This window comes from Metopolophium dirhodum, chromosome 6, assembly GCF_019925205.1.
Source record: "Metopolophium dirhodum isolate CAU chromosome 6, ASM1992520v1, whole genome shotgun sequence".
In the NCBI taxonomy this organism is placed as follows: Eukaryota; Metazoa; Arthropoda; class Insecta; order Hemiptera; family Aphididae; genus Metopolophium; species Metopolophium dirhodum.
The window spans coordinates 29,017,834-29,162,012 of NC_083565.1; the positions used below are offsets into that span (position 1 = coordinate 29,017,834).

General features: G+C 28.5%; 8 protein-coding genes and 1 non-coding gene across 31 annotated transcripts; 3 read left to right on the plus strand and 6 right to left on the minus strand.

Annotated features, from left to right (window-relative positions):
• Positions 1-14,158: 14,158 nt before the first annotated feature.
• On the minus strand, positions 14,159-23,730 carry LOC132946296 (uncharacterized). 2 transcript variants are annotated; one of them, XR_009664693.1, is made up of 10 exons: positions 23,481-23,730; positions 21,808-22,195; positions 21,529-21,749; positions 21,392-21,461; positions 20,731-21,295; positions 20,526-20,669; positions 20,146-20,451; positions 19,080-19,472; positions 16,158-16,255; positions 14,159-15,094 (listed from the first exon to the last, which is right to left on the minus strand). XR_009664693.1 is itself a non-coding variant. In XM_061016211.1 (9 exons), exons 2-8 carry the CDS (start codon positions 22,146-22,148, stop codon positions 19,098-19,100), a joined length of 2,022 nt encoding a protein of 673 aa, XP_060872194.1. In that variant the 5' UTR covers positions 22,149-22,195; positions 23,481-23,730; the 3' UTR covers positions 14,159-16,255; positions 19,080-19,097. The 2 variants fall into 2 exon arrangements, 1 of the variants encoding a protein (XP_060872194.1); XM_061016211.1 differs by having other exon boundaries at positions 14,159-16,255.
• Positions 23,731-24,134: 404 nt separating this feature from the next.
• Positions 24,135-27,094, plus strand: LOC132946299 (pre-mRNA-splicing factor Syf2). 3 transcript variants are annotated; one of them, XM_061016218.1, is made up of 6 exons: positions 24,135-24,242; positions 24,331-24,474; positions 24,552-24,658; positions 25,622-25,762; positions 26,508-26,800; positions 26,878-27,094. In XM_061016218.1, the coding sequence occupies exons 3-6, from the start codon at positions 24,590-24,592 to the stop codon at positions 27,041-27,043; spliced, it is 669 nt and encodes a 222-aa protein (XP_060872201.1). In that variant the 5' UTR covers positions 24,135-24,242; positions 24,331-24,474; positions 24,552-24,589; the 3' UTR covers positions 27,044-27,094. The 3 variants fall into 3 exon arrangements, with proteins under 3 accessions (XP_060872201.1, XP_060872200.1, XP_060872199.1); XM_061016217.1 differs by having other exon boundaries at positions 24,151-24,242; positions 24,328-24,474; XM_061016216.1 differs by having other exon boundaries at positions 24,199-24,474.
• LOC132946297 (uncharacterized) lies at positions 27,083-37,983 on the minus strand. Of its 3 annotated transcripts, none has more exons than XR_009664694.1 (9): positions 37,493-37,969; positions 32,660-32,815; positions 31,902-32,583; positions 31,625-31,764; positions 31,457-31,544; positions 30,359-30,448; positions 30,065-30,274; positions 28,032-28,094; positions 27,083-27,883 (listed from the first exon to the last, which is right to left on the minus strand). XR_009664694.1 is itself a non-coding variant. In XM_061016213.1 (9 exons), exons 2-9 carry the CDS (start codon positions 32,768-32,770, stop codon positions 27,861-27,863), a joined length of 1,299 nt encoding a protein of 432 aa, XP_060872196.1. In that variant the 5' UTR covers positions 32,771-32,812; positions 37,493-37,983; the 3' UTR covers positions 27,083-27,860. The 3 variants fall into 3 exon arrangements, 2 of the variants coding, with proteins under 2 accessions (XP_060872196.1, XP_060872195.1); XM_061016213.1 differs by having other exon boundaries at positions 30,173-30,274; positions 32,660-32,812; positions 37,493-37,983; XM_061016212.1 differs by having other exon boundaries at positions 30,173-30,274; positions 37,493-37,981.
• Positions 37,984-38,104: 121 nt separating this feature from the next.
• Positions 38,105-41,289, plus strand: LOC132946298 (proteasome inhibitor PI31 subunit). 2 transcript variants are annotated; one of them, XM_061016214.1, is made up of 6 exons: positions 38,105-38,267; positions 38,926-39,084; positions 40,336-40,482; positions 40,575-40,774; positions 40,846-41,013; positions 41,079-41,289. In XM_061016214.1, exons 2-6 carry the CDS (start codon positions 38,941-38,943, stop codon positions 41,206-41,208), a joined length of 789 nt encoding a protein of 262 aa, XP_060872197.1. In that variant the 5' UTR covers positions 38,105-38,267; positions 38,926-38,940; the 3' UTR covers positions 41,209-41,289. The 2 variants fall into 2 exon arrangements, with proteins under 2 accessions (XP_060872197.1, XP_060872198.1); XM_061016215.1 differs by lacking the exon at positions 38,105-38,267 and adding an exon at positions 38,318-38,829.
• Positions 41,290-45,308: 4,019 nt separating this feature from the next.
• On the minus strand, positions 45,309-56,297 carry LOC132946252 (ring canal kelch homolog). Of its 3 annotated transcripts, none has more exons than XM_061016138.1 (11): positions 56,048-56,297; positions 49,904-50,058; positions 49,602-49,830; positions 48,464-48,639; positions 48,308-48,404; positions 46,799-46,958; positions 46,619-46,728; positions 46,260-46,553; positions 46,033-46,179; positions 45,714-45,975; positions 45,309-45,634 (listed from the first exon to the last, which is right to left on the minus strand). In XM_061016138.1, exons 2-11 carry the CDS (start codon positions 50,038-50,040, stop codon positions 45,453-45,455), a joined length of 1,794 nt encoding a protein of 597 aa, XP_060872121.1. In that variant the 5' UTR covers positions 50,041-50,058; positions 56,048-56,297; the 3' UTR covers positions 45,309-45,452. The 3 variants fall into 3 exon arrangements, with proteins under 3 accessions (XP_060872121.1, XP_060872119.1, XP_060872120.1); XM_061016136.1 differs by having other exon boundaries at positions 45,309-45,637; positions 56,048-56,295; XM_061016137.1 differs by lacking the exon at positions 56,048-56,297 and adding an exon at positions 54,501-55,094 and having other exon boundaries at positions 45,309-45,637.
• A 6,509-nt stretch (positions 56,298-62,806) lies between these two features.
• On the minus strand, positions 62,807-65,008 carry LOC132946255 (ring canal kelch homolog). The gene is made up of 3 exons (XM_061016154.1): positions 63,378-65,008; positions 63,201-63,307; positions 62,807-63,135 (listed from the first exon to the last, which is right to left on the minus strand). The coding sequence occupies exons 1-3, from the start codon at positions 63,463-63,465 to the stop codon at positions 62,887-62,889; spliced, it is 444 nt and encodes a 147-aa protein (XP_060872137.1). The 5' UTR covers positions 63,466-65,008; the 3' UTR covers positions 62,807-62,886.
• Positions 65,009-68,085: 3,077 nt separating this feature from the next.
• Positions 68,086-114,062, minus strand: LOC132946253 (ring canal kelch homolog). 14 transcript variants are annotated; one of them, XM_061016144.1, is made up of 15 exons: positions 113,755-114,062; positions 99,082-99,228; positions 76,209-76,360; positions 74,632-74,837; positions 74,481-74,557; positions 73,274-73,430; positions 72,974-73,202; positions 71,092-71,267; positions 70,933-71,029; positions 69,729-69,885; positions 69,552-69,658; positions 69,199-69,486; positions 68,983-69,123; positions 68,665-68,926; positions 68,091-68,589 (listed from the first exon to the last, which is right to left on the minus strand). In XM_061016144.1, exons 6-15 carry the CDS (start codon positions 73,423-73,425, stop codon positions 68,405-68,407), a joined length of 1,794 nt encoding a protein of 597 aa, XP_060872127.1. In that variant the 5' UTR covers positions 73,426-73,430; positions 74,481-74,557; positions 74,632-74,837; positions 76,209-76,360; positions 99,082-99,228; positions 113,755-114,062; the 3' UTR covers positions 68,091-68,404. The 14 variants fall into 14 exon arrangements, with proteins under 14 accessions (XP_060872131.1, XP_060872133.1, XP_060872132.1 ...); XM_061016142.1 differs by lacking the exons at positions 99,082-99,228; positions 113,755-114,062 and adding exons at positions 75,162-75,442; positions 83,639-84,148; XM_061016145.1 differs by lacking the exon at positions 99,082-99,228.
• On the plus strand, positions 78,189-78,382 carry LOC132947987 (U2 spliceosomal RNA). Its single transcript, XR_009664983.1, has one exon. It is a non-coding gene; the product is annotated as a U2 spliceosomal RNA (small nuclear RNA).
• A 2,126-nt stretch (positions 114,063-116,188) lies between the features above and the next one.
• Positions 116,189-124,685, minus strand: LOC132946853 (ring canal kelch homolog). Of its 2 annotated transcripts, XM_061016954.1 has the most exons (12): positions 124,428-124,685; positions 123,780-123,866; positions 121,482-121,638; positions 121,182-121,410; positions 120,794-120,969; positions 120,632-120,728; positions 117,667-117,823; positions 117,489-117,595; positions 117,130-117,423; positions 116,906-117,049; positions 116,582-116,843; positions 116,189-116,506 (listed from the first exon to the last, which is right to left on the minus strand). In XM_061016954.1, the coding sequence occupies exons 3-12, from the start codon at positions 121,631-121,633 to the stop codon at positions 116,322-116,324; spliced, it is 1,803 nt and encodes a 600-aa protein (XP_060872937.1). In that variant the 5' UTR covers positions 121,634-121,638; positions 123,780-123,866; positions 124,428-124,685; the 3' UTR covers positions 116,189-116,321. The 2 variants fall into 2 exon arrangements, with proteins under 2 accessions (XP_060872937.1, XP_060872936.1); XM_061016953.1 differs by lacking the exons at positions 123,780-123,866; positions 124,428-124,685 and adding an exon at positions 123,273-123,732.
• Between the last annotated feature and the right edge of the window lie 19,494 nt (positions 124,686-144,179).

Here is a 144,179-nt window from a genome sequence, read left to right on the forward strand (position 1 = left end):
GAAATTATTATAGGTCCACAGGAAAATATCATACGGGAATGTAGGTAATGAAATAACTTATACCTTACATCAGAAAATATAACGCTAGAAAAATACTTCACGGGAATTAAATGCACCAAATTCATAATATACTTGAGAAGATCACTTATTGCCCACCTTATTCAGTCGCTTGACGAGTGTGATACGCTGTTGAAATAATATTATGTACCTACCAACCAGCTACACAGTATTACAGTCAAGGCCGGATTAAGGGGGGTCTAGCCGGGTTGGAAGCCCCGGGGCCCTCTCAAGTACCAAAATGCAAGGGTCCCAAACAGTTTTAACCTGATACACGTTTTTTTGGTAATTTTAAACAAAAGTTTTTCAATATTTTAAAAATCAATTTTTTTTATCGACAAAAACAACTAAATAGTAAATACCTACAAAAGCACTATGGAAGAAAAGAGGAATTTTACTGCCATTTAATGTTTTCATTGATATCAATAATAATATCATCAATCCTTTTTGTTATTTATGTACGCGGAGAGCTTTTTCTAAATTAACTAGGGTAAAAAATAAGTATATAACAATTCTAGCTCAATTTTTCATTCTATATATCAATTTTTTCGATATTTTTTTAAGGTATGTGTAAGTTGAATTGTAAAGTTAAATTGTTTAGGTTTAAAATGCATTAAACAATATTTTTTACTGCATAATATTCACAGACATAATTATATTAAGAGGACGTTATACCGCATGTGTTGTCTCCGTCTTACAAGTGCGTAACATAGCAAATTTTACGCTCAGCAGAACACGTGTAGCTCCGTTAGTATAAAAATTAGAGCGAATTGACCTCTTATAAAATCTATATGTAAGATTATTATCTAGGCAATCGCATGGGCTTTTTATTATACTTTAATTTTAACGCGAGTTATGAGTATTTTAAAATTTTTTATACATCTTAAATTATAGTTGTCTATAACTTGCTTTAAAATTAAAATATACTAAAAATCCCACGAGGTTGCCTAGATAATAATCTTACATTTAGATTTTATAAGAGGTCAACTCACTCTAATTTTTAAACTAATGGAACTACACGTGTTTTGCTGAGCGTAAAATTTGATATGTTACACAATTTTAAGACGCGGACAACACATGTGGGTATAACGTCCTCTTAATTTAAAAATTAAGTTAAGTTTATTTTCATAGTTATGTAATATGTACAGTGAAACATCCATATTACAAAGTCTGATGGACTCATATGAGTAGTCGAAATAATACATTGGTTTTCAACCTTGTCAGTGGTTTTTGATATGAAATTGGGTTTAATTAGTACTATTAAAGGTAAAAAGGTGGATAAGTGGATGTCGCTCTGCTGTACAGTAGGTTACAAGTGGGTCACTGTAATGGATGGTGTTAAATTTGAATTCAATGATATAATATCATTGTATAAGAAAAACGATTCTGAGCGAAAACGGTCAGTCAGCCTATGATATTACCAAGTATAATTGATGATATTATTGTGAAGAAAGTAATTTATATATAACCTATTTACGTGGAACCTTGTTTTAAATTTTCAATCATTAGCTAAAAAAGTTAAATATTCTATAAATAACTACAAAATAGTTATTAAGTTGTCAAAATTTGAATTTAAATGCTTATAAAAAAAAATTGTGCCTATGTATTTTTAATATTTTTCAACTGCTATTAGAACGATATATCAGGAGCCTTATATTAAATATTCACGCTTTTTTACCCAACAAAAAAATTTTTATTAATGTCCCTACGGTCATTTGTTTAAGAGTTACACTAAAAACCAAAATCGATTTTCTCGAAAACAGATTTTGCTTAAAAATTCCCGTTTTTCCTTAATTTTTCTTTTGTTTTTCACGTCGCTTTTGAAAACTACTGTGAAATTTTTACTTTTGACCCCACAGTACCAACTAGTTTCACTTTCCTATCAGAAAAGTTATTGTCGAAGATAAGTAAATACTCTAAATAAGAAAAAATCAATTCACAGAAATGTATGCACAATTAAAATAATTTATAATTTACCTATATTAAGTAGTAAATTTAGCACACATTATCAGAACATACAGCAAAATATTTGTATCACATTAATTAATTTACCCAAGTTAAACATACGTCTCAAGTTGGCCCGTTTGACGGAAGTAAATTTTACACACATCCAAATATTATTTTTTATTATCTATTATTTGTATATTATAAAACATCTCCTTCTATGAGTATTAACTATTAGTGTAAGTTTTCGAACGTTAGCAAAACGATAGATATTAAACGTAAAATTAATTAATATAAATTATTAATTACGCTGAAAATTTAATGCTGCGACACAACCTATAGTAAGTACCTACCAAAGTGATTTTAAATATTGTTAATATAACAACAGGAAATTTGTTTCACATTAATTAATTGACAAGAAACCGTTATGGAGGTAATATTTTTGGTAATGTAATACTGTGTAACTGGTAGGTTGAAATATAATATTATTTTAACCACGTATCATACTCGACAAGTGATTTAACATTAAGTGCCTAAATAAAATATCGTTTATTGGTTTCCCCAAACTATAGTTTATATTAAGAATACATATATTAATGGTATATTTGTACCTATGAATAACTTTATAACCTATGCAGATATACTAGTAACTAGAATGGACGAATGGACACGACGGCCGACAGGGATATAAGGTGTAAACTTCAAGTTGATAATTTGCATAAATTAAATGGAAAACTTTTAAAAATATTACCTCCATAACGGTTTCTTGTCAATTAATTAATGTGAAACAAATTTCCTGTTGTTATATTAACAATATTTAAAATCACTTTGGTAGGTACTTACTATAGGTAGTGTCGCAGCATCAAATTTTAAGCGTAACTAATAATTTATATTAATTAATTTTACGTTTAATATCTATCGTTTTGCTAACGTTCGAAAACTTACACTAATAGTTAATACTCATAGAAGATGTTTTATATACAAATTATAGGTAATAAAAAATAATATTTGGATGTGTGTAAAATTTACTTCCGTCAAACGGGCCAACTTGAGGCGTATGTTTAACTTGGGCAAATTAATTAATGTGATACAAATATTTTGCTGTATGTTCTGATAATGTGTGCTAAATTTACTACTTAATATAGGTAAATTATAAAGGTGTGTAAGTGGATGTTGCTCAGCTGTACAGTAAGTTATACAATAGTGGGTCACTGTAATGGATGGTGTTAAATTTGAATTCAATGATATAATATCATTGTATAAGAAAAACGATTCTGAGCGAAAATGATATTACCAAGTATATTTGATGATATTATTGTGAATAAAGTAATTTATAAAAAGTTGAACATTTTATAAATTTTTAACTTCAAAATAATTATTAATTTTTGTCAAGATTTGAACTTTAAATGCTTATAAATATGTTATAAACTAGCAATTGGATTAATTGCTTAGCTTATAATTTTGCAGGTAGCAAGACCGTTGGTAAAGGATTCCTTAGGTAGGTTGACAAAATAATTAGACTGTTGAAAAGTTAAGTTGTATATTATTGGGTTCATTACAAATAAAAACTGTGACTAAGAATTTTTAATATTTTTCAACTGCTATTAGAACGATATATCAGGAGCCTTATATTAATTTTTCACGCTTTTTTACCCGACAAAAAAATTTTTATTGATGTTTATAGAAAGAAAACTAAAAAAATTGAAAACTGACAATGTTCGTAAACAGCTCAAAAAGAGTCAAATTATTTTCAAAATGTTATCGTGTATAGAAAATGCTAATACAAACATTCATTAAAATTTTCAAGTATCTAGTCATTCGTTTTTTAATTACAATAAAATAAGAAAAACGTTACATGAGAAATCGAGTGAATATCAAATGTTGTAAAAATATGAATTTCAAACGCTCATAAAAATTTAATTTGACTTTCTTGTAGACGTTTTTTTTTTTTTCGATAAAGGTAGACAAACTTATAAATAATCTTGTATTACATTTTCAAATGTTAGATTTAAAAAGCAATATTTTTATGAATAAGTACTCATCAAAATAATTTGCTAAATTTCGTGATTTTTCAGTATTTTGTCAAGATTTTAAATGCTTATAAAGAAAAACTGTGGCCAAGGATTTTTAATATTTTTCAAATATCATAACAATATCTAACAATAAAGTAGGAGCATTGTATTAAATTTTCAAGCTTTATTATCCATCAAATAAAGTTTTATTGACATCCATATAAAAAAATACTAATAAAATTGAAAACTGAAAATGTTCCTAAACAGTTCTAAACAAATCAAAATATTTTTAAAATTTTATCATATATGGAAAATGCAAATATAACCAACCGGTGAAAATGTCATGTAATACGTTCATTTGTTTAAGAGTTACAACGAAAACCAAAATCGATTTTCTCGTATCTTCGATTCTCGTTTTTCCAGTCATAACTAAGAAATGAAATTTTCACCACTTATAAAGAAGAACTTTTTCATTACAATATCGTTTTTATTTTTTTGATGTCATTTATAAGGAAAAAGTTCTTATTGTTTCAAAATCCATTATCATTTGTGTTTTTCAAACTTTAATAACTTTTTCCGTAAACAGCTCAATATAAGTCAAAATATTTGGATACTATGGTGTAGAGAAAATGCTAATATAAACATTCAGTCACAATTTCATGTACCTACAGTCATTTGTTTAATAGTTGCACCAAAAATCAAAATCGATTTTCACGAAAACAGAATTTGCGTAAAAATTCCCGTTTTTCCTTAATTTTTCTTTTGTTTTTCACGTGGCGTTTGAAAACTACTGAGATATTTTTACTTTTGACCCTCCAAACTACCAACTAGATTCACTTTCCCATCAGAAAAGATAATGTTGAAGAAAATCTAAGCATTTTTACTGTCCTAAAAGGTGATAACACATAATAATAATAAAAAAAATATATAAATAAAAAACACACATCATTGTAAAATCAATACATTCATCGTTTCACTCAGAATCTAAAAAAAATATGTCTAGATTAATTAATCCTAAGAGGATGTCGCACACGCATATGTTGTCTCTGTCTTACACACGTAAGGGTACAGTGTAACTGTGCTTTCGTAAATAAGAAACAAAATTTTCACCAATTTTAAAGAAGAATATTTACAATACCGTTTTTATTTTTTTTGTTAATTAATTAATTAAATATTTTGCTCCTTATATATTGTTTCAAAGACAGATGAAATTGTCACAATTTTTTTTTAGAAACATTTAAAGTTCAAATATTGACAAAATACGTAAAAATGACGAACATTTCCAAATTATTTTGAGTTAGAATTTCATAAAAAATTTTCTTTTTAAATCTAACATTTGAAAATGTAATACAAGATTCCTCATAAATTTGTCTACCTTTGTCAAATACATTCACCGCTTCTCTCAGAATCTAAAAGTTATAAAATGTTCAACTCTTATAGCTAAGGATTGAAAACTGACAACAAGGTTCTGTGTAAGTAGGTTTTTCTGTATTTTTGATTACGTTAAAAATCAGTAAAATATTTTGTTTTTCCGATACTTATGAAAAGTTTTAATAATTTTCAATTTTAGATTCTGAGCGAAGCGATGAATGTATTGATTTTACAATGATGTGTGTTTTTTTTTAATTTTTTAATTTTTTTTTTTATTTTTAATTTTCAATTTTTTTATTTTTGTGTCTGTCATCACTCATCGCCTTTTAGGTAAAAGTGCTTGGATTTTCTTCGACAGTAACTTTTCTGATAGGAAAGTGAAACTAGTTGGTACTTTGGGGTCAAAAGTAAAAATTTCGCAGTAGTTTTCAAAAGCGACGTGAAAAACAAAAGAAAAATTAAGGAAAAACGGGAATTTTTAAGCAAAATCTGTTTTCGAGAAAATCGATTTTGGTTTTTGGTGTAACTCTTAAACAAATGACCGTAGGGACATTAATAAAAATTTTTTTGTTGGGTAAAAAAGCGTGAATATTTAATATAAGGCTCCTGATATATCGTTCTATTAGCAGTTGAAAAATATTAAAAATACATAGGCACAATTTTTTTTTATAAACATTTAAATTCAAATTTTGACAACTTAATAACTATTTTGTAGTTATTTATAGAATATTCAACTTTTTTAGCTAATGATTGAAAATTTAAAACAAGGTTCCACGTAAATAGGTTATATATAAATTACTTTCTTCACAATAATATCATCAATTATACTTGGTAATATCATAGGCTGACTGACCGTTTTCGCTCAGAATCGTTTTTCTTATACAATGATATTATATCATTGAATTCAAATTTAACACCATCCATTACAGTGACCCACTTGTAACCTACTGTACAGCAGAGCGACATCCACTTATCCACCTTTTTACCTTTAATAGTACTAATTAAACCCAATTTCATATCAAAAATATATATATTATTTACTTTTCTTTCACTATAATTTTTTTAATTGTTTATTGGGGTGCTTAGATATATTAAAATCAAATTTTGTATGAGTATTTTATGATTTATAATTAGAGTGCATATTTGTATGCACTTGTATATTTATTCTGGTTGATCGTATGTTTCAGTATGCCTAGTGGGCACAGAATTTATTTCATAAAATAAACATTTTTACTATGGAACTTTTATAATGCATATTTTGCAGCTAGTCATGTTCAATTTTTTAACATTTTAATTTTTAAATTTCTGATATTATTTTCAGAAATATCAATCTTTTTAATATGCTATCAAAGTTACACTTCGTTGTGTGGCAACATTGAAACCTATATTTCTTGATGCGATATTAAAGTAACTCCATTTTGTGAATAAAAAATTATAACATCATGGTAGCCTTGTGAATAAAATTAAAAGTGTATCTTCATTGTTGCCCCGAGAAATTAAAGTAACCCAGGTTATGCCCAGGTTATTATATAATTTTCAATTTTTTTTGCTAGTTACTTTTTACTGACATTATAGTAGTTCAAATTAGAACAAAATTTGTGTATATTAAAACCAAGAATAACTATTATACTATTATAGTAAAGTTATTTTGTTTTAATAATATTTATTTAGTAATATTTTTTACTGCATTATATTCACAGACATAATTATACTAATTTAAAAATCGAGTCGTATGAGCAACAAAAAAAGGTGATCAAGTAGGTGTCAATAACAATTTATTTGCACACTTTTAGCTATAAAAGTTGAACATTTTATAACTTTTTAACTACAAAATCATATTTAAATTTGATAAATATTTTAAAAAATTCCAATTTTAAATGTTTATAAAAAAAAACTGTGCCTATGTATTTTTAATATTTTTCAACTGCTATTGCAACAATATATCAGGAGCCTTGCATTAAATTGTCACCAATTTTTACCCAACAAATATATTTTATTAATATTTATAGAAAAAAAACTAAAAAAAATTTAAAACTGACAAATGCACGTAAACAGTTCGAAATTTGACAAAACACGTAAACATCACGAAAATGTGCAAATTATTTTGAGTCAGAAATTCTTAAAAATTTTTCTTTTTAAATTTAAGATTTGAAAATGTAATATAAGACTATCCATAAGTTTTTCTACCTTTATTAAAAAAAAAATGTCTACAAGAAAGTAAAATTAAATTTTTATAAGCGTTTGAAATTCGTATTTTTACAACATTTGATATTCAGTCAATTTTTCATGTAGTGATTTTGTTATTTTGTTGCAATTCAAAAACGAATAACTATAGATACATGAAAATTTAACTCAATGTTTATATTTTCATTTTCTATTCAGCATAACATTTTGAAAATATTTTGACTCGTTTATATCTGTTTACAGAAATTTTCGATTTCTTTTAGTTTTTTTTCTATTATTTTTTCGTCAATAAAGTACAGCAGAGTGACACCCACTTGCATGCTTTTTTTTTATAGGAAAATTAGTTACCGAGAAGCGGCATTAAAATAAAACATGACATTTAGTAATCATTTATTATTAGTTTAAAATATGAGAGCAAACTTTCTTTTTAAATTTTGAATAGATACCACGATTGTAAACGACATAAACAAATTTAAACAATTTAAAAATAAGTTCTTTGCCTTGCTAAGCAAATGTTCCGTAAAATCCAATAATATTAGTTAGCAGAAAAAAATATGTAAATATACATCTATTATTTGTTATTCTATTTGTTTTAGTATAAAAAAATATCCACCTTGTTTTGACGAGGAATGCAATTAAATAAAATTAAACAATTATTATTCACGTCTTATTACATGAATAAAAGTTAATGTTATGTTCTTAATTAACGATATAAGGCGTCTACATTTCTAATTAGGTACTAAGGACAAACGACGTAAGTAAATGTTGAGTGGCAATATATTATTTATAATATTTTATATATTAGATTAAAATGCTGTAAATACATATAGATAATAGGTACCTATATATTAAAGATATGACATAAAAAATAAAATTATTTATTTACTTTTTTTTTTAGTTATGGCACATTTTCTTAGCTGGTCAATCGAAATAGGTACTGAGACAATATCTGTTTATAGTAATAATGAAATGAAAAAAATTAATTAATACATCTTAGAAAACCGCTTTCAAGTAAATCACAACGAATTTAAATATATTTCCAGAAATCGAATATAATAATTAACAGGAAAGTGAATATTGATACTCTGTTAACATATTTTACTAGTTATAGGTACATAATATAGTACCTACTATGAACACATATTTTACACGACATGGATGGCGGATGCACAATTTTTTACTGTATACCAAAAACGAAAATCGATGACCAAAGAGTTAAAACAAATTCATAATGTTTTAGTAAAAAGTTTTTAACAAATATAGTTAAGCAAAAACACAAATGATAATGGATTTTGATACAATAAGAACTGTTTTCTTATAAATGATATCAAAAAAATAAAAACGATATTGTAATGACAAAGTTCTACTTTATAAGTGGTAAAAATTTCGTTTCTTAGTTATGAATGGAAAAGATTGAATTAACTATTGTCACCGACAAAAAGGTCTTTGCCGCCGAAGAGAAATCTAGTTCGGGGAAATATAAAAACGTTTGATAAAACCACCTACCACTCTCTGGTCGGCATATCCGTGTCGTCCCTTAAACCATTTCATGAGCACCAACCTACAGAGTAACAATCTCTCAAGTCTCAAAAAACCGATTTCAACGAGCGACAACTGGACTCCTTATGCGATCAATAATCAGTGCGTTCTTTATTCAATTTTTGTATTTGAAGTATTACTTTGTTTCATCTAAAACCTAAAACTCCTGCAGTATTATCTACAAACAACTGCGGATCAGGTAAGACATATAATATAATATTTTATTTTGATTGCAGTTAATCCATTATATGTGCTTTTTACTTAAAATTACATTGTACGGTATATTTGATCTAATTCTCGAATGCACGATCTCGAGAGCCCTCCGAACACCTGGAGGAAGGTAATAGCTTAATTTTACTATTTTAACATCTGATTTTAATATAACTATCGACAGGCGTCGTATTTTTATTTTATCTTATTTCTAAGTTATTACAAAATCAAAAAAAAAGTTAAGGAAACCAGAAATTTTTTCGCAACATTAAAACAAACATACATGAAATTTATGATCATTCTCTGATTATAAACCTTATAAATGCACGGAACAAAACATAAAAACACATTATGTGGCGTTGTTTGCTGTGTTTTTTATATTAAAATAAATATTTATTTATTAAGCTATTTTATGGATATTTAACGGAATTCACAAATAAATTTTATTTTATCTTTTTAACTTAACTATAGTTACTTTTGGTTTTTCTTTAACTTAACTGTTAATATACTAAATTTATTTTTTAATTAACGTGAAATTAACGAGTTAATTTTTCATTTTAAGAAGTAAGTTAAGTTAATTTATTTTGTTTTTAATTTAATTATATTTAACTATTTCAGTCTATTTTTTAAGTCTTTTTTGACTGTTGGGGAAAGTTGCCCGTAAACAGCTCGAAAAGAGTCAAAATATTTTATTGTGTATATAAAATACTAATATAAACATTCAGTTAAATTTTCAAGTATCTAAAATCATACGTTTTTTAATTACAATAAAATAAGAAAATCGCTAAATGAGAAATCGAGTAAGGATCTAATGTTGTAAAAATTTGAATTTCTTTAATTTGAGTTTCTTACAGATATTTTTTTTGATAAAAGTAGATAATCTTATAAGGAATCTTGTATTACATTTTCAAATCTTAGATTTAAAAAGAAAAAAATTTATAAATTCTCAACTCAAAATATTTTGCTAATTTTCGTGATTTTTCCGTATTTTGTCAAGATTTAAACTTTAAATGCTTATAAATAAAAACTGTGACTAAGAATTTTTAATTTTTTTCATCTGCCTTTGAAATATTAACCTAGGAGCCTTCTATTAAATTTTCAAGCTTTTTTACTCAACAGATAAAATTTTATTGATATTAAAAAAAAAAAATTTTAAAAACTGACAATGTCCGTAAACAGTCAAATTATTTTCAAAATTTTATGGTGTATAGAAAATGCTAATATAAACATTCAGTGAAATTTTCATGTATCAACAGTCATTTGTTTTTATAAAAAAAAACTGTGCCTATGTATTTTTTATATTTTGTACTGCTTTTGTAACAATATATCAGGAGCATTGCATTAAATTGTCACGTTTTTTACCAACAAATAAAATTTTATTCGTATTTAAAGAAAAAAACTAAAAAAAGGTGGATAAGTGGATGTCACTCTGCTGTACAGTAGGTTACAAGTGGGTCACTGTAATGGATGGTGTTAAATTTGAATTCAATGATATAATATCATTGTATAAAAAAAACAATTCTGAGCGAAAACGGTCAGTCAGCCTACGATATTACCAAGTATATTATTTGATGATATTATTGTGAATAAAGTAATTTATATATAACCTATTTACGTGGAGCCTTGTTTTAAATTTTAAATCCTTAGCCATAAAAGTTAAACATTTTATACATTTTGAACTACAAATCAATTAATAAATTATAAATTTGATAAATGTTGTCAAAATTTGACCTTTAAATGCTTATAAAGAAAAACTGTGACTAAGGATTTTTAATTTTTTTCATCTGCCTTTGAAACAATAACCTAGGAGCCTTCTATTAAATTTTCAAGCTTTTTTACTCAACAGATAAAATTTTATTGATATTTATAGAAAAAAAAACTAAAAAAATTGAAAACTGACAATGTCCGTAAACATCTCAAAAAGAGTCAAAATATTTTCAACATTTTATGGTGTATAGAAAATGCTAATATAAACATTCAGTCAAAATTTTTGTCCCTGCGGTCATTTGTTTTAGAGTTACACCAAAAACCAAAATCGATTTACTCAAAAACAGATTTTGCGTAAAAATTCCCGTTTTTCCTTAATTTTTCTTTTGTTTTTCACGTCGCGTTTGAAAACTACTGGGAAACTTATACTGTTGACCCCCCAAAGTACCAACTAGATTCACTTTCCTATCAGAAAAGTTACTATTGAAGAAAATCCAAACACTTTTACTGTCCTAAAAGGTGATGACAGACACAAAAATAAAAAAAAAAATAAAAAAAAAATAAAAAAATAAAAAAAAAAAACACACATCATTGTAGAATCAATACATTCATCGCTTCGCTCAGAATCTAAAACACACCTTTGTAAAATCATACAACCATCGCTTCGCCAGAATCTAAAATCCAAGGCTGGACAAGTTTTTTTTTAATTCAGTTAAGTTAATATGCACTAATAACAAAAAGTTAAAAGTTAAAAGTTAATTTAACTATAGTAAAACTCAGTTAAATTAAAACTTAATAATTTTTTAGGTTTTTTTTTCTATGAATTTCAATAAAACATTATTTGTTTGGTAAAAAAGCTTGAAAATATATAATACAAAGCTTCTATTATGTTGTTAAAATGTCGTTTGAAAAATATTAAAAATCCTTTGTTACAGTTTTTTTTATAAGCAATTAAAATTCAAATATTGACAAAATACGGAAAAAACACGACATTTTGAAAATTATTTTTAGTTAAAAATTCATAAAAATTTTCTTTTTGAATTTAAGATTTGAAAATGTAATACAAGATTTTTCATAAGTTTGTCTACCTTTATCAACAAAAAAATGTCTACCGGAAAGTTGAAATTTTTATGAGCATTTTAAATTCATATTTTTACAAAATTTGTTATTCACTCGATTTCTCATGTAATGATATTCTTATTTTGATATAATTCAAAATAAAATTTTATTTGTTGGGCCAAAACTCATGAAATTTTAATACAAAGCTCCTGATATATTGTTAAAATAGCAATTGAAAAATATTAAAACTGCATAGGCACAAATTTTAGATTCTGAGCGAAGCTGTGTTTTTTATTTTTTTATTTTTGTGTCTGTCATCACCTTTTAGGACAGTAAAAGTGCTTGGATTTTCTTCAACAGTAACTTTTCTGATAGGAAAGTGAATCTAGTTGGTACTTTGGGGGGTCAACAGTATAAGTTTCCCAGTAGTTTTCAAACGCGACGTGAAAAACAAAAGAAAAATTAAGGAAAAACTTATTTATTTACTTTTTTTTTTAGTTATGGCACATTTTCTTAGCTGGTCAATCGAAATAGGTACTGAGACAATATCTGTTTATAGTTATAATGAAATGAAAAAAATTAATTAATACATCTTAGAAAACCGCTTTCAAGTAAATCACAACGAATTTAAATATATTTCCAGAAATCGAATATAATAATTAACAGGAAAGTGAATATTGATACTCTGTTAACATATTTTACTAGTTATAGGTACATAATATAGTACCTACTATGAACACATATTTTACACGACATGGATGGCGGATGCACAATTTTTTACTGTATACCAAAAACGAAAATCGATGACCAAAGAGTTAAAACAAATTCATAATGTTTTAGTAAAAAGTTTTTAACAAATATAGGATTTTTGAAAATATCAAAAAAAAGTAATAAAGAATGATAAGTTGACCAATAAACGCTAAAAAAATACCTACCTAAAATTAAAAAAATTCATAAAATGCAAAAAAGATTCTAAATTGAGTACGTTTGTTAGTATCTATACTAGAGCTCTGCACGGTCCGTATGTCACGGTTCTTATAGACCGGACCGGACTGATCCTTTTTAACAGAGACCAGGACTGGACCGGACCGATAAAATAAAAATTAAGCCAGACCAGACCGGACTGATAAATTTTAACAAAGACAAGACCGGACCGGACCATGCCGATAAAATAAAAATGAAGCCAGACCGAACGATTATTTTATTATAATAATGATTTTTATTTTTAAACGTAATATAAATTATATGTAAAATTATAATATTAAATTAACGTTCAAAATGCAGATCACTATAGACCGGACAATATTGACCTTATATAAATTTGATGGCGGACCGGACTGGACCATTTTTTTTTTTAAACAAAGAGACTGAACCGGACCGAATCACATTAAATTTCAATACACAAAGACCAAAAAAGACCGAACCATGGTCCGGTCCGGTCCAGTTTGGACCAGTCTATACCAGACCGTGCAGAGCTCTAGTACCTACCTAATAATTTTTTTTAAATGTTAATTGGTACATTTGATTAAACCGCTTTAATTTGATTTTTATCTATTATCGTCATTTTTAACAAATCCTTAAAGAACAAAATTTGATGGTGTCATGTCTAGACTACGTGCTGGGCGCTGGCTATTGAATTTTCAAACTTTGTGTACCCGCCCACAAATAAATCCGTAAATAAAGAAATATGACTCAAAAATCAAAATCGACTAAATTTGCAAAAATATGTAACATAAAATTACAGATTTGGATTGGTCGTAACATTAAATAAATTTCAAATTTGTATCTCGTTGACATTTTTTTTCTTTTCAACATACAAAACAATATTATGTTAAATATTGTATGAATATATTTTTATTTATTTTATAATTCTAACATATATATTTTAGATGAGCGGAGTGCAACAGTTTTTATTTTATATCTAAAATAGAAAAAATTTGAGTTACCTAACATAAAAAAAATGTAAGCCACACTATATCTAAAAGTAAAATATTTATACATATCTATTATCGGTCTAATATTTATCATTATTTATTATAAATCAACAATTTTCAGAATTTAAAAAAAAAAAATCATTTGGTTTTGTGAATATTTTATTTTTATGGACGCCATGTATAAGTAATAATATAACAAATGTATGTAAAAATATCATTTAGTAAATAAATTATTAGTACATTGTTTATCCAATAATATAAATCTAAAAAAGTGATTTCCTATAAAGTATAAAATGTATAATAGGTATTACCATACATTTACAGGTATACATTTACATTTAGTGTTTTTTTTTTCTTTTAATGGTGTACATTTTTTTTGTATATACTATTTAATATTTTTGACAAAAAATGTATCAGCTATCAAACTTACAACTTACTAAATACTAATCATAATTATTCTTATTCATATTATTCTATTGGACTTTTGGATTTTGGGTTTAAAATAAAAATAAAAATGTAGGTATGAATTTAAATTATATTTTTTATTTTAAAACGAACTTAAGAAGACGCTGCACCCGTATGTGTTGTCTCCGTCTTACAAATGTAAAACATAGCAAAAATTGTTTTGGCGCGGGAAAAAACCGAGGCTACAGTAATTACTAAGAAACAAAATTTTCACCACATGAAAAGGAGAACTTTAGCTATGAAATATTGGTTTTATTTTTCGATATCGGAACTTCAAAAAAGTTATTTGAAAAACACAGAAAATAATGGATTTTGAAACGATAAGACTTTTTTCGTACAAGTTATATCATATAAATAAAAACGATATATCACAGATAATGTTCGGAATTATATTGTATATCAATTTGGATTCTTAAATATCACTATACAGCCTGAGTGGTTCGATCCCGCTCAAAACAGTTGTTGCAATGTTGTACATTTGTAAGACGGAGACAACACATGCAGGTGTAGCGTCCACTTAAGTCCAATATTTTAATAGTACTTACATGTGCCATAAAACAGTAAAATATAAATGGTTGATGTAAGATGTTCATCAACAAATCACCACATGAACTAAAATTAAATTTTTAATAAGTCATTAATATTTAATTATGATACCCTAATTCTATAAAATAAATAATAAAAATAAGTTGAAAATATGATTAAATGCCTAAGGCCTAACTGAATATTATTTCAGCCCTTAAAAAAATATATAGTTAGAATATTAACATTTTTCTTTAATATTAAAAAAATGCCTTTAAAGGATCATATTGTAATAAGTGATAACTGTAGTCAATCGCAAGATTGCATTGAAAAACTAGTAGATAACTTGCAAAAGCCATTTTTTACAAAAAAACATTTTTCAACACATAATTATTTAAAAAATTATCATTTTGAATACATAGAATATGCAAGGAGTATTTGACTCTACATTTTCGTCCTTTTGGCACTACTACATGGCTTTGTTGAACACTGTATGATAATATAGTGGCGTACACTTAATGTGGGTTTTAGATGGTCACAAACCTTTGAAAACCTAGATTGCCGTTTTTGAGTTACAAAAATTGTATTTATTTTGTATCATACAAACGTAATTGTTACTATTGAATTGGAGGGGAAAAAACTAAAAAAACAAGAACTTTTATTGTGATTTACAAATTACCTACATTAGTATAAAAATTCACTGATTTGAAATGTTTTTTATTTTTAAATCAATTTTATGAAAATCCTGTATACGCCACTGGTATGACAAATCATTTATTACAATAAAAATAATTACAATTTAATTTCTAAACACATTACTAACAAAAACACAACAAAATATAATAATATTGCACATTCATGACGCAGTATAATCTACAATATTGACTTAAAATATATAACACAATATTTAATAAAGTAATGATTCAGTTTTTAATTAGAACTGTTTATGTTAGCATAGGCCAACTGACATTTAAAATTAGAAAACTATAATTAATATATATTCCCAATACTTTGATCAATATTTTTTGTCAAAATTATCACAGAAAACAATAACTTTAAAGTTTAAATATTATAAAAAAAATACTGATGTGAAAATTCTTAAGCCCATTTTTCATTTAGGCTGGTAAATCATAGGTAATAAAAATATATTTACTTTTAGTCTGAATAGTAAAATATGGTTTGATATTTCTTATTTAATATTATATCTAATAAATATTTGTTCTGTATGGACCCTGCATTCGTGACCTTCTCCTTAAAATATAAAAAAAACAATATATTAATTTATAATTATAATAATATAATGAATATATAAAATATGTGTTTTACATGCACATTGCACATGTAAATTAAATATTTATAAGTATATGTAATACGGATGTGGTACGAAACATCGACAGGCTAGAATGTTGACAGTTGAAATATCGAAAAGTACAAAATATCGACAGATTAAGAAGACGTTACATTTGTTGTCTCCGTCTTACAAGCTCATAACATAGCAATCTGTACGCTCAGCAGAACGCGTTTAGCTCCATTAGTTTAAAAATTTGAGTGAATTGACTTATTATAAAATTTAAAGGTAAGGTAATATTATTATCTAGGAAATCTCATCGGCTTTTTATTATACTTTAATTTTAAAGCGAGTTATGAGTATTTTAAGTATTTTAATATACTAAAAAGCTTACAACATTTCCTAGACAATATTAGGTTAATTTTAGATTTAAATTTTACAACTGAATGTTGAAGTTAGCATTTTCTATACACCATGGAATTTTCAAAATATTTTGACTTGTTTTGAGATTTTTATGAACATTATTAGTTTTAAATTTTTTTAGTGTTTTTACTATAAATATCAATAGTATTTTATTCGTTTGGTCAAGTAGCTTGAAAATTTAATACAAGGCTCCTAATATTACAATGACAGTTGAAAAATATTAAAAATACATAGACTCAATTTTTTTTTCTTAGCATTTAAGTTCCCATTTTGACAAAATACGTAAAAATTACGAAAATGTGCAAATAATTTTGAATTAGAAATTCATAAAAATTTCTTTTATTAATATTTGAAAACTGAATGCAAGATTCTTCATAAGTTTGTCTACCTTTATCAAAAAAAAAAAAAAAATGTCTACAAGCAAATCAAATTAAATGTTTATGAGGGTTTGAAGTTCATATTTTTAAAATATTGGATATTCACTCGATTACTTATATGGCAATTTTCTTATTTTGTTGCAATTTAAAAACAAATGACTGTAGATACTTGAAATGTACACATATATTTGTTTTATCAATTCATATACTTGATAATATTTTCAAAATATTTAGATTGGATTTCAGCTGTTTACGGACAATTTTAATTTATAATTTTTTTTTTCATTAAATGTCAATAAAATAGGCGTTTTGTAAACTTGTGTTCCCGTAAATGCACAATATACTATGTGATCACTTTATCATTAATAAAATGTTTTATTTGATTTTTAATAAACTCAATATTTAACTTACAGTGCTCAAATCTAATTTGGCACTGTATACAATGCATGGAAAATGTTAACTTATTCCAACTATGCCCTTAAAAATTGTGTATTGTGCACAGTGCCCTATTTCCTAGTTTGCCCGTAACATGAATACAATATTTAGATTGAAAAAAAATTAAAATATTAGCTACATTTGAACACATACAGATTAGTCAAATGATTTATGTTCAGTAATGGTGTAATAATGTAACTTATTATATTGTGTTTTATCATTTAAATAATATATCATAATTGTTAATTATATAACAGAGGTGGCCAAACCACAGCTCACATCTTAACATTTTTACTAATATAATAATAGGTATTATTTCTTTTCTTGCTCATAATGTTATTTTTCATTATATTATGTGGCTCACAACTCTTATTCCTGGCCACCCTTGTTATATAACATACATTATATAATAAAGGTGAATCAATAATTATAAATAAGTAGTACATGCAGGGTTGGGTAGTATCAAAGGTAGTATCTTGTATCTTGATACATAATTTCAAGTATCATGTATCATGATACATTTTATACTAGCATCATGAATCTTTTTTTGACACGAGATACTACTATATACTACTATAGTAAACATTTGTACTGAATAGTTTTAAGAAATTTGATTTCGATTTGCAGGACATTCAAAACTTAAAATAATTTAACAATGTTATAACTTGTAAGATAATTTGAGAAAAAAAATTCAATTAAGGTACCCATAATACCTATCTTTGCTTACAGTCATAAGGATAAGAACTAAACTAGAATTTTCATTCTTATAAAATATGAATCTTCTACCTAGGTATAAGTGTAACCGTGTAGATTTCTCCACATAAAATAGAAAATAAAATCAAAAAAATTACAGATAAGCTAACTAAACTAACTATAACAAATTTAATTTATATATTCATTTTTACAGTATAACACATTAACACACATGTAAGTATTAATTAAGATGTAATTTTTATGTGATTTATTAATTTTGGTGTAATGTACCTATACGTAAGGTATAACGAGTTGTATTATTTATGACATGATTTTACGATTTGAATTATGTAATTTATAAATAGGGATGTATTTGTTATAAATTTATAATGTGTATTGACTTAATGTATTATTAATATTTATAACTTTTTAAGTATTTATGTATAGACGTTTAATAATTAATAAAATTCAGGCCCCACAATAAAAAAAGCTGTGTAGATATTAATTTGTTGGCCATGTGTAATAAAAATTTTTCCATACACATAGGTAAATATAGTTGGTTAAAAGATTAAAATGGAAAACATTCTAAATAGTAAATTGGTACTATATAATACTAAACGTTTCCAAAACAATATCTTTTGTGATGAATAACTTTCCAAAATAATGTGTATCCGTAAAGTATGTTGTATATAATAAAAAAATATTCAGCCAATTATCTACAATCCAAGTAAAATATTTTGTAGGCATGCATTAGGAAACTAATTTTTAAATGTTCCTCTGACAAAGTAAAATGTAAACTATTAACTATAATTAATGTTATGAAGTGTAAGGTATGTCTTATAAATATTTTTTATATTACCAGTAATTGTAGTAAACTTTATATCAACAAGAAGTCTTTGAATGATTTTAACGACTTAAGCTGTTTGCGTAGTGCTGATATAAGATCAGTTGGTTGCACTAATAATGATATGTCTAATCCGACTGCATTCAGACGGTCTCTAACTTCAGTTTCTTTAAACAACAAGTTTAATGGCCGAGAATTTATCTCTGTTAGTGTCCAAGAAGTAAATGACAATCCATCTAAAGTAGGAGTGCGAGATGATAAGCCATGAGCAGCAGCTAAGCTATTCGGCAGTATATCTTTAATTTCAGCTGTACCCCCTTCTTGAATGATTCCAAGGTCTTGGCCTTGCTCTTGTCGACGTACTACAAATACTCGTCCACAAGGAACACGCCTAATAATTAATTCAACCTGAAATTACATAGTATATAAGTTTATATAATTGTTTATCTATTATCAATCACATTAAATAGTACTCAATGTTAACAAATGTTGAACATACAGTAGAAACTCGATAGTCTGGACTAATTAAGCTATTATTATACAGCAATGCCAATCCGTGGCCTGCCAAAGCCTTAGAAGTGGCCAGAGACAATGATTTAACGAAATATTGCACTGTAAAAGGTTAAAAGTGTAAAATGTGTATAGGTAAAACCCTATAAATAACCCATAGGTATATAGGCACACAACAAGTATGTACAATATACTAATTAAATATTGAATTTATATTAGAGGTCGCCCACACAAAGGCAATATTTTACTTATGTTGCCAGTCGAAGAAAAGTGTTGTACATCACTAATACAGTGAAGAATACATAAGTAATCTGTCAACATTTTTTGAAATAAAAATTGAGAGCACAACTTAAAAAGTTATTTTTTTACAATAAAATCTATTCCTCAAATTTATAATAAATAATGGATTTCTTTTTGTCATTTTTATCAGAACTACTGTGGAACAAAATTTATTTATCATTTGAATTCTCTCAAAAAAACCTCCAATCCAGGAATCCTGACCAAACTTGGTCTGAATTTGTCCTGACTATCGAGATTCTATTGTACTTATATAAAAAACAATGATATTAACATAAAGACTTGGCCATGCTCGTATTAATTTATGAGCATCTGTTGAACATGATACAGGTTTTCCAGCGACACTCAACAATTGATCGCCTAAATGTAAAGCATTATGCAACATTGGATGTTCTTTTTGTTTCCATCCAGCAATCCAAACAGTTTGAAAGACATCAACCAAAGCAATAGTATTAATACAATCTTTACGTCTCAATTGTAATCGTACGCCAGCAAGATGGGACATTTCTTTTCGTAGTTGTAGGACTTGCTTTTCACGAACAGTTAATCGACTAGGACTGAATAAATCTCTGTTTTCTGTCTACATTAATCAGATAAAAAGATTAAATTATCATATAATGATAATGTACATTGTTGGATTCACAAACAGCTTACGGGGGTAAATGGTGTTGGAACTGGCTGTAACATATTGTGTGTGCTACTATTTACTGCTACACGGATTCTATCAGCTCCTAATGCAGGATGTGAACTGTCGCCATTAACTTTTCGACGAGCGCCACGACCTCGACCAATTGGTAGCTAAAAAAAAAAACATTTTTAATACCATTTGTGTAAAATTTTAAAAGTAGTTCAACTTTACTTGAGATCTTGTTGGTAATATCGCAATATCTGCAGGTATTGAATTGGATAAAGCCGGTGGTGGTCTAGACTGCATAGCGGTAGGTAATATTAAATGCTCATAATTACTAGTTACTTCTTGATCAGTTGTCGGAGGTATAACATCTTGTCTCTTTGGCCTTCTTCTATGCCAACCATCTTCTAGTTCAGCAGTTCTGACTTTAATTCGTTGACCTTCATTTGGCACTTCACTGGTAGATCTTTGTGGCATATCATCAACATGTGTTGTTCTATCACTAAATTCTGAATGACTGCTAGACCTAGCACCACTAACAGATTCTTCTAAAATCGCCGCATTCCGAACTTGATGGTGTCTACTAGACTGTCTTGGAGAAGCAGCAACATTTTCAGATGTAGAACTTGATGATCTACTAGGCCTAGGAGAATTTATTAATGGTTCAGATGATGTTTGAGATGGTTGCTCATTTGTTTGGTTTAAAACTTGTTCCATTTGATTAAAATTGAATACTTGATTATGATTTATTACTTCTACAATGGTAACATTATTCACTGGTTCACTAGGACTTCTAAAACAAATAAATGTATGATTTATAAATAAACGAATCGGAAAAAAAAACATATTTAGGTATTATTTTCTGTTACAAAATTGAATATTTACTCACATTGGATTAGGGCTAATAGGTGGAGTTAAAAAAGTTTGTTCAATTTCTGAAGAAAGACCATCCTCTGTACCTGACAACCAAATAATAATATTAATTTAAATAACACTTTTTGTTAAACATTTTAAGGAAAGCCACACCTATTGATTGAACTACTGAGACAACTGGTTCAACGCCGGGTAAAACATTTGTTGACAAATCACGTAATGGTGGAGGAGGCAGTGGAGAGTTAGGATCTCTAGTCGGTAATAGAGGGGGTCTAGACTCTGGTGGTTTGGTATAGACATTTTCTTTTGGTGACAATATATGCATTTCACGCAATTTCATATCCAAACCTTGAACCCAATCCATCATCTGATTCCTGTAAAGGTAAAATGTATTATTATACAAATAGTGAACAACAACCACCACATACTAACCATGAAGGAGCAGCTAAACGTACTACATCTGAAGTGAGGGTTATTACAAATTCATACTGGTACTGTTGTTGATGATCACCCGCCATCACTGGTAATGGACATATAGTAGCAGAAACATGGACGGTATCTGATAGTGGTACGGTATTGTCTGGGCGATGTGCAGCTGCTTTTTTTTGGTCTGCATAAAATTCCAACACTGGTTCTGTGTCATCGTGTATACAAAAAACAGTCCATAGTTTTTGTCCACCAGTGAGTTTCAGAGCAGACTTCTTGTCAATTCCAGCTGGTAGTTTTCTCAACCACGAGTTTTTGTGGATTTCTCTGAACTGCACTCCGCTCATTGTTAATTCAATAACAGTAGTGAATAGGTGGTGATAGCATGAAGAGACTAATATAGAAAACATTGCAAATAAATATTATACGTCGATAAGTGCTCGGGAGAGAGTGAAATGCTATTTGATTAACCATCAACATCAGTGGCGTAACAATAGGGTACCGATGGGCAAATGGCCATGGGCCTACGAGTATACAACAGTCAACAACTTTAAATTATAAAGAAAAAAAATGTCAATAATACTATTGAAAAAAAAAATTACTATTTAATTTTAATGTTAGGTATAATAGGTAATTGTTTTCTTGTTGTGAATTGATGTAACTATAATAATTCAAATTTATGATTTCCACTATTACAATTATAATAGTATGTACCTCTTACCTATGTGCTATGGATAAAATATTGAGATCAACAAGTGTGAGAAACTTAGCATTACTTTAAATTGAACAAGAAACAGCTCAGAAGATAAATTTTGTTGAAGATTGATGTATTTGAATTTGAGGAAACAAAAGCTAGAAAGAAGCAATTTTACGGTATACCAAACTTATGTAGGTATAATAGCCAATAAAATCTCCCAAAAATTAGATTTTTTAATTCTACACATGTTAATATTAAATTTAATACTTTATTATTACTAAAAAAGTCCCATTAGTGTTAGTTGTCTATATTTGATTATTATTAGTATACATTAAATTGTTAAAACATCATTTAAGTTTTGTATTACCTATTATTATATTTATTATTTTTATTTTTTAGTTCTAACACCCAAATGTAAAATATTATTGAAATGATAGGTATGTAATTGTTATTTATATTTGTAGCTCAGCTGTTGTCTCATGTTTTGTTGTATCTACATTTTATAAGGGCTATTAATGGCGTTGATCATACGATAAATAAATAAATAACATCATGTACCTACCTGTTATTTTAGTAACGTGTTTGTATATATAAATTCTATTTTGTAAATAATTTTTTTACTGTTTTTTTTTTAAAAAAATTTAATGACAAATTAATATAATATAACAGTAGAAGTCGCTTATTAGGTACACGGATAATTAGAACCGTATTAGAACATTGAAAATAAATCGGACAATTGAAACATGACAACATCGATTATTTGATCGTATTATTAAAAGGACGTCGTCTGTAAAATTAATAAACAATTAGAGCCTACTAGTTTTGTTTTTTTTTTTTTGCTACGGGCCTTGTAAATCCTAGTTAGGCTTAGGCCACCAACCAACATGGTAGAGCAACTAATTAATAATTAGCTGTCGAGTAATGACGAGCATTGTGTAAAAGTGGAACATATGTTTTCTCAAGTGAACAGGAAGGTACTTACAGTCATAACGTTGACTTCACAAATATATTTGCGATCGGATTTGACGGAATATCATTTTCTAGACGACGACGACGACTACGACGGCGTTCGCCATCGACTTGAAACGTCGCGACGTCCCACGCGCAATACGTTCGAATCCGTGAGAATCATTTGAATTTAAAAGATTATATCGATTTCGCGAACGAGATTTAATGAGAAAAGGAAAACGTCTTAACAGTCTGATTAATTAACTTGTTTTGTTGTTTGCGTTATCGTTTGATTAACAGATTTGTATCCGATACACTTATCAAAATGGCTGCACTGATAATATCTTTTTGATAATAATTTTTACGAAACGTCAAAGAATTGATAGGCCACGAAGAGGGAAGTGAGCCGGAATAGTAAAGAGAGAAAGACTGTACTTTATCACTACCTCTCATTCTGGCAGAGGTCTTATCATAAACTATAACACATACATCGAGATAAAGAATAACATTTCGATGAATACCACAGATATATAAAGTATACTTGATATTTATTCTGTGATGAATACACACAATAATTACCATGGACAATTATAGAAGAATTATAACTAAATAGTTATAATTCTTGATAATTAAATACATATATATATATATATATATATATATATTTGTGTTATATAACCTCAAAATATTTCGTTCCCGTACGATAAGCACAAATGGCCTTTCCATTCGACATGTCACGAAACGAAAAGATAACAGTCCGCTCGACGCTCTCCGCACAAAACAATATTATTATTACGTAAAACAGTTATTATAAACATCAACATAATGATAATATTATGATATCTCTAGCTAATAATTCATTATTTATATATTTTTTTAAGTAGGTTATCCACAGACGTGTTGTGCCTATCGCGGAATAAACAATAAACAACGAGCAATCACTGATCACTCTACGACGCATCGACAACATATTTTATAATATTCACCTTATCGATTCCAAAATACTGTAAACGAGAACGTGCCTTTGAGTAAGCGTAGTAATATTGTCGCACCATAATAGATTCCTATGGTCAATGATATAATATTATTGCTTATTCCGTAACAGACGCTGTACCCCGAGCGTGATATCTTACTCATTCAGCCATGAGCCAAGCTGTCGAAGCCAAACAAGCGGATCGTTTGAAGAAACTCAGAGACCTCCACATCAAAAGAGTAAATATTATTTCTCTTGATTACTTGTATAATTCAATAAGATACGAGTTCCGATCCATATAATATAATATTATATTCGAGTTCCGATGGTCCATACCAGATCTATCGACACATTCTATATTCCCACTATTCGTTCCAATTTTCTTGTGAATAATGAACAATGCATTCTCGCAGTATTACGGTATTTACGATTACCTGGTGCAATTGCACCACATATAATTATGGGGGGGGGGGGGCACTGGGTAGGTATCTGGTGGCCGGTTAAATCAAACGGTTTACTTAATACCTAATGTACCAATTATATTATAATTTACTAATCTCATTCTCTTATGGTCGTTACTAAAATTGGTGTTCCTTGAGTGTTCTGAATTGGTGGGTGGGATCGTTAAGAAATTCTGAGCCACTGCTTTCAATTATAATATTGTTATCAATTTCACTTATTCTATTTGTCTTATAACTATCTTATGAATTATTTAATATTTCATTTATCGTGTAAAAATACAACTGTCGTTTATATCTATTAAATAAAATTGACCATTGCTCCATTAAGAGGATGTCAGCGCACTATTTGTTTTCTCTCTCTGACCTACACGCAATGCTAAAACGCATTTACGCAGAATCATTTTTTCTATGTTTTTAAGTAATCTTAGAGATTAAACTTAAACCCATTACAAAAAAGATAGAGAATAATATTTGACTTTGTATTAGAATTTCTAAATAAACAAAAAAATGTTGTACATTTAATTGACCTTTAAATTGTTTTGAAACAATATTTAGACAAATTTATATGTCTCCCTCAAAAATATTATTTTTGTTGAAATACACAATACGTACAATGTATTTTATTTATTATATTAATTTTACTTGTATAGATTATCCCATGGCTAATATTTTAGCTCATTCATTTAATATTATTAAACAATTAAATTTAGTAGGTATTAATTCTTATTATATCTTACCCAGAATGAAGCCAGAGTGAACAACCATCAAGAAGTTGTTGAAGAAGACAAACAAATGAAGTTGCCGTCAAACTGGGAAGCAAGACAGAGGAAAGCAGAATGGCTTTTAAATGACGATAAACTGAGACAAGAGGCTAAAGAAAAAGTATGAAATTATTTATTGAATAGTTCAATAATTGTATTGTTAAAGGAGTATAAAACAAAAAACAAGTTTTTTTTTAATTTGAAGGAATGTTCAATTCTACAAAAAAAAATGGTATAGGTTTAACATTTCTACTTGCATTATTTAATAAGTTATGACTTAATTAGGAGTTTAAAAAATACGCGTTACGTCATTGGCCCGGATATGCTGTCATTGCCTACTTATACATCTAAAAATTGCTTGCTTCACACAATAATTTACTTTATTATGTATATTCTACTAAGTAATTTTTTTAATTTCTTTTGTACTTAAGTTAGGTTTTATGCATTAAAAACTTTGGTGGGACCAGAATTTGTCTAAAGTATTTAGTTGTTTTTGAAATATATAAAACCTTATATAATAAAAAATTTGTATTATGTACGCCTTGTAACAGGAGCTGCCACTTATCACGGTACATGGCACAACTGGCCCTAATCTCTCTTAGTATTTTTAATATAAAAAAAAAACTAAATGTTATACTGCAATTTTGATAATTCGTCTTTAGCACAAAAGTCCCACATTTATACGTAAATCAAGCATCAAAAATACAATTTTAAGACATGTAAATTATTGTGTAAAGTGAGCAAATTTGACACACTAATGAGGTAGGCAATTATATCTATCTCCTTAAATAATTATTTGAAAAAAAACATTTATTTTTTGTGTTGTGAGCTCTTTTAATATGTTTAATTGTTGTTAATGATTTAAGGGACAAGATTACAACCGTTTAAAACTTTTAAACATGACCGCAATGGAAGCAGATGCCATTGACAGAAAGAAAAAACGTCAAAATCCTGATCCCGGGTTCTCGGATTACGAAGAAGCTACTGCCCGCCAATACAACAGAATGATATCCAACATGAAAGTAGACATGGGCGCCTATCAAAGACAAAGAGATAGACTGGGCAATGCATTCTATGCGGAGGCGAACACTTATTTGCACGATAAAGTCAAAGATTCAAAAGAAGGAATTGACAATATGGTTGATGATTTGGAAAAGCAGTAAGTGTATAACTAATATTGTAAATTAAAAATAATAGTAATAATTTTAAGTGAAAATATTTGTTTTATTTTTTCAGGATTGCAAAACGTAACAAATTCAGTAGGAGGAGAACGCATAATGACGAAGCAGATATTGATTATATTAATGAGAGAAACATGAAATTCAATGCAAAATTGGAACGGTACTATGGAGAGCATACTACACAAATCAAACAAAATTTGGAAAGAGGAACTGCTATTTAAATTTAATACAACAATCATTTAATTATATGAATATATATATATAAAACATAAGTTTTTTTATTATATATATTGATTAATAACTTAGTACAACTTAGTTATATTAAAAACTAATTCAACAATTTATTGCATCAACCCATGTTCCAAGTCTTTTGTGTACAAAAAAAAAAATTATAATAATGCATTGGTCAAAGTTAAACAGTTGTATATAAGTGTCTTCTAAATGCCCATTATCGTATGTGAAAAAAATATAAATGTTTAATTGTTATAGTGTATGACGTATGTATAACAATATTTGTAATGCAATACTTAAACTTATAAGATATTTTAATTAAACAAGTCTTTATATTTAGCATATAAAAAATATTGCTTTTTGATACATTGAACTTTACAATTTTATACAAACAAATAATGTTTATTGATCTAATAAACATGTTTTGGTAAATCTTATACTTATAAAAACTGTGTAACTTTATCACTCGATTACATAACATTATTTAAATTTCAACTCGTATAAAAAGTATTTAATTTGATAGTTAACAAAATTTTTTTTTAACATATTATACAGGGTATATCTAGAGGATTGACAATTTAATTAACAGTATAATAATGAGCAATTATCAAATCATTCATAAATACCCATATACTCCGTACTAGGTACATGTAATGTAAAATATAATGCAAAATAAAAAAAATTAGCTCTATACTTTAACGTATCACATTAAGGCATTTAGGTTAAATTTAATTTCGTCCAAATAATTAACCAAAGACCACCGTTGATTGAGTTGATTGAGTTCAACAACCATCCGAAATCAATACTTCAATACAAACTTGTAGTTTTCCCTGTACATAAACCAAATATTTTTCATATAAGCATTTTAAATTAAAATATTATAACAACTTAAAAGATTTTGTTCAGTGATAGCATCTGAGTGACACAAAATCACTGTAAAATCTAGAATGTTGCTCGATAATGATGTCCGTAACTCACTCTGATGATTTAATCGATGAGTAACTCTTACATGAATATTTCCAGGATATGGCTGTGGTTTTCCTACAAAATAAAATAAACATTTCCTCGAATAAGAAATTGAACCAACATAACAATTTAGTATAAAATATAAAATTATATTTGTAAAAATATGTACACAACTCCACTAAACATAAAAGAATAAACAACATTGTAATACTGTTTTTAAAAATATTTTTAACAGACTGTCACTTCAAATCCATCATCAGTATCGGTACTAGAGTTGCGCTAACATAATAATAATAAACCAACAATGAAATGTTTGATACAATTGAAATTACCTTCAATATGCAAAGTTTGTCTACTCATTAAAGCCTATAGCTGTGGTCTGTGTTGTGAGGCAGAACTTAAAATAAACTAAAAATAATTATACCTAAATTAACAATATTTTTCAATTAATTTATACATCACATTATTATCTATGAAATTTAAGCTTTGAAAATTCAATGTAAGATTCCGCTTATGTTTTCTTACATTCAACAAAAATAAAAGTTTACGGAGTCGAATTAATTTTTTTACAAGCTTTTGAAGCTAGACATTTGATATTCTCTCATAAATTAACAAATTCTCATACAACAATTTTCATATTTTGTCATTGTTCAAAAACTAATAACCATAGGTACTAAACATTTCCATCGAATGTTTATTTTATAATTTTATAAACATGGTAAAATTTTGACTTATTTTGAGTTATGTATAGACATTTTAAATTTTTAAATTTTTTTATTATATAAATGTCAATAAAATTGTATTTGTTGGGTCAAAAAACTTTAAAATGTAATACAAGGTTCCTTATAAGTTGTTATAATGGCTGTTGATAAATATTAAAGATCCATAGGCACAACTTTTTTTTATAAGAATTTAATGTCAAATTTTGACAAAATATTAAAATATTTTGTATTTATTGTAGTTTAGTCATAAAATTATAAAATGTTAAATTTATATAACTAAGGATTAAAAATCTAAAACGATGATTTTCATAAATAGTTTATACTGTAACCAAAAAATCTAAAAAATATATAAACAGTTAATTTTTACAGTAAAAACTTAATTATTTTACGTTTAAATTCGGTCGAAATTACATATTAAAACAAAGAATTACGATTTTAGTTACTCTGTTGTAATTTAAAAGTATTATTCGTGGATATATTAAACTTTTAGAGTAAAATTATTAATATATTTTGTACACACAATGACATTTTCAATTGTTAAGTTTTAGGCAAAAATGAAGTTAACCTACTGTTGCACTAACAGTAAGAAATGCATAATAATAAAATTAATTACTTTTATCACAATAATATCATCAAATACACTTAGTAATATTATAGGATAACAGAAAGTCTTCGACACAGAATCGTTATTAGTCTACAATGAATTTATATCATTTAATTCAAATGTAACACTATCCGTTACAGTGACTCTTTAGACATCTGATGTACAGCTGAACGTTTCCCCTTTCCCCGCTTTTAATAATATATATTTATTTTTTTTTTTGTAAAAATTATTTGTTTTTATTTTTTGTACAGTAATTTTAATGGCAATTTTGAAGGATACAACTAGTTAAACATTTTTATCTTTTTTCACTATTTTAAGTTCATTAAGTAATTCACAGGACCAAAATAGTGATAATGTTAGCGTAACGCTAACACGACATCATTCATGATACCAAACATGGCGATACCGATGACGGATTGACAATCAAACTTTATAAGCTTCTATAAGAAAATATGTTGAAAAAGTACATCTCAAATAACTAATTTCAACGTAAGTAAAAAAAAAACGAAAATTCATATGAATTGTTAAAAAATAAAATGTTGTTCACAAGGTATTAAATTTCTTATGGAAAAATTAAACAAATTGTTTTAGTGTTGCAATATTTAAAATTCTTAAAACAGTTATAACTTATATTTTATAAGACTTCTTATCCACTTTTGTATTCCACATAATATATGTTCAACTACAATTAAAACAGTTAGTAATGTTAAATTTCTCACCATCACACACTGCAAAAAGTTTCACTCATGTTAAGCATTGTCTTGTTAAATTGGCGGTTAATTTGGTGCACATGGGAATATTGTTGTTCACAACTGATGATGTAGTACCTAGATCGAAACGAGCCATATCACACTGTTCACATCTTGGCAATATTGGATGATTTTGGAATGTGCACATAGGACAAACCCAGTTTTGGGTTTCTGAATGTTCTACAAAATATACATTTTAGCAATTAATTTCATAATTCAAATTCATAAGTAATTCATTAAATGATTGTAGTTAATTTTTCTAACCTTGATATTCTTTGCGCATTTTCCCAAAAGACACCTTTTGTCCAGTATAAATTTTATTATAAAATTGTTTATTTGTTTCTTCCGATGGAACTATAATAATAAAATAAACATTAATTGTATTTTCAAGACAGTTCAAGTACATATTTTTAGATAATAAGACAATAGTATCTTCTTTAACCAACTTTTCTTAATTTTTAAATATAAATTTATTTTAAATAAATTACATCATAAAATAATAATAAAGTATGACAAAAATTATAATACTGTGCATAATATTCAGTTTCCTAATTAATGAAAACTTTGGTCGTTGGATGTTGTAAATATTAGTTTTTATATTGGTCCAATATTAGCTAGATCTGCTATAAATTTGTTTCATTTAAATAACATTTTTGCTTTTAAATTGAATTTTTAGAGTTTCTTTTTTTTAATAATAATGGTGTTTTTTTAACTAATATATTACCTAAGTTCTACGCATTTAGAATATTTGATAGGTTGATATTTCTTTTTATACTGTATCATAATATCAACTTGGATGGATCAAATCTTGTAATGACTAATTGGCAATATAATATGGATAAGGAATTTCATGCCATCGACTTGACCTAACTAAAAGTGTTCAGTCTTTTGTGGCAACCTCTTTTTTAAAAATTTTTAGTGCATTTTTGCTTTGTTACAAGTGATCTATTTAATTTTTAAAAGAGCACAACATTGGAAGGGGTCAGTGCAAAAAACAAGTTTAATTTTTTGAGCTATCTTGCTTATATTCTTAACTTACAGAACTTAGTATTTCATCAATTTTATTCATTATAATATTCTCTTGAAACTATCTGGTTTTTGGCCAGAAAATAAGAAACCAGACAGCTCCAACTTCAATTGCGTTATATTATACTTAGATTTCCTACATGGATTATCCAATTTTTGGATTAATCTTGTTGTTGCAAAGATACAGTCATGTTTTTTCTTTACCTAATATTATTTTAACGAGATTTTTGATGAACATAAAATTGAACCTTCATTTGAACTTCTTTGATAACTCACTGACGTCACTGACTACTAAGTTATCAATCAAAAAATCAATAATTACATAATTCAACCTACCTCGATTCTCTGTAACTGTATCTACTTGAACAGTTAATTTGTTGCATTCTAATCGTAATAATTCAACATCATTTCTTAAACGTTCAATCTACATACACATAATACATATATATTAAAAAAAAAACAAAAATAATAATAATAACATAAAATCAAGTTTACTCTACATACCTTTCTGGAATACGAACGCCTTTTAGAAATATCTTCTTCCATCAATGCCACATTTTTTTTCATAATTTCTAGTCTTTGTTTTTCTGCTGATAATTCTAAAGCCAACTTCTGCTTTCGTTCTAATTGAGCATTAATTACCACTAAAATAAAGTTCACAAATTTATAACTTTATGCACACATCCTTTTAAAAATTATTAATTTAATAAACATGCAGACAATTTTAAATCAAGTAAAAATTACAATATAATATATAGGTATAATATTATTAAATACTAACTTTTAGTTTTCGGTAAAATATTATCAATTTGAACTGATCCAGGAATTTGAATATCAGTCATCCGATTAATAGATTTAATATTTGTAGGGGATACCATAACACGAGAAGTAGTTACAGTTGTTTCACCTTCAGGGTCAATACTTATATGAAGTCTTGATTGATAACAGTTTTTAGGATCAGTAGTTGGATCAAATGAACAAGCTGTATAAGTGAGTTCAGAACCTCCACCAGCTGATAAATCTAACGGAGGTAGAGGATCTTTAGTAGGTGTTCTCAAGGTGAGACTTACAGAAGTGAATGGTCGACACTGTGTATCAACAAAAGGCACAGAATCTAATGAAAGACAAGATTTGTGTCTATGCTCTCCTTGATGTTGCTGTGAAGGAGTTGATGGTGCAGAAATTGATGAACATTGACATCTATTTATATTAAAATCTATGTCTAAAATGTGTGTGTCATCTATATCACTTCTATTTGTATTTATTAAATCCTTTGAGTCATCAAACTGTTGTGGTCTATTTGAAAATTGTAATTTAGGCAAGGAAAGATTGTTTGGTGACATTTCAAGAGTTTTGGGTCTGTTCGCCATTTTATCTACAATATCAGATGGATAAGTTTGTTGAACGTAATTTTTCTGAACACTTTTTAGATTTGATACACAAGCTTCTCGATTAGTCGAATGCTGGAATAAAGAAAAATAATAACTGTTAATTTTAAGTAAATATAATAATGTGATTACTATTGATCAGTTTTCTCACCTTGAGTATACAATCAGAAACTACTTGATCTGGAACTGTAGGAAATTGCTGTTTGAGCTCATGAAACATTTGCATCACCGAGATCCTAGAATGTTTCCTATGTTCAGACATTATAGATAACTATTCAACAGCATTTCGATTATTTTTTTTTGTCTGCTGAAAATAATAAAATGGTATTAATTTAGTTTAAAAATGACACTATTAGTTGAATAAAGTAATAACAAATATGTTATCTTCAAATATTTTTTATATAAAAATCAATTATCATGGTGTAGTTGTTTTATCTCCTCAACAGTACTGGCCGTGACCATTTCAATCATACTAATTCATAAAATTAAACATATTTTGTATAAGTATATGAATATATAAATGATTATAGAAAATAATGTAAAATAATAATTTTAATTACTTCTTTATATGTATACAATATTTATATTTTTATTGTATGATGAAACAAAAATGGAAAAAAATACTAATGATAAGTGCCAAAAATTAAAAAAACACCTTACGGCAAACAAATCAACAGGTGGTTTTATAAAAATAGTATTTTTAATTTGTGATAAATGATAAAATTAGTTTTTAGTTGTCATAGAGTTCATAAGTAGGAACTGTTATATTTTTGACCTGCCATTTACAGATTTACACCTAAAAATAACTCTGTTCATGAATAGTTTATTTTAAATGGTGACGTTCGTCTTTTTGGACAATAATCTTCATAACATTAACACCTACAAGTATTTTTTATTACTCGTGATGATGTAATTTAAATTCAAACAAATAATTTGTACTAATAAGAATGGTTTTAAAAATGGTAATATATGTTATAGTTAAATATTAAAATTACTTAATATTTGTTTATTTTGTGACTGTATACCGTATAAGACTAGAAAATTATTTTTTAAATTATTTTTCTACCATCCTCCTTGAACTAAGACATAATTATTTAAGTCTAAATACAACAATTATTATATGGGTAACAACTACACACAATTTAACTTTAATACATCGGGTATATACTACCTAATATTTTTAATATAAATTAAATACCTATAAGGCACATTTAATAATAATATGTAATACAAATGTTCATTTTATTAAAATAATTATAATTATTATTTGTTTACATTATATTATCTTCTATAATAATAATAAATATGTACCTAATACAGCAATAAAATATATTTATTCAAATTAAAAATAATATATTTTAATATTTTGGCAGAAAATACACATAGAGCTTATTCCAAGAATTAGATTAAAACTGAATGAAGGTCGTTATGGAAAATAGCTGACATTGTATAATGTATTACCAACACTCAACAGCACACTCTAAAATAACACTTTTATAAATAAAAACTTGTTTCTATTCTACAAGAGAAAAGTTAGCTATTAATCTTGGAATATTGTTTAACAATAATTGTTAATTAGTTATAAATAGTAAAAGTTCTATAATATATAAATAGAATAAGTATAAATCATACCAAAATATGGTAAAATAACATTTACAATTATTTGTGTAACCCAATTAAGTTATTATAATAATATCACTTAATGGCACACTTGCACTAAATGACCATCCAAACAAAACAACTGACACACTAGCACAGTCACAATGACACAAAATTAAGTTTAAACAGAATAGCAATCTAAACAATTGGAATGGTATGTATGTTTGGTATAGGGCAGTAGTCAAGATAACAGAAAAGTAATATATAAAGTAATATGCATACTATAATATATTATTGTATGCAAGTAACTTTTAATGTTATTGATAATTTTCTAATATAAATAAATTTGTATTGTTTCAATATAGGTAATATAGGTATATGGTGTAAGAGAAAGACTTTCTGACAAATGAAAAATAAAAATTGATACTAGAGTTCAAAGCATGACTAAAATTATGAAAATTAAATAAATAATAAATAATTTTAGATTACTTGTCTGAAAATTCACAAAAGGAATATTTAAAAAAGTTATTATGTTTTGAATTAATATATTCTAAAAAAATTATGATATTTTAAAAAATAAACTACTTCACTTAAACAAATGTCCTTACCATCAACATTTTTCTAAATAAATGTAATTAAATACATTTTTATTTTCAGTAGGCACCTATTAAAAAATAAAAATATACAAATTTATATTGTACTTGTAACAAATACATCAATAAATTGTGTATAAAAAAATTTTAAATATTTATAAGAACAAAAATTATTTAATTTGTCATGACATTCTGTTACACTTTGTATAGACCCAAACTCAGAAGCACCAAAGTTATTTGAAACACGTATAACAAAGATCAACTTCTAACTGTCCAGACGCCTACATAACACTCTTTACACTACAATGTACCAAATAATAATATTTAACTATCATACCATTTCATTTTTTATTAGCATTATTTATTAGTTTACATTTATAGGTAAATAATTATAATCTTTATGATCCATTAGATTAAGAGGATTTAGTACGCAATTCAAAAGTAACTTCTAATCAGTAAAATATCAGCTTATACGAGTTATACATCTTAATATATATATAGGATCATTCACCAAACGTAGAACAACGTTCCCCGTGTATATTTTCAGTGGCACAGATATGTAATCCAGGTAGTGTATTTGAACTACCAAAAATCTTGGGATTTATGTAAATATATTTAGCCAGGGTAATTAATACTATATTACTAAAATAGGATGGTATTAACACTAGGCTTTGTGTCTTTCCCCCAGTTTTTGAATGATGTGGCTAGGCGGATGGGCCTTGTTTGAAATTGAACCACCATTTTTTTTTATGCTACCGTATATTTTACATAAGGTTGTAAGTGTAGGTACTATATAAATTCAGCAATTGATTATTGACAATCTTAACCCATTTACACTGATAATACAACCATGATCTTTCCAAATAATACATATATTATAATAAATGCTTAATAAGTAATACCACTGATAAAAAAATATGTCATGTTTGTAATAATTATCAATGATAATAGTGTAATTTCAATAGGTACTACAACTTATAGTAATAAACAGTAGTCAGATAATACTATAATAGTATCTATTCAGTGGCGGCATGAAAAGCTATTTTATTAAATGACTGCTTAATGTAAAAGTGGGAGTTGGTATCAGAAATGATAGACTCGTTGATAATTTAAGAACAAATGTATCTACTTCTATGAATTGGATTTGGTGGTGTAATGGTTGGCCATCCACATTAACATGAGAACAATTGGTGGGTGGGTACTTTATTTAAATAGTCGCTTGGTAGTAAAAAAAGTTCATGCTGCCCCACTACACTTTTTGTCTATAAGTAACATTTTACACAGAGACAAGTAAGTTACTAATGAGTGAATGTGTGTAAAGACGACCACATCACATACACCCGAGATATACCTGTATAATTAGTTATTTCTTGTAACAGGTGGTAGGTATCTACACTATTATTAAGTTTTAATCGAGGATTTAATTTATTATGGATAAAATTGAGGATAAAATAAAAATATATCAATATAACAGTATATCACATATTGTGAAACAATATGTGTTGAGAAATATTTAATTATTTAAATTAATTTTTCTCAAGACAAAAAATAATTAAATGGTCTGAGGTAAAGGTTTATATTACAATCTTCATTTAAAAGAAATTAATTTACCTATGATATTTGCCAGGCAGAACTAACCTTTCAGTGCCTCTGGTAGGTAGGTCTACCCAATAAAGTAATAACTGTACATCATTTTTTTTATACTATTACAGTTATATATTATTAGGTCCTATTTTAATTATTATGTACACGAAAATGTTCAAAACTCAAGTAGATAATGATCATGATCTGTGGAGGAAATGTCCCCAAAACTCGAAGATAAAAATATATCCTTGATTAATTCACCGAGAATGCTCTTATCTATTCATTGATATTAATTTATTCAAATTTTTATCCATCTAAATCTAAATTTGGACAAGTAGTTTCTTAGTTGTTGAACTGTGTGAACTAAGAATAATATCTAATTACATATCTAAGTATTTAAAAATATGGCCTATGTGTATACTTCAATTGGAAGTAGAAAATATTTACACTGTAATACCTATATTATTTATCCAATGAACGAATAATGTTGAAACAGAAATACTACAAGACCTGGTCGCTTGAATGAAGGAAGCATCCAGTAAAATTTCTTCAGAAAGTATACTTTTAATTTCCAAAAACTGAAATTAAAATGTATTTGCGAGTAAGCATACATGGTTAATTGCCCTGTCTAGTCTATATTAAATTAGAGGTAAAAGCAAAATATGTAGGTACAAGCCAAAACTAAATAATTTGATTTAAATACCTAATAAATTGTTTAGTATATTTTATAAAATTATTGATAATAAGTAGGTACCTACAAATAAAAATTTAATAACAAATAGGTACTTATTAGGTACACTTTTTTCTCTCTATAATTTACCTAACTATGAAAAAATAGATATGGGTACCTAATAGGTAGGTAATCAATAAAAACTCATATAATAATAAATAATATCCATTGCCGCCTAGGTAGGCACTTGGTCATAAAATAAATGTATGAAAACAAAGCAAAATTGTTAATTAGGTATTTATAAATTACATAATATTATTAAATTTATTGAAGAAAATTGATAAAAACAATGTATTAGGTAATATCGATTAATTAACTACAAATTATAGAAATAGTTTGAAATTTGCATAATCAATCAACTATAAATTGAACTATTCATTGAATAAATTTATTATTTATTTAATAAAATACTAATTCTAAGAGTTGGCTTGATACACAAAATCATTTTTTTTTTTAAATTTTAGATAAAATTTCTTACCTGGTTGGATATTATTGCTTGTTGTTTATTATCTGAAGTAACAGACGTACATTGTATTACATAAAATATCGTACGAATTATATGAACACGTACTATCGGTAAGCGGTAACGTGTAAAACGGGAAATAAAATTTTAATTACACCAAAAATATGTGTTTGTTAATTTAAAAGTAAGTCCGAAAATTGTGAAATTCTTAAAAGTTAAAACTACCATTCACCAACAAGTTCTTTTCGTCGGATTGTTTTCAATGTTTTCATTTTCTCAGCGGCCTTGAACTAAACAGATCAGATGGAAATCAGTGTGGGTATTCACATACAATACTTATACTTTATGGAATGCAAATCCTTCACCGATAAGACCGACAGACATGAGTACATGACGTGTGTGTGTGTGTGTGCGTGTGTGAGGAAGGGACACTGCTAAAAATAATCCATAATATTATAGCCGTGTCCCGTCGGTAGGGATTAGGATATTATTACTTAATAATATTATTGCGGTAATATCATATTGTAAAAATTATTATCGAAATGAAATAAAAAAAAACAAATCATCAAGCAGAGAGCACGGTGGATTGATAACGATAAGCGATAAGTGATAAGAGTGACAAGACGTATTTCTGATTGTTTCCGTCTCCACTCGACCATTTTATTTACACTCTCAATGTGCGCATTTTTTTTGTGATGTGCGTGACAAATGACGATAAATTGTGATTAGTGAAGTAATTGCCAATTATTACGATTTACAGTTGTAGTCGCTGGACGATTGGAAAACAAATGTTTGTGTTGAGTTTTTGATACATAGTAAAGATCGTTTTTATTCTGTACTTCTGTTGTCCCTGCTCAGTGCTCACCTTAAGTACTAAAATTATCACTATAAATTAAAATATGTTATAGGGCATGTCGTAACGAGACCCACAGTTCGCTATTGTATCTGAAGCACAGAATACACGAAATGAGAGTTCTCGTTAAATGAGTGCATGCCATTCAATTATAGTTAACAACTCGTAAAAAGTTTTTGGTGAAGTGAATAATAATTGTAGACGTGACGTCTTGACTACGTGAGAAATTATAATAACTGATACTTAGATCATAAACTAGTATATACAAGTATATGATCTAAGAACTGATACATATTGTCCATCGGCGTCCGTCATAAGTCTTATCTATTGTTACCATGACAAATTAATTTGTGTCCATTGCTGATAAACAATACTGTGTTGTTTGTGTCAATTTTTCGTAGATAATAAAGGTTCTTCATTCCTGGTATTCCTGTACAGTATTTCAATTTGTGACCACGTTTCAGTCTACAGGGCACAGAATTACAGAATAATATTAATTGTAATTCGTGTATTACTATTATAAACGTCATAACTCATAAGTGATCGTTATGTACAACTCGTTGGATTAATATTTTGTCAAATTTTTTCGATACAGAATTCCTTGAACACCATGGCTGAAAACAGTTCTAAGTTTTGGTTCCTTACATATGAGTATTTTAAAAAAGACATTATAAAACCAGAGGACAATTTGGTAATATTAGTGCATTGGTTGTTGTTGAGAAACAATTTCCAAGTACTTGGACTTGATAATGAGGTAACTATTTAGTTAACTATAAACAATAATATTCTTGTAAATTTTATTACCTAGGTAGGTAGTTATCGGTGTTGGGTAGCAACTTATGCAAATTACAAATTACAAATTTGAAATTACTGTAAGAAAATTATTTTTGCAGTAACGCTGCAGTAATAGCATTATATTTTATTTGAATTAATGAAAGTATTTTCTATGCACTAACATGTTATTAAATAAGTTATGAATGTAAAATGTGTGACAAAACCTAGAGGCTATGCTATTCAAGAAAAATGAAAAATGAAATCAATTTATTTACATTTGAATGTGAATGAAAAAATAACGTTATGTTGTATTTAATTTAAGTAAAAATATTTATAATGTAGCAAGCACCGTAGTATTATTGCTTATCAAAAGTAATTTACCCAACACTGGTAGTTTTAGATTTAATTTATTGTGATGTTATAAATCTTGACCAGCATTAGACATTTTATAATAGAGGAGTTTTTGTGTTCAACGAGGAGAACTTTTTTCTAAGATCTGTACGATTTAGACTCTTTTAATCGGTTTCAAATAAACTACACTTAATAGGTACTAACTATTAAATGACATGGGCCGCGTGCTGGTGCGTGGCATAGCCCCTCAGCTATTTTAGTTAATATTAATTGTTGTATCACTTGTAATAAAAACAAAAAAAAAAATAGTAGGTATGTGCTGTGTTATCAGAGATTTTTGACTTTGTCCCCCCTACTGGTTTATATTTTTGCAGACGCTCTTGCTAATTGAATTCATCTAGAGGTACCAAATTGTGACTAGATTAGCCTGGCCAGTACTTATGCAATTAAATAAATTTGTATAGCAGCTAAGAGGGTAAAAAGTAATGTGTGTTTGTGTCTGTGAATAAAATCAAATTGGTCTGGCATATTAAGCGCAACATGTTCTAACATTGTATACCATACTTGTTATTGAATTGGGAGCTTAACATTATATTTTAACCTTGTTCATTACCTAGAGAACTTGATCACAATGCATAATAAATTATAATTTACCCAGCTATTTTTAATGCACTAATTAAATGTTGGCTCTATCTATTCTAATTAATTTTGAATTTATCATCCTCAAAATGTTTACACCTGTTATGTAAACTAGTTATGAATATTTTTATGATTAATATATAATATAATATATCCTACTGTATATAAGTAAACCGAGAAGCAAACCTATTTATAAACATTTTTTTTTCCTGTTACGTTTTAATATTATTTATATTTTCAGGACAAAGCTAACATAGAGCAACCGACTGATATTTTACCTACAAATTGGACTGAAAAGGAAATGTACAAGTTGCATTACAAGCGTGGCGAGGAATTGTTTGTGTTGAGTGGTGTCAAAGCTTGTGATAGTTTTATTTTCAATCTGTATGTAAGTACAAGTTTAAATATCTTTATATAATTATTAATTAATAAGAAATGTTAAAACATTATTTATGACTATCATGATTCTACTTTACTTAGAATGTATTAACAAAACATGTGGCAAGCGCTGCGATTGGAAATGTTAATTCTACAGTGAAATGGATCAGTGACTCGGTAAATAATAAAGATAAGTTCTATGAAACGATTCATTTGTTAGAAACTGACCTAATTAAACCCATGCAAAAAGAAAATGAGGATAAGACAAATGTTGGCACTCAGACCAAAAAAGCGGATGACGTGTATGTGTTCTTTTTATTTAATATTTTCAATTTTGTATACTCTAGTAATGACTTACATTTATTTTATTCAGGTCAATAGGACAATTCTCTAGTCATCCGCCTGGTTATCAGCCTGAACCGTCGTTCAGCCCAATAAGTCAGTATCCATCATACGGCATGCCAGATTTGAATCCTTTAGGAGGTGGTGGTATGCTCTTTGATCCACTTATGCAGAGAAGACGGCCAAATAATGGACCAGGGTATGGTTTCCTAATATTTTATATTTAATGTTAATCCATTTCCTAATAATGTTAACAATATTTAGGATTCCTCCTTTGGCACGTTTTGATCCAACCCGCCCGATCAATCCAGATCCAATGATGCCTGGCAGCTTTAGTAGACCCCGTCCAGATCATATGAGACCACCAGATTTTGATGATAGTTTGTATATGTAAAATAATCGTGTAAAAATCATTCAATTTCTCTATAAATATTATTTTAATTTCATCAAAATAAAGTTTTAATTATTTACTAAATTGCCTTGAGTATTACTTATATCATTGATTTTAGAATATACACATCCTATTGTACTCAAAAATTAAAAAATATGCACATTTATGTACTCAAAATTTAAAAAATATGCAAAAAAATATCCTGTTGTGTTAAAAAAAAAACTACATCTTAAAAAAATTACAAAATATAGTATGTGAAAGAAAAATACAATTTAAATATCAGTATACTTCTACTTTAAATTTATATTGCATACCTATACTTACCTATAATAATTATAATATTACCTTCTCGTTACCCATTTTATGGTCAAATTGTACAGGAAGTTTTAAATTCTGAGTGGAACGATAAATGTATTTGATTTTACAATAATAATGTGTGTTTTATTATTTATTTTTTTATTTTTGTGTCTGTCATCACCTTTTAGTACAGTAAAAATAGTTAGTAATTTTCAAAAGCGCCGTAAAAAACAAAAGAAAAATTAAGGAAAAACTGGATTTTTTACGCAAAATCTGTTTTTGATAAAATCGATTTTGGTTTTGGTGTAACTCTAAAACGAACGTATATACATGAAATTTTCACTGGTTGTTTATATTTGCATTTTCTATACACGATAACATTTTCAAAATATTTTGATTTGTTTTGAACTGTTTAGGAATATTTTCAGTTTCCAATTTTTTTATTTTTTTCTATGAATGTCAATAAAATTTTATTTGTTCGGTAAAAAAGCGTGAAAATTTAATATAAGGCTCCTAATATATTGTTTCAAAGACATGAAAAATATTAAAAATCCATTGTCACAATTTTTTTTTGACTGACCATTTTCGCTCAGAATCGTTTTTCTTATACAATGATATTATATCAGAATTACATGCACGATGGAATAATAAAAGAAAACATAATCTGGACACGGACTATCTTTGAACTTTGAATTCTACTAAAAATAATGGTGAAGTTTGTATTCGTATACTTTGTTCTAGCCCATATGATGTAGTTATCGTTAAAATTATTATACTGATTTGATATTATTCAAAGCAACAAAGTTAATACTACCTACTTATTATCGACGCCAAATATAATGTGGGCAATTGCTTAAAACGAATTCATATCAGCTGTTTTTAGAAAGCTCATATTATTATCTCATCATTAGGTCCATCGGTAGAATATTGACATAAAGTAAAATATGTAATTTATGTAAGCATAAAATATTATTGTTTACTGTTCACGCGAAGATGGTGAGTGGGAACATGATGACGTGCTCCTGAGGAACCCATCGCCTAACTGCCGTAAATACACAACTGTAGATTTGTATTATAAAAGACATAATATCTTTAATCCTATATCATGTTCTTTCAAATGCAATTTAAAAGAATGACCATAATCAAGCCCGGATTAAGGACCAATTGGGCCACGGGACACCATACACTTAGTGGGCCCCCTTTCAACTTTAACTTCAAAATAATTGTATCATTACATATTAACGACTTCATATTATTATTTATTGTATAATTTTTTACTACACAAAAAATATACAGAGTGGCTCTTATGTCGTACGCGGTTTTTTTAAACAATTAATATGGATCGATGATATGGAATTTTGTTTAAACAAAAAAATACGTGTTTCTTTATTTTTAACAGACAATTTTTTATAACATTTTCAAAATTTTTAAACACGAAACTGTACCAATAATAAAATCGACTTTATTTTTTCAAATGAGAGCCGCTTTATTTTTTAATGGATTCTGGTAAAGCTTTTTTCTGAACATTTTGATAGTCAAATTATCAATTTTGGCTCGCTAGGTTATTAAGTATGGTCCTCTAAAGTTTAGTAGAATATGCATTAATACCTACGTTTAACTGAAATACGAGCTGAAATACCTAATTTACAAGAGCTAAATAATTTTTTCGTATAACTACCTTTTTGTATAAGTATACTTAAATAGTTAAATCGGTAATCTAAAATGCTCAAAAAAAAAACAAACAAACAAAATTGTTACCAAAAATAGTTTATTATTTATAGTAATATTTCGTGATGTAAAATTAAGAACGATTTTATTTTATAATTTTTAATAATACGAGTAATTTACCTACTTACTATACCGAGAACCTACCTACTAAATAATTTTTTTTAAGCTGCATTGGACGCGTTAAAGAAATATATTTTGTGGATAAAAATGGGCCCCCAAAATCAATGGGCCCCGGGATCATGCCCCCTTTGCCCTCCCCCCTTAATCCGGGCTTGGCCAATATAAAAATGTAACGTAATTTTAATACATCTGAGAAAATATAAACTTAAAGTTAACACGATACATAATAATACATAAGATTCAACTAAAAGTTAGTACCCAAAAAAGTCTTCAAAATAAAATTATAACCGAAAATCGTAGTACGTAATCAACAGATATTTTTTCTTAGGACTTTAGATTCTGATTCTCTTCATTCTGAACTCACACATTGCAGTAGATACCTATACTCTGTGATGTCACTAATGGTTTACATGAAAACTGGTTGGATATGCAATAATATATACAATATCATATTGTGCTTATGAGACAAGTATTACGCAGATACTAACCATAGTATTTGATTATTTGAATATTTCATTCAAAAATAATATTGACTTTCTATTATATGGGACCGACGCCCACCGATATAATATTAAATATTATGTCAAACTCAAATCGGTAATGATATAAACTTTACTATTTTGGAAATTCTCTGTATGTCTGTATAATTATTATATCCAGCAGTACTACGAAAAATAAAATCAAAAATAAATCTCAAACTGCAATTTAATAGAATGGGTAACGTAAAAATAAAGCTTAATTTTAATACATCCGAATAAAATGTTAGCTTGAAGTTAACACGATACTTGTGTTACAAGAGTAACCTATGGTTAAACTAAAAGTTAGTACCAAAAAAAAAGTAACGAGTTGCTTAACTTATAATATTGTCGTAAATTGTAGACAGTATTCAATATAATAATAATTATTATAACAGAATTTTTTTCGTAAAAAATCTGGACGGCGCACGGGATAGGCAATTTAAGGGCATCTATGTGTAGATTATGCATATCGCATGCAAGTTACACCTAGAATAACTCGATATTTTTCCTATAATATTACAATGAAATAATCTATGAATCATAAATGTATTATTGTTAATAAGTAACCACGACAACCCATAAACGTTGTATTATTTTAATGTTAACCCTTTTTTATGTTAAAAAATACGTAATTATAAAGTCATCTATTTGCGAATCACCAATAACTGATGTATGTTATTTTATGTTGTATACTGCTATGAAGTATAGTTATTACTAATTATTAGTATTGTATTAAGATATTAAAGGTATAAAAAAAATAAGATATTAAATATTAATTAGAACTTAAGTTATTCCATTTGTCAGGTCTTCCTGTATACGATACGTAATTTTACATACAATACACAATACATTTTACTAATATGAACGAATTACCATTACATAGGAAGAAATGGATAATCATTAGGTAATAATCAATAAGTAATCATGAAGAAATTTTTGAAAAATAATATTTTTTACCATAATATTATAATACAATACTAATTACTATTACGTATAAGTTTATATAAAATAACATATAATAATAACATGATACAAATTAACACAATTTGGGGCTTGTGAATATATGGCTCGATAATAACGTATGCAGACAACATTTGCTTATTATTCTCCGATAAATTATGGTAATTTGTATAAACTTAAGCATCTACTGGGCTAAGCCAAATTATTTCAAATTCATACATTTTTTTGTACTACTTAAGAAGTGTCTTTTGTCGATACAGATATCTGTTTTTCAACTGAGAACTTTCCCTTTTTTACTGTAAATTATTTTAGGTGAAGGGCAAAAATAATATATTATACTGCTATCAACAGTATAGTAATTACATTATTACCTACCTAATCTGCAAATAAATTAACCTTATTTTAACTAGAATATTTAAAGAAAATATGTGGATGATTTATTCAGAAGTTTACTGAGGGATAATATAATAGAAAATTAAAATTATTTAAAACTATTTTATTCAAACATTCAAAAAATCAAAAATGTATAAAATACTTAACATGTGTTCTTGTGTTCATGCATTATAAACTAATAGGAATATAATATACAACAACCGACAGTGAGCTTAGCATATTATGTATAAGTTAATCATTTCTCAAATGTGATGGCAAATTAATGACTACTGCACCATAAATTCCATTTACACTTGTTGGAAATGGTTCCATAGTCCACGTGTTGTTTTTTGTGTCGTATATTTCTACAGAATCCAAATTAGTAGATCCATCAAATCCACCAATGACATACAACAATCCATTAAATGTGATAACTACTATATTTAAAATGCAATTTAAATTCAAAAAGTTCATTAGAAAGATTCTTAAAAAAAAAATTATTTTTATACTTACTTGGAGCGACTCGGCAAAAGTGCATATCAGGTATAAATGACCAAACTTTATCAATTGGGGTATATGCCTCAACACTTTTAAGAGCCACTGAACTACCATCGTCCTGACAGTCACCACCAATAGCATACATTTTACCATCTAAGACTCCTATACCCGGGGCTCTACGACTTGTAGACATTTGTGTGACTGGTGTCCACGTGTTAAGGCTGGGATCATAACATTCAACAGATTTCAAAGAAAATGGGTATTTATAACCACCTACCTACAAAATTAATTCAGTGAAATGTAAGTATTAAAAACTAATAATTAAAAATTGTACCGCGTATAAAAGATTATCGAGTACTCCAACACCGGGGTTAATTCTCCCAGTAGACATACGACTAGATATCAATCGCCATTCTTGAACACTCACGTCAAAAACCTCTGCACTATTTAACTGAGAATCGCCAATAATGTCTCCGCCCACCTAGCATTGAATATCAATATATATTTAAATAACACAAAATTAGTAATGAGTTAGGAAACATAACCTATTGGTATACTTACAGCATATATACGATCATCCAAGACACCAACTCCAAAACGATTTCGATCGACCAACATGTCAACTGTTGGTTTCCAATGAGGTGATTGCGAAGATAAGTCAAGCATTTCAATTGATCTTGAGTGAAAATAATTATAACCCAAGGCAAAAACTAAATGATCTTTTATTAAGGCTAGACCGCATAATTCACACTCCATATTCATTTTTTTTGTTTTATGCAATAGTTTGGTTACTGGATCATACCAGCTTGTATAACACTTCCCTATTCCTGATGGATCACACATGGCAAGAAGAAACTGCAAAAAAATAAGTAAATAGAATGATATTGAAAAGATAATTTAAAATATGAATTCAATAATACTTTAAGTCCAGTCTGTCTAGGTGAATTACGAATTGTTTGTGGCATGGTAATGTGCGGAAATTTCTTTACGATAAAATGAAAATTTAAAGCTTCGATGACAAAATCTTCACCTTTAAATATTATAGTTATTTTATAAGATTGTAAATCTACAGTAAAAACATAATGATGAAAAAAACATACATTTAGGATTATTTTTAATAAGAGGTTCATCCGCTATATTTTTTGATATTATACACTCTTCGGGTGCTAATGATAAACGAACATGTTCCATTAATTTAGACAAACTGTCATATCTACAATCTAATTCATGTTTTACCCAATTGATAACACATTCAAATATCTACAACAAACAAATATGAGTAAATTAAAATATAACCAAAACTAAATACATTGGCAAACTCTTTGTTTTGCCTTGACATATTATATATTACTTATTTGATAAGCTACAAACAATAAAATATTTCAAATATTGGTCGAAATGTGAAGTACCTAATATGGTTTGATGTACCTAAATGTATTTAACAATGAGTCATGACATTGATTATAACAATGTATAGTTTTATTTTAGCTTGTTAGTTCAATTTTAATATTTGCAATTATACGTAGTAATGTTCAAAGAGAAGGGGGAGGGGGGTAAATATTAATATTAAAATACAAATACCAATCATCCAATACTATAATAATACAAAAATGTCTGTTATTTTTCTTGATGAAATAATTTTATATTTAGATATTTTTAATCGTTTAGATGAGCTTATTATAATATTATATTCGACCTTAATTTGCTATTTGATATAAAAAAATTAATATTTGTTAAATTAATAATTGAGTCATTAATGTGTCATGTGTATAGTTTAAATATTTAATAAACAGTAAGTAAAATAGTCTGTACATAGCGATAAAAGTTCAATAAAAACTGTTTAATATAATTAAGGAAATTAGATAGAAAGCAATCACTTTTTACTTGATCCACATACTAGTTTAAAAAATTAGGTTGATAATTTTAAAACTGTGTTAAGTTAATATTGTTTTCAGTAATAACTTATTGAGTCCAATTTATTATTTTTTAACTTATCATTCCTATATTCTTTTAAGGTAATAGGACGCTGCACAGACATTGGTTGTCTCTGTCTTACAAGTGCGTAACATAACAAATTTTAGTCAGTTTAAAAATCAAAATCACCTCTTATACAATTTAAAGGTACATATAATTATCATCTAGGGTACATGGTATGATTTTTATTATATTTTAATTTTAATTCAAATTATAAGTATTTTAAAATTGTAAGTTATTTGTATAACTTAAAATGCTAATAACTTGCTTTAAAATAAAAATGCCTATGAGATGCCCTAGATAATAATCTTATCTTTAAATTTTAAAAGAGATTAGTTCACTCAAATTGTATAGCTAAATGTGGTCTTTACTGGACTGAGCGATTTTGCTATGTTACGCACTTGTGAGACGAAATGTATACCATTATGGCATTATCGTTTAGGTAAGGTTATTTTTTTAGATTGGTATAAGTACAACCACCAATTATACCAAACTGTAGCAGTATAGCCCAGTAATCAGCAATATTCAGCTGTAGAATTAAACAATTAAGTAAATTAACAACACTAAACTTTTAAATAGTTCAAACATTTACATAATTATTTATGTATAGCACTTTTTAATTATAGTTTGCATACTTTTTCTTCAAATGGAACGTTAATGTCATCACGGGAGATTAGATTAATCACTTCTTCAGTAGACAGAGATAGAAATTCGTCAACTTCAACAACTTTTCTGAAAATCATGACCATAATATTTATAAAATTCACTGACAATTATTTAATAAAGCTTACAAAAAATGTGTTTTTATGTATTCTTCAGAGCTGGACAACAAGTCCGAACAGTTGTAAAATTCAGCAAATTCTTTGATACCAAGACAATTTGAAGTGTTCAATTGTTTTTGTAAAAACTCAACACATACGCCTTTTACATAATCCAACTGTAAGAGTTTAGCAGCTGGTAACAAACCCTTAACAAATAAACAATAACAATTTAAATAATTTCGATTATAATCTAAAATAACTAGGGTCATCAAGTTTCATCAAAATTTCCGAAAATTTAAAATTTTTTTGTTTAGAAATTAATAACGATTTTTTTTCAAATTGTAAGTCAATGATTTATCATCTCACAATTTTCTTATCGTGTTGTATTTAAAAAAGATAGACCGTACCTAGATACTTGTAATTTTCATGGAATGTTTAAATTAACATTGTCAAAACACGGTATAATTTTCTGTCAATTAATGACAGTTTTTTTATCTGTATAAGACATTTTCAATTTTAGTTATTTTTCTATAAATATCAATAAAAAAACATAAACATGACTTTGTTTCATAAGCATTAAAACTCATAGTTTATGGATTGAAAATTTAAAACAAGATTTGTTATAAGAACCCATTTAATAGTGTAACCAACAATTAAAAAAATTATAAAAACACAATCTTCTTAATAGATATTATAAGCTCAAATTTAAACAAAATTAGATATATTTTAAACAGGGAGTAACGATTTTAGTTCTGTCTTCACTCTGAATCGTTTTTCTTATACAATGATTATATAATATTATATATTTATTTATTTTCGAATAAACGACAATCTGAAATTACTATTTGGGTAAATATTATAAAATAAATTAAAAATAGTATAACAATAAATTATCTACAAAATAATATCATTGAATTCAAATTTCACACATCCATTATAACGATTCATACTCATGAATACTACATACTACATACTACATACTACATGAATCCTCATGCCTACAGAAGACCAATACCCACTTGCCCATTTTTTTTTGTACTACCTATGGTAGGTATGCCGAAAACACCACATAAAAATCCATATTGTGTAGAAGTTTCACCACCAAATCCATTTACATGACTCATAGCCTATGGCTATTAAAAATTAAATAATTATATTATATACCTACCATTACGTTTTGTTCGGTCACCATTATTTTGCCAGTATAAATAAAATCAATCAACAGTTGTAAAATGTTAGAATCAATATCTCTTATGTTTACAACATATTTATCCCCTTCGGCAAAACTGGTGATCATTGTACGGAAATATGGACAAACTGAAACTAATACAACTTTATGTGCACACACAATTACACCGTCATCTGTTTCTAACTTTATATCACATAACTTTTCTTCACTAAAAAAATAAAACACGTTATTATTATTTATTTTGATAGCAGCTAATATATGGCATACTCAAGATGTCATACTTTCGTAAACATTGTAGGAATTCAAAGAAACTGTGAGTATCACAGCTGTTTGTATATATTGTAGATTTACATCCATTGGATTTCAGAACTTTCTTTAGTCTACTTGTCCATGGTATAACATGTTTTACGGATTCCATTTATCTTTTGGATATACACTTTAAAAATATAACAAAAATTAAAGATTATTTATATTATTTATGTGAATAGCTAGGTACTAAAATTTAAGGAGTTTAAGGACCATTGGAATTTTTGCAGTCGATAGTTGTCGTCTCTTCCACTATTCGTCTAAGGTAAGTAATAATATCGTATTCAGTTGGTACAGCGTGTTATGTAGGTACATAGACATGATCTATTTTCTATAATTTTGATGTAATATTATAAACACATGTGTTTTTGCATATTATACAAAACAAATTTGCATATTTATTCAGTTTTAATAATCATGAATATTGACATTAAAAATAAAAAATATTCCGGCAAACCAAAACGGATTAAATTAGAGTGGTACCTAAACAAAACTAAAATTATTATTCTTCGGTTTAATATCTAATTTCGTTCAAATTTGAACATAAAAAAACCTGATTTTTTAGATTTTTTGGTTACAGAATAACCTACATTTCAGTCCTTAGCTATACCAACTGAACATCTTCTACATTTTTAAATTTTAAATTTGACATATTTTGTCAAAATTCAAACTTTACTTTAAATGTTTATAAAAAATTATTTGGGATATGTACTCGTATTTTTCAACTGCTGGTGTAACAATATACCAAGAGCATAGTATTTTCACGCCTATTGACCAAACAAAACAATAACATTTTATTGACATTAATAGAAAAAAAACTAAATGAATTGGAAACTGAAAACCCGTAAACAGCACAATACAAGTCGAAATATTTTGAAAATTGTTTGATGTAAAGAAATATTCAGTAAGAATTGCATGTATCTACGGTAATTTGTTTTAGGGTTACACTAAAAACCAAAATCGATTTTGTCAAAAACCGATTTTGTGTAAGCATTCCCATTTTTCCATTATTTATTTTTGTTTTTCCCTAATTTCTTATACCCTAACAGAACGATGAATGTATTGATTTTAAAATGATGTGTGTTTTAATTTTTAATTTTTTTGTCTGTCATCACGGTTTGGGCATTAAAACTGCTTCGATTTTCTTCAACAGTATCTTGTTCGATCGGAAAGTGAATCTAGTTAGTGCATTCGGGAGCATTCAAATTTTAAAATTCCCAATAGTTTACAAAAGCACCGGGAAAAACAACATAAAAATTAAGGAAAAACGGAAATTTTTACGCAAAATAGGTTTTCTACAAAATTGATTTTGGTTTTTGGTGTAACTCTTAAACAAAGGAACGTATATACATGACATTTTTACTGGTTGTTCATATTTGCATTTTCTATACACGATAACATTTTCAAATTATTTATACACGATAACATTTTCAAATTATTTTGATTTGTTTTGGACTAGTTAGGAACATTTTCGGTTTCCAATTTTATTAGTCTTTTTTTCTATGAATGTCAATAAAACTTTATTTGTTGAGTAAAAATACTTGAAAATTTAATACTTGGCTTCTACTACATTGTTACAATGACATTTGAAAAATATTAAAAATCCTTGGTCACAGTTTTTTTTATAAGCATTTAAAGTTCAATAATTGATAAAATATGAAAAAATCACAAAAATTAGCAAATTATTTTTAGTTAGAAATTCATAAAAATTTTTCTTTTTGTTGGATAAAAAGCGTGAAAATTTAATGCAAGGCTGATATGTTGTTGCAATAGCAGTTGATAAATATTAAAAATACATAGACACAATTTTTTTTTATAAGCATTTAAACTTCAAATGTTGGCAAAATTTATCAAATTAAAAATTAAAAAATTATTTCGTAGTTAAAAATTTATAAAATGTTCAATTTTTATAGCTAAGGATTGAAAATTTAAAACAAGGATCCATGTAAACACTTAAAAAATTTTGACTTATTGTAAGCTGTTTACAGACATTTTTAGCTTCCAATATTTTAGATTCTGAGTGAAACGATGAATGTATTGATTTTACAATGATGTGTGTTTTTTTTTTTATTTTTTTTTTTATTTTTTTTTATTTTTTTTTTATTTTTTTTTTTATTTTTTTATTTTTGTGTCTGTGTACACGATAAGTAGTCGAAATAATGCTTCGATTTTCGACTTCAGTATCTTGTTCGATGGGAAAGTGAATATCGTTGGTGCATTGGGGAGGTCAAAATTTTAATTTCCCAGTAGTTTTCAAAAGCGATGTGAAAAACAAAAGAAAAATTAAGGAAAAACGGGAATTTTTACGCAAAATCGATTTTGGTTATTGGTATAACTCTAAAACAAATGACCGTAGATGCATGAAATTTTCACTGGTTGTTTATATTTGCATTTTCTATACACAATACAATTTTGAAAATAATTTGACTTTTTTTGAACTGTTTACGGACATTGTCAGTTTTCAGTTTTTTTAAATTTTTTTTCTATAAATATCAATAAAATTTTATTTGTTGGGTAAAAAAGCTTGAAAATTTAATAGAAGGCTCCTAGGTTATTGTTTCAAAGGCAGATGAAAAAAATTAAAAATCCTTAGTCACAGTTTTTTTTTATACACGTTTAAAGTTCAAATCTTGAAAAAATACGGAAAAATCACGAAAATTTGCAAATTATTTTGAGTTAGAAATTCATAAAAAATTTTCTTTTTAAATCTAAGATTTTAAAATCTAATACAAGATTCCTCATAAGTTTGTCTAACTTTATCAAAAAAAAAATTTCTACAAGAAAGTCAAATTAAATTTTTATGAGCGTTTTAAATTCATATTTTTACAACATTAGATATTCACTCGATTTCTCATGTACCGATTTCCTTATTTTCTTGTAATTCAAAAACGAATAACTGTAGATACATGAAAATTTCACTGAATGTTTATATTAGCATTTCCTATACACCATACAATTTTGAAAATATTTTGACACTTTTTGAGCTGTTTACGGGCATTTTCAGTTTTCAATTTTTTTAGTTTTTTTTTCTATAAATATCAATAAAGTTTTATCTGTTGGGCCAAAAAGTGTAAAAATTTAATACAAGACTCCTGATATATTTTTACAATAGCAGTTGAAAAATATTGAAAATACATAGGCACAGTTTTTTTTTATAAGCATTTAAAGATCAAATTTGGACAGAATTTATCAAAATCTCGAAAATTATCAACCATTGTAATTAATAAATTATAAAATGTTCAGTTTTTATAGCTAAGGATTGAAAATTTAAAACAAGATTCCATGTAAATAGATAATTCGGTTACCAAAAAATCTAAAAAATACACAAGCACAGTTTATTTGTATAGTCATTTTAAGTTCAAATTTGGACGAAATTACATAAAAACCTAGAATAACTATTTTAGTTATTTTGTTGTGATTGTATAATATTATTCGTGGGCACTTGAAACTTCTAATTTGTAATATTTTCATCGATATATTATGATGATAGTATCACGGTTTGTTGTTGATGTATAACGCGTTATATGTACCTAATGGATATTGTGATATGATTAATTTGGAATTTATTATAGGTCAATTTTTTTTTTAATACCATAGATAAGTGTATAATATGTCTTATACCTAGACTGACATATCGTCTCCACTCAGAATCGTTTTTCTTATACAATGATATATCATTGAATTCAAATTTAATACCATCCATTATACAGTGACCCACTTGTAGCCTACAGTACAGCAGAGCGACATCCACTTGCCCACCTTTTTAGTTTATTATTCTATAAATATCAACACAATTTTATTTGCTAAGTAAAATAGCTTGAAAATTGAATACAAGGCTCTTAATATACTGTTTCAGAGACAGATGAATAACATTAAAAATCTATAGTCACAATTTTTTTATAAGGGTTTAAAGTTCGAATTTTGATAAAATGCGTAAAATTGACTAAAATGTGCCGATTATTTTGAGTCATAATTCATAAAAATTTTTCTTTTTAAATCTATGATTTTAAAAAGTAATACAAGATTTCTCCTATGTTTGCCTACCTTTATCAAAGAAAAAATTTCAATTTTTATAGTTAAGGATTGAATATTTAATACAAGGTTCGACGTAAATAGGTTTTATATAAATTATTTTATTCACAATAACATCATCAATTATACATAGTAATTTCAATATATCATAGGCTGACTGACTGTCTTCGCTGAGAATCGTTTTTCTTATACAATGATATTACATCTGTACACGCCCTACAATAGGGGCTACCCGTAGGACCTCTCCTATTTTGCTTATACGACCAACTGTGCGCCTTATAATTTAACGATAGGCAATTATACGCGCACGACGACGATTATAGGACGGGAAAGACGTATCACGAGAATTAGTATTGTGCAATTTAGTTGTGGAGAGGGGGCCTCTGTGGTCGATCCGGTCTGGTGCAATGACCGCAGAGCTCACAAAACAGGGACAAGACTTAAATCTATCTTAAACTACTGAGTCACGTGATGATGATGGGCTGTGGATACGTGGATATCAAATTGGACGATCGGAGTTTACGTTGCTGGCGGACTTACACTGTAGACTCGACCAGACCCAACGTTGACCATAAACGACAGTGTTGATTTCGATGAACCTGGAAGAGGTGGGCGTCCTCTCACACAACGTATGTTGCTGGCTGGTTTACGCGGAAGAATCGCTTGACACCGATGATGGTAATATTCAGCCGCAAGTTCGACGGCGATAATAATAATAATAATAATAAAGACTTACGATTTCAGCTTTGGAGATCGTATTTTTATTGAGGTACCTCAGGTTTAATACCAACACACAATATAATAATAAGAATAGTAATAATAGTAGGCAACCGTGTGCACCATAAAATAATAATATAAATAATTCGAATAACTTAAATTATAATGATAATAATTGTTGTGCTCGCTTTATTAGCCGATCACACATAAAATTAGTACAGATCGCTATATTGGCGGATCACAAAATACAAAATTATAATCGCTTGAATAGCGGACCAAAAAACGCAACATTATAATAGTAATAAGAACAAAAAAGGCGTTGGCCGAATAATAGCGATTATAGAGAAAAAACAATACACCGATAGCAATAATAATAGTAGTCGATAAATCGTGTCCAAAGACAGAGAATATGAAAAAATCGTCGAACAAAGAACAATGATAATTGTAATAATTACAATGATAATAATAATAATTCACATTACAATTAATGAGAGGTGACTGAAGAGAAGGGAGATGATAAGGAAACAGTCATCGTCGCCGCCGCACAGAGTTGTATAACGCGCTACGCTATTAGTTTGGCGTGAAAATTATCATTAAATTCAAATTTAACACCATTCATTACAGTGTTCCACTTGTAACTTCTGTACAGCAGAGCTACACCCACTTGCCCACCTTTTTTTGTTTTGACCTTCCAAACTACCACACGATTAACTTTTCTATCATAAAAGATGCTTTTGCAGAAAATCTAAGCATTATTTGTATCTCAAATGGTGATAAGTGATAACAGACACAAAAAAATAAATAATAATAAAAAAACACACACCGTTGTAAAATCAATGAATCGCTTCGCTCAGAATCTAAAATAAAATTGTTTTTTTTTCTTTTATTGTTCTTAAGCCCTAAACTATCGGCAACTGTTACCATTAGCATTTCTGGGGGGGGGGGGGGGGAATTACTATTAGTTGGTTGAGGAACGCGTCAACACGATTGTATGTGTGGCGAGGATTCGTCGCCAGAAACCCGGGTGGTCACCCATCCTGGTGCTACTGACGCCCGACGATGCTTGGACCGCAGTATCACTGCGAGTCACTGCGGCCAACCACTAGGCCCCTAAATGAAGCTATATATTATAATATAATATAGACGTAAAATACTAATATAGATTTTGATGTAATAAATAGAAAAAAATATGTTTGATTTAGCAAAGTGTTTTTTCGGAACGGCTCTTGCTAGAATAAGCGTACACCGTTTTTGGTAGATAAATACATATTGTGTAAAGTTTTATGAAAGGTAGGGTACACAAGTACCAATATGATGAAAAATTTGATTCAATATCATATTATACACTTCAATGTTATCCATGTACTCACCTATTTTGTTTTGTAGTTATAACTTCAGTTTCGACAGCGATGGTTTTCGAAATGGAACTGACGAGTACTAAGTACTAAGACATCAACCGATCAGTGATTATAATATGATGCCGATAATTTGAATAAGTATACCTACTACTGTACATTATTATGTCTATCGACTATGATACACGACCTATAAATATAAAATATATTATACGCACTGTTTAAGATATACCTACAGGTTGCGTATCGAACTCCCATGATTTGACCGGTGAACTAATTATCTGAAACAGCTGTTCCCAGTACTACTAGCGCACCCTGAGGACAAATTTAAAGATTCAATAATATTATATACCTATACTATAGGTATTATTGGTATCAAAAGCAGATAACCGTTGTAAGACGTGGCTTATGTCGTTATGATATTATATATATATATATTTAACATATTTAAAGCACAACGAGCACTGGTGATTCTGGGCCCTCAGCTGTTTCAGATAGTTGGCTCACCAGTCACCATAAAGCACTATTCGTTATAGGCCGATGTTTAACCTGTATAATATCTTAAATCGTGATTATACGTATTAGCGACTGGGTCAAGGTGGACCATGGCACCTATTGGACCGACCAAAAGTTTCAGGGTTATCGATTATTTATCTTCACAATTATCATATTATATCACGAACTTATGCAAAATACCATGAATACTATTAAAGTTATCGGTTTGAAAACATTGGGTTTTATTTCATTTAATTATGATTGGTTAGTGTTATCAACATTCGGGTTTTTTTTTATGTGAAAAAATTTTAAACGGCGTTCAGATGTTTCCGCTTGGGCAGTGAAAATTGTCGAGCGTTATCGTTTTTGCGTAACGCTCTATACCTATATATTATTAAAAGGAGAGGCGATTTGTATACATAAAGTTCTACTGGTTTTTCAAATTTTTCGAACAACACCGAAAATTCTTTTGCCACTAACAGTCTAAACCGGAAGATAGACTGGGCGTCAACCTTGAGGGTAGGTCGAGATCGGAATTCGTGACCAGCGACTTTCCTATGTAGGTATTCTATTTTTTTTTAGTTCAATTCGTATGTTCGTCACTTTTATATATATGCGTGTACGTAGCTTACCTACCTATTATATGCAAATATTTTATTCTATTAAAAGTTATCTCTTTGTGTTCTGAAAAATAGTAGAATTCTTCAAAATGTTCAATCCTCTCCTACAATTAATATGAGAGCACGTGTTTTAAATTAAGAATATTTACTTTAAATTCAACATAATAAATCTATATTTCTAAGCTCATATATATATATTTTTACATCTTCCAAGGGTCACCTAGCTGTGACACTTTCTGTTTTTTTATTTATTTAATTATTAAAAAAGATTGATTAGTAATATGATCAAAAAAAATTAAATCGCTAAGTCACACTGTCACAGATAAAGTTTTTCGGAGTTATATTTTATTATTTTAAGATTTGAATATTTAATTTAATATTGACTTTCTATTTTGGGCCCGGCGCCCACTGATATATTTATGTTAAACTCAATCGACAATGATATACATAATACATTTTACTATTTTAGAAATGTCCTCTATAGTTTTGTACATTTCTATAATTATTATATCCAGCAGTAGGTACTACGATCAAAAATTAAATTAAAATAAATCTCAAACTACAATTTAAAAGAATGGTTTATACATAAATGTAACTTAATTTTTATTTATTAAATTAATAGTTAGTACCAAAAAAAGTAACCAATTGCTTAACTCAGTTAATATTATACTTAAGGTTCTGATTTAATTTCAATTCTTAACACATTATTACCCAGCATTGCTCTAATAGAAATATAGAATCTACAGCACTAACAGCTGCAGAAGTTAGATAATTGGTATTTTTGAAATAATAATTAATTTAATTTAAAAAAAAAAATTTTGTTATTTTTTTGATCTAATGATTTTTTGAAAAATATATGTACCTCATATCTTACATAATATACTTGTAAGATTTTAGTGGATATAAAATGTAATATAATACGCTTAATCAGTTTTTATTAAGGCGCGGATTTATATGTAAACTAGCTCTCCAAGCGTCGCTGGGGGAGACCCCCAAACCCCCGGAGTTGGCGAAGAGTTTTAACCGATGTCGGAAGCTGCAGTGGTCTTTTGGTCTGGTCGTCGGTCTTGAGCCGGTTGGTGTGTGATAAGGAACTGTGATACGGTTAGGAGCACCGTGGTTCGACGTGGTAGCCCGGGATATGCCGGCGGAAATTCGAAATTCCGTAAAAAAATCATATAGCCGCCACGATTTTTTTGGTGTCTAGCAGGTGGTCAGTCACCTTAGTTATCCGGGTAGGCAATCCGACTTCGTCGGATAGCGGACAATGTGGGACGGCCGGGTCACGGTGTCCGGTATGCAATCCAACTGCGTCGGATCACGGACAACGTTCATTAGTTCATTACTGTCACCAAAAAAGCAAAAATAAGTAATAAATTACGTGAAAAAAATTTTTAAAAATTTCTGACGTCCGTGCAAATCATATAGCCGACGAATTTTTTTGGGTGTCTAGCAGGTCAGTCATATCGAATGACGTTCGCCGTAGTATATAACTACACACAATGCAAACTATATACTACACAACCCTAAAAAACATTTTGTATATACCCACCTATGATATATGAACTAATAAATACATGCATATCAATATAATATCACAGTTGTCAGGTGAGTTAACTGGTTGAGGTAATCAAATAGCCACTTTCTTATTTTGGTAATTAATAATTTAATGTAGCATACAAATACTGCTACAGTTACTATATAATATATATAAATAAATAAATAGATCCTCATTAAGTCATATAGTATACATGTAGGTTAGTTATCAATTTGATTTTATGCTCATGATTAGACGTACCTATATGGCTATATAGTATAGTCGACTCGACTCGAGCTTTGATATTTTATTATATAATTAATATTTATACGTTTATTTATTATAATATATATCTACTTACCTACAGACCGATACAATGGCTATAGCGTGTATTTATTCCAAATCAAATATTATATAAACACCAATATACGGAAGCCACGGCGTGACCGAGTAGGCAAAAGGACAAAAGGCAGTCAAATATAATATAATAAGAACGTAGTTTATTAAATCGAAAAAAAACATGTAAATATGTCAATAAAATAATCGAACTTTTCGACGCATGTATTTATGCATGTATATAGTAATACCTACGCGACGTAAAGTGGTAAAACTCGATAAAAAATTATCGATAAACACGCGCGACGGCGGCATTCGGTTTGCACGTTATCTCCGCCGCGCGCGGCCTGTAAATTTAGCGGAGAACGCGAATAACGTCCAAGCGAGGACGCAGGCAGTCCTCAAAGGGGGTAAATCTGAAAAATCTGAAGAAATTAATATCTTCATACATAAACTAAATTATTTATATTAATAGATAAAAAAATTATTAGTTTTTTTCTTTAACCTTTAACCTTTTTTTTTCTGATAATATATTTTCTATACATCTTCAAACTTAGAATCTCTAAGTTCTTCGTGAAAATACCTTTTTTTTCTGATGTATAATATTAAAAAGCAGAGACCTGGGGGACCGCCTATCGAATTTTTTCATTGGCCTATTAAGTTTTTGTATATACAACTCCGGAAAAGGTGTTTGAAAAACTTGCGTTTTATTTTGTTATTATGAATAACTGACTCGGTGAGGGCCATTGGCTACAAGAATCTTGGTTTGATTACAATCGAGGAATTATTTTACAACATTATAACTTAAAAAACACAAAGTAAGAAGAAAAAAACAAAAACATTAAACACATTGATATGTGTTTATTTTAATATACTTGTTTAATATACATTAATAGGTACATACACTTTATAGTTTATACGTGATTGTTGTATTATATTATAAAGTATCGAATTCGAATTGATTATTATTATTGGGTAAAATTATTTCCAACACAATGAAATCTATATTTACCTATTCATTATTATTTGTTTGTAGTATAACTATTACTGTAAAATAAAATATAATATGCTTATTATTAGGGCTCGGGATAGGCTACTAATATCTATTTGAATTGACCTATTATAAAACTTGAAGGTAAGAGAATTATCTGTGTTGAGTTAGATAATCGGTATTTTTAACATAATATATTAATTTAATAAAAAGAAGATTTTTGTTATTTTTTTGATCTGTTGATTTTTGAAAAAATCATGTAACTCATGTCTGACATAATCTACTTGTAAAATTTTAGTGAGTATAAAATATAGTATAATATTATGATTAATCAGTTATTATTAGGGCTCGGATTTGCATATAAATATATATTTTCAGTATATGACATGATAAACCAATTTCGGCAAGGAATAAATTTGTTTCACAAGATTTTTGATAAAACGAACTATATATTTTGATTTTACACATTTTTAAATATTTTGTCATAAATGCAATTTTTTTTACGTATAACACAATTATTCAATTTTTTCTTACATATTTAGACAATTTTAATGTTCAAATTTGTTTTCTTCAGAGTTCAGAGCGATTTAAAGACTAAAAGTATGCCAATATTATTATATAAGTAGGCCAATATTTAATAGTTTACGACTTGTGTAGTATAATATCGACAATTTTTTTACGCAGCTACACGGGTTCATGTGGGGTTCTTAATAAAAATATCAATAGAAGCCTCCTAGATTAGATGCCTTAAATAATAATCTTACCTTTAAATTTTATAACAGGTCAATTCACTCTAATTTTAAAATTTGCCGAGTAAAATGCGTATTATAGTGGACGAAAAATTTGCCATGTTGTACGCGTTTGTAAGACGGAGACAGCTCATGCTGGTATAGTGTTCTCATATCAACGATTGTTGACCTTTGGTCGTGAATCAATTAAAAACGAAACCTAGCTACTGATTCTACGTATTTGTGCACACAGTACGCCTTTACTTGGCGCCTACAATGATAACACAAATTTAATAAACGCATTTGATGTTTCCATTGGACATTATAAACTAAAACAAATTGCAAAAACAATATAATATTTTGATAATTTATCAATTTAACTTGTCTGCAATAAATCATTTTTTATAAAATCAGAAGTTTTATTCAGCTCTTGAGTGCGCCTCTGTGACAATAATTATAACTTAAATTGGAGGCATGATGTAATTCGACAATTTTTCATGATGGTGCATTTAATATGCAATGATTTGTAAAAGGATAACGCTGATTAATACAAAATGAAAACAAAAGTGCATTACATAAATGGTGTTGCGCACATTATTTTGATTTAGCAGTTACGATTGCTGTGAAGCAACTGAATGTGCACACGACTTTTTTGGTAAAATTACTATGCAGTAATGTGATTTTGAGTACTACCTATGCGATTGCATTTTAGTAATCTCCAGTGTGATATCACAATAATACTTCTATAATATGTTTAAGAGACTATAGGTGTATACGAATAACAATTTGACTGTCTAAACTTAGTGATGTCACAATTAGAATTCTATGCGACTGTAATTTGTAATATCAAATATGACATAAAAATTGTAATCATAAAATTACTAGGATAGTTGTACAATGCGATTACTTATTTACGTAACCATATTATAATTTAAAATTGTTACAATGCGAAGTCTCTGACATATCGTAGGTATGTATGAATATATTATTTAATAGTAGGTAAGTATCTATAAATAGAAATTATAAAAAATATAATATAAATCTGTTGAAATCGCATCAGTTTTCAAATCTTAAATATAAAAACAAAATATTTTATGAATTTTTATTTGCTAGTTCAAAATAGTTTTCATAATAATATGTTCCTAATTTTCAGCAATATTAAAAATAGAAATAATAGGTACATTTTAAAATAAATAAATATGTTATTATTGATAAATATATATTATGTAATATTGGTAGACAATGTGAGAACCGTATTCTTATTAAAATTAATGAACTTTCTGAATAGCTAGCTTATGGTTAAGATTTATTTTACGTTGTTATGGTTAAACTTACAGTGTATAAAGGTAGCTTGCTCTAAAGCTGTTTATTATTACAGTTTATTAAATGTATTACCCACATTTATTTTTATTAACTTTATATCTTACTATCTATCCATAATGATGATATTTTTGAAAAATGTGATTAGTAAGATTAAAAATAAAAATGAATGTTTGATATCTCATTCAACGCTGTTATTATTATTAATTTATTGTAGATAAATACCTACAGACATGGCCAAAAATATATTTTATAAGTTAGCTATATGTGTTTTGTTCAATTTAATTAGTTGTATAAATTATGTATGAGAGTATATTAATTGTATTACATATAATACATCATAGATTAATAGGGAGCGGTTGTTTATACGTTTATCATATTTTTTTAAAAAAAAATTCTAAATTAAGGAGGAGTAAAATAAAAATATCAAATTAATACTGCAAATGTGTTCGATATATTTTCTTTGTTTCATACAACAAACCAACTTTTAAAAATGTTCACTTGGAATTTGACGACTATAAACTTTTAGATATAGGTACCTAATAAACATTTTATTTTTATTTTTCATGGAAATGAAATATTTCAAGAAAATAAATCTTATGAAATTTTAAAACCCTAGTTATTTATAATTGGATACTTAATACATCATAGTATTACAATTATTATTAAGCAAGTTTTAGAATAAATAATAATTGTAAAAAAACTTATAAAAATTAGTTAAGTTTTTGCAGGGCTTGAAACCGATATTTCATACCGATTTTGAATACCGGTTAAAACCGTTAAAAACCGAAATCAATACCGAAACCGAAAAAAACCAATACCGGTAATCAAAACCGGAAAAATTCAAAACCAAAAACGAAATCAGAAAAAAATAAATACTGAATAAAAATCATTTTAGTTGATATTAAATTAGGTTCATTGCAATTCAAGGCAAAAATTAAATGATCCTTTATTAAGGCAAGAGCACATAAATTAAATCCTATTTTCATTTTTTTTGTTCTATGCAATAGTTTGGTTGCTGGATTATACCAGCCTGTATCACACTTCCCAAACCTAGATGACACGGCAAGAAGAAACTGCAAACAAATAAGTAAATAGAATGATATTGAAAAGATAATTCGAAATAAGAATTCAATAATACTTTAAGTCCAGTCTGTCTAGGTGAATTACGAATTGTGTGTGGTATAGTAATGCGCCGATGTTTCTTTATGATATGGAAATTTAAAGCCTCAATGACAAAATCTTTACCTAAAAATATTATAATTATTGTATGAAATTATAAATTTTCAGTAACAGCGTAATAATGAAAAAAATATACATTTAAGATTATTTTTAATAAGAGGTTCATCAACTACATTTTTTGATATATACTCTTCGGGTGCTAATGACAAACGAACATGTTCCATTAATTTAGGCAAACTGTCATTTCTACTATCTAATTCATGTTTTACCCAATTAATAACACATTCAAATATCTACAACAAATAAATATGATTAAATTAAAATATGACTAAAACTAATTATATTTGCAAACCTTTTTTTTTTGTCTCGGCATATACCTAAAGCTACTTATTTGATAAGTTACAAAACAAAAAAATAGATAACTAGGTATGTAATTAAAAAAAAAAATGGTGATTTTTGTTTTTATTGTTTATACTTAAATATTAATATTAAAATTTAAGAAATAAGATAGAAAGCAGTCACTTTTTACGTGATCCACATACTGATTGAAAAAAAGTAGATTGAATTATTTTAAACTGAGTTAAGCTAATATTGTTTCCCCTTAAAACTTTTAATTTATTGAATACAATTTATTATTTTTTAACCTATAATTTTTGTATTATTTCAGGATTAATGGACGATACACAGACATTGGTTGTCACCGTCTGACAAGTTCGAACATAACAAATTTTAGTAGATTTAAAAATCAGAGTGAATTAACCTCTTATAAGTGTCAAAGGTATTATTATTATCTAGGGCGTATCGTAGGCAATTTTATTTTAATTTTTTAATCGAGTTATGAGTACCTATTTTAAAATTGTTAATTGTTTCTACACCTTAAAATCAGAAAAAAATAAATACTGATATCAGAAACTGAAATCAAAATCGGAAAAATAAATACCGATAACCGAAACCGAAATCGAAATAGGAAAAAATATTTACGGTTTCAAGCTCTGATAATGTACCTACACTTCAAAAAGACATTGCTTACCCAGCGAGTGTTACACCCAAAAGGATTTGTACAATCAGAATTTTTTCGGGCAACGCCGGGTAATTCAACTATAGACTATAGTAGGTATATATATTTAAAGATATTATAAGTGAATTCCGATGACTTACCGTAGTCTCGTGTCAATTAGTTCATCGTTAATTCATTCGTGGTATAAATAGCTTAAAATTAGACTAAACATTTTGAACATTTTATTGAGTAGGTATAGAAAAAGAATAAATAAGTAACAGAAGAATATTGAAATGTTTCAAGTACTTATACTTACTTATTTTTTGAAGTAAGGAAAAATTAGGATATTGATCATGTTAGCGTTCCTCATTCCGATTTATTCTGTATAAGCCTACATATTATAGGCAACTCAATGCAGTAATGTTCGAATACGGCCGCTGAACAGTGAACAAGTGTCAGCCGCGGTGATTGTACGTCGTCAGTCCGTCGTATAATACCGTTGTAGCTTTGGTTCGTCTTAGTTACCGTCTTTTGCCACCATTCTAGTCACTAACCTGGGCACCAATTTTGACACCACTTTTATTATTTATTATCAGAAAGCAGTGCCTAGACGTGGTTTAAATTACGGGAGGGGAAAGTCACCCAATGGTGACAACCCGTAGAAAATTAAATAACTTACAAATTTAAAACCGATATTCAAATTTCAAAATCAAAAACAAAAAAAAACAAAAATAGGTTTTAAAAATTGAAACCAAAATCGAAAAAATTGAAAACCGTTAATCAATATTGAAATCAAAACCGAAAAAATTTAAAACTGGTATTCAAAATTGAAATTAAAGTGGAAAACAATTTAAACTGGTTATTAATATCGAAATCAAAATCAAAAAAATAAAAATAAAAAACTGGTAACCAATATCAAAATCGAAATCAAAATTTATTTTTTCGGTTACAAGCCCTGAGTTTTTGTACCTAATATGACTTTTTGGTAGGTGGGTAGGTGGTATTAACTTTTCTTGAACCATCATCTGAAAAATGACAAGCCGCCTCTGAGTAGGTACGGTAATTAATCATTATTAACAAATATTTTATATTGCATATTTGCATACCTATATGTTACTTACCTACAATAGTAATTACCAAGATTGTGCGATATTGTTATCCATTTTATAACGATTAATGTCACGAATCTTAGAAAAATAAAAATAAAGCGTGGTAACACGGCCCGCAGTGGGATATTTTCATAAAAAACTGGCCAAAGTATAATAAAACTAACCGAAAATTGAATTTTTTTTTCTCTGAAATGATTGCCATTTAGATTTAAACTCAGTACTCACTAATAAAGAATGACAATAGTTTATTTAATAAAAGTTCCGGGCGTTCCGTTAATGTAACTAAATACGTTTATTATACTTTGGCCAGTTTTTTATGTCGAATCGTACAGACAATTGTTTAACATTGACTTCTCTGCATTATATTGAATACGATTTTGTAGTAGAGTAAAAATGTAGAGAGGATGGAAAGGTGCCGGCTATAAAATATCAGCTAATAGCAATGGATGAAAGCGAGTATGATGTAATGGTTTATCGCTAGCTGTTTTTACGTGAATTTTATTCTACTACTGAATATATATGTTAAATAACGAATTGAGAATTCGTCTTAGAGTGTAAAAAATATATATGTCCACTTACCTTGTGTAAGTAGTGAGTAAAAAACGTAGACCCTCGTTGGAACGTGAGCGTCTATTTGATAGGACGTAGGGTCGATGCACGTTATTAAGTAAACATTTCTATATTACACACTGTTGGCCATTGAATGGAGTTTGTAAGTGTGTTTTGCGAGGAGAGACGGGAATTGATAGGAGTTGCTTTGATTTATGATGTTGATTTGTGTGTATTTCATGTGTATTTTATTGCAAGTATATTTATGTGCAAATTTGTCTGGTCCTCTGTTCGAGAATTTAAACAGCAAATATATTGAAGAAAGATTAATTTCAGATTAACAATAACTGGCCGGTGATGTGTAGACTCGCTGTGAGCGCCGTCGACGATGTGTGTTGATTGTCGTGCTGCACATTGTCGGTCTGTTGTCTGTTCGTTTCGCTCATATAGGGAAGCGATTGTTTTATCCCCACTCTATTGTTGTTGCGTAACACCAGAATTGATTGTTCGCGTTTGTTACGTGAATCGCGCATGCGCGTGCATTTATGTTGTGTTTTTGCGCCCATTGTCGTTGGTTTTTGGCAATATTGGTATGAGAGGGGTGTTTTGCATGTCAGGTGTTCTTATAATTTTCCCTTTGCGCATAGTTTTAGCACTAATGTCTGGTTGTTTGAGCGAATGTCGTATAGTGCGCACATGCGTGCATTTTGTATTATAATTTGCACGTTGTCATTGGTTTTTAGCACAACTTGCGCGAAAGCAATGTTTTGTTATGTTCTATGTTCATGGGTCTTATTTTTACTATCCCTTTGTACAATATTTTGGCACTGATATTTTGTTGTTTAAGTGGATGTGGCGCGGAGGATGTGGTTCTGTCGTGTAAGTTATACTTGATTAGTATATGTCCATGGGCATATTTTAGTGTGCGTACGTCTTGTAAAGATTATGATGCAATCGTTAAGGATTGTTGGTTGCCTAATATTATTTTGTACTCTCTAATATGGTTTAATTGCGTTTGAGTTTTAACACCCAAGTATGAGCTTACCTGGTGTATTCATTGTACAAGTTTATTCATATATATAATTATAATGTATTATTCATATATTATTCAATCATATATAACTACCTACAGGTAACGAGTCTATTGTTTTGAACGTAAAAACGACTATAGAAAACAAAACATTAGCTAAGTACAATAATGAAGTAGGTAATAGTAGGTATAGTAATTAATAATTATTAACAAATGTTTTATATTCCAAACCTATACTTACTTATAATAATTATAATTAACTTCTCATTGCCCATTGTATAGTCCAATCGTAAGGAAAATTGTTTGGCATTGAATTCTTGAATTATATTGAATACAATTTCAATGCGTACAGTCAAAGTTATGCAAAATAAAAGTAAATTGCACGAAAAGGCGCAAATAATGGGTAATATAAAAAGAAACCTTAATTTTAATACATCTGAATAAAATAGTTCTGAAATTATTTCTGAAAAAACAAAACTTGTGGTACAAGAGTAACGTATTAAACTAAAATTTTGTACTGAAAAAAAGTAAAGAGTTACTTAACTTATAATCAATATTCTCATATATTGTAGACAGTCTTCAATGTAATAATATTATAACCGATTTTTTTCGTAAAAACTCTGGGCGGCGCACGGGATAGGCAATTATGGGGCATTTGTGTGTAGAATGCATATTATCATGTGCAAGTTACATCTAGAATAAGTCGATATTTTTCATATTTAATGAAATAATCTATGCATCATAAAATGTTTTATTGTTAATAAGTAACCATGACAACGAAAATTTTGCTCAAAATTGGTCAGAAAAACGAAAAACATGACGTATCCAGACCAAAAACATTGTATCATTTTAATGTTTACCTACACTTTATTTATGAAAAAAATATAAAAACGTGTAGGCATACATAATTATAGTGCCATATATTTGCAAATCGCAAAAATTTGTTGATGTATGTTATTTTATGTTATATACTATGAAAGATAGTAATTACTAATTAGTATTGTATAATGATATTAAAGATATAATAAAAAAATAATTATTAAATATTGATTAGAACAAAAGTTATTGCATTTGTTATGTCTTCCTGTATACAATACGTCATTTTACATACAATACACAATACATTTTACTAATAAAAACGAATTATCATAACGTAGGAAAAAATGTAAAATTATGAAAATATGTTTAAAAAATAAAATTTTGTCATACTGCTGTCAACTGTATAGTATTACACTATTACCTACTCTGCAAATAAATTAACCTTATTTTAAGTAGAATATTTAAAAAAAATATGTGGATGATATATTCAGAAGTTTACTGAGAGATAATAATATAATAGTCAACTAAATTTATTAAAAACAATTTTATTTAAACAATAACAAATTCAAAATGTATAAAATACTTAACATATTATATTCATGTATTATAAATTAATATGAATATAATGTACAACAACCAACAATGGGAACATGTAGAAGCTAATAAGTTCTCAAATGTGATGGCATATCAATGACTACTGCACCTTTAATTACCTCTACACATTTTGGAAATAGTTCCATAGTCCACGTGTTGTTATTGGGGTCGTATATTTCGACAGAGTTCAAACGAGTGGATCCATCGAATCCGCCCATAACATACAACAAACCATTAAATGTGACAACTCCTAAATTGAAAATTCAATTTAATTTCAATAAGTTCATTAGAAAGATTTATTTAAAAAATTATTTTTTATATTTACTTGGATCGGAACGGCATAGGTGCATATCGGCAATTGAAGACCATACTTTAGTAATTGGTTTATAGGCCTCAACACTTTTAAGATATACCCTTTTATCATTTTCCTGATCACTACCACCAATAGCATACATTACACCGTCTAAGATTCCTATACCATGTTTTCGACGACTTGTAGACATTTGTGTGACTGGTGTCCATATATCAAGGGTGGGATCATAACATTCAACAGATTTCAAAGAAAATCCGTTATTGTAACCTCCTACCTACAGAATTAATAAAATAAAATTAAGTATTAAAAACTAATAATTAAAAATATTACCACGTATAAAAGATTATTGAGTACTCCAACACCGGGGTCCATTCTCTCAGTAGACATACTAGCTATTAATCGCCATTCTTGAACACTCACGTCAAAAACTTCTGCAGCATTTAATATGGTCAAATCAGTAATTCCACCAACCTATAGCAATGAATAATAATAAATATTTAAATAACACAAAATTAGTAACGAGTTAGGGAACCTAACCTAACTTACAGCATATATAAGATCATTTAAGACACCAATCCCAAAACTATTTCGATCGACTAACATGTCAACAGATGGTTTCCATTGAAGTGATCGTGAAGATAAATCCAGCATTTTAGTTGATATTAAATTAGGTTCATTGCAATTCAAGGCAAAAACTAAATGATCCTTTATTAAGGCAAGAGCACATAAATTAAATCCTATTTTCATTTTTTTTGTTCTATGCAATAGTTTGGTTGCTGGATCATACCAGCCTGTATCACACTTCCCAAACCTAGATGACATGGCAAGAAGAAACTGCAAAAAAATAAGTAAATAGAATGATATTGAAAAGATAATTCGAAATAAGAATTCAATAATACTTTAAGTCCAGTCTGTCTAGGTGAATTACGAATTGTGTGTGGTATAGTAATGCGCCGATGTTTCTTTATGATATGGAAATTTAAAGCCTCAATGACAAAATCTTTACCTAAAAATATTATAATTATTGTATGAAATTATAAATTTTCAGTAACAGCGTAATAATGAAAAAAATATACATTTAAGATTATTTTTAATAAGAGGTTCATCAACTACATTTTTTGATATATACTCTTCGGGTGCTAATGACAAACGAACATGTTCCATTAATTTAGGCAAACTGTCATTTCTACTATCTAATTCATGTTTTACCCAATTAATAACACATTCAAATATCTACAACAAATAAATATGATTAAATTAAAATATGACTAAAACTAATTATATTTGCAAACCTTTTTTTTTTGTCTCGGCATATACCTAAAGCTACTTATTTGATAAGTTACAAAACAAAAAAATAGATAACTAGGTATGTAATTAAAAAAAAAAATGGTGATTTTTGTTTTTATTGTTTATACTTAAATATTAATATTAAAATTTAAGAAATAAGATAGAAAGCAGTCACTCTTTACGTGATCCACATACTGATTGAAAAAAAGTAGATTGACTTATTTTAAACTGAGTTAAGCTAATATTGTTTCCCCTTAAAACTTTTAATTTATTGAATACAATTTATTATTTTTTAATCTATAATTTTTGTATTATTTCAGGATTAATGGACGATACACAGACATTGGTTGTCACCGTCTGACAAGTTCGAACATAACAAATTTTAGTAGATTTAAAAATCAGAGTGAATTAACCTCTTATAAGTGTCAAAGGTATTATTATTATCTAGGGCGTATCGTAGGCAATTTTATTTTAATTTTTTAATCGAGTTATGAGTACCTATTTTAAAATTGTTAATTGTTTCTACACCTTAAAATGCTAATAACTCGCTTTAAAATTAAAATATAACAAAAAGCCTACGAGATGCCCTAGATAATCTTACCTTCAACTTTAAGAAGAAGTCAATTCCTTCTAATTTTTAATTTAACGGAGTTAAGCGTGATCTGTATATATTACGCACTTGTGAGATGAATACAATACTATTATAATTTAAGTAAGGTTTTTTTAGATTGGCATCATCAGTACAACTACCAATTATACTAAACCGTAGCAGTATAGCCCAGTAATCAGCAATCAAGCTATATAATTACAAACATTTTAAATCATGCAAAAATGTACATAATTATTTAGGTATATTTAGGTACCCAGCATCCACCGACCTGTGATTAGTATTTGTGAATCATGTGATTCAAATATTTTCCTTACGAACAGCCTAAGTAAATTTATTTCACACCATTAATTAAATACAACAATTATGAATTTTAGTAGACATACTTTTTCTTCAAATGGAACGTTAATGTCATCACGGGAGATTAGATTAATCACTTCTTCAGAAGACATAGATAGAAACTCATCTGTTTCAACAAATTTTCTGAAAATCATCATGACCATAACATTAATAAAATTCACTGACAGTTATTTAATAAAGCTTACGAAAAATGTGTTTTTATGTATTCTTCAGAACTTGACAACAATTCCATACAGTTATAAAAGTCAGCAAATTCTTTAATACCAAGACAATTTGAAGTATTCATTTGTTTTTGTAAAAACTTAACACATACACCTTTTACATAATCCAACTGTAAGAATATAGCAGCTGGTAACAAACCCTAAACAAATAAACAATATTAATGAATTTAAATAATTTTGATTATAATCTAAAATAACTAGGCTCGTCAAGTTTTGAAAATCCCATGTGGTTGGAAAATTTTTATTTTACCTAATGCAACATTTGCTACTTTTTGATTTACAGTTAAAATTTTCTGATACTAAATATTTAAATAGTTAGACTCTCCTTAAAGTTTTCGTTTAATTGATGCAAATTATCAACTTAAAGTTTAGAAAAATAAACAGAAGTATAGACTTTAGAACATCTTATATCCCCGTCAGCCGTCGTGTTCGTTCGTCCATTAGTCACTATAGTATATCTGCATATAAGGTTATTCATAGATACAAATATAGGTACCATTCATAAATAATATATTCTTAATATAAACTATAGTTTCGGAAAACCAAAATAAAATTAAGGAACAACGTTGATTCAACTCAAAACCAGTTGTGAACTTGTAATTTAAAAACTAAACCGTAATTAATTTAATTTTCATCATATGTTTATTTAACAATTGTCCATACTTGGTGAAATTATCAAAATATGTACTCTTTTTCAGCTGTAATAGCCACGGACAATTGTTGATGTTGTACAGTTTAATTTTAATTATTATCGATAAATAATTATTAGCGTCAAAAAACTTAGAAATTGAATACAATAGCTGGTTCCTATTATAATCTGTTATTAGTGTAATTAAAAATAAGTTGAGCGTCAATCCGCAATATATTTTTTCATGTGTCTGAAATTAGAACTTTGGTAATAACGATTTTTTTTTCAAATTGTGAATCAATGATTTATCATCTTACAATTTTCTTATCGTGTTTTAATTTAAAAATGATGAACCGTACCTAGATACTTGTAATTTTCACAGAATGTTTAAATTAATATTGTCAAAATACGCTATAATTTTCTGTTAGTTATAATAACAGTTTTTGATCTATTTAAGACATTTTCAAATTTCAATTTATTTTAATTAATTTTCTATAAATATCAATAAAAAAACATAAGCATGACTTTGTTTCATAAACATTTAAAACTCATAATTTAAAGATTGAAAATTTGAAACAAGATTTGTTATTTGTACCTATTTCCTAATGTAACCAATAATTTAAAAAAATATATAAACACAGTAAGTTTATTTAATAAATATTTAAATCTCAAATTTAAACAAAATTATAGATATATATCAAACAAAGAAAAACGATTTTAGTCATATATATATATAGATATATTTTAAATAGGGAGTGACGATTTTAGTTATTCCTTATAATTTAATTATATTAATTATAATTATATTGACTGACAGACCGTCTTCGCTCAGAATCGTTTTTCTTATACAATGACTATATATATATTTATTTATTTTGGAATAAATCTGAAATAATTATTTGGGTAAATATTATAACATAAGTTAAACTTAAGAATAGTATAACAATAAATTATCTTCAAAATAATATCATTGAACTCAAATTGAACACATACATTGTGACCCATACGATTCCTCGTGCGTAGAGCAGACCAATGCCCACTTGCCCATCTCTTTTTTTTCTTTTAATTTGTATTACCTATGGTAAGTAAACCGAAAATACTACATAAAGATCCATATTGTGCGTCAGTTTCATACTTTCATCACTACATCATTTTATTTGACACACAGCCAGACAGCCTATGGCTTTTCAAAATTAAAAAAATATATTATATACCTACCATTACGTTTTGTTCGGTCACCATTATTTTGAAAGTATAAATATAATCAATCAACAGTTGTAAAATGTTTGAATCTATATCTCTTATATTTACAACATATTTATCCCCTTCGGCAAAACTGGTGAACATTGAACGGAAATATGTACATGCTGAAACTAAGACAACTTTATGTGCACACACAATTACACCGTCATCTGTTTCTAACTTTACATCACATAACGTTTTTTCACTAAAAACATAAAACACGTTATTATTATTTATTTTGATAGCAGCTAATAGGGCATACTAAAAATGTCAAACTTTCGTAAATATTGTAGGAATTCAAAGAAACCGTGAGTATGACAGCTGTTTGTATATAATGTAGGCTTACATCCGTTGGATTTCAGTACTTTCTTTAGGCCACTTGTCCGTGGTATAACATGTTTTACGGAATCCATCTCTTTTACGGACATAACTCCTTAACAATATAATACAAAATATGATAGATTATTTATATTATGTATTTGAATAGCTACTAAATGTAAGAAGTAAGGACTATTTGAATTTTTGCAGTCGATAGTAAGTTGTCATCAATTCCACTATTCGTCTAAGGCGAGGTCTAAGGTAAGTATAATAATATCGTATTGTATAGGTACAGTGTTCTGTAAGTATATAGGCATGAACTATTTTCTATAACTTTAATATTATGTGTGTTTTTTTCATATTATTAATAACAAATTTGCATATTTTATTCTATTTTAATAATCAAGAATATTGAGATTGAAAATTAAAAATTAAAAATATTCCGTCAAATAAAAACGGATTAAATTAGAGTAGTACGAAAAACTAGAATCATTCTTCTTCGTAGAGGTGGAGAATTTAAATAAAAAAAAATTGATACTAAAATTTAACGGTAAATTTACCAATAATGTGGTAAATATGGTGAAATAGCTAAATCTTATTATTGATATCTGTTATTTTTTACTATTAGACATTATTAAATACGATTTGTATTAGGTACTAATGTTGTAACTATACCTACTTGTAAATCTAGTTCTTTCTAATAATAACAATAATTTACAAAAAAATTTTAAAAATGTATCTAAAATATCTATTGTTCTGTATTAAACATAAGTAATTAGTGCATTTTACGAAATATGAATATTTAATTATTCATATTACAATTAATAAATAATTTGAATTAAACTAAACTATTAAAATGCACATAACCTTTATTTCTATTTAAGTAAAAACATTAATATTTAGACTTTTGTATTAATAATAGTATATTATCAATAACACATTATCTGCCTTCTATTGGTATCTGCCTATACAATGTTTCCTAATTACCTACTGATATTTAATGTTCTAATATATAGTAGGTGTGGCAGAATATTAATACTATAGTCTATAACAAACTATCTATATAAACAATAACAAGTATATCAATATTACAAATGATAATATCACAGTATCAGTTGATAAAAAAGATATTTCTTTACAATTCAAACTAGGCTTATTTACTAACCTGGTAAATGTACAGCACTCACATCTCTACTTCTTCGTTTATAAATCTAATTTCATCCAAATTTGTACGAAAAATAACTATAAAGAAATTTACTATATAATACTAAAATTATTTTTATTTTTTTAGATTTTTTGGTTATAGAATAACTTACTTACGTGGAATTTTCAATCCTTAGCTATAAGAGTTGGACCTTTTAAAGATTTTTAAATTTTAAATTTGATACACTTTGTCAAAATTCGAATTTTAAATGCTTATAAAAAAATTTTGCGGATATATATTTTTAATATTTTTCAACTGCTGTTGTAAACTTGTAACAATATATCAAGAGCATTGTATTACATTTTCACGTTTATTGACCTAACAAATACAATTTTATTGACATTAATAGAAAAAAAAAGTAAAAGAATTGGAGATTGAAAATCCGTAAACAACACAAAACAAATCAAAATATTCTGAAAGTCTTATAATGTAAATAATATGCTAATATAAATATTTGGTGAAAATTGCATGTATCTACAGTCATTTAATTAGAATTACACTAAAAACCAAAATGAATTTCGTCAAAAACCACCACTAGGTTCACTTTCCTATCATAAAAGATACTTTTGCAGAAAATCTAAGCATTTCTAGTATCCTGAAAAGTGGTGACAGACATAAAATAATAATAATGAAAATACACACGCATCGTTGTAGAATCTATGAATCGCTCCGCTCTGAATCTAAAATGAAGATATTTTTTTTCTCTTATTGTTTTTAAACTCTAAACTATCTTCAACTATGGCAATTAGCATTTCGTGGGGAGAATTACTATTGGTTGGTTGAGGAACACGTGTGTATGTGGGGCGAGAATTCGTCGCTAGAAACCCGGGTGGTAACCCATCCGGGTGCTACTGAAGCCGAACGATGCTTGGACTGCAGCATACAGAAGTCACTGCGGCCAACCACTGGGCCACATCGGGCTCCTAAATAAAGCTATATGTATATATATATATATATATAATATGGACGTAAAATACTAATATAGATTTTATATTGTTTTTCAGAACGGCCCTGGCTAGAATAAATACGCTGTTTTTGATAGAAAAATACATATTGTGTACAGTTTTATGAAAGGTAACATACACAAGTACCTAAAAGTAACCTGACCAATATTATGAAATATTTGATTAAATATGATATACCTATTATCAAGGCTTACATTTGAAAAAAAATTCCGTTTTATGTTATTTACAATTATTAAGACATTACACAATTTTTGCGTTTACCGTTATTAAGAATTAAAACGTTATCCAAGTTTTCCGTTTATCGTTATTCAAAATAGTGTTAATACCTATTAAATTTAAAAATAATAACTAATGCAGACAGTTATTCCCGGATACGGAATATAATATAATCAATTCTTAGATTTTTTACACGAAATAAATGTTTCTACGGAACCAATAGACTTTTTAAATAAATAGATTTTAAAATATTTCGTTCTACGTTATTTTCCGACCAATGATATTCTATAAATTACGTTTTGCGGTATGCTTTGTTTAATGATATATAATACTATATTTTGTTAATCGTTATGTTTTGTTTTGCGGTATTTAATTATTTTTGATTATCGCTTTCCGTTATAATTACGTTTACAAATTTCAATCGTTTTTTGTCAAATATAACGTTATTATAACGTTTGCAAGCCCTGCTTATTATACCTACACATTAATGCTATATGTACGTACTCACCTATTTTGTTTTGTAGTTAACTTCAGTTTTGACAGCGATGGAATTCAAAATGGAACTGTCAAGTACTAACTAGTTTTAACACCGATCAGTGATTATGATTCCACTAATTTGAATAAGTACCTACTACAGTACATTATTATACTATGATACACCTATAAATATAAAAAATACTATACGTAAATACGTAATATCTAAAGCATTGGTCTTTAAATTATAATATTCTAATATTTTATAGAGACAGCAAAAATGCAAATCTCTTATCACTTGTGTGACGTGTAGGAATCAACGGAAAGAGACGTCACAGGCCCATACCAACGACCCATACTATAGTACATTATACTGCAGTACATTATTAGACAATATCTATGGACTATATGTACACCTATAAATATAATATATGTTATACGTATTGGCGACTGGCCCAATGTGGACCATGGCACATTGGACCGACCAACAGTTGCAGGGTTATCTATTATTTTCCTTAACAATTATCACGAACTTACATATAATACCGTGAATACAATTATAGTTATCAGTTTGAAAACATTGGGTTTTTATTTGGTTTTTTTTCATTCAATTAGTTAGTGTTATCAACAAAAATTAAAACGTTAAGTCACACTGTTACAGATAAAGTTCTTCGGACTTCTTCCCTATGCGTTGTAGACATTTGGTGATTTTACTATAGAGAGAGAGAGAGAGAGAGTAAAGTTGTAACTCGCAAAACAGTTTATGGCCATGTTGTACATTTGTAAGACGGAGACAACACATGCAGGTAGCATGTGGTATAGCACGTCCTCTCAAGCATATTGTTTTATAATACGTTCAATTTTTATAGCTAAGAATTGAAAATTAAAAACAAGGTTCCGCATTCTGGAACTAAAAAATCTAAAAAAAAAGTTTTGTTGATTAATAATATTATTCGTGAATCCATAAAACATTAAAAATATTTTATTATATTTTATACACTCAACTAGGTACGTCTATAAAAAGGATAATAATTTTGGTTAGTATACGTCTTATACGTTGTTACAATATGTATATTGTTAGTATAAATGTAGAATATACGTTTAACCAAGTTTATTTTTCGTGTACGATAGGTAGAACTGTATTCGTAGGCACATTTTACGTGGTGACTTTGAGGCGCAGCCAGGGGAGGGCTAGGGGTCTATAGCACCCACTATTCAAAATGTCTGGCTATACTGCGTGGTGTATCTTGTATCTAAGTCTTGTATTTCACATCGACAGTACGTTTATTATTTGTTGGTTGAAATAACATTGTTGTTTACTTGTTATTGAGGTAAAAAGTCACATACACTTTACGTTTACGGAACGTTGAGTAGTATTTTAAAATACACGATATTTTTCTTATTATCTTGAATAATTTCCATCGCGATTATTGTACAAACATTTTTTGTATGACAACGAGAGGGCGCTATCAGTACACGATAGCTGTCGTCTACGAAAGACGCGGTGCCGCCGTATTTCGCCGCGTTGTCATTACACGTAGCAACATGGCCATCGAATTTACGTATGACAAAACGTCGTTTGTTGTAATTCCATTGTAACGATACTGATCGTAATATTATGTTCAATCGGTTATTTGCAAACTAGGACGTGTCTTACAACTATTAAACAAAGGAAAAACAAATTCTCGTAGAATTAGACAACGAAATACGTATGTTTGGAAAGTAATATTTTATGTATGCGTACGTTTTTTACTGACGCTAGATAGCGCTATTGAGCTGTACCGTTTGTCTGATCGTATTGTCGACAATTAATCAATAAAATCATCCATTTAAATGCAATTATTATCAACCTGTGAGGTACATATCATGAAATTAATGACGTATACAGCTGATTTTCAAAATGCGATTTTTCGAAAATCGATATTTTCACTTTTCCGGACACGCTCAAATTTGAAACTACAATCGTCTTAGAATTGCTTTTATCTTTAAGATACCTCAGTGATGTTGAATGTGTATCGCTTCTCGGCCTATCGGCTAAGATCAAAGTGTAGTATCTGTTCTTATCAGCTTAACATCTGATACACCTTTCATTGAAAGGTTCAAATGTTAAACTAATTTTTTCAAAAATGGTGGAGATTTTGGGGCTTGCTCCTGCTCCACCGCGGGTTGACCCGGTATTGCAGTACCACCGGGAACGGCCTACTTAATAAACATGACCAATGTAGCTTAATTAAGATTTACGCAAATAAGTGCTCATATATAAACCAAGTTTTGAAATATTAAGAATTATTAGAAATTTGGTTTTTAGAAATTGCAGAAATTTATACAACGAACTTTTTTGGGTGTCTAGCAGGTCAGTCACCTCGAATGACGTTCACCGTAGTATATAACTACACACAGTGCAAGCGATATACTACACAACCTAAAAAAACATATTGTAGGTATGATATATACCTATGATATATGAACAAATAAAAATATCAATATAATATTACAGTTGTCAGGTGAGTTAACTGGTTGAGGTAATCAAATTGCCACTTTCTTATTTTGGTAATTAATAATTTAATGTAGCATAGAAATACTGCTACAGTTACTATATAATAAATATTAATAAATAAATAGATCCTCAAGTCATATAGTATACATGTAGGTTAGTTATTAATTTGATTTTATGCTCATGATTAAACATAACTATAGTATAGTCGACTTGACTCGAGCTAGGATATTTTATTATATAATTAATATTTATACATTTATTATTTATTATAATATATACATGTACCTATGTACAGACCGAGTAGGCAAAAGGACAAAAGGCAGTCAAATATAATAATATAATAATAACGCAGTTTATCAAATCAAAAAAAAAAACATGTAAATATATCAATAAAAATCGATCTTTTCGACTTATCGTTATTAGAACTAATACGTTATCCAAGTTTTGTGTTTATCGTTATTTAGAACTAAAACGTTATACAAGTTTTGCGTTTATCGTTATTTAAAATAGTGTTAATACCTATTGAATTTAAAGAATAATAACCAGGGCTAGGATTTGTATGCAAAAGCATGTTTTTTTTGCGACTTCTGATTATTGATTTTGTCAGTAATGTCCACGAATCACCTCATGATGAGATAAATTGTGGTATTTTTATTTTGCATGTTTTTGCATATATTGAATAAAATGAATATTATTGTACATTTTGATTATAAGAATGCGAAAAATAAATGTTTTATAGTAAATTTCATAATACTTGGTTTTTTGTCAAACATAAATTTTATTTTTATAAATACAATCCTATGGTACAATAGGTATGCGATAAAAGATTAAATAATTTGACATTCATTTTCGAAAATTTGAAAAAATATGTGATCGTAGCTATGTAACACTTGTAGTGAATGTGAATTATAAAATTTATTTCTAAATTATTTTTTTTCCCCAATTATATTATATTAAGGCACCCGATGCCGATGCCATTTTGTCCTCAAAAATATATTTTGCGGGATACCACCTTATAGAATCAACCAAATTTCATAATTTTTTATTTAATTGCTAGAGAGAAATATTCTACAGCCCGCATCGATCTCTGTTTTTCAATATTTCATTCTCAAACTTTATAATATGTCTAAAAAAATACAAGATAAAAAGCATTTTTTTTACAAATTTTTTAATACAATTATTTGAAATAAAATACAAAATCAGAGATTGGTGTGGGCTGTAGGAAGTCTTCTTCTTTCAGATAAAAAAAAAGTCATCAGAATCCGACAATTCTACAAAGCTTGAGCGTTATTCCCGTAAAGTCGTTTTTTTTCGATATAATACACCCTATCAACCCGGGGGGGGGGGGCCTAATAGGTATCAGGTAGTAGATTAGTGTAAAAGTCTTATAATTGAAGTGGCAACTAAAATATAAAATTTAATTTTCAAATTTTATAGAATTGTGAAAAATTTGAAAAACTGGTAACGTGACCCTTAAGACAAACAGCTAATCACTGATGTATTTCAACAAAAAAATATTTTTTTTGTAACTATATTTTTGTGTTTATCTTATAAAAATTTAAATGCATATTTTTGCATATTTTGGTAAATAAAATGCATATTTTACCGTTTTTTATTGCATACAAATCCTAGCCCTGATAATAACTAATGCAGGTAGGTAATGGACCGGATACGGAATATAATATAATCAATTCTTAGATTCTTAGATTGTTTGCATGAAATAAATGTTTCTACGAAACCAATAGACATTTTAAATAAATACATTTTATAATATTTTGTTTTGTGTTATTTTTCGTTCAATGATGTTCTATAAATTACGTTTTGTGTTATTTTTCGTTTAATGATAATATTCTATAAAATTACGTTTTGCGTTATATTTTGTTTAAGGCGGTTGAAAGTGGGTCGTTTTTTCGTGCATTTAGACCAATAAGCAAAAGAAAAAAAAACACACTTCTAGAAGTCCAATTTTCATTTTGAAAAAATGTTTGGATTTGTTTACTCCTTGTCTGTGTTATGTAGGAAATTAATTTTTAATTTTATGTTTTTTAGTAACAATAAAGTAAAAGTGAATTTTGGAAAAAAAAGAAAATTAATTTGGTACTATATTAATTAAACAATAGAAAAAATCGAAAATCCATTTCCTACATAACCTAGAAAACAGAATAATGAATTTAAATGTGTTTTCAAAATTAAAATCGGGCTTTTGGTACTGGGTGAATTTTTCTTCCGCTTTTTGGGACTTTCATAGCCACATAGGAGTTCAAACATTTTCAATTGCAAAATATAGTGACGTGTGACTGCGCGTAGGTACGCTATACCGATTTCCGAGAATCTTAGCCGCGACTATTATACGGGCGATAAGAAATCAATTACATAATATTATAATGATACACAGCTGCTAAATAAAATATTATTTAGTATATTATGCCATCGTGATTCAGTCCGTGCACTATTTGTACTCACTACCAATTTTATTTTCTTGTGGTAAAAATGAGTAATTGGCGTTTTGGTAATAAAAAACGAGCTAAATTATTCATAAGACGAAAAAAGTTGAAACACAATTTGGCAAATTTACAAAAAAAAATGAAGAAATTCAAGAACTCGGCAATGACGACAGCAATAACGTTTCAGAAATAAGCAATAATCAGTTAAAAAGTTGTTCAATAATGCGATATTATAATTATTTTAAATCTCAGTGGTATTTTAGATTCTGAGCGAAGCGATGAATGTATTGATTTCACAATGATGTGTGTTTTTTTTTTATTTTTGTGTCTGTCATCACGTTTTAGGACAGTAAAAGTGCTTGGATTTTCTTCAATAGTAACTTTTCTGATAGGAAAGTGAATCTAGTTGGTAGTTGGTACTTTGGGGGGTCAAAAGTAAAAATTTCCCAGTAGTTTTCACAAGCGACGTGAAAAACAAAAGAAAAATTAAGGAAAAAACGGGAATTTTTACGCAAAATCGGTTTTCGAGAAAATCGATTTTGGTTTTTGGTGTAACTCTAAAACAAATGACCGTAGAGACATGACATTTTTACTGAATGTTTATATTAGCATTTTCTATACACCATAAAATTTACAAAATATTTTGACTCTTTTTGAGCTGTTTACGGCCATTGTCAGTTTTCAATTTTTTTAGTTTTTTTTTCTATAAATATCAATAAAAATTTATCTGTTGAGTAAAAAAGCTTGAAAATTTAATAGAAGGCTCCTAGGTTATTGTTTCAAAGGCAGATGAAAAAAATTAAAAATCCTTAGTCACAGTTTTTATTTATAAGCATTTAAAGATCAAATTTTGACAAAATACGGAAAAATCACGAAAAATAGTAAATTATTTTGAGTTGAGAATTCATAAAAATTTTTCTTTTTAAATCTAAGATTTGAAAATGTAATATAAGATTACTCATAAGTTTGCCTACCTTTATCAAAAAAAAAAAATGTCTAGAAGAAACTTAAATTAAATTTTTATGAGCGTCTGAAATTTATATTTTTACAACATTTGATATTTACTCGATTTCTCATGTAACAATTTTCTTATTTTATTGTAATTAAAAAACGAATGACTGTAGATACATCTATAATTATTTATTTTGTTTTTACTAGACACTTGTTACGTTGATGTTTAATTTATTATTTAGGCGTCTATCATTGGGTATAGGATCAACAAAGTTCTTTTTATGGGCGTACGTAATAAACACTGTTCAGTTTGCCAAAATAATGAAAATAGTGAAAAAGAATCACCATTTCATCAGTGTTTTAAAAATTGGAATGGGACTTCTACTGCCATGGAATCCGATATAATTGTCGAGGGATTCTGTCAAAGTGTGACTATGCATAATTTAATATATGATAAATTAATTGGAGATGGAGATTCAAGTATAATGAAGAAGTTAACACTTTCTAAACCTTATGCAGATTACGACATAGATGTAAAAAAAATAGAATGTATGAACCATATTTTAAGAAACTATTGTAATAGAATTGTAGACATGTCAGCTCGTCGTAAAAGTTCTTCTGGAACTGTAGTCCCGGGGTTTTTAAGGAAAACATTAAAAGATAGAAGGCTTAAATTAAGGTATATTAAGAATATAATATATAATTATACATTTATGTAGCAATATTATATAATACAAGCAATTGTTTTTTTAAAGACTTACTGTTGTCAATATATAATTTATAATGATTATGTTTTTGATAAAACTATGAACTAGGTACATTATACTTTATGTAAGTACGATGTTGTATTTACCTACCTGTTTTGTCAACACAATGCGCGGTGTGACGGTAATAAAATTATTGTTGAACTGTTTACTGATAAAACGAAATAATTACGCGTTCGGGGAGCTAACGCACACCAATGATCAGTTATTACACACACACTCACACAGCAATTCTCAATGAATATAACATATTGCCTATACTCAACCCCTAAAAAACGGTCCACTTTCAACCGCCTTAATGATATATAATATATTTTGTTAATCGTTATGTTTTGTTTTGCGGTATTTAATTATATTTTACTATCGCTTTCCGTTATGATAACGTTTACAAATTTCAATCGTTTTTTTGTCAAATATAACGTTATCATAACGTTTGCAAGCCCTGCTAAAGTTCATAATCAAACATGTTATATACGAAAAACAAAATTACTTGGTGCCAATAACTACACCCCTGCCAGTAACACCACGCTCTACCCTATTTTGTCATAAATACATTATTTTACATATTTCACAATCGTTCAACTTTTTCTCACATATTTAGACAATTTTACTGTTCAAAATTCTTATTTTCTGAGTTCAGAGTGACCAAAAGCTTATCAAAACTATATGCCAATACTTAATAGTTTACGACTTGTGTAGCATAATATATGTTTGAACCGCCGGACGAACGACACGACATTGGGCGTACCTACGACGCCGCGGAGCATAGTAAATATAACGACTGGTAAAAAACTAAAAACATACGCACTGACGCATTGCTGATGCCGACGGTCATGAACGCTAAAACGCTGCACATCAACACGATGATCTATCCGGAACGGATTGCACACGACATATTATATTAAAACGTGTGTGGCACGAGCACTTGACGACGGTGAAGGACTATTTGACGATGAAAAAGCTGTGGCTCATTACGGTATATGCATAAAACTGACCGTAGTAGGCCGATAACATGGATGGCGTAACGGCGTCACCGACCGCGGTCGTATAGAAATATCAGTGATGACGACAGCACGGACCTTGATAATATGGCCGGAATCGTTTGCGCGTGTAATTATTTTGCGGCAACAACATTAATTTACACATTTCACGATAAAATATTCAATTTTTTCTTACATATTTAGACAATTTTACTGTTCAAACGTGTTATCTTCAGAGTTCAGAGTGACCAAAAGCTTATCAAAAGTATGCCAATACTTAATAGTTTACGACTTGTGTAGTATGATATGTTTAAACCACCGGGCGTACTGACGACACCGCGGAGCATAGAAAATATAACGACTGGTAAAAACATACGCACTGCTGATGCCGACGGTCATGAACGCTAAGACGCTGCACATCAACACGATGATCTATCCGGAACGGATTGCACACGACATATTATATTAAAACGTGTGTGGCACGAGCACTTGACGACGGCTACGTACGGTGGAGGACTATTTGACGACGAAAAAGCTGTGGCTATCTTAACGGTATATGCATAAAACTGACCGTAATAGGCCGATAACATGGACCGGTCGTATAGAAATATCAGTGATGACGACAGCACGGACTTGATAATATGACCGGAATCGTTTGCGCGTGTAATTATTTTGCGGCAACAACATTATTTTACACGTTTCACGATAATATTCAATTTTTTCTTACATATTTAGACAATTTCACTGTTCAAACTTGTTATCTTCAGAGTTCAGAGCGATTAAAAGCATATCATAAGCAGGGGCGTATACAAGGGGGGGGGATGTGGGGGTCAGATCCCCCCCCCAAAAGGCCTTTTTTTAAATTTTATAAAATAGTGTTCTTAATGACTTAATGTAAGGAAATTACAAGGAAAAAAAATGGCAAGGATTTTTTGTAAATTTTTATTTTAACACATTCAACAATTAATTAAAAATAATTTACTTAATATTAATCAGTAATCATATATTTATTTCATATTCATATAATCGTATTATGTGATATTTGATAATATGTATATAATATATACAAGTATAATAAATTATTATAAGATAATAATATGTGGCAGACCAGCCACGGGCCGTCGCCAGTCGCCACCGTCACCGATATCAACGCGGCGAAGACGACGCCCGCATGTCCGTGCGTATAATAATACATTTTCCTACACATTAGAAAAAGAAATATAAAAATAGCTAAAAATAGCTTAAATAATAAATATTATTATTATCTAAAAACAAAAATCAACCACAAATATTATGTCAGTTGTACGAACAAGTCATAACTACATATAACTACTTGTAGAATTTAAAATAAAATGTATTGAATATATATATGTTTTATCATTTATTAGGTATTTAAATGTGCACATACCTAGGTTTAGGTATTTTTGTTCCATAATAATTTGTTTGCAACTGATCCCCCCCCATACAAAAGTTATGTATACGCCACTGATCATAAGTATGCCAATTAAATTAAGTTAAATACAAATTAAATTGAATTGAGTTAACGTTGACCAATTTTGATTCTGAAAAAAAAATTTGAACTCACCAGAAAATTGTCTATAGATTGTAATATTAAATTACGAACGCAGTATGGTATTTAGGTTCATAAAAATATTATCTTTTATTGAAAATACATATGCATATATTATATTTATTAGATGACAGTATTTTCTTTTAATTATTGAAATTCTATCACTTATAGTGTTTTTACAATTTTATTTATTTGGACTCACGGTTTCCTTCTTCTTATATTTGCGTGTATGCGGTATGTAGTGGAGTGGTAGTTGTATTGACAGCAGCTGGGTGAATACTTCCTCGATTTATAGACGGTGTTGAATATACTGGCGAGTAGGTATCAACGGCGACGTGATTGTATTTGATAGACGGCGGCTGCGTTAATAGCGGGGGTGTGTGTGTGTTAATGATAGTGTATCTGTATCGGCACCGGGTTTATTATTGTCGTGAACGATTTATGACTACCGGGCGACGGCTTCAGCTCGGCGCTCTCGATATACTTTTATAATTGATACGGGCGATCGGTCGGATGACGATTTCGGTTTTATTCGTGACACGATGCGTATTTGAGTTATGGGGAGTGTGCACGATAATAACGAACACGGCTCTTCGCTCAATGTTGACGTCTATTATTTGGCTGTACACTGTTTAGGGACAAGTTTGTGTGTACTGTCTGGTCTGATGACCTGGGTTAACCATGTCCTAGTCCAGTACACATAATAAACCAATACTACGGAATCGCGGCGGTGTGGGAATTTTGACCACGGCGGCGGCGACGATAAATCGATATTCGTATTGTCTATTTTTTGACATGGGTTTACCATGTCCTAGGCCTATACGAATAGACGGCGGCAGAAACGATGGTTGTACTGTCTAGTAAACCCAGTTTGACCTGGGTTTACTATGCCCCAGACCAGTTAAGCGGCGATATTTACGGCAGGACAGTTTGACCTGGATTAACAATATTCAACCACAGAAGTAAACACGTATACTAGTGTTTTGCATAACGGGAGACGGTTTGACTGCTGGCTCTGGCCTATATTTGTTAGTGTATGCGGCTGCTGGCGTGGTTAGGATTAATAATGACGGTGATACATGTTTTTGTAGTTTATAGGTGTTTCACTTGATGTCGCGGACGCATGGTTACTATAGTGATCGATTGGGATGACGCGCTTCACAAGCTTTTGTTTGTTGTTGCATATTAATTAATATAAAATGATTAATTAATATGCAATGATGACAATTTGAAACGTGTTTCTTACTGCACGCTATCTGTTGTCTATACTCGGCGGCGGCGTTGGCGATTTTTGTTTTCTAATGTTATTTTCTTCTACTGGCGGCGCGTCGATCTACGGCTACAGCGATGATGATTCGTATAATGTACGCTACGGAGCGCGTGTGTGTAGTAATCGCGTAGGCACTAATATACGAGAAAATACCTATGCACTTTCTGTCTCGTTACAAGATCCTACGAAGCACTTCAGTTAACTTGCGACGTGTATGATTCAACTATTCTGCGTTAGTTGAGTACCTTATTCTATTAATTAAAATTTATTTTTTTCGTGACGCGTGTTTACATTAATCTTTTAATTTGGGAAAACTATGACTTAAAAAAAAATAAATGGGCGGTGAGGCTAAAATTTAAGATAATATTAATTTGTAAATATATCGTATAGGTACCTATATAAGAGTAATAGAGTATAGGCTATAAGTGATGAATCAGGTAAAATTGATTTATAGATAATGCATTTGATATATTTTCAAAAATAAAAAAAGTAGATAACCTAATAAACCTAATAAACTACTAAAATTTTTGTTTATCAATATAAATATTGCCAATAGTTTGTAGCCTTTTACTGATATAGGTATACAATTGTTTTTATAAAATATCAGCTACCTTATATTTAAAAAGGTGGATAAGTGGATTTCGCTCTGCTGTACAGTAGGTTACAAGTGGGTCACTGTAATGGATGGTGTTAAATTTGAATTCAATGATATAATATCATTGTATAACAAAAACGATTCTGAGCGAAAACGGTCAGTCAGCCTATGATATTACCAAGTATATTTGATGAAATTATTGTGAATAAAGTAATTTATATATAACCTATTTATGTGGAGCCTTGTTTTAAATTTTCAATCCTTAGCCATAAAAGTTAAACATTTTATACATTTTTAACTACAAAATAATTAATAAATTATAAATTTAATAAATGTTGTCAAAATTTGAACTTTAAATGCTTAAAAAAAAAAATTGTGCCTATTTATTTCTAATATTTTTTAACTACTATTAGAATGATATATCAGGAGCCTTATATTAAATTTTCACGCTTTTTTACCCAGCAAATAAAATTATATTGATATTTATAGAAAAAAAACTAAAAAAATTGAAAACTGACAATGTCCGTAAACAGCTCAAAAAGAGTCAAAATATTTTGTAAATTTTATGGTGTATAGAAAATGCTAATATAAACATTCAGTCAAAATTTCATGTCCCTACGGTCATTTGTTTTAGAGTTACACCAAAAACCAATTTTCTCGAAAACAGATTTTGCGTAAGAATTCCCGTTTTTCCTTAATTTTTTTTTTCACGTCGCTTTTGAAAACTACTGTGAAATTTTTATTTTTGACCCCCCCAAAGTACCAACTAGATTCACTTTCCTATCAGAAAAGTTACTATTGAAGAAAATCCAAGCACTTTTACTGTCCTAAAAGGTGATGACAGACACAAAAATAAAAAAAAAAATAAAAATAAAACACACATCATTGTAAAATCAATACATTTATCGCTTCGCTCAGAATCTAAAATGATGTACCTAGTTAATAAAAAGGGTACCATAAAAAAATGTAAGTAAATAATATGTGGTTGCGAGCGAAGTTCGCGGTTTTTTTTTACCCACTCGGGCCGGTCAAAACATTTGCCCCCCCTCTATTAAAAACTGAAATGACGCCACTGACTTATGTATTATGATACTAGATAGGTACGTACATGCTAGTATGTATATTGTATACTTAACTACTAGGCTCAAGACATGCTATATCATAGATCCCCCTCAAAGTTTTTACATCGTTTCAATTAGGTATGTGTTTTGCGTCTGTATACAGATTTTATGAATGTCAGTCATATACATATTAAATAGATCGGGAGAAAGGTCGCTTACCTTTGAGAACTCCAGCTTCAAGTTGATAGTAACATTTGAAATTAGAAATACATTTTTATAAATATCGAAAAAAAAATGTTTGTTGTGTAAAAAGCATGAAAATTAAATACAAGGTCCCTCTAATAAGTTGTTATAATAGCAGTTAAAATACATTAGATAAAGAGGCATGGATTTTTTTTTATAGTCATTTAAAAGTTCAAATGTTGTCAAAATTCATAAAAACCTCGAAAAATTGCAAATTATTTTGAAATTAAAAATTTATAAATTGTCCAATTTTTATAGATTGAACATTTAGAACGGAGTTTCTACAATTAGTTCAGAGTGTAACCAAAAAATATAATATATACCATTATAGATTAAAAAATGTATTGTTAAATAATGTGATTAATATGTTCAATATAAATTATTTTATTGTGTATAGTGATTAGTGGTGTATAATATTATATCCCTCACCTGCCATTTATTAAAAATAATATATACCAGCTATTACCACCAGAACAAAATAATAATATTATTGATACCACTGGTACAATATATAATACTGTTTGACCAACTATTTAGGTAGGCATACCTAAACTTTTGAGACACACCTACCTATATATTATAGTTATTTCGATCATTAGTAAGTGTAAAAATGAATATTTATTTTATTTTATCTAAACGATCTAAAAGAATTAAAATAGACACCCAACTACGTTATACAAATAATAATAAATAATGTACACGAGAAAACTTAAAAAAAACAATAATTGATGTGTTTGATTGCCGTTTATTTAGTGTCCTGGCTAGGTATATTATTTGTTTATTTTCGAATGTTCGACAGTGACACTTAATCAACATTTAATTTATTATTCGCAAATATTTTGTTCTTATATGGCTGTTTGTGACACCCACTACTAGTATATTTTACTGGATTAGAAAACTTCTTACTTACGATTCAATTTGATTCAGATAAAGTTACACGATGACTACAAACGTAAAGTATCAAAACATAAGTAAGTGCAGTTTAAAATCTAATGCATGGGTTAAGTATTTATTTTACTATTACACATAATATTCTATAAGTGTTAGAAAACTTAACTAGGTAGTACTGTAGCTGCAGTATGTACTTAGGATCTACAATTTCAAATACGTTTGTCGTTTAATGTATTTAATTATTTACTTAAGCAAATAATAACTATATATATAAGTACCTAATAGAACTTTTGTATAAAACATATACTTACTCGTACATTATAATGTAGGTATTATAGGACAGCTGTCAGCGGTTCCCAACCTTTTTATATCCGCGTACCACTTACATATTTTTACTTATCAACAAATGAAAAGACATTATCTTACATATATTATTAAGCCTTTTTTATAATTTATTTTATTAATTTAAAGTTTAAACTAGTTAAATTACATAAGCATTTAATGTACAACAAGTAATATCTCGTTAAAATGTACAGTTATTTTATTGATTATAACGAACATGAATGAATAATTGAATTGGGTAATTTAATGTGACTGTTGATGTTGTATTGAACGAATCACGACATCAATATCGAGCCCCGACGTCCCGTGTTGGTAACTTTAAGTCTTAAGTTGTCTTCTATGTTAATTTCGTTTCTATATTTATAAAAACTAATTTATATTGAATATCACGTTAGTAATAATTTCTTGTTAGGCGTCCGCACGGTTTTTGGAGACTTTATAAATTAAATAGGACGCATAATCTTGCCTCCCTAACTTTAACTAGTTTAACCACTGACCGTGTTATAATATATTATTATGTATACTGTAAATATTATAATCGGTACCTATAATAATAGTTAGATAGTGTATTAAATACCTATTTCGTATTCATTTTTTAGGTATTCAACCGACCATGGTTCCACGGACTTCTAGAACGGTATACGAGGTATATTATATTTATTAAACTATTAACTTTGGGAGACGGAGTGGCCGACCCGAGTTCGATACCTTGGCCGCGGGCGGTATTTTTCTTAGGGCAAGTCACGGTGTCCGGAGAACAAGTGCCGCCATCCCCCCACCCGGGGCACGGCAGAAACCTACGGGTGCCTCATTAGAAATTCTGCCAAAACACAACACACACGTGTAAATCTATCCTAACTTCAGGAAAAAGTTTCACGAACGTCCTTATTCTTAACGTTTGATTGCACTTGAAAATATATTACAACATCCTGTTTGTTATAGTTGCCTAGAGAAAACTTGACCGCAGATGAACTCACCAGAAAATCGACTTCCGACAGAACTAAACGTCGTGTGGCTCACAAGGCGTGGTTTCCCCTGCCCGAAATCACTAAGCCTATAGTGGCGGAAAAGGCTCAGCCAAAACAAAAAAAAAAGCTGGTGATAAAAAAGGATGGAGTATGTTTTATCTTGATATATATAATTCTACTGTACGTGTATCGTGACTAAGCTCCTCCTAAACGGTTGGATCGATTTGAATGAATTTATTTGTATGCGTTTGGGTGACGTCCCGGATGGTTTAAATTCACAAATCATCCGCCTAGGTCCAACCAGGGGATGTGCTCAAACGGGGAATTTGAGATTTACGTTGGAAATTGTTGTTTATAAATGGTTGCTATTAGTTATAGGAGAAATAATTATCTTTTATATATATATTGATAATAATAATAATAATAATTATAATATTTTTTTGTAATCAATAGCAACCACTTAAATAAACAAAAAACCAAATAAAATAAATATATTATAATATTACACAATCGCGCATTTTCTATACGTACAACTTTGTTTTATTGTGCCGATATTCTCATTAACAATACCATGCCACGACCAAGGCGATAAAATACTTCACGACAAAGCCATAATGCAACTAGGGCTCTAAACATTGCGAATGAAAGGACTGATATATATATATAAATGAATGTGATTTAGACCTCTAAAAAGAAGATAGGCTAATTTAAAAATGGTTAAATTTGGTTTTTTTTATTTATTGGATTTTAGTACGGTTAGGTTAAGTTAGGATTTTGTATTAATTGATTATATTAATCCACCGTAGGTGGAATTAAGTAAAAACTACAAATTTTTAATATAATGTAGGTACTAAAATAAATCATTCGGTTCATTACATATATTTTATCTGGTTTTTAATACAGATAAAATAAAAGTAATATACCCTGAATTCGCCATACATATTACCATCCTCTGCTTATTTACTTAAATCTTGACTACCTTGAACGGCTTGAACAGCGCAGAATCGGACTTGATTTATATTTTATTTTAAATTTTTAAATGGCTGTATATCGACTGTCCTAACTTCTTCACCCGTTTATCATTCAACTTATCCTCAGCTCACACCCAATCTATTTTGTTTAAAATCTCAAACTATATACTATTTTATTATGCTACTAACACGCCACAATAATGAACTTAATAAATAATTAAAAAAACATTGATCCGTTTTGTTCTATTTCCTTTAACTCATTTAAAAATCATGTTTCGGCTAACCTATCTACGCATATTAATTGATATATCTATATACCTAATATTAATTAATATTAGTGTTCAATATAGTATTTTCGAATGCTAAGTAAGTAAGAATTATATATATAATTCATGTAAATGTGACCAAACCCGTATAATATTTCAACAAATTAATAAATAATTATATTCCTATTTTATAATACATTTAATGACCAAATTAAGAATATAATATTTTTAATTTTATTATTACGTAAGTAGGTATCTTATATTATGCGTAAACTGATCAATATTATTGTACTTTGCACTTGCGATAATTGATTTTTTTTAATAAGTAACATTAAACAATCACAATAATTATTGCTCAGCTCAGAATCTAATACGGCAAACTCTTGTTATGTCGAAACTAAAGGGACACTGTAGTTCGAGCTATCGAAAAGTTCGAAATATCAAGTGACGAGTTACATTGCGATGGTAATTTTATGAAGGGGATTTCAATTGAGTTTAGGAGCTGTTTTGAATAGAAAAGCGCTCTTTTCCAACGGTCCGCCTCGATCCAACCGACACACTGTCTCATGCGCGGTGCCAAGCTATTAATAATAAGTAGTAGGTAGTATTTTTAAATATACTTGTACTCTGCTCTGGCCTTTAGAGTTAAACACTTAAGGGGGTTGGGGCATAGTATATATTAAGGAGTAATATTTAGGCAGTTTCTATAGTATATGATAATACGGTGACATTAATTACTACAGCAATTAATATTTAGCCTAATGTGTATTAGATATGTATATTATTTATAAAAATGATACGTAAAAAGTGACCAATGAATTATGAATTAACTAGGTATACAGTATCTATATCTATATAGTTTTCGATGATTTTTAGAGTATCTCGCGTGTAACGCCCTGCAAGGTAAGAAAAATTACCGAGACAGTTGCTTTGGATTCTAAAAGAGTTCAACATATCCATTCTACAAGTTCTGGTATAGAAAGTAGAAAATCTACTTTCGACCAAACTAAACGCAGTGAGGCCCACAAGGTGGAGTTTCTCCTGCCCGTAATCACCAAGCCTGCACTGCTGGAAAAGCCTGAGCAGAAACAAATAAAAAAGCTGGTGTTAAAGAAGGATGAAGTATGTACCTATATATTCTTATAATAATATAAATATAAAGTACCAATGTAAATCATACAGTTCTTTACGCCACGCATGTTGTATTTATTTTTTAAAACAGATAAAATAATAGTAATATACTCAGATCCCCCATACATTTATTACCATCCTTTGGAAATTTACTTAAATCTTGAATCCCTTGAACAGCGCTCAGAATCCGACTTGATTTATATTTTATTTATAAATTATTAAACAGCTATATTAACTGTCCTATAACTTCTTAAACCGTAATGACATATGCGCATTTTCAACTTTTGGCTTGAGGGGGCTAAATATCTTAAAGGCAAGCTGGCCCTTACAATATATATTTTTTAAATTGTATGCCCTAGATTTTTGGGAGCGTTATGGCTAAGTCGGGGGAGGCTAAATATTTTACTCTACAAACCTATAGTGTAAATAACCGGGAGCTGTTTTGAATAGAAAAGCGCACTTTTCCAACGGACCACCTCGATCAAACCGACACACTGTCTCACTCACGTTGCCTAGCTATTAATAAGTAGTAGGTAGTATTTTTTAGATATACTTTTACTCTGCTCTGGCCTTTAGAGTTAAACATTCAAACTTAAACGTAGATACGTTTCTATAATATCGTATACGATAATATTAATAATATTAAATACTACAGTAATTAATATTTAACCTAATGTGTATTAGATACATATCTAATAGTATATTATTTTAAAAAATGATACGCGAGAAGTGACCAATTAATTATGAATTACTAGGTATACGGTATCTATATCTATATAGATTTCAATGAAAAATTATTATTCATTTTTAGAGTATCTTGAATGTAAAGCCCTGCAAAGTAAGAAAAATTACCGAGACAGTTGCTTTGGATTCTAAAAGAGTTCAACATATCCAGTCTACAAGTTCTGGTAAAGAAAGTAGAAAATCTGTTTCCTACAAATCTAAATGCCGTGAGGCCCACAAGGCGGGGTTTCCCCTGCCCGTAATCACTAAGCCTGCACTGGCGGAAAAGCCTGAGCGGAAAGAAATAAAAAAGGTGGTGTTAAAGAAGGATGAAGTATGTACCTATATATAGTTATAATATTTTAAATATAAATCACCAATATAAATCATACGGTTCATTACGCTGCGCGCGTTTAATTTATTTTTTACGACAGATAAAATAATAGTAATATACTCAGAAACTCCCCATACATATTCTATTACCATCCTTTGCTTATTTACTTAAATCTTGAATCCCTTGAATAACGTTGAATCAGACTTGATTTGTATTTTGTTTATACATTATTAAATATAGCTATATTAGCTGTCCTATATAACTTCTTAACCCGTAATGACATAGGCACAATTTTAACTTTTGGCTTGGGTGGGCTGAATATATTAAAGGCAAGCAGGCCCTAACAATATAGCATTTTGAAATTGTACGATGAATAATAATAAACTAGGTATACGGTATAATATCTATATAGTTTTCGATGAATAATTATTATTGATTTTTAGAGTATCTCGCGTGTAAAGCCCTCCGAATTAGGACAAATAACCGAGACAGTTTCTTTGGATTCTAAAATAGTTCAACATATCCAGTCTACAAGTTCTGGTATAGGAAGTAGAAAATCTACTTCCGACAAAACTAAACGCCGTGAGTCCCACAAGGCGGGTTTTCCCCTGCCCGTAATCACTAAGCCTGCACTGGCCGAAAAGCCTGAGCAGAAACAAATAAAAAAGCTGGTGTTAAAGAAGGATGGAGTATGCTTATGGAGTAATTATCTATATATATAAAACTGAAATCAAGCAAAAGAGGAAATCTTTGTTACGGTTTGGCTTCGAAACTTCTTATCCAATTGTCATGCAGTTTTTTTAAATGAAAGAGGATATCACGGAGCAGGTTTTAGGCATAAATAAAGTCCGAAAATGTTAGTCAATAATTAGTTATCTATAAATATAAAATCCAAATACCACTGACTCACTGATCGCTGTATCTCAAAAACTACTCAACGTACGGACTTGAAATTTGGAATAGAGGTTCTTCTCATATTTTCACCGCGCAATAAGAAAGGATTTTCAAAAATGTTGCGTTTTAGTGGAGTAATTAACGATTATAGTTATTCACTGCCAATAATACGTGAAAATCCACCTGTGTATAATATATTGGTTGCTATTGGTTAATCGGGCATATTTGTTGATTTGTATTATTGTCTTTTGTCAAATAAGATAAATAAGATCTAATAAGTAGTTCCAGAGTTTAGTCTGTATAGTTATAGTCTGTGTATTTATATAGTTAGTTGGTAAATTAGACCTCTTGGAAGAAGATAGGTTAATATTTACAAAGGGTAAAATTTTTTTTTTATTTCATTCATCGGATTTTAGTACGGTTAGGTTAGAATAGGATTTTGTATAAATTGATTATATTAAGTACAAACGACAAACTTGGTAAAAATGTGATACTTTGAAGTTAAATCATACGTACATGCAAACAGCACGGGGTCCGCGATCTACCGCAGGTAGATTGCCTACCTGTTAATGTACTGCTGCGTATCAGAATTTTTATTCCGGGAAACGGAAAAGTTAAGATACATTTTGAATACTATACACTGAATATTAAATAACGAATTGAACAAACTTTAAGTCATATAGAGTTGATACATTTAACGGGCAACGAAGTGCACGGGATCAGCTAGTAATATTATAAAATATGTAAAGTATCAATGTAAATCATACGGTCCATACCCAGAATTTCCCATACATTTATTACCATCCTTTGCTTATTTACTTAAATCTTGAATCCCTTGAACAGCGCGTAGAATCAGACTTTATTTATATTTTATTATTAAATGGCTATATAAACTGTCCTATAACTTCTTAACCCGTAATGACATAAGCGCGATTTCAACTTTTGGCTTGGGTGGTTTGAATATATTAAAGGCAAGCAGGCCCTTACAATGAGTGTTTCGGACTTATCTAGATAATTATTTGTTCGTCTTTTATCTTATCTAGATAAATAATTATAAGGTATCTAAACGTTTATCTTAGATAATTTTTTTACTTATCTAAATAAATCCATCTAGATACATTTTTTATTATAAAAATCGCGAAATTGTATAAACGCATTTTAAATATTTATAAAAATGTCAAACCAAGTTTATGGTTTATAAATAATGTAATTATTTTTATTTATATCATTATTATTATTATGTTCTTAGTGCCCAACTAAAATATACCTAAATAAAAAAAACACGTAAAAATTGCATAATAAATTGAACTATAAAAATTCAAGTTATATAAAAAAATTAAATAAATTTTACTTTTTGGAATTAAAATTGATAATAAGATACATTTCCAAATTATATTCATTAAAATTAAATCTTCTATTACTGAAAATATGTTTGTACAAAAAAAAACTACGTTTTATGTCAACACTAGTTATTGGTGCATATTTAAAACAATTCAATAAGGTAGGCGTTATATCTAAATTAACACCTTTTTTACCTGACATGACTTCATAATAATAGATGTAATAGTTTTATACCCTTATTTTTTTTCATTTACTTACATAAATTTGCCTTTTATTTTTTAAAGGAATATTTGTTAAAATATCTTTAATTTTTCTAAGCATATTCATACTTTCAAGTAGTTCACTATCCGATGATTACACAAAACTTATGTGTAAACAGAACAATATTATTGTACTTTGAACTTGCTATAATTGATTTTTTTTTTAAATATAATATTAAACAAATACAATTATTGCTCAACTTAGAATCTAATACATTAAACTCTCGTTATGTCGAAACTAAAGACACACTGCAGTTTGAGCTATCAAAAAGTTCGAAATATCTAGAGACTAGTTTCATTGCAATTGTAATAATTTGAAGGGGATTTAAATTTAGTTAGATATTACGAAAAATTCAAGATAACCACGTGGTACCGATGTATCTGAACCTTCATTCATCGATATGAGATTTTATATTTTGTTCTCCGAACCTCTAGGCAAATAACCGGGAGCTTTTTTGAATATAAAAGAACTCTTTTCCAACGGTCAGCTTCGATTAAACCGAGACACTTTCTCACTCACGGTGCCTATTAATAGGTAGTATAATATATTCCTAATAAATAAACCTATAGGTACACTATATTTAATTGTATTCAGTATTTTTTTAGTTGATATTTTATTCTTATATTTACGTATACTTCTCTGCAGAGAATGCTCTTGCCTTTAGAGTTAAACGTGTATAAGTGGGTCTATAATATCGTATATACGATAATACGATGACATTAATTACCATAATAATTAATATTTAGCTTAACGTGTATTAGATATGTATATCATTTTTAAAAATGATACGCGAGAAGTGACCAATTAATTATGAATTACTAGGTATACGGTATCTATATCTATATAGTTTTCAATGAAAAATTATTATTGATTTTTAGAGTATCTCGAATGTAAAGTCCTGCAAAGTAAGAAAAACTACCGAGACAGTTGCTTTGGATTCTAAAACAGTTCAACATATCCTGTCTACAAGTTCTGATATAGAAAGTAGAAAATCTACTTCCGACAAAACTAAACGCCGTGAGGCCCACAAGGCGGGTTTTTCCCTGCCCGTAATCACTAAGCCTGCACTGGTGGAAAAGCCTGAGCAGAAACAAATAAAAAAGCTGGTGTTAAAGAAGGATGGAGTATGTACCTATATATTATTATAATGTTATTAATGTAAAGTACCAATATAAGTCATATGGTTCATATCCAGAACTCCACATACATTTATTACCATCCTTTGCTTATTTACTTAAATCTTGTATCCCTTGAACAGCGCGTAGAATCAGACTTTTTTTATATTTTATTTATAAATTATTAAATAGCTATATAAACTGTCCTATATAACTTCTTAACCCGTAATGACATAGGCGCAATTTTAACTTTTGGCTTGGATGGGCTAAATATATTAAAAATATATACAATATAGCATTTTGAAGTTGTACGATGAATAATAATAAGCTAGGTATACGGTATAATATCTATATAGTTTTCTATGAAAAATGTTTATTCATTTTTAGAGTACCTGGCGTGTAAAGCCCTGCAAAGTAAGAAAAATAACCGAGACAGTTGCTTCGGATTCTGCAAGAGCTCAACATAGCCAGTCTTCAAGTTCTGGTATAGAAAGTAGTAGTAATACGTATTTAATTAAATGTGATAACAGTTGGAGAAACCGGGGAAGTCTTAAGTCGTTCTGACGTATAAGTAGTAGGTTTGAGTGTATCTATATGTAAGAACCTACCTCGTCAGTCTTCATTGAGTAGGTCACTGTAACACTGCAGCAATGGGTGTGTATATGTGTTAAATTAAAATTCATTGATAAATAATATAGATATTGTTATATAACCTGCAGAATGAATGGTTATAAGAGAAGACATTCTGTCAGCATCTATTTCTAAGGATATTTTATTAATTATTTATTTATTTTTCCATTGTTCTATTACTAATATAGCAGTGTCCCAAATCTTTTTTTTTTACGTGGGTCAAACCTAGAAATTTAATTTACCAGTCAAAAATGTCTATATTTACTGCTTTAGGTATATGAGTAAGTCATACAATTTTATTATATAAGTATATATACCTCTACCAGCTACAAGGATATACCATAAAAACCCACATAGCCACATAAATATTCCTACGACCTAGCACCAAATTATTGGAAGGAAGTAGACAAAAAGTGCCCTCTGCTCCTGAGATTTAGTGCAACTGTATGGTAAGTAGGTACCTAGGTGGAACCATGAAAAAGTAGGTATATTTTGTAATAGTATAATAAGTTATGTTGTAATCAATAATAGATTCATAATATTATATTGTATACATATAATAGGTAGGTTTATAATTTATATTGATTTAATGATAATTATACGAACTGGAAATAATATATATTATGGGATAAAATAGAATTTCTGGAAAAATATTGTATACCTACCTTTATGTGTGTGTGATTTTTTTTCTGGTGTTACGTCTTTATTTCTTAAATTGTCAACATTGCCTTTTGTTTGCTTCTTTGTTTGAACTTCGTCACAACCTATATTTCCTGACTCTCTCTTGTCAGCCTTAACCCCGTCGTCAACTCCTAGAAAATAGAAATTACAAATGAAAAAAGTATTTTAAATAACCCTTTAAAATCAGGCTGACAAGAGAAAGTCAGGAAGTTTATATTGTGACGAAGTACAAATAAAGAAGCAAAAAAAAGTCAATGTTGACAATATAAAAAATAAAGACGTAACACCAGAAAAATAATCACACACACATAAAGGTATACAATTTTTTTCCAGAAATTCGCTTTTAGCGCATAATATATATATTGACACGACTTTGTAATTTGTATAATTTTAAAGGGTTATTTAAAATACTTTTTTCATTTGTAATTTCTATTTTCCAGGAGCTGACGACAGGGTTAAGGCTGACAAGAGAAAGTCAGGAAATGTAGTTTGGAACAAAGCTCAAACAAAGAAGCAAAAAAAAGGCAATATTGACAATTTAAAAAATAAAGTCGTAAAACTAGAAAAAAATCACGCCCACATAAAAGTACCGTAAAATGGGGTAACTTTGATTTCACGGGATAACTTTAATAGGTACCCATATATTTTTATTCACCAGAGTACCATGATGATTTAATTTTTTTTTCATAAAATGGGGTTACTTTGATATCACATTAAGAAATATAGGTATAAATTTGCCCACTACGTTGTGTAACTTTGATAGCTATTATAAAGATTGATATCTCAAAAGATAACATCAGAAATTTAAAAATTAAAACGTTAAAATATTGATCATAACTATCTGTAACTAATATTTAATTTTGAGAGTTTTATCGTTAATACTACAGAAGTTATCCATAAAATAAAAAGTAAAATTGTTATAAAACAGTAAAAATGTATCAAAATTACCCCATTTTACGGTATACAATTTTTTTTCTGAAGTTCACTTTTAGCGTACCTTATGGATCATTCCTCCGTAAAAAACAATTTTCACATTGAGTATGTGTCATCAATCAAAAGTGAAATTCCAAATTGTATTATTGCATTTACATATGAAAATTATTACTTGCCGAGTATTGGCCTTAAAAAATATTTAGAATTTCACTTTGATATCGAAAATTGATTTTTGCTGTTGACAGAATTATCATCGACATGCACATTTCGGTAATATTCATTCTAAAATTATTAATTATACACGCTAAATTTTTGATGTGAACAAAAATTTTAAATATCAAATTATTTTACTTTTATTATCTTTTATGGAAGTTTTGAAAAACATCTGCGAATATAGGTAAAACCAAATTTTGTATTTAATATCTATGATAATGTCTTGAACCAATATGTGACCTATGTGTTTCACCTTTTTTTAATTCAGACATAACATTCGTCGTTAAATCGTGTAATATCATTAAATTCACAACTCTACTTAGATCTAATGTATTATTTACAAGTAGGTAGGTATTTTTTTAATTAGGCGCCTAAGAATATTTAGTAGCAGTCATCACAGAAATTGTACCTATACATTCAATTAAAATTATACTTGCATAGTTGTATATTTGTATATGACCATGATCCAAAACATCTGCAGGCAAAGTTGATTTAAAAATAAAAATAAGCATATTAAAAATTAATTTTAAGAATCCAGACATAGTCAAAAATTTGATTTAGGTGTAATGATATATCTAAAATGTTTTTAAAATATTTATACCATTGTCACTACCTACAGCCATATTTTATTATGTAAAATATAATATTATAATAATATAAAATATGTTCTTTTAGATTTATCCTAATGTGGACAGAAAAAGAAATTTGTTCGCCCAAATGTATCAAAGGTATACAAACCGTACAATCAGACATTAATCATCAGAAATATGGTTTCATCAGTGTCCTAGATCTTAAGTTTCAGTAGAGTATTATTGAAATACTATTTTTTGTGTAAATAAAGTGTAAATTGTTAAATAGTTTATTTTAGTTGATTATTTTGAAAAAACACAATTCCTACAGGTAAACTTAGTGGTGTATTTAGGATTATGCTGCCCTAAGTACACATTTTTTTAATGCCCTCTTCCTCCCCCCGATAGTTTTTTTTAGTGGCAATTTTTCTCACCCATAAAAATCTTACAACACATGTATACCACATAATAATAGTGATAGTAATAGTATAACCATGTAGTATAAAAATCTATCGAGTGCCAGTGATAACAAACTAATCAAAGCAAATTGTAAAATGTATTAATTTATTTTTATCTATTTATAAAATAGTAAACATATTAAAAGTTAATATTTCTTGAAAAAGACATCGATAAAAGTCGCATAATGGTATATATGGCCTTCTTGCATCAAAATCATGGTTAAAAGTTAAATATATAAAATAATATAATATAATATATATATAAAAACGAAAATATCGTCCAATGATAATAATTTATAATTTATAATTTAAAAAAATTGCATGTATCTACGGTTATTTTTTAGTTCCACCAAACAATCAAAATCAATTTTGTCAAAAACTTGTATTTTGCGTAAAGATCCCGTTTTTCATCAATTTATTTTGTTTTCTGTCGCTTTTGAAAACTATTGAAAATTTGCTATTTTTGACTTCTTTAAAGTATCAACTATATTCACTTTCCCACTATAAAAGATACTTAAGTTGAACATCGAAGCATTATTTCTTTTTAAATATTTATCATGTATATATAGACACACACCCAAAAAAAACATCACATATTATAGTAAAATTATTGCCTTCATCGCTCTAATATCATCTAATATTATGTATGAAATACAATAATAATAATATTATTGTCATCAGAATAATTATTTGTTATTAGAAAAGTATGTGAATATAAATATTAAATATTCGTTCATAAAATGATCAATGCAATAAGACCTTATCTCAAAATATTTATTGGTTTTATAAATAAATACTATTTCTGGAAATTTAAGTTTTAAAAAGTATAAGTTTGTTACAAGAAACGTTCGAATACAATTTGTTATACTTATGTGTGGCTGAAGATAACTTACAAATTACCGTAGTCTGTAAGCTATTAAATATTAAAAACGATCTCTTGTACAATTTATCATATTTGATATAGGTACGGCCATCTTGTACTGACAGTACAATGTTACTAACACCATAGCCGATATGAAAAGTTTAGTTTGGGCACAGCAAAAGAGGTTTTGGTATTCGACGACAAACGCGTATTATTAGATGATGTGGACATTGATTACACAGAATAGCTTTATATTAATAGAACGTTTTGTTACCTAAATCATTGTAAATCTGTTTTAAAAAAAAAGCTCCCACAAAAATGTGCTACCCTTCAAAAAAATTGCCCCCCATCACCCCCCCCCCCTCCTAAATACGCTACTGGATAAAAGGCTACATCCGAATTGCGTGCCAATAAAAAGAACTTTATGTAAATGTGGGTTCCGGCATTAATTTCAGCGACTACACGTCATTAATGTTTATACAATATTACATTATTATCAATTATAGGTATGTAATTTTTGTTGTTATCGTGGAAAAAAATAGTTTTAATGGGACAAGTGGACAACGTCTCGAGTTGAAATTGGTGTCACAAGTTAGGTAATTTTAATACAACATATTTTTTTTCTTGATATAGAATACTAGTGTAGGTACTAGTGCAGCTTTGAAAAATGTTAGAAGATATCATTCAATAGTCAACACAGCTTCACATCTAATTTATAATATTAAAAAAACTCTCTAAATCAATGTTTTTATTTTTTAAAATATTCTTTTCTTAAATTTTAAAAGTGGTGTAAAAACATTAACTTAATTAGGTGCCTATGATATGCAAATATTTTTTTTTTTATTTACACTAAAAATGGGATCAATATTATTCTCCTCAGTCATTAAAAAAAGCTATTGATGACGTCCAAAAAACTTACATATTAGTCAATTTCTGTTTCAGATAAGACATGTTAAACTATGTGTTATGTGACACATAAATTGACTATAACTAATGCATATGGACATTAGTTTTTAACTTCGTGTTGAAAAAATTTCTATCTAGATTCTTCAAAATTATTAAAAATATTTCTGATTAATAATTTATAATGAAAAAAGATTGATTTTTAAATGAAAAAAAGTTCATCATCCCACGACATTCCTATTAAACCGTTTAAGTAAGACGAGTATTTTTAAATACGGTATGAGTATATTTAATAATTCCAAAAATCAAAATTTGAGTAAATTAATTATAAATAATTACAATGAAAAAATGGAAGTAAACATGCTTGGTAATTTATCCTGTATAATATTGTAATATTATTATAAAAGACGTCTGCGGGAACCGAACGGGCGATCGGCACAATAGTTCAGAAGAGCCCTGCGGCCAGTAATAAATTGTGATCCATTATTATATTGCGAGAAGGCTTTTTTTCGTATGTCTGACCACCGTCTTCTAAATCGGCGACTTTATCGCGGACGTTTCGGATAGACCACGTATAAACACGCGCCCGCACACACACACACACACATTTCCTTTTATTGAAATAGATTATATTTTGATAATAAATATTATGACCATGTGACTGTTCCCGCAGCGACCATGTCGATATTCATCAGCGGCATGTGGCTGGGGTGGTCAGGCTAGGTGGTGGATAAGTTCGTCAAGCACGAGACGGACTTCAACGCGACCATGGATCATATCTTAAAATAATTCATATGTTTATATAATATTAGTAATAATGGAAACATTAACTAAAGTCCTACGTGTGTACCAAAAATTGTATTCCTAGCTAATTTATTTAATATTTTATAGTTGACCAAACATTCATTGATTTTTCAATTCGCTATCCTGGAAAAGTTGTTTTTTGAGTTGTTGCAGTCTTGAACTGTATAGACGAATTATTATATCATTAAATTCAAATTTAACACCATCCATTACAGTGACCCACTTGTAACCTACTGTACAGCAGAGTGACATCCACTTACCCACTTTTTTAATTTTGTATTAAGCTATCTCGGAAACGAATCGGAATAGCTTATTAAAAAAATTGAAAGTGTGTAAATAAATACATTTATAATAAAAATTAATTTTACGAATTATTTATGAATAACCTATAACTTATAGGTTGCTAAAAATGTAGGTCATTTTTTCAAATGATTCAATAGTGTTTCTGTATTTTTAAAATACCGATTATATTTGTTGCTTTTAGGAATCATCTTATAGTGGTATTGAATTATATTTCAAATAACTTCATATATAAATCCATATCGATATCGTTATTCGTTCATTTTTATAGTAATTTAAAATAGTAAATTGGACACAAGGTGGTAAAATATCAGATTTTAAACCTTTTGAAACACTTACGGACTGACATACCAATTACCAGCAGGGTAGGTAGTTAAATAGCAGAGTAAATATGAGCGTCAGTTATGGTGCTATACACTACTATTATATATAGGTAGTAGGTACTTGTAGTACTAATCAAAGATTACTTTTTGGAGTCATAACATAGATATACTGTAGTCATATTATATAGAAACAAATAAGATGTTATACGCAGTAACAGGTATTGACATTAATTTTAAAATTACGTTTATATAATATATTATTATGTTAGTTGTTACGGATTGACTTGATCAAATTAGGCGGATCAAATATTGAAATATGTGGGCAATTAATTTTCTATATTTTCTATTATTATAATATTTTCATAATATTCATACCAATAAATTATAAAAGAAGTTTAGTAAAACTCACATTACCATTTTATAAGTCTTTGTAATTTCGATAAAATTTTTATATAGATATATAACCTTTTTTTTTCTTTTTGTCTAGTTGATCCTAGTTGAATAATGCGTTGTTATGGTAGTATAATATAGTGTTTGAACCATAATTATTTATATCATAAAAGCTTCCGTGTAAAAAATTAATATTGTATACATTACTGTTAAATAATCGAAGAATATTCTATAATAAATAATTTATTGTATTATAAACGTTACAAGACATGTCAAATATTGCCGTGGTAAAGAGTAATAATATGTCGGAAGCCGAAATTTGCTCGCCGTCCTCAGAGCAACTATTAATTCATAAGGTTTTCGACGATTTGAGAAACTGGTCGGCAGACTTTGCTAAGTTGGGATGTCAAGGTGATTTCGCCGGGCTGAAGATTAGGAGGCAATGGAGGTCAATGCCAAACATACCGTTGGCATGTTGCGTTGATGTCGTATGGGTGGAGGCCTATAGGTGCAGGCCACTATCCGTCGTGATCAACCGACGCAAACCGAAACGGTCTTGAGTTACGAAGAAATAACTCAAAGTACGGAGGATGTCGTATTGGTGCAGGACAGTATCCGTCGTGATCAATCGACGCAAACGAACGCAAACAAATGCAAACATACATCCATATGGAAACGGATAAAGCGTCCCTTCGTCCGCTTGTTCACTCGCTAACTTCAACTTTATCTGAACAAGCGGACAAAGAAACGTCTTATCCGTTTTAGGATAACGTTTAAGAAATATATTTTGAATTGTGTCTGCGTAAGTCACATACATCTGTATTGTGTTTATTCACTGATTTGTGAGCTCTGTATTCCTCTATGGCTGTTCTAGTATAATATTGTTGCACCGTATTATAAATTTTTTCCATATAACTATTAATATCACATTTCGGTAGAAGAGCGTGGTTATCTGGGAGGAGACCTCATATTTTTATAAATAATATATGAATTTGTTTTGTATTGTTACTATTTTGCACTTTGTATTGTAACTAATAACTATGTATTTGTTTTGTATTTTTACTATTTTTCACCTTGTATTATAACTAATAACTATGTATTTGTTTTGTATTTTTACTATTTTTCACCTTGTATTATAACTCATAACTATGTATTTGTTTTGTATTGTTACTATTTTTCACCTTGTATTATAACTAATAACTATGTATTTGTTTTGTATTGTTACTTTTTTTCACCTTGTATTATAATTAATAACTATGTATTTGTTTTGTATTCATATAATAAATTATTAATTACATGTACCATTTTATGTTCATTGGCTTATTTTTCAATTATATAATTACTAGCTGAATAACCTAAAAAAATTATGATTAATTAACTCATTTTGGGTGTAATTCGCTCTGCATATGTATGGAAGCAAAATCATATTATATTTTAATTTTTAGCCATCCCGCGTGGCGTTAGCGCGTTACTCGTGAGTTTTGCTTATGGTAATGCAAACAGTATAATATACATTTACCAGATATTATCTGTATACCTGAGAGGCTAAATAGTCCAAGTCCATTATTGTAACTTTTCAGGAGAGCCAAAAAACCGTTTTTCAACTATTTTTATTTTACTTAAATGGCTGGTGTGAATTCAATTTAATGGTTATACTAACGAGGTTTGTTTTAAATTATATAGACTATAATATTCTCAATAAGATGAATATTTTTTCTTTTAATTATAGCTTACCTATAATTGTTTATTTTACGATTTAAATGAAATGTTTTGGACTTGGATCATTTTGCTCAATGACACAGTGGACTTGGACTCTATTAATCTCCATGTTAATTTTGATTATTTTGAAAATATTATATCATTGACTGTTGTTAATTGTAATATACGTAGGTAAAAATTATAATACTATATTGAATAATTTACAATTTTTATGAATTTTATTAAGGATGTCCAATACGACCATAACCTTGCAAACGTCTGTCGGCCCGTTCGAATCCCGCTATTCATGATTTTGGTCGATGGCTGAACCACGTTAATTATGCATGTGATGTCCAGATGACACCTCGTACATGCAGACCCGAATGTCCGACGCACGTTCGTCGTCCGATTGGATTTCACCAGATCGCACTCACGATAATATAATGCCACCGATGGCAAATGCACTCAGGTATTGATATTCCGTAATATCAATATGAATTATCGAATGGCTAAGCAACGCGTAAATTTATTACGTGCCGCAGCAGTAACAAAACGGAGAGTTCGACGACTAATATTAATTGATCACAGTCCGCGTACCCCGGCGGTAGGCCTCTGTTGGCGGCGGCCTGACGGGAAACAGCATGCGGCGGCGGTGGTGGAGTCTTTTTTTTTATAGACGTCTCTATGCCTTATCGGCGTAGACCTGCGACAAAAATTAATATTGTCGCCGCCGGAGTCGGCACCTAGCAAATGTAAAATACTAATAGTTTTAGTATTACTAATAATGATAGTTTAGCAACATTATAATGTATTACTAAGTGTGATAAGAAGATACCTACCGCATTAATGGATTATTAGTTTACTAGCTTATAGTAATTATTGTTGACTTAGCGGCTGGCGGTATCTACGCGTATACCTACTTCCTATTCGTAAATTGCTCTTAATATTAGAAGTACCTTCTTAATAAACCTACTCGTATATAAATTATATTTTACGGTACAGCGGTCATAGTATCAGAATAAGATAATTGTTTTTTCTCCATATTATAAATAGGTAGATAACTCTACAAAATGGCTATTTTCAAATTGTTAAAAACCAAAAAATATATTTGGTACACACTGGTATATACAAAACAAGACAAGTGCCGTACGAGATCCATGTTTTTCAATTCAACATAATATTTATTAATAACCACAAGACGTGTTCAACGAGTCTTCTATTATACGTTTTACGAGATCCGTCGATAATATTAGTTAAAACGACGTCGATGTCATTACTCATTAGTCATTATTTCAATTATTACCATTACTAAAATTACGCGAACGTAATATTGATAATGATCTCGGTCGTCCAAACACTGGCCGGCCATATACGACTACCACCGCCCGACCAATCACGTCTCAATAATCCTGCGGGCAATTGTTTCTTACCAAGAAAATATTATTATTTTTAAAATTATTTAAAATGTGATTTATTAATAGAACCGTCCAATATTATTTTGTATTTTTATTTTATTATAATATCATATTTTTCATACTTATTAAATAATATTGGATCTCATATCGTATATTGTTGCTCGTTTTAGTTAATATGTTAGATCTCATTTCGTATTAAGAGTACATCGTAGTATCGTACCCACATGACGTGTTGTTTCGACATACTAAATTACTAACTTATAACGAAGCTAATTTTTACGTTGCTTTAGTGGCTCCGAAGTGTAATGTTGACAGTAGATATACTTATTTGTGGAAGGTGTTAGCAATAATTCAAAAATATCGAATATACAATTATTTAATATAAACATGTAGTGGTAGGTACACGCTAGGTATACACAAAACAAATTATACATGAAATCCATGTTTTTGAAAACTGCTCCAAGTGGTCAACTATGGTCAAGTTACCAACTTTTACGTTACCTATGCATACAACATAAATAAGAACGTTACGAGTTCTGCTGACCACGGTGGTATAGACTTTGTGTATTCATATGTAAGAAAATTGTATTACAATTCGTTAAGAGATCTGTTTAAATATAATAATTATCATATTAAAAGTCTCACAAAAACAAGGTATCTAAAGTTCTCTGCGAGAACCACATTATAGAAATTTATTTTTATTTTTAAAATTACTATACACCAAAATACCAAATATAAATAAGAGCGTTACGAGATCCGTTAACCACAGTATAGCCAGTAGGTATTGTATAAACTTTGCGTATTATATTTTGTATGAAGATTGTGTTTTATTTTAACAATTTGTTAAGAGATCTGTTTAAATATAAAAATTATCATATTCAGTCTCACACACACGAGGAAGGTAAAGTACTCTGCGAGATACACATTGTAGAAATTGATTTATTTTTAACATCACTACAGTGAACGTTACGAGATCCGTTGATCACAGTAGCATAAACTTTGTGTATCATATTATTATATTGTATGCAGTTTGTATTACAATTCGTTAAGAGATCTGTTTAAATATAATAATTATCATATTAAAAGTCTCATATACACAAGGCAGCTAATGTATACTCTGTGAGATCGACATTATATTATTTGATTTATTTTTAAAATCACTGTACACCGAAATACCAAAATATAAATAAGAACGTTACGAGACCCGTAGGAGTATAAATGTATAATACACTTTACGTATTACATTCAATTTTATAAGAAGGTTGTGTTAGAATTCGTTACGAGATCGATTTAAATATAATATTATTATATAACAAAATTTAACTAGTACGTATTACTCTAGATCCACAGCCGCGGACCACAGCAGTACCCTAAGTAGACACCTCCCCCCATTTAAAAAATCTTCTATGGCAGATGTCATAGATAAATTAGGTGATCGACGCCACTTTTGATATTCATTTCTTCTACCTTAGGTAGTTTCAAGTATACAGATGCATGTGTGTTTTCTGAATGAAAAATACTTTTTAACATTATGTAGGTCTGCCCGACTGCGAGGGTATCTTACTACAACTAGCAAAGTGGAAATGAACAGGAAGTGATACGTATTATAATATTAATGTATATTATACGGCCGATTTGAGTATGTCGATGGTATGATGTCATGATGAAATTTAGGCTGTATTATATTATTGTTAGTATGTACTTCATATCATAAACTATCCAAAATATTGTACATAATATTTATTGTAAAAATTGTAAAATAGACTGCTCGCACGTGGTTCAAAAAATATTAAACATTTGCATGGCTCCAGTTGAGCGTTCTCGAGTCTACTACGAAGCCGATATAAATTATGTTTTAGTTTAAACTTTAAACGATATTGTAATAAAATATGGTTTTGAATCGATTATATTAGATCTGGGGATTAATAATTAATGCGACGTTGCCGATACCTAGATCTCGGAGATGGCGTAAATATCCATGCATAGTGTGCTGCAATATTAAATAGTTTTTATGTACGTATCGATAGTGGTGCGCCCTACATGGAACACACCGATACTAAATTACACACAATATATTTCTTGTTTTCCGCATTTCATGAGATCCGGTTAATTTCAATGAAATATCATGTCAAATCATCAGTAGATTTCATTTTAAGCAAAATCGTTGTCAGATTTCGGATCTCACTTCGAAAAAGGATCTCTCACTTCGCTGCTCGTTTACCATATGTTGAATCCCATTTCGTATTAAGCATAAACGCACACGCCGCTCGCCAAAGGGTCCGAACCATTAATTTGTCGTCCCCTCTCCTCCCGGACCACGTCCACTCGAGATTGTAGTAATTAAGCCACAACTAATAAATTACCTAGAAAAGCGAATAATTACGACGACGTCTTCGTTACACACTCAAACTGCACACACACATAGGGTGGGAGAGAGAGAAAATGGCGAAATCGCAACCAAAGTTTGGGGTATAAAAAAAATGACCACAACAACAACTACACGACAATGGTCACGTGAGAAAATAAATCGTGTTATTATATATATTTCTTTGCGGTGGTAACCGATTTCGTGCGAGAGGCCTATACCACGCGCGCAGGTATAATACATTACCGAATACGCGCACGCTTACATAACAACAAAGTTAATATTGTAATATCATAATCTCGACCGTTATCTTTTTGGTCCATTTCGACTATATAATATCCCTTTTCTCATGGATTCGAAATTCAATTATAATATAATCGTGATCCGAGACTTGGCCGCTATGGTAACGTGTCCGTCTGTTGTGTTTTTGATGGTAAAATTATTAAATAAAAAAAAAATATTTCGAAATGTAATGTGCAGTGCCTACCAGCGAAGTTCGGGTCTTCAACGGTTAGAATATATTATTAGAAAATAATAGAAAATAGCTGCAGAGTACGGTATATTTTAGGTATATTAGGTATATTATGGTATATGCTTCATTACCGAATTGCTTTTCGAAATAATACTTCACGACACAGAACGAACCCTGCAATATTATTTATATTATTACTATCGTTAGGCGTTGTAGCAGAATCGCCTATCCAAGTCGCCGCGTCACCGTAATAATAATTGCATATTGTATTATTGGAATGCATTAATATAAATTAATACCCACGACAAGTTATAAATTATTAGTATCCGTCGTCATCAGGTACATATATGTAAATAATACATATAAATATCACACAATCAATTAATTAATTAGTCACAAACATAATATCTTAAACATAATTTAGTAGATACCTACCTATATTTTAAAATTTAAAGAAAGTACCTAGGTACCTAATCACTGAAAAAAAAAATTAATTCTGATAACCAATTTATGGTAATAACAACAATGAAAAGCAGTTGGCTCAGGGATAGCAGTAATTTCAATTAAGAATACCAATCAATTTCGGTTGGCTGTTATTAGTTGTTTTTACAATAACAATTGTGTTTACTACTAAACTTGATCTGTTAATGCTTACAGAAATAATGTAACAGAAACACATACATTCTTGTTCAACTTACAAAACACATAAAACCAAATGTTAGCGGGCAAAATACATTTTGTAGGAACAACTAATTTATGTCTTATACTATTGTTGAAGGAACAATATATAACCATGAGAGCAGCAAATCATATCACCTTAGAGCGGGCGCGGCAGTGGTCGTGATTTCGAAACACGATTAAAACATAATATTATTGTTATCATCAGTTTTGCGAACGATTTCAGCTGTGCTACATGTCTGAGAAGTAACTAAATATATACAATACAAATAACAGTTGTATTGTTTAAACTTAGCAAGATCACAAATAGAGTTCTATACTTCTATACGACTGTAAACAATTTGTAATTTTACATAGAAATTGTAATCATGCAATTACTGGTATAGTTGTACTATGCGATTACTTATAGATGTAGGTAACAATATTATAATTTAAAACTGTTATAGAGGTCTCTGAGATATCTTAGTATGTATGAAAATATTAACTGATAGTATATCTAAAGATAGAAATTATAAAAATCTATTGAAATCGCAGCAATTTTCAAATCTTAAATATAAAAACTAATTATTTTATGAATTTCTATTTTCTAACTCAGAATAATTTTCAAATGCTCGTGATTTAAACGAAGTCTGTCAACATTTTACCTTTAGACGCTCGTAAACAATTATTGATAATTTACATGCAACTTTTTTTTTTAAATCTGTTACACTATATTTAGTGACTATAATAACAACCTATTGAGGAACCTCGAATTAAATGTTCAAGTTTTTTGATAGGGAAAAAATTCCGAAGTATGAAATATAATCATTTTTACCGTCCCGTATAAAAAATAAAAACACACACTTGCCTTTTGTTAAATTTAATTAGTTGTATAAATTATGTTTGTGAGTATATTAATTGCATTAGGTACATACAATACATCACAGATTTATATAGGAAGCGGTTGTTTATACGTTTATCATATATTTAAAAAACATTTTAAATTAATGAGAAGTAAAATAAAAATTTGTTTCATTGTTTAAAAAAATCAAATATTATAATATTGTATTTTTCAAATCATTTTGAACAATATCAGAGTTATAGCCACTTTAAATAGAAATGATTGTAGCGTGTTTTCAACATTTTATTAGATAATATTCCCCGCGGCCTGCATTACAATCCGACACCAATGACAGTTAATATAATATAGAAACAAAACAATTTTTAACATATTGTTAGCCGCATTAAATTTCCTAGATCATTGTTAATCATTTTTAGTAATTGATTATCCAACCAACATTTCTGATACAAATTCAGTTTCATATTTTATTTTATATCAATTAATAAAGCCTGAAAACTTAAAAAAAAAACAGAATTTGACCTTAATTTATAATAATAATAATAATAATAACGACATTGACCAGAATATAAACCGCATCAGACACCACCGTAAGTTGTACTGATGAAGATCGAAATACGATGAGAAATTGTAATGTAATAAAATAATATAAAATCTGATTGCGTTTTTAGCAAAACACACCTCATCGGGCCGGGAACGTACCTAAAGTCTTAATACGCGCGCCCGTTTACCAATTATTTATTAACGCAATAACACCTAGAAATGGGCGACTGTAAACTCGGTTGAAGGGGAAAAAATGTTCAAAAGGTCTATTTGTAAACTCGGGCTGTGTTTTGTTCGGGTAAAAATGATCGACGTGTAAACCTGGCCCGAATAAAAATATACGTATAATATTTTTGAGAACCATTTACCCAGAGGACACCGCGGTGAGGAGACAATTATCATTATCTTCCAAAAATTCATTTCATTTTCATATCATTATTCATAGTATGAAATTCGTTGTATAAATGTAATACAATTTTACAATCTATCTATAATTCTACTACCTACCTAAAATGTCCGGCCGAGTATTTACAACGAAAAAGGTTAACCGCGGGCCCAGTTTACATTTTCCCTCTAGAAATAGGTAGGTAATAGTTACAGGAATAACTTGGTGTGTACCAGCTCGAACAGCAGTGGTCGGGTTCGCCGGGCAAACACTGAAGAGCTAAGTGATGCTTAGCGTGTGTTTGTGTATCCTTAAAGTTATAATATAACAAATAACAGCAAGTTTTGGTAAACATTTAGTAGGTAACTATACATAATTGACAGGGTTTCGAATTATACACAAGATTATAAAGAAATTAACGACGGCAATATTAGACGAATACGAAAAATGTACGGACACGACAAAATAATACATAATAATATGATGTAATAAATAATAATAAACTCACGTCTTGATTGTGGAGCGCAGACTTGCTATAATATAAATCCTATGTACAAAGTGGAGATTCTCGCCAGGACGATGTAATTGGGTGTAAACGCACAACAAAAAATAACAATATTAGCGGCGGTTCGGACACTGTCGATATTATAAAAAATATGATTATAGAAAATTCCTAAATAGATAACATAGAATATAGCCTACATAGAATAAAAAATTATGCCAATGATAGCCCTATTGTGGCCCACAAAGTGTAACAATGCGATTTGTGCACAACGAACAATACATTTTTGCGCACGCCGCGCCGGTGTTAGTGCGACAACGTACAGTCCGAGACTAACAATTACGGCGGCCGTGTTAATGCGTTACGCGCAGCCAATCCAGCGGCGTGCGATCAGGGCTTGCATCTGACAAAAAAAATTCCGTTTTATATTATTTACAATTAAAACGTTACGCGTACTTAACAATGTCAACAATGATGACTATAGAAGCGGATTTGACCTCAAAAGTTGATTACAATCATGTGTAAAATTGAAGAATTTGCTTCAATAAAATGTAGAAAAAAATATTAATAATTTATCCTTTATATAATGTATTATCTTAATTATTACTAATACAAAAAATTTTGTTTTGCATTTTTTATTAATTGTACTATGGTATAAATAGTTATGTTTTTATTTATTTATGTAACCTTTATAAACATTATTTATCTTCAACATGGTTATCATAATATATTAATATATTAATTTATCAGGATATGGTCAACAAATAACAATATAGAAATAGTAATAAAAAAAAAGTGACAATTGATAGACCTATAAAGTTAAATAAAATTAAAACAATTTAATGTATTTATATCATTATAGTTGATTAAGAATTACCATTCAAGCGTTGGCTATTTACCATATAATATTTTTACAAAAAAAAATCAAAGCTCATAATATATTAAATAAATTAAAAAGAAGGGTGGCGGTAAATTTTGTTTGCTCGGAGTGGCTTAATTCTAAATGCTGTCTACAGCACTAACAGGCAACAACTGCAGACAGCAGTCAGATAAACTGTATTTTTAAAAATAATATATTTTTATTAGTAAAAAAAGATTATTGTTATTTTTGTGATTTGTCGAGTGTTTGAAAAAAAATATGTACCTTATGGCTTACAGAATGTACCTACTTTTATCAATATAAAATATATGCTTAATTAGTTATCACTTATCATGAATATAAGAGTGTACAATATTTGGAACCTAAGTAAAATGACAATGAAAATCTTACTCAAGGTAAAACATTTTATTATTTTATTGTTAAACTTTATTTATATTAAAATTATAAAAACGTGGAGCCACGCGTACATATCTTTGAGAGTCACAAAAGCTGTTAATGTATGTTATTTTATGTTATATACTGCTATAAAACATAGGAATGGGCAGACATTTGTGGCAGGGTGGGCTTAGTCAATTAAGAAACCTGAACTCTGATGGAAGAAACAATTAAAATGTTACATACTTTAATTTACCTACTCATAGTCACCCACTATTTAAGGCACAAATCATTCATATAATAAAAAACAGATCCATATTTATTAAAAATTAAATAGGAAATATTTTAATTGTCAATACAGTTTTAAATTTTAAATAAATACAATTTCGCAATCTGTAATGTTTTCAATTTTATTTTTAAAGACATTTAATTTATTATTATTTATTATCATTTATCAATGAGTATCAATGTTATTTTTCACCTACCTATTTAATGTTTTATGATTTAAAAAATCATAAATCGTTATGTTCAGATCATGTATTACTATGTATACAAATTTCAGTACGTCTCGCAAAGTGGGCCACGGCCCACCTGCCCCCCCCCCTTTACGAACGCTTATGCTATGAAATAGTAATAAGTATTGTATTATATCAGTATTGTATCAAGATATTAAAGATGTAATAAAAAACAAATTATTAAATATTGATTAGAACAAAAGATATTCCATTTGTCAGGTCTTCCTATACATCCTATGTTGTACCCAATACATTACTAATATGATAGGATTAACATTACGTAGAAAGAAATGGTTAATCATGAAAAAACGTTTGAAACATAAACTTTATATACCAAAATATTATATTACAATACTAATTACTATTACATAACATAAAATAACATTATATACATTAACATAATTTAGGACTTGCAAATAGATCGCTTGATAATAACGGATACAGGCAATGCTTGCTTATTATTCTCCGATACATCATGGAAATATGTATATACTAAAGCATCTACTGGGCTATACCAAATTTTTCAAATCCATTCATTTTTTTGTACTACTATTCAGTATTACACTATTATCTACTCTGAAAATAAATTAACCTTATTTTCACTAGAATATTTAAAGAAGTCTACATATTTTGTAGAAGTTTACCAGAGACAATATAATAGTTAACTAAAATTATAAAAAGCCATTTTATTGAAAGATTCACAAAATCAAAAATATAAAAAATACTTAACACATGTTCATGTATTATAACTTATAAATTAATATGAATATAGTATACAACAACCAACAATAAAACCATGTAATCTAATCAGTTCTCAAATGTGGTGACCCATCGACGACAACTGCACCATAAATTACCTCAACGCTTGTTGACAATGTATCCAAGGTCCACGTGTTGGTTTTGGGGTCGTATATTTCAATAGAGTCCAAACGAGTAGATCCGTTAAATCCGCCCATAACATACAACAAACCATTAAATGTGACAACTCCTATATTGAAAAATCAATTTAATTTCAATAAGTTCATTAGAAAGATTTATTTAAAAAATTATTTTTTATATTTACTTGGATCGGAACGGCATAGGTGCATATCGGCAATTGAAGACCATACTTTAGTAATTGGTGTATAGGCCTCAACACTTTTAAGATACACTGAATTATCATATTCCTGACAGTCACCACCGATAGCATATATAACACCGTCTAAGACTCCTATACCAGGGCCTCGGCGATTTGTAGACATTTCTGTGACTGGTATCCATATGTCAAGGGTGGGATCATAACATTCAACAGATTTCAAAGCAAATGGGTAGTTATAACCTCCTACCTACAGAGTTTAAATGAATTAAATGTAAGTATTAAAAATTAATAATTAAAAAAAAAATTTACCACGTATAAAAGATTATTGAGTACTGCAACGCCGAGGTTCATTCTTCCAGTAGACATATTAGATATAAAGCGCCATTCTTGAACACTCACGTCAAAAACCTCTGCACTATTTAACTGAGAATCACCAATAATGTCTCCGCCCACCTAGTATTGAATATTAATATATATTTAAATGACATAAAATTAGTAATGAGTTAGGGAACCTAACCTATTGGTATACTTACAGCATAAATGCGATCGTCTAAGACGCCGACTCCGTAAAAACTTCGATCGATTAACATGTCAACTGTTGGTTTCCATTGAAGTGATTGTGAAGATAAATCAAGCATTTCAATGGATATTAAATTAATATAATTATTGCCCAAGGCAAAAACTAAATGATCCTTTATTAAGACTAGAGCACATAATTCAAACTCCATATTCATTTTTATTGTTTTATGCAATAGTTTGGTTGCTGGATCATACCAGCTAGTATAACAATTTCCCATTCCTGATGAATGACACATGGCAAGAAGAAACTGCAATAAAATAAGTAAATAGAATGATATTGAAAAGATAATTTGAAATCTGAATTCAATAATACTTTAAGTCCAGTCTGTCTAGGTGAGTTACGAATTGTTTGTGGCACAGTAATGTGCCGATGTTTCTTTACGATATGGAAATTTAAAGCTTCATTGACAAAATCTTTACCTAAAAAAATTATAATTATTATATAATATTATAAATTTACAATAAAAGCATAACGATGAAAAAAAACATACATTTAGGATTATTTTTAATAAGAGGTTCCTCGTCTACTATTATTGATATATACTCTTGGGATGCTAACGACAAACGAACATGTTCCATTAATTTAGGCAAATTGTCATACCTACAATCTAATTCATGTCTTACCCAATTAATAACACATTCAAATACCTACAACAAATACATATGATGAAATTAATAAATAACTAAAACAAATTATATTAGAAACTAAATTTTTTGCCTTGACGTAAATAGTTACTTATTTGATAAAATAAAAACAAAAAAATATTTCAGGATATCGCTATTCATATGATTTCAACAATAGAGCTTAAAAATAATATTGTAATGGTTTTAAGAGGATGTCAACGCACTATTTGTTTTCTCTCTCCGGCCAACGCGCAACATAGACAAAACGCATTAACATAGAATCATTTTTTCCTTGTTTTTAAGCAACCTTATAGTAAAATCACCCATTACAAAAAAGAAAGAGAATAATATTTTTTAGTGAATGACATTGATTTTATACTTTGTTGTTATTTGACTTTGTATTCGACTTTCTAAATAAACAAAAAATGTTGTTAATTTAAATTGTTTTGAGACAATATTTAGACAAATCGATATGTCATTCCCTCAAAAATATTTTCTCTATCTTTTTTAGCTATGGGTGATTTTACTCTAAAATTACTTAAAAACATAGAATAAATGATTCTGCGTGAATGCGTTTTGTCTATGTTGTGCATGGGCCAGAGATAGAAAACAAATAATGCGCTAGATCTTCTTATGAGGATGTTACAGTGACATTTGTTGTCTCCGTCTTACAACTGAGTAACATAGCAACTATTACGCTCAGCAAAACACATTTATCTCTGTTAGTTTAAAAATTAGAGCGAATTGACCTCTTATAAAATTTAAAGATAAGATTATTATCTAGACAATGATATAGGTTTTTTATCATGTTTTAAAGCGAGTTATGTGTATATTAAAATTGTAAACTGTTTGTACATCTTAAAATACTCATAATTCACTTTAAAATTAAAATATAATAAAAAGCCTATGTCATTGTCTAGATAATAATCTTACCTTTAAATTTTATAAGAGGTCAATTTGCTCTAATTTTTAAACTAACGGAGATAAACGTGTTCTGCTGAGCGTAAAAGTTACTGTGTTACGTACTTGTAAGACAGAGACAACAAATGTCACTGTAATGTCCCTTTAAGTGCAAGGTCTTCAAAAATTATCATGTAAGTAAGGTTTATTTTTTTATTTAACAATAAATCATAACATTGATTATAACAGTATCTACATACAGTATATTATATGACATTTAATAACTATAAAAAATTAATAATTTTTAAATTATCAATTATTTAAATGTACATTGTTTAAATATCTAATACTCGTATGAAGTAAAATAGATATATACACTGTACATTACGATAAAAGTTCAACAAAATGTTTATTATAATATAGAAAGAAAGCAGTCACTCTTAATATGGTACACATACTAATTTAAAAATGTAGATTCTTTTCTTTTAAATGACTTAGTTAATATTTTTTTCTGTAGTAACTTTTAACTTAAGGCAAATTATCATTTATTTCCATAGTAACTCTTAACTGATCGAGTCAAATTTATCATTTTTTATCTGTAAACTTCTAACTTATCATCTTATGTTCTCTTAACTTAAGAAGACTCTATAAAGACATTTTTGCCTCCGTCTGAAAAGTACGCACTTATAATATGGTATAAATATACCAAATTTTACGATCAAAAAATCACATTTAGCTCTGTTTGTTTAAAAAATAAAGAGAATGAACCTCTTAAAAATGTTAGGTATAATCATAAGCTTTTTATTATATTTTAATTTTAAAGCATATGAGGAGTATTTTAAAATTGTAAAATATTTGTACATCTTAAAATACTCATAACACATTTTAAAATTAAAATATAATAAAAATTCTATGAGATTCCCTATACCAGTATATCAACCTATGGTACGCGGAAAGCTTGTGGGTAGTGCGCTAAAAAATTTTCCCTCCATAAAAAAATGGAATGGATCATTAACACAATAAATATTATTTGGTTTATTTTATATTAATATTAATAATATAAATAACGATTGTACATATTTCATATTCTTTTTATGCATTAAATGTTTATATTATGATAATTTTGTAATTCCTAATAAAATAAATTTCCAAACAATTAAAATAACATATTCATTTTTGATAAGCAATAAAAAAAATTTATTCAATCAAGTGGTAATTACATGAACATTTTCAAACTGAATAGGTGGTACGCTTATATAAAAAGGTTTAGAACCGCTAACCTAGACAAAAATCTAACTTTTAAATTCTAAAAGAGGTAATTTCACTCTAATTTTTAAACTAATGGAGCTAAACATGATCTTCTGAGTGTAAAATTTGCTATGTTACGCACTTGTAAGACTGAGGCAACAAATGGCTGTATAGCGTCCTTTTAAATTAGAGAACATAAGATGATAAGTTGGAAGATAACATTTAAAAAATAATAAATTTGACTCGATAAGTTAAAATTTATTATGGAAATAAGTATTAACTTAACTCAGTTTAAAAAAAGTAAATTATTAAATAAGTATGTGGAATTGTGGATCACCACATAAAGAGTGACTGCAATCTTTTTAATTGTAGCCTCAGGTTAAAATTAAATTTTTTTATATTGGCATTAGTATAACTATAACTGACTTGTATACCATACTGTAGCAGTATAGCCTAACAATAAGCAATAAAGCTGTAGAATTAAATATTAATTTAATAAACTACCAAAAACTTTTACATAATGCAAAAATGTACACAATTATTTAGGTACATTATCTACCCAAACAAACACCCAACTGTAGTAGTATTTGTGAATCATTTGATTCTATTATTTTCCTTACACACAGATAAATAGACTTCCCATATTATATAATTAAATGCAATTATGAATTTTAGTAGACATACTTTCTCTTCAAATGGAACATTAATGTCATTACAAGAGATTAGATTAATCACTTCTTCAGAAGACAAAGATAGAAACTCATCTGTTTCAATAAATTTTCTGAAAAGCATGAGTGATTATAATGTACACAATTCACTGATAGTGTAAAATTTAATAAAACTTACAAAAAATGTGTTTTTATGTATTCTTCAGAACTTGACAACAAATCCATACAGTTATAAAAGTCGGCAAATTCTTTGATACCAAGACAATTTGAAAGATTCAGTTGTTTTTTTAAAAACTCAACACATACATCTCTTATATAATCCAACTGTAAGAGCACTGAAGCTGGTAACAAATCCTAAACAAATAAACAATAATAATGAATTTAGATCATTTTTATTATAATCTTAAATAACTAGGGTATCAAGTTTTAAAATTTCCATGTGCTTAGAACATTTTTATATTACCTAATTGGAACATTTGCAACTTTTACAAATTATAATGAAAATTTTTTTAAAGCGTAAAATATATAAATAAAATATAATGTAATGAATTATATTATATACCTACCATTACGTTTTGTTCGGTCACCATTATTTTGCCAGTATAAATATAATCAATCAAGAGTTGTAGAATGTTAGAATCTAACTCTCTTATATTTACAACATATTTAGCCCCTTCGGAAAAACTGGTGAACATTGCACGGAAATATGGACAAGCTGATACTAAGACAACTTTATGCGCACATACTATAGTACCATCATCTGTTTCTAACCTAATATCACATAACACTTCTTCACTAAAAACAGAAAATACATTATTATTATTTATTTTTATAGCAGCTAAAATGATATACTCAAAATGTCATACTTTCGTAAACATTGTAGTACTTCAAAAAAACTGTGAGTATAACAGCTGTTTGTATATATTTTAGGTTTATATCCGTTGAACTTCAAAACTTGCTTTTGACCATTTCTCCATGGTATAACATGTGTTACAGAATCCATCTCTTTTATGGACATAACACCTTAAAAATATAATAAAAATGATTAATTATTTATATTATTTTTTTGTGAATAGCTACTAAATCTAATGAGTGAGGACTAATACAATTATTCCTATATAATATATACATATCAATATCAGGGGTGGTTTTGGTTATTTATCTGGGGTATCCCAAAGGTATACCTTTGTTGTTATATTATATTGCAGTTTATAAATTTATGACTCAAAAATAATTTAAATCTAATTGGTTAAATTAGAGTTATTGGTAGGTATATACTTAATAAACAAAATCATTTTAAATGTATAATTAAATATTATTAAAATGAATAATTACTTAGTGCCTACAAAATGTATTGTTATATTTCATGCTTGACAAAATATAAAATTTTTTTAATTTTTGCTTCAATATGTAATACTTTTGAATTTTGTCAAAATATACAGAAATATGCAATAACCAACAAATGTGCAGAAATAAGCAATACAAAAATTATATACCTAATATCATCAAAAAATAATAATTTTGCTAATTTGATCAAATTTTATTTGTATCATAACATCACAATCATAATATTGTTTAGAGATAGTATTTAGTATATTATAAATGGTCAGGTTATACGTTTCTTATAATTATGCTAGTTTAGTATGCTACCTACAGCTACTTGGTTGATTTAGTACAGTACACTGTTTAAATGGTTACATTTCTTATAATTATGCTAGTTTAGTATGCTGCCTATAGCTACTTTGTTGATTTAGTACAGTACACTATATAATACTAACGGCCTACCATAAAATTTTTAACTACCGAAAGAATATGAAACATTCTTATAAACGTTATATTTTTATTATATTTTATTACAGCAAAGTATCTGCGACTTGAGTTGTTACGATAAATAACATTAACATATTTTATGTCATAGAAAACTATAAATAATTGATACCTACATTATTTGATAAGTGGTAAATATCAACCAAGACAACGATAATTTACTTAAGTGTTAACTGTACTTAACTATAAGTGTATAACAATATATTATACACATTTTAAAATACTTAAAAATTATGACCATCAGCAGTAGAGATTAGTAAGTTTTAGTTTAAGAGGACGCCACACCCGCATGTGTTGTCTCCGTCTTACAAACACGTAACATACCAAATTTACGGTTAGAAATTCAAGTTTCATGCCGTTATCTTAAAAACTAGAGTGAATCGACCTATTATAAAACTTGATGGTAAGAACATTATCAGTGTTTTGTTGGAAGTTTTTTTACGATAATTAAGTTTGTTAAGTGAGTTATAGCGTGTATAATAAATGTAAATTAAAAATGCTCATAACTCACTTAAAAACTTAGTTATCGTAAAAAAAACTTTCAACAAAACACTGATAATGTGAATATAATTCTTACCATCAAGTTATATAATAGGTCGATTCACTCTAATTTTTAAGCTAACGGCATAAAACTTGAATTTCTGAGCATAAATTTGGTATGTTACACATTCGTAAGACGGAGACAACACATGCGGGTGTGATGTCCTCTTAATAAACTTTAAGTACCTAGAATACACCGTTTTTGGTAGATAAATACAAGTGTACAGTTTCGTGGAAGGTAGCATACGCGAGTACCTACCACATATTTATAATATTATGAATGTACTTACCTATTTTGTTTTGTAGTTAACTTCAGTTAGTATTATACGTATCTATATGGCCGTGGTCCATAGCGTCTATACTCTATTATAGAGACATCTCAAGAGCAATTTATTTATTATCAATCGCGTGTCGCGTAACTGCGTAAGAGAGTAGGAGACACTTGGGCAAAGGCCAAAGACTGAGTGACTGACCGACAGAATCATAGACCGATAGACCTTATAAGTTAGTTATAAGTTATGACTTTGTTGTAATGTCTAATGTCTATGGACCGAATATTATAATATGACAGACTGGGGCGACGTTTGGTTATCATTTATTTTTCTTATCAATTATCATAAAATATCACGATCACGAACTATTTATTATAGGTAGGTATCGAATTATATTTGTTCAAATTTTATTTTTCTGAACACAGAGATTTAATAGAATAAAATAGGTAGGTACGCTACGTACATATTTACACGCATATATGTGAGAGTGACAAACGAAATGAACTAAGAAAAAATAAATATTACCTCCATAGAAAATTCGCTTGGCACGAATTCCGATTCACGAGACCAGCTACCTCCAAGGTTGACGCCCAGTTCGACGTTCGAATTAGCCTGTTAGTTGCAAAACAATTTAATACAAAGCTCTTAATATATTAAGATTCACAATGATATTTGACAAAATATTAAAAATCCATAGTCACAATTTTTTTTTATATATTAAGCATTTAATGTTAAAATTACGACAAAATACGGAAAAATCACGAAAATTATCAAATTATATTCAGTTAAGAATTCATAAAAATTTTTCTTTTTAAATCTAAGATTTAAAAATGTAATACAAGAATCCTTATAAGATTATCTACTTTTACCAAAAAAAAAAAATATGTATAAAAGAGTCAAATAAAATTGTTATGAGCGTTTGAAGTTTTTACAACAATGGATATTCACTCGATTTCTCATGTAGCGATTTCCTTATTTTGTTGTAATTCAAAAACGAATAACTGCAGATAATATATGAAAATTTTGACTGAATGTTTATATTTTTATTTTCTATACATCATAACATTTTGAAAATATTTTAACTCGTTTTGAACTGTTTACGAACAATTTCAGATTTAATTTTGTTTAGTTTTTTTTTTTTCTATAATTATTATTAAAATTGTAGGTATTTACTTGTCAAAAAGCGTGAAAAATTAATGCAAGGCTCCTGTTACAATAGCAGATGCAATTTTTTAAAAATAATAGTTCCACAGTTCCTTTTTAAATTGAGCCAACGTCCCGTTTTAAATTAAATGTCTTTAAGATGATTTGAAATAATATCACTTATTAATCGTGAACTACTTAAGTATAAAACTATAATTGAGTACAATCGCTCAACTACACATATTGGTAGTAAATATACGACTGCGACCAAAGTGCTGTACGCCTATACGATTCGTATGAACAAGAAAAACTGATAAATAAATACATAATAATATTAATAATACAAATTGTTAGGTTTAGATGCTTAGAATTGTATCGAATTCCATTGTCATCGGTGTAATAAAGATAAGATATAGGTTTATCTCTTACAATATAAGATGTATTAATTCATATGAAAAAAAAAAAAATAATGATAATCCAAAAATATTGTAGTAATACACTCACGTCACGTATTGACTTATATGTTATAGGTGTTAATAGGCTACATCTGGTTAAGAACCGCAAACTTAGATTATAATAATTGTTTATTTTATTTATTCAGTGGTTATTAACAAATAAATAAATAAACATACAAATAATAATAAAATTATAATATACAATAATACATAAAAATATTTATAATGATCAATAATATAGGTAAGAACATTATTTATATACAGACTAGCCGAATTACTCGTCGTTGCCGGGTTTATGTATTGTTGTCTGGTAAGATTAAATATTGTCTAATTAAATAACATTTAAATGCGATTGCTTAAAACAACATGTCATATTATAATATATTAATTGTTTATTAAGCTGATTTTTAGCGTTAATATAATACTTCTTTATAAACTACACTAGCTGTAATTCCTGTTAAAAAAAAATATATGTAATTATTAATTATGAATAATTATCACTAGCAAGTCAAAAAAAAAAAGAAAAAAATGTAAATTCCACCGGAATTATTGACTGAAAATATATAAACTCCACCGATGGTAAAATCCTCAGATTACTTTTAGATTATTTTTGCGTTTTTACGAATGATATTGATAGACATAAATACATAATCCTTCCTATACACTATATCTACGCCTCCAGTTTGTTCTGCTTTGTGTAAAAAAATGTTGAGCCCAATAATAATTGTTACATGGCTCACTAAATGTATTATTTGCTTCGAGAGTAAATTTTGTACGAGTTAAATAATTATACTGGTACTAATTATTACTTTAAAAAAGATATCAAAATTAAAATTAATTGTTTTAGACATCTTGACACAACTCACCATTAACAGAATACAGAACGAGAAAACTTAAATTTCAAACTTAATTTTCAACCCTTTGAAAATGTTTATTTTTCACTCATATATAGACAACTCTTATTTTAACAATGCGTCATAATGTACAATCTGACCAAATATTTTAATTTTTCACAACGATACGAAACTTCGATAAGAGTCGGTACGTAACTATTCCTGTCGGCACGTAACTATTCCGTATCGCGATACGTATCGAATTTTTCTTCTTGAAAATCTTCATATTGTGTTTACTTCATTAAGAATTTCCTCAGATGGTTAAACAGTTAAAATGAAATGGCACCTACTTGTATCAGTAATTAAAAATTATTAATTAAATTTTGCTTTCGTTTTTTTCAAACTAGAAATCGGAAAAAAAGATTAGTTATTACATTATAAAAGTATAAGCTGAGTTAAAAGCACGGTTTAAGATAAACATTATATATTAAATCGTGGTTTGAAGGGATACTAAGAAAGTATTTTTTTTTTAATCGATTGATCTTCAATCATGAAATTCCTAGCCCTGGTAATAATATGCACACTCGTATCATTATGATTAATAATATTAAAATAATATAACATAGGTCTTTTTGAGCAAATTGGTAATAAAATATAAATAATACCTCTACTTAGTATTTATTTTTAATAATTATAAGACAGTAAACATTAGTTTACCTGTCTTGTACCTATATTATAATCTACCTAGAGAAGTCAGTTATAAATTATGATTAAATAATTACTCAGTTCATTAGTGGATAAAATAGAAAAAAATTATAATGATAATAAAAATAAATAAATTTAGGAATTTATAGTGGCTACTGGGTAACATTTTTTTTTATCCGACTGACTGATTACTGGCTAAGATATTATGTTTGTCAATAAAATTAATCTGCAATAGTTATTTATTTTTATTAAAATCATTTATTATTTTGACAGCAACTCTCAGAAACAAGCACTAACTTTGTCTTATATGATACTGTCCGTCAATATTATTATTAACTTTTATTATTTTATATATTATTTGTATTTAGGTATTATCATGACGTTTACGTTTATACGTTTTCATGTGAATATAAAACATTCTTTTTTTTCAAAATTATTCATCCCCTTTTTCGTATTGTTTTGGTTCGATTAATAAACAATTTTTTTGTGATCACAAAAAATTATTTTTTCTTATTATTTTCATATTGCAGTGTATAAATCAATTGTTACATACGACTAAAAATCGCTAAAACATATATTTTCGACAAAAGACTCGTTGGTCGTTGATATGAATAGTGTAATGAACATTGACTATAGATCTGCAGTTTAAACAATACTCGAATATTATAGGTATATTAATTATATTATGTACCAAGAAATATTTAAACCTTCAAACACTAAACGCGACGTAAACTATTACATAACTAATAAAATAATAAATCATAAAATAACGCAAAACACCGGCGGATACGGCAAGAATAGGTATGACATAATAAACGGTGTAAAATAATATGATGGTAAATAATATGTATTGTGTAGAACGCGAGAACGTCAATATAATTGAATAAATTGTCGAATTGTTTATACAAAATAATATTTAAAACAAATTCAAAATAGTTTTTTAGTATTATAAATATTATAATTAATACCTCCTAGGAGGTTTGACACTTTGAACCCTTACACCCCCATGTGGCCATGTGAATGTATCGGTACACTATAACATATTTTCTATATAATGATAATTACTGACTTGAGCTATAATATCCTAATCTGAACAAATCTCGTAACAGGAATCTACTGTAATCAGTGTTTGGAAAGAACGTCGTTCATGAGCGCACGTTCACGCGTTCACGTTCATATTATGTATAGTGAACGATACGTAGCTCGTTTTTTGCAAATAAAACGTGAACGACGTTTATATTTTTAACGAATTTGGTCGATTTTTAAGACGTTTAATTTATTCACCATTCAATAAATATTATATTATGTATAAAATATATTAATTATATTATAGTAATAATATTTTCATTTTTCCCATTATAATTCCTATAATATTTGTTTAAATGCAATAGGGCAAGGGCAGAAATTGCCTTCCCGCACGAGCCACACATACTATTTTTTGTCGCGCCTCTGCGTTCATTGACCGCGCCATCACGACAAAAGTAATTCGGGCTAGGATCTATGCAACAACCAGACTATTCTACAAGAAAAATATTTCGTGAAAGAAACGATTTGGTTGTATTTATTTTAAGCGTCATGCATGGAGGTTATAATATGAATGTAACAGCTTATGTTTTGTAAGGACCGTGGTAAAGATTTCAGTATAAATAATAATTGTTATATTAAAATTATTAAACGAAAACAATGTCAAGAAAGAAAAATGTTTACGCGGCATGCAAGGCGGTTATAATACGAATATAAGATGTAATCAAAAGTTTATGTTTTACGAGGACCGTAGTATAGATTTTAGTGTCTGTTTGTTCAGAGAATACCCGTGATATCTGAGATCAGTACTCTTGGGGATTTCAATTTTACCGCCCGGTACTTTTGGGGATTTCCACTTTACCGGCCGCTGAACGGAAAAACATCGATTTCCAACGCTTAAACCGTCATCGAAAACTAAACTTTCGGCGCAGGCGTGACAAAAAATATAATATAAACTAAATACGTGAAATTCCCGTGTCCTCGCCTAGACATACAATAATATTATGATTTCCACCGCGAATTTGTAATAAACCTGATCGGCTTATCATAAGAAGTATACACCCTAGTATTCGCTTAATTTCATCACTAGGAAATCCTTATATCAAAATGTCATTGAAATAAAGTGTCAGATATTAAAACTAATTCAGATACTTTATAAATTGTATTTTTATTTTTTGGTTGAGTCGTATGTTTATGGGTTTTTAATTTTTATATTGACTGCAGGCTAACGACGATTCATAAAAAAAAAAATGAAATGACCCACCTAATGAACGCGTTTGTTTGTAAAAACATGAACGTGAACTTGAACGAGTTCCTTTTTTAAGGACTGAACGTGAACGTGGACGAGTTCATTTTTTTAGTGAACGTTCCGAACACTGACTGTACTCGGAAATCACTGGGGAATAAAATGATACATCAAAGTAAAAACATTCAAAAATTTGAATTATTCTTCGTACGAAAATTCACTTAATTTAGATATTTTTGAAATAAAATTTAGTCTTGAACGTAAGTCTTGAAAAATATTAACTTATTAAGTTAAAAGTTAATTTGAAAAAAAAGTAACGAGTTAATTAAAATTAATTTAACGTTTTAACTTAATTTTATCTTTTAACTCGTTAAATGCCCAGCCTTAGATATAGTACTTAAGTCCTAGGTACACCAGTGAAAAAAAATATAAAACTAGGTATTTTAATTATGTACTGTACGAGGATTACTATTCATACCTAGAATAATTATACTCTAGTGATATATAGTATTGAACATAGTTTTTGGCGTAACTCTAAAACAAATGAACATATTATATACATGAAATTTTCACCGGTTGTTTACATACGCATTTTCTATACACTATAAAATTCAAAATATATTTTGATTTGTTTTCAACTGTTGACGGACATTTTCAGTTTCCAATTTTATTGTCTTTTTTTCTAAGGATGTCAATGAAACTTTATTTGTTGAGTAAAAAAAGTTTAAAAATAGCGATTTTCTTATTTTGTTGTAATAAATTCTAAAACGAATAACCGTAGACACTTGAAATTTCCGGGGAGCTGTAATGCAAATCGCGGTTCTCTCACCGGTCCTCGATAATATTGGAAAAAAAAAGTCACTTGAGATTTATATCATATGTTTATTTTATCAATTACTATAGGTACTTGATACAATTTTGAAAATATTTTAACTTGTTTTGAGCTGTTTACGGACAATTTCAAATTTCAATTTCTTAGTTTTTTTTTTTTATACCTTTTAAGAAAATGTTATTTGTTGCGCCAAAAAGCGTCGAAATTTAATACAAGGCTCCTGATATGTTGCTTAAATAGAAGTTGAAAAATATAAAAAATACGTAGGCACAATTTTTATATACGCATTAAAAGTTCGATTTTGTAGTTAGAAATGTATAGCTAAGGATTGAAAACTTACAACACGATTCCACGTAAGAAGTTTATTCTGCAAGACTGTCACAAAAAAATAACAAAAATTTTTTATATTTTTTTTATGTTCAAATCTGAAAGAAATTACATATTAAAAAACCAAGAATAACGATTTTAGTTATTTCGTTGTAATTTTATAATATTAATTTAACTTACCGGCTACCGTAAATAAGCAATAAAAAATAACAATATAAATATAGTATACATTATCCACACTGACCGCTCAGAATCGTTTTTCGTATACACAATGATATTATATCGTTGAATTCAAATTTATATTAATTAAATGAATATACCATCCATTATACAGTGACCCACTTGAAACTTACTGTACAGCAGAGCGACGTCCACTTACCCACTTTTTTTTAGTTTTTTTCTATAATTATCAATAAAGTTTTATTTGTTAGGTAAAAAAGGGTAAAAATGTAATAAAATAGGCTCCTGATATATTATTACAATAGAAGTTGAAAAATATTAAAAATACATAGGCATAATTAATTTTTTTATAAGCATTTAAAGTACGAATTTTGACAAAATTTATCAAATTTAAAATTTAATAATTATTTCGTAAATAAAAATGTATATAATGTTCAACTTATGTACCTATCTAAGGATTGAAAATTTAAAAAAAGGTTTCACGTAAATAGGTCAAATATAAATTACTTTATTCACAATAATATCATCAAAATATATACTTAGTAATATCCAGTGTTGAGTTTGATCTTTTATCTCATATAGATAAATAGAGATTATTAATTTACACAGTTATCTAAGATAAAAATAACCGTTATCTAGATGAATTTATCCAGATAATTTAATTTATTATAATTTATTAAGTAGGTAGTATTTACTAATAACTATCGACATTGTCGATAACATACTATGAAGTTATTCTATATTGCTACGAGCTTACGGAGAGTGCCATAAACCAATATAAAAAAAATTATCCGATAATTTATAAAGATAAAAAAAATGTTTTTTCATCTTTATCTAGATAAAATTATATTTATTTCGGCTCAACACTGGTAATATCATAGGCTGACTGACCGTCTTCGCTCAGAATCGTTTTCTTATACAATGCAGTGCCGCAACAATTGGGGGTGCTAGGGGTGCAAAGAACCCCCGGGCCCCCGTTAAATCATAACAATGGACCCCAGGGCCAGTGGCCGAACTATTTGGAACTTTTTATTATTTTAATGTGTTTTACAAAGTGGTATCTTACTATCTTATTATTTTATCAAAAAATATAAACTAATGAATTTGGGCCCCCACACGAGTTTTCTCAGTGGGGCCCAGTATTTCATATGTATATGAAAATTAAAAAAAAAATGAATACATTAGAATCATAATTATTATTATTTAATATTTATTATAATATAAAACAAAGTCCTAACTATAATTATAACAAAATAATAAAAATAATAATTTCGAATGGCCGGGGGCTGAATTATACCTCCAATGTCATATTCTCGAATTTCCTAATTTTTCTATGTTGTGACGGCTGATGATTTATTACATTTAAATTGGGACAAGAAAAAAAATAAATGGTTTTAAGGGCCGCATACTACTTTGCTCCTCAGTCCTCACCTATCTGTGTACAATCAATACAATGTGCAATGTGTTCAATGCTCTTCACCTACCTGTAACACTGTATATTATATTAACTACATAATATAACGTATAAATAGCTAAAAACAACAAGCAATATGTATTTAATGACCTATTGGTACATGACCATAGTCGCAACTATTCTTAAAAATTCTGGGGGGCTACAGCACACCTAACAAAACTATTAATTTAAAATAACCTATAAACGCCTTATATCTAAATAAATAAGGAATATTTTTTGGAGGGGTCTGAATCGTAGTTGGGGGGTGGGGGCTATAGCCCCCCTCTCCCCTCCCCTGTAGTTTTGCCTCTATACATGGGCCCTATATATTTGGTCGCACACCCACCAATATGTACCAAGTATTGCGGCACTGGTCCCAATTATTAGAAGCTAATAATATAGGTACTTAATATTTATTGTAATATAATATAATATTAAACTCATTATACTCAGTTATTACGATTAAGTAGAAATAATATTTTTCAAATAATATTACAGTGTCTTTGTCGAACAGTCAGCTGTACGAAGTTTCCGCTGTGCCACAAGGCGGGTCGACGCCGGTCGCTGAACATGGGAAGTCCTCAAGTCCACCCAGCATCGTATTGATGAATCAACCATACATCTTACATCTTACATCTAACATCTTACATCTTACATCGATCATTGCAATCTTATAATTATTCACCTGAATGCATGTAATCCTGAATGTACAGTTAATTTATTACTACCCATCTACAAAGTCAACACTGTATTAATAAAAGTATTTATTGTTAAAATAAAATTGAGTTCTATATTATTTGTAGGTACTTAAAAATTATTTGGGTATAAAGGAAACATATTTTAATCATACAAAATTAGATAAACTAAAAGACAAAAATAATAAGTAAATACGTCGTGTTCAAAATAGTTTTTAATTAATATAGGTAGGACAGGTACCTATTATGTAGGTAGGTACTTATCCAAAACTCGTTTATCAGGAATTAAATAAAAAGGGAGGTCAATAAAAAAAAAGGTGGATAAGTGGATGTCGCTCTGCTGTACGGTAGGTTACAAGTGGGTCACTGTAATGGATGGTGTTAAATTTGAATTCAATGATATAATATCATTGTATAAGAAAAACGATTCTGAGCGAAAACGGTCAGTCAGCCTATGATTTTACCAAGTATATTTGATGATATTATTGTGAATAAAGTAATTTATCTATAACCTATTTACGTGGAGCCTTGTTTTAAATTTTCAATCCTTAGCCATAAAAGTTAAACATTTTATATATTTTTAACTACAAAATAATTTATAAATTATAAATTTGATAAATGTTGTCAAAATTTGAACTTTAAATGTTTATAAAAAGAAATTGTGCATAATATGTATTTTTAATATTTTTCAACTGCTATTAGAACGATATATCAGGAGCCTTATATTAAATTTTCACGCTTTTTTACCCAACAAATAAAAATTTATTGATATTTATAGAAAAAAAAAACTAAAAAAATTGAAAACTGACTATGTCCGTATACAAATCAAAAAGAATCAAATTATTTTCAAAATTTTATGGTGTATAGAAAATGCTAATATAAAAATTCAGTGAAATTTTCAAGTATCTACAGTCATACGTTTTTTAATTACAACAAAATAAGAAAATCGTTACATGAGAAATCGAGTGAATATCAAATGTTGTAAAAATATGAATTTCAAACGTTCATAAAAATTTAATTTGACTTTCTTGTAGACATTTTTTTTTTGATATAGGTAGGTAAACTTATGGATAATCTTGTATTACATTTTCGAATCTTAGATTGAAAAAGAAAAATTTTTATGAATTCTCAACTCAAAATAATTTGATAATTTTCGTGATTTTTCCGTATTTTGTCAATATTTGAACTTTAAATGCTTATAAATAAAAACCGTGACTAAGGATTTTTAATTTTTTTCATCTGCCTTTGAAACAATAACCTAAGAACCTTCTATTACATTTTCAAGCTTTTTTAACCAACAAATGACATTTTATTGATATTTATAGAAAAAAAAACTAAAATAAAATGGAAACTGAAAATGTCCGTAAACAGCTCAAAATAAGTCAAAATATTTGGAAAATGTTATGGTGTATAGAAAATGCTAATATAAGCATTCAGTCAAAATTTAATGTACCTACGGTCATTTGTTTTAGAGTTGCACCAAAAACCAAAATCGATTTTCTCGAAAACGGACTCTGCTGAACAGTAGGTTACAAGTGGGTGACTGTTATGGATAGTGTTAAATTTGAATTCAATGATATAATATCATAGTATACGAAAAACGATTTTAAGTGGAGACGATTTGTCAGCCTAGGATATTGTATACTATATTTATATTGATATTATTAAATATTATTAATACCGTAGCCGGTTAAGTTGAATTATTATTATTTGTTTATTATCGTATTTGTATATGATAAATGATAATATATTTTAGACGTTTCAATTACCCACGAATAATATTTTTAAAATAGTGTAACTTTATATTAGTTTACTTTTGTTGGTAAATAATATATTTTATAATATCTATGGCATAATATATATTATAATATCTATGGCATAATATATTTTATAATATCTATGGCAGTCGTCAATTGTCGAAATTCGTCGGCGACGGTTAACAATTCTAATAGTTTCAGAAATACTATTGTATTATAAATATAATATATTGTATATTTTGATTTCAGTGAACAAAAAAATAATAGGCTACAAATATAAACGGACAGTTCGTTAAACCGGATAAGTTGTAACACAAACTCGCAAATTTCGTTTGATCAGGTTATTTTCATAAAATATTTCGATACTTTCAAGTTTTAGCTCATCGGAGTGAGATGATTAGATGAAGATGGATGAAGATAGCTGTTTCTTCGGCGATGGCGGCACTCTAGCTACGTTTCACCGGAAGAGTAGATGTTTACGAGTAAGTTTGTTTTCATATTATTACCTACTGTTTTACATTTACTTTTTAGACTTAAATTAAATATTCATTGCAACGGACAATCTGTTAACTAGGTGACGTAGAAGCATTTATAAGTTTAATCCCAATAGCGCAATGTATAAAATACGCGAGAGTGTCTTCGTTTCACCACGCCAAGTTTAATACGCACCTTTTTGCATGTTATACTATACACCGGGTATCACCTTAGGTTTGCGCGAAGTATTTAAAACAATATAATGTTATTAATCTTTATATTTTATATTTGTATATACATAAATACATTATACACCTCATATATTTTATTAGCATTCTTACACCTTTTTTAGTGTAGTTTATACCCTAGATGGCTATAGATATAGGTATTAAATGTCTTGCAATTATATATTTTACTATAATTATTAATTTCATTATAATATAATATAACAATACACTCTAAATTAAATTAGTTGTTATCAAGACAGACAGTCTTAAAACAAACTCTTTTCTGGACGTTTTCAAAACGTATTATGCTTAAAAAAAATTGCACAGTTGTCGTAGCAGTCAGTTGCTAGTTCAACCCGTGTGACATCAAATAGGAATTATTCTTGTTTTTTTAAATAGTTTTTTCGAAAAATATATGTAACATGTATAGCTCATACAATTATGAATTTATAGTTAATAGAAATGCGGATGTTTATACTTCATGGATATTTTTTTAGTTAATAATCGTGTAAATAATTTGATTAAACAATACGGTACTTACCTACTCATCACTAGTATCAATTTTATTACGTGTAAAATCACCAACACAAGGTGCAGACTGCGTTTAAAAAATTAAAAACATAAAATAAAATATAAAATATAGTTGTAGTAGAAGCTGGAAACTGTAGTTTATTTTAATTTATAATCCAATTAATATAACCGAGAATGTAACTATTAAATTCATCATTGAATGATTATGCAGAGATCACTTTGGGATAAATGTAAATTAAATTAAAAATAATTAAAAAACATTTTGTGATAGGATCAAGATTACTGCTCATATTTAAGTCTTAATTATTAACAAATAAATACAAATAATATATTTTTTAATAGCTTTTTACTATTAACATTCAGTGTAAATATAGTTTCTGATCGACTTACCAATATGTAATAAACCTATATGTAATAAAATAATTATTCATATCAAATAATCCTAACAATTTAATGCAAGGATTCTCATAAATTGATCTTACAGCAGCCTTAAAACACCAAAAATACATTTGTACATCATTTACAAAATTTTAGTTCCCTATTATGGTGTAGGTATTAATACAAACAATAAATTGCTATTCGAAAACACAATTTCGTATACCTATTATTATTTACTAAATACCTACAATTAAATTAAACTAAAAATAAACATATGATTACATACTGAGTGCCTATAATATAATATTATATATGAAAATTGAATCTTTATTACGAATACTTATCGTTTACACAAACCACAAGAAAAAATAATTAAAAATATTAAAAAAAAAACACACACATCATTGTAAAAATATAGTTGGTATTATAGTATTTGATGAATTTACTGTATACGTTTATGTTAACTCTAAAATCCAGTAATCACATTTTTATTTAATAATTCATAAAATACAATATGCTCTTATAAAAATATTCTTGTGCTTCTGATATCTATTCACCACCTTAATCAATAATTAAATTGATAAACGAAAATAATGATTTAAATAATACCTATATCATATTATTATAGTTCAAATTCAAAATTATAAACTATTTTGGTTTATTGTCATATCAAATTTCAATGAACAAATTGGTCCTTAACACAGAACTCTTTGATATAAAAAGTTGCATTATATTATATCCGTGGATTCACCATATTGACGTACCTAGTATAATATCTATCATTTATTTATTTAATCTATGGCAAATCTCAAAGTCGTTGCAGAAGACACAGTCGATTAAAAATTCTAAAATTTCAATAAGCAAAGAAGATATGAGCAAAAAACTTACTGCGTTTCGTATAATTTTATTTTTCATAAATCACAATATTCGAAGTTCTGGTTGTATTCTGGAGCGTTTCCTCATGGGCGTCGCAGTTCACACACGTCACGGATTCTACCGAAGGAGTCGATAATTAAAGTAAGTTTGTTCTTATATTCTTTTGGGGCTTAAATTTAATTTTAAGACTTAAAACAAATATTTAATGTCACGAAAAATGTGCTATCCAAGTGTTGTAGGCGCATATTTTAGTTCCGGACTAGAAATGTATAAAACACGCGAGATATAAACGCCGTCGTCGTTTTTCCAGTCCCTGTTTGTAGAATAATTATAATTAATAGGTGCATACCTATACAGGGTACTTAATTTAAATATATAAATATTTTGGTTTAATTTATAGAAATATATGTTATGACTTATAACTGATAATAGTCATAAGATACAATTTTAATTAATAACTGGTAATTTTTTTTCCAAATACAACGTTATAAGTTATAGGTAACTATTAATTTAGTGTCACATACTTAACTTCTAATGTTCACTTAATATCTATATTCTATATCGTAGGGATTAGGGATGTATAACCATGTACACATAAAAGTATATTCACGGAATGGTCAACTGCCTATCCTGACGTGTGCGCACTTATGAATAATACCTACTCATATACTCGTATAGGTATATAAATATATACCTATATAAATAGTGTAATACTACATACACGAATGTGTTACCTATTATGTCCCTAAAAGTTCAACAGTTATTATTATATTTATTTATTTTTTAAATATAGGTAGGTACATTACAAGACTCTAATTAAAATCACATTTTTTTTTCATTTTTTTTGAACACAGTGTTTTAAAAATTATTAATTAATATATAATTTATTGGTATAGTACTAAATAAATTAAGGAAATAAAACAAACACAACTACTATAATTATTAGTAATAGTAATATATCCACGTATAAATTATTAAAATACAAAACGAACAAACGAAAAACGATTCTGAGCAAAGATATCGTTGACTAATAAATAATATTGAGATTAAAGTAATTTATTTTTTCGGCAGAAAATCGGTATAAATATTTTTTTATTTTCATACCATGACGCGTGTGTGAAAAATTGTTTATATTAAGTGTTTAAGATGTTAGATTTCGGTTCGGCTGACTGTCCACCCCCTCACTCTTCCGCATCAATGCATCAGAAATTATTATTTATAATATTTAAATATAAACTGCATTTTCTGAATTTTCTAAAACATTGCTTTCCAAGCAAAGAATTCGTTTCATATATTATCGACGAATTGAAAAATTAAATAAGAACATTTATATGGGATAAAGTCAATTTTATAAAAACTTATTAGAAAAAAATTAAATACAATTAAATAAAGGTAATTTTTTTTTTTATATTTCTATTTTTTTACGTACCCATTGTGTTCGATACTATAACTTCAGTCTTCAGTTATAGAAAACAACACTTGCCAATATGGAATTACTGTCGAATTTTTTTATTTTAAAATAATAAATAGCATCTGATCGACTGATGTGCTATAATGAAACTCAAAATATAACGAATACACTACCTATACACTTATATAAATTCTATTTTATATTCGTTTAAATTGGACTTTTAATTTTTCTGGCCATTTTATTAAGCTTTGTAATATAAGTGCATTAAATCGTATTTTTAAGGCATTTTTCTTATTTTTAATGCATTTAAATCCACGTCCTATTTATAACTTAACGTTATTTTGTATATACCAATCGATTAGTGTACATAATAAAAAATATAATATTATTGATGGGTTAATAGGTTGATAACTATTATGTAGGTAGGTACAGTTTTGTACGTTCAATGTATCGTTCTTAATTCATAAAGAAGCTAAATGAGTCAAATGATTTTGTCAAGGGGTGGGGGGGGGGGAGGTTATGGCTGATTTTTTAACATGGACTATTTCAAGGGCTCTTGACCTAAGGGGCGCACCACTCTAAGGAGGAGTGACAACATTTCGTAAGGGGGGGACGTGAAAATGTTTAAAAAAAACACGAATTTATTTAGTTATTTTGTTATTTAGGTAATATATATTAATTAATAGGTATTTCTTAAATTTTTTTTATTACCTACCTAACAAAATAAGAAAATACATAATGATTAATGTTATTTAATATGATTTGTAAGTACATAGCAGATTATACCTATCACTTGGTGACGATTATTTTTGTTTTATACGTTCTTCGTAATTCAGTTCCGTCACGATAGTTTTAGTTTTCGTTAAATGTGAAACATACATTTTCTATGCATACGGGATACGGGCATTAAATATTTGGGTTTTAAGAGAACACCTCAAACGAAAATCTGTTAACTAAGTAACGTAGAAGCATATACGTTTACTACTGCCTACCAAAGGTGCAATGTATAATAATAATAAATTATTCGCCAGCCCGAACAATCCAAACGCTGTCTTACTCGTAGTCGAGTTCTAGTTGATAACTGACTTGTGAATAAATGTAATTTTTGTTAGGTATAAAAATAAAAATTATAAATCCTTGAATACAACATTTAAAAATACAAACTCTGTGTAATAAAAATTAATATTAGGTATTTATTGGTAGGTTTATATAATATCTGTAGACTGTAACGCATAGGTCATTAGAATATTGTAGAACATTTTACTGCATAAGATGCGTGTTATTTCAGAAATGGTATTCATCAGTGAACATTTTCAAACTGGGAATAATTTATCATAAGCAGATTGAAATGTGTGAACGTTTCAGTGTTTCGAAGACTAAGTTTCGTAGCAGATTTTGATTCCGTCACGGGGTATGTATTTTCTTATTTCTCAGTAGGTTTTTTTTTATTATAGTTAATTGATCAGGGGATGTATTGCCCGAAAATTTTCAATATTTGTATTGTAACTATACTGGTATAACACTATTCGGGCTATCAATAAAGTCGTGTTCAAAATTAGAAAATTGGTGAGGTATGATATTTTTTTAAGCAATTCTTTCGAGTAGGGAATTCGCTCAATGATATTTAAATATTTTCACCGATAATCAAGTACGATGACTTGTAGGTAACTAGAGACTGAGTGAATAGGAATTAGGAAGTGTGTGATATGGCGAAGATAAGGAAATGGGTCAACAGGATTTCAGAATGTTTGGTGTATGGAAGGGAAAGATGAAAAAGAAATGTAAGGTTAGGGTAGGTAAGTGGAGTGAGAGTAGCAGATATGAGAATAATAAGTAAGGTGTTAAGGTACAAAAGAGGATAGAATAAGAAATTAATTAATTAAGGGTAGTGTACATATTGCAGTGAAAACAAGAGAGAATAGGTTTAGGTGGTTCGGTCACTGTATGATAAGAGATAGTGAGAGTGGCTATAGAAGTTAATTTAGGGGAGAAATGATGGACGAGAAGACTGAAGAAGAGATGGATAGACAGAATACCGATCATATGGAGGTGTGGAATGAGAGTGGCTGAACCTGTATATAGCTGTGAGAGACGGGGGAAGAAAAAGTGTAAAGGTAGAATAGTTATGTTAACAATGCCGAATACGTAGGAAAAGATCTTGAATTGCAAAGGCCTTATTGACTCTTTGGCTTCAACTAACCATAAGTTTACCTAATTAACCTTCTTATGACTCATTAGGACACTTTGAATAATAAGATCCTGAGATGCAGGTTGCCAAACTTAAGTGTTTGATTATCAAGTTGATCCTTTGATTGTTGACACCTTAATCCATGCTATGGATGAAGCCCATAGATAATAAAGATATGGATAGTCCATGCCTATGTTAAATACATTTGAGGCCGCGTTCCCGGACGGGAAGGCAATTGAGGCTTCTTTATATTGATAGTCGATAGTCGATACTCGATATAAGTATACTTTATTTGGCCTCAATTTATTGTTCCCCTCGAAGACCGCTAATAAAACCATTATGTCCTATCCATATCTTTATTATCTATGATGGAGCCATACCCAGCTCACTCGTGTAAACTTGTTCCCGATTGGGATGTCAGCGCACTATTTGTTTCCCATCTTTGACCCACGCGTAGCATAGCAAATGTACGATTAAGAAAACACTAAAATGTTTGGGTCAGAGAGAGAAATGAATGGTGCGCTAAAAATCTGACATCCTCTTAGTGTTATCAAGTAGAAGAAGCAGTTGATTGTTGACAATTTGACATTTAACATTAACTGTGGTAGGTATTATGATTGGAAGTAAAAGTAATTAGCAGGGCTGTGAATTTGATGCAATGAAAAAGTATTAAATATTTGCCTGCATGTATGCACTAAAAACAGACAAATATATGCACTGAAATATTCAAAAGTATGCACTTAAAATTCAAAAAAATACTGAATGAAAACGTTTTTATTAACATTTTTTTAAATTAATAAATTATAATTCAAATTGGTTTACAAAAAAAATTCTTTATTTACACACTTGGTAGGTAGGTAACGGATGAACCGAAAATATAAAAACATTTTAAGAAAATAAGCATAAATACGAAGAAATCATGAAAACATGCAATTATATTAACTAACCAAAAAAAAAAAACGCATATTGGTAACGGTGTTGTAATAATAGGGATCTCCCCAAAAAAATACGTACTAATAGTTCAAACAAATCATAAAGGCTAACTGCAATAAATATTGATTTATGAAAAAGTATATTAAAAAGCATTATTATTATAAATGAAACAAAACTATGAACTATGGACCGTGACATAATATAGGTATTTCTATATATTTAGCTCCATAATTTCTGTTAAAATATTAGGAAAATGTATTAAGCACCGTAAAAGTGCTAAATTTGAGCTATTACTTAAAATTTTATATTCATAACAAATTATCATAGAAAGTTAGGTACTGTTATTCCACATACTTATTATAGTTTAATTTAACTACAACATTCTAGTAGAGTCTGATAAAATTCTGATTTAAATACTAAACTACGGGTCTGAAATTTAGTTTATATACCTAGATCTAAATAATCCAAAACATATATTGCTTCAAAATATAAAAATAAAATGTCTTGTACTGTAGTAGGTAGGTAACTTTCAAAAAAAAAACTAAAAAAAATCATACTTGAAATCTATGTATAATATACGTATATTGTAATAAATGTTCAAATGTTTACTATAGTACATTATAAAAAATTAACTTAAGTTCAATATAATACATTATAACAGGTGTTCAAATAACCATTTCATACTAAAAATGTTGTTAATTCACACAGTCTCTCTTCAATTTTAAATTTTTTTTCAAATCATCTATAAAATATAAATGTTTAGTAAATTAGAAGACTTGATTAAGTATTTAACCATTTATCGAAAAGAGATGTGCCGGGTCGCCACATTAGTATATCGAGGGGCCATGGTGCAAGTGTCGTCCATAAATATCATAAAATATATTATATTAGAAATACAAACTTAATATTTCACTAACAGTAAATATTATAAAAAAATATTACGAAATGTCCTATACTCATATTATATTATGATTGTATTAGTTACAAACTCTCGAATTAAGCGTTCTGTTTGAGGATTTAATTAATTTCCTAAAAGGAAATTCCTCAAGCTTGCCTCAGTAAGTTGAGGGACCGTAGTTAAAGTGCCGTCCACCAATAAATGACCCTAAAAAAAAAACGATTAATTCAAATATAGAAGGTACTTATATCATATACTTTTATCAAAGTATGATTGTGTTAGCCACAGTCTTGTGTAAATTATATTGTCTTATGTTTTCCCAATCTAATAATACAAAATACTGAAAATTAATGAAATCAAAAATATTAGTAGGTACAATAGAGAGACTGTGCATTGATTTACAATTTTGTCTTAAATGTACTTTTTGCATAGAGAATAATATGAAGGTGGGCTGGGCTTAGACGCTGATAATTCATTAATAGAGACGCGTTGATCGCTTTTATGTGCTTCAAATCAGTGGCGTAGCCAGGATTTCTAAAAGGGGGGGGGGGGCCAAAAAAAATCTTATAAAAATTAAATTTTTACTGTTTTCATTATAAAAAATAATTGAGATAATTCGTATACTTATTATGTGACCACATAAAACACTAAATACATCCGGCTGAAATTAACAAAATATTTAACAACTTTTTATTTATAATAATTTATTGCAAACAACTTAATAAATAGAAGGTAAATATATTTAATACTATTATTATGTCCAATCTACAACTTTCATCCTCCTAGGAGATTTATTTATAAATGCAGTTATTATATCTTTTTCTACGTTTTCATATTCCAATTCATCTTTATTTATTGTAGCTAAGGCCAAACCATTCAACCTTTCTTCATTCATTGTAGCTCTTAAATATGTTTTCAGTCTTTTAAGAACTGAAAATGTACGTTCTGGAGTAGCGGATGTTACAGGCAGAGTAGCAAATAATTGAAGAATCTTCTTTATATTTGGAAAAAGCTCTGTGCAGTGTTGAATTGCTTCTACAGCAGTCTCTGGTAAATTTTCTCTCAATTGCTATTGATTTCTCCGTATGAATAACTCGGCTTTCAAACATGTATTCATACTAACTAAAAAGTCATCCTCGTAAATAGAAGCAGCAGCTAAGATTGCTTGGTCATCATAATGTGACAAATTAGATGGTATGAGTCCTTCTAGTGGTATAATTGTTTCTAGTATTTTATCAAATCTTGAATGCAACTGTAAGATTAAATTATCAAGAAATGGTATAAATATTACTATTTTATAATATTCCTCTGCGTCTTTGGCATTGACATTGTTTCGGGCAGTTTGTCTCCCACAGATTCGAGGCATGCGTATTTCAATTTCAAGTTCAGAAGCTATTGTGGTAACATTTTTCATTATTTCCTTAAAGGATTTATCAGCATCTTCTCGAATGGCTTCTAAAGCTTCTCTAACAATCATAACATCATTTAAAGCTTTAGATAGGTCCTGCTGTTTACTTTGTAGTACTTGACTTAATTGTATTATATATGAGAAGCAAGTTACAGCTACTTCCAGAGAGATAAGGAAATCACTCTTAGTTATAGCACTCACATATACCGACGCTTTGGTTGACGTTTCAGGATTTGAAGATACCTCGCATGCCTTTGAGAGACAGAGGTTTAAAGAATGACTAAAACAGTGGGTTACTGGGTAGCCGACGATATATAAAATTCACTGCTGATCGCCTAGACCAGTGGTGGCCAAACTTTTTTTACCTCGGGCCAGAAAAAAAAAAAAATTTTTACCGCGGGCCATAAAAATTTTTTTTACTTTTAAGTAATCAGAATTTTAGGTATAGGTACATAATTTCATATTTAACGTCGTTTTTATTGTACATAATAATTTTAATGTCTTTATTTAATACTTAAACTTAATAATTACTACAAATGAAAAAAAATTAAATCGGCTTACATTTTCAAAAATTATTTTTAAATAAATTATTAACTTTTTTTTTTTTCTGTTTATAACCGACGGCGCCGCGGGAACTGTTTTCGCATTACTGCCGCGGCGCCGCCATCGTTTATTATACATAAAGTTAATACAATTTATATAATGTTTTACACCTGTTTTTTTTTTTTTTTGGGTCCCCTGAGGGCGCACATTTAAATTAATTTTATTACATTTTATCGGGTGAGGAATAACATTTTGGCTGAAGGCCTGCTGATTTCGTTTGTCTGTTCTCGACCCAGCTTCGCTGCCCGCCAGTCTTGACTTCTCGTTCGTCGCGTCTTCTCCTTGAGCTGTTGTGGAGTTCGCGTGTCGCCGTTGTTGGTTTCCTAGTTTTCCTTCTGTTTCCTCCGTG

Coding starts and splice junctions, on each gene's coding strand:
- LOC132946296 (XM_061016211.1), bottom strand. CDS start 22,148: ATGAGCGGAGTGCAGTTCAGAGAAATCCACAAAAACTCGTGGTTGAGA. Junction 21,750..21,807: donor CGTTTAGCTGCTCCTTCATG/GTTAGTATGTGG, acceptor TTACCTTTACAG/GAATCAGATGATGGATTGGG. Junction 21,462..21,528: donor CTCAGTAGTTCAATCAATAG/GTGTGGCTTTCC, acceptor TTTGGTTGTCAG/GTACAGAGGATGGTCTTTCT.
- LOC132946252 (XM_061016136.1), bottom strand. CDS start 50,040: ATGGAATCCGTAAAACATGTTATACCATGGACAAGTAGACTAAAGAAA. Junction 46,959..48,307: donor ACGTTCCATTTGAAGAAAAA/GTATGCAAACTA, acceptor TGTTTGTTGTAG/ATATTTGAATGTGTTATCAA. Junction 46,729..46,798: donor TATTAAAAATAATCCTAAAT/GTATGTTTTTTT, acceptor TAATATTTAAAG/GTGAAGATTTTGTCATCGAA.
- LOC132946253 (XM_061016150.1), bottom strand. CDS start 73,425: ATGTCCGTAAAAGAGATGGATTCCGTAAAACATGTTATACCACGGACA. Junction 71,268..72,973: donor TGACCGAACAAAACGTAATG/GTAGGTATATAA, acceptor TTATTTGTTTAG/GGTTTGTTACCAGCTGCTAT. Junction 71,030..71,091: donor TACATAAAAACACATTTTTC/GTAAGCTTTATT, acceptor GATGATTTTCAG/AAAATTTGTTGAAACAGATG.
- LOC132946255 (XM_061016154.1), bottom strand. CDS start 63,465: ATGGAACATGTTCGTTTGTCATTAGCACCCGAAGAGTATATATCAAAA. Junction 63,308..63,377: donor TATTAAAAATAATCTTAAAT/GTATATTTTTTT, acceptor TAATATTTTTAG/GTAAAGATTTTGTCATTGAG. Junction 63,136..63,200: donor CTAGACAGACTGGACTTAAA/GTATTATTGAAT, acceptor ATTTGTTTGCAG/TTTCTTCTTGCCGTGTCATC.
- LOC132946298 (XM_061016214.1), top strand. CDS start 38,941: ATGGCTGAAAACAGTTCTAAGTTTTGGTTCCTTACATATGAGTATTTT. Junction 40,775..40,845: donor ACCAAAAAAGCGGATGACGT/GTATGTGTTCTT, acceptor TATTTTATTCAG/GTCAATAGGACAATTCTCTA. Junction 41,014..41,078: donor CGGCCAAATAATGGACCAGG/GTATGGTTTCCT, acceptor AACAATATTTAG/GATTCCTCCTTTGGCACGTT.
- LOC132946297 (XM_061016213.1), bottom strand. CDS start 32,770: ATGTCTGAACATAGGAAACATTCTAGGATCTCGGTGATGCAAATGTTT. Junction 30,449..31,456: donor TACAGTTACAGAGAATCGAG/GTAGGTTGAATT, acceptor TTATTATTATAG/TTCCATCGGAAGAAACAAAT. Junction 27,884..28,031: donor TCATCGATTAAATCATCAGA/GTGAGTTACGGA, acceptor GTTTATGTACAG/GGAAAACTACAAGTTTGTAT.
- LOC132946299 (XM_061016218.1), top strand. CDS start 24,590: ATGAGCCAAGCTGTCGAAGCCAAACAAGCGGATCGTTTGAAGAAACTC. Junction 25,763..26,507: donor GACAAGAGGCTAAAGAAAAA/GTATGAAATTAT, acceptor TAATGATTTAAG/GGACAAGATTACAACCGTTT. Junction 26,801..26,877: donor GTTGATGATTTGGAAAAGCA/GTAAGTGTATAA, acceptor TTATTTTTTCAG/GATTGCAAAACGTAACAAAT.
- LOC132946853 (XM_061016954.1), bottom strand. CDS start 121,633: ATGTCCATAAAAGAGATGGATTCTGTAACACATGTTATACCATGGAGA. Junction 120,729..120,793: donor TACATAAAAACACATTTTTT/GTAAGTTTTATT, acceptor CATGCTTTTCAG/AAAATTTATTGAAACAGATG. Junction 117,596..117,666: donor TATTAAAAATAATCCTAAAT/GTATGTTTTTTT, acceptor TAATTTTTTTAG/GTAAAGATTTTGTCAATGAA.